The 140,638-nt window shown below is 31.6% G+C and overlaps 3 protein-coding genes and 1 long non-coding RNA gene across 14 annotated transcripts; 2 read left to right on the top strand and 2 right to left on the bottom strand.

The window, feature by feature from the left end:
- Positions 1-18,949: 18,949 nt before the first annotated feature.
- On the bottom strand, positions 18,950-29,871 carry LOC134721267 (translocon-associated protein subunit alpha-like). 2 transcript variants are annotated; one of them, XM_063584126.1, is made up of 9 exons: positions 29,651-29,871; positions 28,960-29,087; positions 28,104-28,197; positions 27,630-27,757; positions 26,917-27,048; positions 26,603-26,682; positions 23,287-23,365; positions 22,786-22,879; positions 18,950-20,886 (listed from the first exon to the last, which is right to left on the bottom strand). In XM_063584126.1, exons 1-9 carry the CDS (start codon positions 29,724-29,726, stop codon positions 20,807-20,809), a joined length of 891 nt encoding a protein of 296 aa, XP_063440196.1. In that variant the 5' UTR covers positions 29,727-29,871; the 3' UTR covers positions 18,950-20,806. The 2 variants fall into 2 exon arrangements, with proteins under 2 accessions (XP_063440196.1, XP_063440197.1); XM_063584127.1 differs by lacking the exon at positions 29,651-29,871 and adding an exon at positions 29,546-29,567.
- A 32-nt stretch (positions 29,872-29,903) lies between these two features.
- LOC134721266 (homeobox protein 2-like) lies at positions 29,904-85,816 on the top strand. 9 transcript variants are annotated; one of them, XM_063584117.1, is made up of 4 exons: positions 29,904-29,985; positions 31,733-31,825; positions 80,085-81,319; positions 84,155-85,816. In XM_063584117.1, exons 2-4 carry the CDS (start codon positions 31,816-31,818, stop codon positions 84,446-84,448), a joined length of 1,539 nt encoding a protein of 512 aa, XP_063440187.1. In that variant the 5' UTR covers positions 29,904-29,985; positions 31,733-31,815; the 3' UTR covers positions 84,449-85,816. The 9 variants fall into 9 exon arrangements, with proteins under 9 accessions (XP_063440187.1, XP_063440195.1, XP_063440188.1 ...); XM_063584125.1 differs by lacking the exons at positions 29,904-29,985; positions 31,733-31,825 and adding an exon at positions 40,900-41,003; XM_063584118.1 differs by lacking the exons at positions 29,904-29,985; positions 31,733-31,825 and adding an exon at positions 49,075-49,313.
- Positions 85,817-85,821: 5 nt separating this feature from the next.
- On the top strand, positions 85,822-89,574 carry LOC134721268 (uncharacterized). Its single transcript, XR_010107833.1, has 2 exons — positions 85,822-86,085; positions 86,174-89,574. It is a non-coding gene; the product is annotated as an uncharacterized LOC134721268 (long non-coding RNA).
- Positions 89,575-108,046: 18,472 nt separating this feature from the next.
- On the bottom strand, positions 108,047-132,265 carry LOC134721263 (cytoplasmic tRNA 2-thiolation protein 2-A-like). Of its 2 annotated transcripts, XM_063584111.1 has the most exons (15): positions 132,151-132,265; positions 128,049-128,120; positions 125,679-125,817; positions 124,856-124,916; positions 124,029-124,138; positions 123,126-123,406; positions 122,408-122,543; positions 121,447-121,496; positions 119,158-119,239; positions 118,888-118,979; positions 118,450-118,513; positions 115,600-115,742; positions 114,256-114,319; positions 112,003-112,061; positions 108,047-108,141 (listed from the first exon to the last, which is right to left on the bottom strand). In XM_063584111.1, the coding sequence occupies exons 1-15, from the start codon at positions 132,204-132,206 to the stop codon at positions 108,093-108,095; spliced, it is 1,458 nt and encodes a 485-aa protein (XP_063440181.1). In that variant the 5' UTR covers positions 132,207-132,265; the 3' UTR covers positions 108,047-108,092. The 2 variants fall into 2 exon arrangements, with proteins under 2 accessions (XP_063440181.1, XP_063440183.1); XM_063584113.1 differs by lacking the exons at positions 128,049-128,120; positions 132,151-132,265 and adding an exon at positions 126,560-126,680.
- Between the last annotated feature and the right edge of the window lie 8,373 nt (positions 132,266-140,638).

The following is a 140,638-nucleotide window of genomic DNA, read 5'->3' as shown; positions in this document are numbered from 1 at the left end:
ATTATATACAACGATGATGTTGGGAATTTTCTCAAAGATCCCTGCAGAAAAAAACAACATTCCTTTTTTAGCTCACCTGGCCCGAAGGGCCAAGTGAGCTTTTCTCATCACTTGGCGTCCGTCGTCGTCCGGCGTCCTGCGTCCATCGTCGTTAACTTTTACAAAAATCTTCTCCTCTGAAACTGCTGGGCCAAATTAATCCAAACTTGGCCATAATCATCATTGGGGTATCTTGATTAAAAATTGTGTGGCGTGACCCCGCCAACAAACCAAGATGGCCGCCACGGCTAAAAATAGAACATAGGGGTAAAATGCAGTTTTTGGCTTATAACTCAAAAACCAAAGCATTTAGAGCAAATCTGACGTGGGGTAAAAATGTTCATCAGGTCAAGATCTAACTGCCCTGAAATTTTCAGATGAATCGGACAACCTGTTGTTGGGTTGCTGCCCCTGAATTGGTAATTTTAGGGAAATTTTGCTGTTTTTTGTTATTATCTTGAATATTATTATAGATAGAGATAAACTGTAAACAGCAATAATGTTCAGCAAAGTAAGATCTACAAATAAGTCACATAACCAAAATGGTCAGTTGACCACTTTAGGAGTTATTGTCCTTTATAGTCAATTTTTAACCATTTTTCGTAAATCTTGGTAATCTTTTACAAAAATCTTCTCCTCTGAAACTACCAGGCCAAATTTAAACAAACTTGGCCGCAATCATCATTGGGGTATCTTGTTTAAAAATTGTGTGGCGTGACCCGGACAACCAACAAAGATGGCCGCCATGGCTAAAAATAGAACATAGGGGTAAAATGCAGTTTTTTGCTTATAACTCAAAAACCAAAGCATTTAGAGCAAATCTAACAGGGAATAAAATTGTTAATCAGGTCAAGATCTATTTGCCATGAAATTTTCAGATGGATTGAAAAAATTTTCGTCGTATATTGCTATCACGTTGGCGTCGTCGTCGTCGTCGTCGTCCGAATACTTTTAGTTTTCGCACTCTAACTTTAGTAAAAGTGAATAGAAATCTATGAAATTTTAACACAAGGTTTATGACCATAAAAGGAAGGCTGGTATTGATTTTGGGAGTTTTGGTCCCAACATTTTAGGAATTAGGGGCCAAAAAGGGCCCAAATAAGCATTTTCTTGGTTTTCGCAGTATAACTTTAGTTTAAGTTAATAGAAATCTATGAAATTTTGACACAAGGTTTATGACCACAAAAGAAAGGTTGGGATTGATTTTGGGAGTTTTGGTTTCAACAGTTAATGAATTAGGGGCCAAAAAAGGGCCCAAATAAGCATTATTCTTGGTTTTCGCACAATAACTTTAGTTAAAGTGAATAGAAATCAATGAAATTTAAACACAATGTTTATGACCACAAAAGGAAGGTTGGTATTGATTTGGGGAGTTTCGGCCCCAACAGTTTAGGAATTAGGGGCCAAAAAGGGACCCAAATAAGCATTTTTCTTGGTTTTTGCACCATAGCGTTAGTATAAGTAAATTGAAATCTATGAAATTTAAACATAAGGTTTATGACTATAAAAGGAAGGTTGGTATTGATTTTGGGAGTTTTGGTCCCAACAGTTAAGGAAAAAGGGGCCCAAAGGGTCCAAAATTAAACTTTGTTTGATTTCATCAAATTTGAATAATTGGGGTTCTTTAATATGCCGAATCTAACTGTGTATGTAGATTCTTAATTTTTGGTCCCGTTTTTTTAAATTGGTCTACATTAAGGTCCAAAGGGTCCAAAATTAAACTTAGTTTGATTTTAACAAAAATTGAAACCTTGGGGTTCTTTGATATGCTGAATCTAAAAATGTACTTAGATTTTTATACGACCGCAAATTTTGAAAAAATTTTCGTCGTATATTGCTATCACGTTGGCGTCGTCGTCGTCGTCGTCGTCGTCGTCCGAATACTTTTAGTTTTCGCACTCTAACTTTAGTAAAAGTGAATAGAAATCTATGAAATTTTAACACAAGGTTTATGACCATAAAAGGAAGGCTGGTATTGATTTTGGGAGTTTTGGTCCCAACATTTTAGGAATTAGGGGCCAAAAAGGGCCCAAATCAGCATTTTCTTGGTTTTCGCACTATAACTTTAGTTTAAGTTAATAGAAATCTATGAAATTTTGACACAAGGTTTATGACCACAAAAGAAAGGTTGGGATTGATTTTGGGAGTTTTGGTTTCAACAGTTTAGGAATTAGGGGCCAAAAAAGGGCCCAAATAAGCATTATTCTTGGTTTTCGCACAATAACTTTAGTTAAAGTAAATAGAAATCAATGAAATTTAAACACAATGTTTATGACCACAAAAGGAAGGTTGGTATTGATTTTGGGAGTTTTGGTCCCAACAGTTAAGGAAAAAGGGGCCCAAAGGGTTCAAAATTAAACTTTGTTTGATTTCATCAAAATTGAATAATTGGGGTTCTTTAATATGCCGAATCTAACTGTGTATGTAGGTTCTTAATTTTTGGTCCCGTTTTCAAATTGGTCTACATTAAGGTCCAAAGGGTCCAAAATTAAACTTAGTTTGATTTTAACAAAAATTGAAACCTTGGGGTTCTTTGATATGCTGAATCTTAAAATGTACTTAGATTTTTGATTATTGGCCCAGTTTTCAAGTTGGCCCAAATCGAGGTCCAAAATTAAACATTGTTTGATTTCATCAAAAATTGAATAATTGGGGTTCTTTGATATGCCAAATCTAACTGTGTATGTAGATTCTTAATTTTTGGTCCAGTTTTAAAATTGGTCTAAATTAAAGTGCAAAGGGTCCAAAATTAAACTAAGTTTGAGTTTAACAAAAATTAAATTCTTGGGCCTCTTTGATATGCTGAATCTAAACATGTACTTAGATTTTTGATTATGGGCCCAGTTTTCAAGTTGGTCCAAATCAGGATCTAAAATTATTATATTAAGTATTGTGCAATAGCAAGTCTTTTCAATTGCACAGTATTGTGCAATGGCAAGAAATATCTAATTTCACAATATTGTGAAATAGCAATTTTTTTTTTAATTAGAGTTATCTTTCTTTGTCTAGAATAGTAAGCAAGAAATATCTTATTGCAAGATTTTTTTTTTAATTGGAGTTATCTTTCTTTGTCCAGAATCAACTTAAATCTTTGTTATATACAATATACAATGTATATTTAATTTTTGACTACCAACTGATAAATTTAAATAATCTTTACCATTCAGTGATAACAAGCAGTTTTTTTTACATCTTAATATTTTATGATGTATTTAAATGAGTAGTAATTGTTGCAAACTCCATTAGAATATTTTAATTGAGATTAGTTTTGGAATAAGGGAAAGGGGGATGTGATTAAAAAATTGGGTTTAATTTTTGTCATTTGAAATTTCATAATTAAAAAGAAAATTTCTTCAAACATTTTTTTGAGAGGATTAATATTGAACAGCATAGTGAATTGCTCTAAGAGAAAACAAAAAATTTCAAGTTCATTAGAGCACATTCATTCTGTGTCAGAAACCTATGCTGTGTCAACTATTTAATCACAATCCAAATTTAGAGCAGAATCCAGCTTGAATGTTGTGTCCATACTTGCCCCAACTGTTCAGGGTTCAACCTCTGCGGTCGTATAAAGCTTCGCCCTGCGGAGCATCTGGTTGATTATTGGCCCAGTTTTCAAGTTGGCCCAAATCGAGGTCCAAAATTAAACATTGTTTGATTTCATCAAAAATTGAATAATTGGGGTTCTTTGATATGCCAAATCTAACTGTGTATGTAGATTCTTAATTTTTGGCCCAGTTTTAGAATTGGTCTTAATTAAAGTGCAAAGGGTCCAAAATTAAACTAAGTTTGATTTTAACAAAAATTAAATTCTTGGGCCTCTTTGATATGCTGAATCTAAACATGTACTTAGATTTTTGATTATGGGCCCAGTTTTCAAGTTGGTCCAAATCAGGATCTAAAATTATTATATTAAGTATTGTGCAATAGCAAGTCTTTTCAATTGCACAGTATTGTGCAATGGCAAGAAATATCTAATTTCAGAATATTGTGAAATAGCAAATTTTTTTTTAATTAAGAGTTATCTTTCTTTGTCCAGTATAGTAAGCAAGAAATATCTGCAAGAATTTTTTTTAATTGGAGTTATCTTTCTTTGTCCAGAATCAACTTAAATCTTTGTTATATACAATATACAATGTATATTCACTTTTTACTACCAACTGATAAATTTAAATAATCTTTACCATTCAGTGATAACAAGCAGTTTTTTTACATCTTAATATTTTATGATGTATTTAAATGAGTAGTAATTGTTGCAAACTCCATTAGAATATTTTAATTGAAATTAGTTTTGGAATGAGGGAAAGGGGGATGTGAATAAAAAAATGGGTTCAATTTTTCTCATTTGAAATTTCATAAATAAAAAGAAAATTTCTTCAAACATTTTTTTGAGAGGATTAATATTCAACAGCATAGTGAATTGCTCTAAGAGAAAACAAAAATTTTAAGTTCATTTGAATACATTCATTCTGTGTCAGAAACCTATACTGTGTCAACTATTTAATCACAATCCAATTTAGAGCGGAATCCAGCTTGAATGTTGTGTCCATACTTGCCCCAACCGTTCAGGGTTCAACCTCTGCGGTCGTATAAAGCTACGCCCTGCGGAGCATCTGGTTTGTTATTATCTTGAATATTATTATAGATAGAGATAAATTGTAAAGGGAAACAATGTACAGCAAAGTAAGACCTAAAAATAAGTCAACATGACCTAAATGGTCAATTGACCCCATAAGGAGTTATTGCCCTTTATAGTCAATTTTTAACAATTTTCATAAAATTTGTAAATTTTAACTAACATTTTCCACTGAAGCTCTTAGGCCAAGTTCAATATAGATAGAATGATTGTAAGCAGCAATAATGTTCAGTAAAGTAAGATATACTAACACCATCACCAAAACACAATTTTGTCATGAATTCAAATGCGTCCTTTGTTTAATATTCACATAGACCAAGGTGAGCGACACAGGCTCTTTGGAGCCTCTAGTTTCTAAGATGCACTTTTGGCGACTTTACATGCTTTGGAAGATTTACCAAAAATGTAGACATAGTAAAAGGTAAACTAATTTTAAGAGAAAAAAAACAGACAACACCATGAAAAAAGAACACAACAGTCAAAACAATATTACACAGAAACTTGATACTTAGGTACGCACAAAAAACGGACAATTCATATCTTAACTGAATGATGAGCAGTTCCACATCTAGGTTTGCACCTGACTTAAAGTCAAAATTTGCTAAAGCCATAATTAAAGAAATTGAACAGCTTTGTTGTTACCATGAGCGAAACATATCCCAGGTTATATATGTAACAGACATGTAATCAACCATGCAAATTTTGAAGTAGTCAAACGAAATCAATCATTGAAGGGAAGTTTATGAAACCCTCTAGCAAGGGCCTCTATCAATCCCTAAAATATTATATAAACTGGGAGATATATATTCTTTATTAGCTACACAGACAAGGAGAAATAGAAAATATCGACTGCTAATGAATCATTGATTGTCAGTTTCTTTATGCATGTCAAGATATCAGACATATCTGTATGTATTGTGTCATGTGAGCTATGACATGTACTGTAGTGTCCATTCTCACTGCAAGCTTTTTTTCTTGAAATTCCTTAACCAATTTCAAACAAACTTTAACTTAATTAGAGTATCACTATGTGTCATATCTTGCCAATCAACCAACATACATGTTCCCGGAGTCTAGAAATGCAACATAAGGACATAATAGAAAAAGATAAAGAAAATATGACATTGGCAGGAATGCTAAAAGATCTTCTTTCTCAAATTATAAGTTGACTGCTGTAAGGAGACTAGCTCCGAGTTATTGTACTTAGATTTTGTCTCAAATCGCGAAAACAATAAAAGAGTGCATGCATATGGCAAGCCGTTTTGCTATTTATTCTTACTTCAAGATATCTCATAAACTTTATAAGATATCTTATATAGTTTATAAGATATCTTATATAGTTTATAAGATATCTCATACCAGGGTTTCCCCTGGGTCAATTATTTTTTTCGCCAACTCTTTCGCCAAAACAATATATTTTTCGCCACTTTATTATTTTTTTCGCCAAGTAACACAAATACATTTTTCTTTTAAAATTTTCCTTTTTTTCCAGCCCCCCCCCCCCCCCCTCCCCTAAATAAGAAGTGGTTTTTAAAACAAAACGAAGCATCTTATCACTTGAAATTGATCTCTCGTGTAAGGTGTAGTCATTACATTGAAGGGTTACTCTCATGCCAACCTTTTGATTAGATTTCTTCATAACGACAGTTTTCTTTTCTAGACCATCGTAAATAAGTAAAACTAAATGCTTGATAGACGTGTGTAACTAAAACGACTTTGAAGTACTCACTCAAATCAATGATCTACATGAAAGTTAAATGACAAAGTTTAAAATCGGAGACCTTTCTTGCTTTTGGACATTTTTTGTCCTAACAACAATTTTCTTTTCTGGACTATCATTAAAAGAAGGAGAGGAAGCGTAAAAATTTTGCTTCAAACACGTGCGTTGCAAAGTGGTTAATAAATCCCCTTTGTGACATATGACAGAAGCCATTTAACCATAATTTGTCATATTATATAATTAAAGGGAAACTTCGCAAAAAAATCAAAAATTCATATTATGTCCATTCTGTATAAAAATGCTCAAATTTATAAATATTAAAGTTTTATTCCGCTAGATAAGAGATCACCATCGATTTTAAATTTTGAGTATCAGTTCTTTGCGTTCCGCCATTTTGTTATCTTGTCCAAATAAAAATCACGATATGTCTATAAACCATAAAGAAACAAAACTACAGTAACCGATGTTGTCGTAATTACGTGTCGATATCTTGTCAATCGTACGGTTGTTTTATCTGACTAACTAACTTGATTCGGAAAATGTACTTATATTTTTAATAACCATATAGTCTGTTATTTTTAAACTGTTAATATTGGAATTAGTTAAAAAGTCAAAGTTCAAATCATAAATAAGAGTTCCGTGAAAATTGTTTTCGAAAATCTAATTCATTCATAATTCTTTAAAGTAATATACTTTATTCAAATAAATTAGGATCTTCGCTCCACTGATCACCCGCATGGCTTAAGGTATTACTCCCAAAGGTATTGTGAGGGGTGTAAGGTGACACGACCAGGTATTCAAGCGATTTCCTGTCGGGCCTGCAAGTTCATGCATCGTTTCACTTCTGTAGGTATTGATCAGTGTACACGGCCTATAACTTATAACTTTCCATTTTGAACTATCAGGTGCATGTATAATATACATCTCTGTCTTGCGTGTCCGCCGAAAGTGATGTAATATACTAGTCATTACTTAACTCATACGCTTGTTTATAAATAAAATTTCTGGTGTAAAGAATATTATTTATTCAAACAAACAAAAATTATACCAAAAAAAAAAAAAAAAAAATTGAAGATATACAAATATACGTATTTTTTCCAAGGGTTAATTTCGGGAAAATCAGAGACATATAATTGTATTATATGTCTCTGGGACACTGTAATATTTACTCGTTGTCAATAGTAAAGGACATAGTTGGATCATTCCAGAAATGTTGATTAAAAAAATGTGCGCACTTGTCGACGATTCGTTTATACGACCGGATAGAAGGTTACGGAACTACAGCGCAATTTAAAATATATACATGTATACATTGAACATAAGAAAGAAACATACATTTTGTGCAAATTGGGGTAAAAGTTGTGTAAATAGACTAGTCCACGTATACCAACAGTATGTAATCATCCAATTCGATAGACTATTGTATACCAAAAGAAGAAGAAGAAGAGGACCAATTTGATTTAAATACAGGTCGATCTATAACTTGCTTTGGTTCATCGAAGTTATGAACATAGTAAAATCACAGATTTATATATCAATTAGATTGTTCTCGAATAATGACAGCAAATTTAAAGAAAAAACTGCTTGTCAGATATTTGTCCGCTTTAGGGCGCGGGTATTCTTTCCAGTTGAACAGACTTATAATTACATTCAAAAATAGGGAAAGATGACATTAAATTCGTTGTCTTTTGTTTTTAAACATATTTGGTCAAATAGTTATGAAGTATTATACGTTGTGAGACGAAGACTACTTTAATAAGGACGTCCCCGATTATGATTTAATTTGGTTGACGTTTTTCTCACTTGATAAAGAATATATATTCGTAACTTTTCGATTCCATTCCAAGAAGACCTTAAATTTGCTGTCAATGTTTTAAGACTTCTCAAGTACAAAAGTATTTTTTCTTTATTCGTTCATATTATATTCCGCTTCGGTAGAGTTATCTTCAGGGGAGCGTCTAAACACCACCTAGGCTGCCTTGGTGCACTAAGCTCATGAAACTGCACTAAGCCCATGATGGGATGGTGCTATGGATAAAATAAACATACCATCGGACGTAGTTTTTCATGAAGATAATGTATCTGAATTTTTTAGTCATTAAAAATTGTAGATAAGTCGTAATTTGACTTTTTCTGTCTTCAAAGGTTTGGTCCGACGGCACGTGCCAGTAATTAACCAGGTAATAAAATCAGTGATCCACGTAGAAATAAAGAAACAACAATTACACGGCTTATATAATTACACCTTCTTGTTTGTCGTGTTATATATTTTGTTTGCGGGTATTTTGTTTTTACAGGATTTAAAACAAAACTTTGCATTTCTTTCTTTTTTATTGTATTTTCGGGTTATTTTGACTTTATGATACTTTTATTTGTTTTTAATCTATACGTCATCGTAATTCGAAAGTGCATAATAAACGGCTTTTATCATAAATTCATTTAATAAGAGCCTTTCCAGTGTAGAAATTATCAAATCAAATGAAATCAAATAATGTTATTGCCATATAAATCTGTGAGATGTGGGGTTTAGTATTAATTAAGTTTAAGGATGTCATCTTTAGAAGTATCTTTCCACTCCGAATTGATTTCCACTCTATAATATTGATAATTATCATTTAAGGTTGTATTGCGCGACCTTTTTTTCCTTTTATCTTCGTCATTCCATCTCTGGGCAGTGGCGGATAGTTGTCTTATTGGCAATCATACCTATCTATTTATATGAAATATAAATTTAATAATAACCTCTTACAGAAAATGGGTTGGATTGAACCCCAAGGACGCCACATTTTGACTCTTATATTTGAAATAAGTCTGTGTAAATTTGTATTTATTCGTGCAATTATTGAAACACTAAATGGGGAAGAATAAAAGAAAAGAAATAGACTACAATATACTCCGCTTCGAGTAAAAGCCAATTTCTATTGTTTTTACTACTATTTCCGCAAATCTATTATTTCGAAAAGCGCAAACAAACATTTTTTCCCAAAAATTTGGAATTTCTCACAAAGGATCACAGAAAACAGACCTTTTATTATTACTAATTAGGAACAAAGAAAATAATTCACTAGTTAAAAGTTAATCCCTCAGAATTGATTTGATCAATTAACAAGGCGATCAGACATGCATTACACATTCAAGTAGAGCGCGTGTCACGTTAAAAGAGTTAATAACTTTTAAATCTCTTTATATCATCGAACCAACTTTTAACATATGTTTTTTAATATAATGATTTATCTCAATTAATGAACTTGGTGCATATTTAACCTTTGCTTCATGTCCCTAGAGCAGTATTTATAAATTCGTCAAGCTTCATTGGATTCAATCAACAATATGACAACTGGACACATTACACAAAATCGGCGCGTGCCTTGTAAAATGTTAATAACTCTTTTATTTCTGAATATATTTATACCAAAATTTAGATATATGCTCTTTATTCAAATCTGTATCGTATTGAATGACCTTGGTGCATATTTGACTGGCCCATCATGGGCTTAGTGCACTTCCTGGAGCTTAGTGCACCAAGGCGGCCTAGGTGGTGTTTAGACGTACCGATCTTCAGTGAGTTCCAGTTATTAATTTGTACGTGGCTTTTAAAAAGTCTAAATCTAAGTGTTCTCATTCATTTATTTGCCTAATAAAGACAAATAAAAATACTTTGGTAAAGCTATTTATAATTTCTAAGTTCTCCTTTTTATTAGACATCAATCAAGGACAAAAGGTGTAAATCATTTCAATCGGACATATGAATTAAGTTTCCCGTTTTAACCAAAAATTGTGTATTTCTTAGTAAATTAACTTATTTGAATTCAAATAAATAATAGCACCAAACATAATTAAATAATTCCACGGCGATCAATTTTTATTTGTCACCAACTTGAATATATATTTTAAATATGTGTATTGGATGCTCCCCTTGTCTTATAATTCACTGATCCGAATAGACAGTCACTCCTGGCAAGGTGTGCCCGAGAGGCGTGGTTAAATACCGAAGTGCAAATAACAATTTACCTTTCAACAAGCCATCTACGAGTATTGCTACAGAACCGTGAATACACACATCGTATCAACCAAGTCATAGCAGAGATAGTAAAAGGTCAATAAGAGTACACCAACATATTGTCTTTACAGATTATTGTACTTTACTTTGTTCACCTTATCAGTCCGAAAATACATTAATTAAAAATCAATTTATAACTTTTTGTGTTGTCTACAAAAATAATTCGAATATATACGTTTAACATAGAAAATTTATCTCATGAATATGTACAATTGAACGTATGTGCGTTTTATCTTCTTATTATCGGATGGTTATTAGATAAAGCATAAGTCATCGGCACGCTTACGATTACGTTAAAATATGATTAAAAACCAAGACTTTTAATGATTGTTTTTTAAATCCCGGCATGCAAAAACCAGGAGAAAACGTCACGACCTACAGGAAGTAGTTAATATTTTTTCATTAAATATTGAATTTCTCCTTTATTACTGCACATATAGCGATAAAACTTTGTGAATATATATATTATATCATAATGAACATATTTAAACCATAAGTAAAAAATCGTGAATTTTCCCTTTAACACCTTTATTAATTAGTCCTTTGATGTCGATAGCTATGAATGCAATCAGCTGATTATTGATTTTCTGTAAAAATCTTAACGAGTTCAAGGTGAATTCCGAGTATTGTCTGATCGGTTAAGTCCGAGAAACCCGAAAAAAAGTAAATAAACAAGATGGCTGAAAATAAATCGTTATATTTCTTTCGCCAAATTCTTTCGCCAATGACGAATTTTAATCGCCAGAATTATTATTTTTTCGCAAATTGCGAAAATGGCGACCGCCAGCGGAAACCCTGTCTCATACAGTTTATAAGATATCTTATATAGTTTATTAGATATCTCATATAATTTATCCGATATCTTTTATAATTGTCTTTATAAGATATCTCATAAACTATATAAGTCAAAGATATCTTATTAACTATATAAGATATCTTATATAAAAATTCTTTATAAGATATCTCATATACTTTATAAGATATCTTATAAACTTTAGGAGATATCTTATAAAGTATATAAGATATCTTATAAATTTTTGGAGATATCTTATATAATAATATATAAGATATCTCATAAAAATGAAATTATGTAAGATATCTAATAGATTATATAAGATATCTTATATAAAAGTTGTTTATAAGATATCTCATATACTTTATAAGATATCTTATAAACTTTAGGAAATATCTTATAAAGTATATAAGATATCTTATAAACTTTAGGAGATATCTTATATATTATATGAGATATCTTATATAATATATGAGATATTTTATATAATATATGAGATATTTTATATAATATATGAGATATCTTATATAATAAATGAGATATCTTATAAAAATGAAATTATATAAGATATCTTATATATTATGTAAAATATCTCATATATAATAGGAGATATCTTGAAATTCGAATAAATAGTAAAACGGCTTGCCATACATGCATGGTATAAAGTACCTACATAACTGCATACATCATAAATGATTAGTAATTTAAGATCTTCAAAAATGCCCAAAAGTCAGAAACAATTAGATGACGTACTTCAGTATTACTCCTAAATGACGACTTGTTTGGTGGTTTGGTTAACTTTCACCACATCCCAATCAACAAAAGTTTTTGGTTACTGTGTAACAGTATTCAGGTTCTCGGTCTGTCCGCTACTCTACTCATCTGCTAGGAATTCTGAGTTTTTGAAAAAGGTTTGTTCCTAGGAAATGATCACTTATATATTCCTGGAAAATTCCTTGATTTTATAGACACACTGGATACTTTATCCATTCGTTTAATGTGTCTGAGCTTTTGATTTTGCCATTTTATTAAGGACTTTCCGTTTTGAAATTTCCTCTTTATTGTATTACTTTTTACCAAGTAGGCTTAAATTTAAGCAAATGTGACGTTACAAATTTATCATGTTTGTTGTTTTTTAAACTACCTTCTTGTTTGTCAAGGGACTTACTAGACTACTTGGTTTAATGAATGGGTTAAACAGGTACCATGTACAGATTAGAAAATGTTTATGCTTAGGCAGCAACCAAATCTTGGGGGGTGCGGGGGGCAGCGTTTTGCATTTGCGCCGATCTGCATTTCATTTGCGCCGATTTTTTCTTTCATTTGCGCCGATTTTATTACAGGTAAATTACAGGTGAATAGATATAAGAAGATATGATATGAGTGTCAATGAGAAAACTCTCCATCCAAGCCATGTTATTTTTCATTTATCACAATAGACCTCTTCCATTTGCCACTTGTACAAATGTAATGAATTGTCAATCACAACTTGTATATAACTGTTGTCCCCTGCTCACCACTGGAAGGTGGAAGAAGGCCTACAAGATACATCTCCAGACTTTTTTTCATTGTTAACCGTATCCGTAGTTCTTTAGCATCTGTCTTTCGGACATTTGCCACATGGTTAAGCTCGATCTGTGTTTTGACAATAGAATCCGTGGTAAATCTGGCTTTACACGATTTTATGGTACGTAAGTAAGATATGTAGTTGTGTTTCAGAACACTGACCTTCCGATATGTATGGCCCTCGATAATTAAAGAATTGACTCCTCGGTCCGTTTCAGTGTGCAATATGTCCATCAAGTTACAACGAAGTTTCAGAACAATATGAATCAAAATTAACTTAAACATGGATGAAAAACAATTATAAACAGATTTGACTAATAAAAGTTTTAACTTACCTGTAAATCTAATTAGGAGCAAATATAAAATCGGCGCAAATGAAAAAATGAAATCGGCGCAAATGAAAGAATGAACATTTTCAAAATCGGCGCAAATGTCATACGCCCGCGGGGGGTCTATGGATTTTTTTGGAAAAAAAAGTTTGTTTCCAGTTTTTGTTTTTGATTCTGTTTCACCCTCAGCTGCCATTAAATGTAAGGTTAAAATTGAAAGAAAAAATTGTTTTGGACTAATCGCCAAAAAAATAGATTGTTTTTCGCCGCAGGCGAAAAACACATTCATCGTTTATGTTTATTTTTCATCGTTTTACGTTTATTTTTGCCATCATCATTCTGTTTACAATTATGGAATGTTTATTTCACAAATGTTTATAAATATGCTTCCGTTGTTGTACATGTCCACTGGTTTAGGACAAATCATTGGTCGAATAGGTACTGCACGACATTTGCCAAAACAAACTAACATCCGCCATAGATTAGGAAATTTCAAAACTTGCAATAGATTAGGATTGTAAAACATCTGCCATGGATTTGGGATGGCATATCGTCACATTTGCCATAGATTATGAATCTGCCATACATATGGTACCCATCATCGATTCGAGTACTACATCTATTTAGAGCAATACAAAACACTAAAATAGGGGAGTGAAATCAAGTGCCCCACGGTATGATAAGCATGTTCCGCTCTTCACTTGAATAGAAGACATTTGGTTTCCAGACAATAACTTGAAAATAAGTGTATTTGGATTTATGTGAAAGTGTACCACAAGGTTAAGAACTACAAAAGGGAGGTTGGGATTGATTTTATTTGGGAATGGGAGCTAGGGGAGTATTGTCTAAACTGTTTAGGAAATAGGGAATAAAGAGGTGATGAAAAACTAACTTAGTTCTTTGAAACTTTATGAAATTTAACTACAAGGTTCCATGTCTGAAAAGGAATTGATTATGGAAGTAGGGAACAGTGCAGTTTAGGAAAAGGGGCTAAACATACAGTATTATAATTGCTTATTTCTAGACCAATTTTAGTGTAGTTTCAAAGTAATAAATCCTTTGGGTTCTTTAAGATGGCGAATATATCCTGTATTTAGACTTTTTTGGGGGCCCGTATTTGTATTGGTCAATAACGATTTCTAAAGGGTTAACAATTTATCCTTGTTCGTTTTCATAAAGTAATGAATCCTTGGAGTTCTTTAATATGGCGAATATATCCCTGTATTTAAGACTTTTATATTTTTGGGCCTGTTGGGTATCAACGAGTTCTAAAGGGTAAAAAATTAAACATTGTTTGTTTTCATAAAAAAAAATGAATTATTGTTTGTTTTCATAAAAAAAATAAAAAATTATTGTTTGTTTTCATAAAAAAAAATGGTTCTTTGAAAGTTTCAAATTGGTCTACATAAAGATCCAAAATTATTTTTTGTTTGATTTAAAAAAAGATATTTTGGAGATTTTTTGGTTTAATTTGTAAATGTTTTGATGAACTTCATGGAAGTTTGTTTGCTATTCTGTAAAAAATCATAGTCAGAATGCCATATTTTAATATTATAATATGTCTTTATTCGAGCGTCACTGATGAGTCTTTTGTAGACGAAACGTGTGTCCGATGTAAATATAAAACCTTGGTATCTATGATGAGTTTATCTATTATCATAAAGTTTTCCCCCCTTTAAACTTAACTAATATTACCTCCTATTATAAAAAGATAAAAAAAAAAAAAAAAAAAAAAATCCACGATTCATAGGCATTTGACAAGGTCAACCGTAGTCTACGAATCGACAAGTTACAATACCGCAGTGGCGGATCTAGAAATTTTCATAAGTGGGGGCCCACTGACTGACCTAAGAGGGGGACCGCTCCAGGTACGCTTCAGTGATTCCCTATATAAGCAACCAATTTTTTTCCCCAAAAAGGGGGCGGGCCACCTGCCCCCCCCTAAACCCGCCTCTACACCGTGTAATAATTTGGAAACCAAATAGCTGTATCATAAGCTTTCTTTCTGAAAGAACCCATTGAGTTCTGATATAAGGGAGAATGTCTAATTTCTGTGATGTGTATTCTGGGGTACCACAAGACACAGTCCAGTACTATGACACAGCCTCTTACTGGAATATACTGAATGACGATACCAGAAATCATTAAATCTACTGAGCTGATGACACTATTGCGTACATCATTGTAATATAAGATACTATGACACAGCCTCTTACTGGAATATACTGAATGACGATACCAGAAATCATTAAATCTACTGAGCTGATGACACTATTGCGTACATCATTGTAATATAAGATGAAAATACCCTTCAGGAAGATTTAGACGAGAAATTCCATCCTGATATATGCCAGGCACTCTCTGTCACAAAGAACAAAACATATTCTCTCCATAGCCATAATTTGTAATACGTAACATGATCAGCCAAATTCCTTGGGAGTAACAAAAACACCAAACAAGTGGTAAAATCACACAAAACACATCTTCATAAGAAATCTCAACATCTCCAACACAGATATGAAATGAAAAGTCTACACCTCCCTTGTAAGACCAACAGTTGAGTAAGCGAGTATAGGGGATCCACATCTTCAAAAAGATAAGCACAAACTAGATATGATACAGAGATCAGCTAGATATGTAACAAAAACATACGATGTTACAGATCAATAAAAGAAATAGATCATCTGTAAATAAAGGCAACAATGGCATACCAGTGTTCAAAACTCATAAATAGATCGAGAAAATAACCAGCTTCGGACCACAAACCAACACCGAGGGAAACACATCAACTACAAGAGGAAATCAAATGAACACTGAAATGCGACAAAAACAATGGCTAACACAAACAGTGACATGCTAGGACAACTTAAATGGACATCAATATAGATAAGCAGAAATAAAAAGGGGAATGTGTCCAAGGGACACAGTTGAAGCCCCCGCTTTCATATCATACGAAGGAACAGAACTGAAGAACGGTAAAAGTGATGCTACCAAATTTGTACTTGTTCTAAGTTTTGTGTACAAGTTTCATAAAATTTGATTGAGGCTAACTTAGTTAGAAAAGGTTATAGAACGGAAACTAACATTCAGCAATGTTTCAATTTGTAAAGGGGCATAACTCCCGATCAATAAAAGTGACACCCCAAAAGAATACTTCATCTGTATGTTATGGTGATTAGCATTGTGTATAAGTTTCATGACATTTTGATGAAGCAAACAAAAGATAAGGAACGGAAACGAAAAAATTCTGCATTTTTCCAGTTGCATAACTCTAGAACGGTTCTTAAAATGTTGCAATAAAAATTCGAACTTTTTTGTTCTTTGTTTTGTAGTAATAATCGTTGTGTATAATTTTCATAACATTTGGTTTAGGCAAAAAAAAGTTAAGAGAATTGAACCCAACTTTGAGAATTATGGATAGACCGGGGTAAAACTTAATGCCCTCTCTGCTACGGCGGGGGGCATGAAAAATGCACGTCTCACCCTGATTTATAACTTCAACAACTAAGAAGTCAACAATAAAGTCATAAACTCGTTCCACCAGAAAGAAACTTCAGTAATATGATTCAAAACTTTTTTTTTCATTTACAGTGCTTATCCAGTGACCTTTGGGGTATCACATTTGCAAAGACCAAAACAGTTTACCAAATTGCAGTCAGATTTCTACTCCAACTAACTGATCAACTGGTAAAATATTTTAGCAGATTGCTCAAGTGAAATGTTGTTAGTTTGAAGTGAGTGCTGTAAAATAAAAAAGTTATACTTACCATCCAGATGCAGTCAGTTGATACCTTTGTCAATCATTTCTAACACAAATAATATCTTACTATAGTATGAGTCACTGAATAAAATGGTATAATTTTAACATGGAAACTTCTATCATAAATAAATATTATAAATGAATAGTTCAAAACATTGTTTTGTAGGTGTATATTTTATAGCTTTGTCTTCTAAGATGAAGTTATTGTGCAATTGTGATTCGAATAACATTTTCTATGCAAATTACTGATCTGCTGTCATTAAAGGGAAATAATTTATATTGAGTTCAAATGTACACATAAAATTTAATCAATGATATGAGGCTTATGATTTTGCCTACAAAAGATTCATAAAAAAAAAAATGAAATGCAAAATTAGTATGAAATTGAAGGGCATGTAAAACACAAATTAGAAAGGTTTTGCAAAATACTGCTTATAAGATATCTTGTACTCCTTGGTAGACAATCCTTTATACTTTGAACAATTCAACATTTTGCAAAACAGCTGTTAATCGTCTTTCATCATTAAATAAGTTTCATTGTTTGTTTTAGAACAGAGGATAAAAGTTAAATAATAACAGAAATAATGTTACAACAAATTAAATGGGGAAATTTGATATTTGTCAGACAGAACAAAATTTTGCTGATTATTTGTAATGTAAATTATTTCCCTTTATTGCCAGCAGATCAGTAATTTGTATACAAAATGTTATTCGAATCACAATTGCACAATAACTTCATCTTAGAAGACAAAGCTATAGAATATAAACCTACAAAACAATGTTTTGAACTATTCATTTATAATATTTATTTATGATAGAAGTTTCCATGTTAAAATTAGACCATTTTATTCAGTGACTCATACTATAGTAAGATATTATTTGTGTTAGAAATGAATGACAAAGGTATCAACTGACTGCATCTGGATGGTAAGTATAACTTTTTATTTTACAGCACTCACTTCATACTAACAACATTTCACTTGAGCAATCTGCTAAAATATTTTACCAGTTGATCAGTTAGTTGGAGTAGAAATCTGACTGCAATTTGGTAAACTGTTTTGGTCTTTGCTAATGTGATACCCCAAAGGTCACTGGATAAGCACAGTAACACCAATTAGGGGTAATGTCTTATCCCACTCATTGAAATCTGTTAGTAGCCTTGAATCATACACGAATCGACTGTTTTTTTTTAACCCTTATCATAAATAAATGTAAAGCACCTTTACCCTGTAATTTCGAGTTTACAAAATCATGGATTCACACCCCCAAAAAAAATAGTCAACCTGATGGTGGTCATTCAGTTGAAGTATAAGAAGGTGGGTCAATTGTCATTTTTAGTTATATGTATTGAACCAACCTTGATGTTCTTGATGCATTAGTCATACAGGCAAGTAAAAACAAAATAGGAACTTGTAACCAGATTGCAACATCTGCCACCATCAGTTGATCAACCGTTTTGGAATATGTGACAATTTATGTTCCAATAGTCATAACCATAATTTTGTGCTATCTTGTGATTAAGCACTTGAATTAATACTCATCAACAGAGGTTAACTTTGGCAACTTGACCTGTGTCTCAAGTGGAGCAGGATCTGCTAGCACTACAATGCACCCCAGTTTTCTTGTAGGGTTTGTGTCGCTCGGTTGTTTATTGGTCTGTATTTTTGCAATGGTTTTGTCAGTGTATTCTTATTTCCGAGTTTGAACATCTCTTGGGTATCGTAAGACCCTCCTTTAAAGTGAAATTATTTGGGTTACTTCAATTTTTTAATTAGTAATATCTCAATTAAGCAGCTTTAATATCAGAAGCCCTGCCATTTTTGTTCCATTGTTTAGCAATGAAATCCATGTTTATTGATAGGAACATTTAAACACACAAAACACAATCTATATGCAAGATACCATTACTCGCATTAGAAACATATCCAGAACAACATTGATCCAGTGGTTTCACAGAAGATATTTGAATAATAAAATTGAGAATGGAAATGGGGAATGTGTCAAAGAGACAACAACCATGTCAGAAAAAAAACTGAAACACTATCAAAACATGTAGAGATATTTTTATTGTTTTAATGTAAAAATCGTTTTGAGACCATAATAACTCGTCATTTATACAAATGATACTATGCAACAAACTCACAATAGACAACTGTCATTAATCTTGCTGAGTCATAAGATAATATAGCATTCATTTTGTACTTCCTTTCAGCTAAGCATAAATATCACATAGTTAACTGGTGAAGCTCAGCACCAAATATCAGTTTAAAACACTATTAGACCCTTAGATGGACAAGACTTAGTTCCAGTCCTAATAACATGTCATATACATCTTCATATTAATAATAAAAAAAATGTTGCATAGGGTAGTCTGGTTGAAATTAAGTTGGTACAGTATTTTTTTTGAACAAGTGTATCAATTTAGAAAGAAATATGAAAAAACATAGAGCACAACTATTCTCAAGTTTGTAAATTAAAATATATAGTTATTACACTTCAAGTAATGGTCATTAAGTCTCATAAAACATGCTTCAACACTATTCCTTCTTAAGGTTCATATCTAATTTCAGACAAGTTTCAAATTAGTCAACCTCTACATAAATTCATATAACAATACTTATTCTTAGACACACAAGTTGTATATTAACACAAATAAGCAAGAAATTAATTAAAGCTAGTGCATTTTGATATTTTCTTTTTAGTTTTACTGTGAAAGCTGATCTTCTAGAAGTTTGCACAGAATAATAACTACTATTAATTAAACAGATACCAAAATTAATCATTTAACAGGAAGGCATGACTAGAAAAAAGAAGTTTGGAATGTACCATCACCCAGAACATATTCACAACCTAAATCCAATCATACACCATACATACAATAATCTGTAATCAATTCATTTTGTGCATGATATGTTTCAGACCACAGAATGTGTTTCATCATTTGTAACTTGCATTGGTTAAACATGTATGAAATTTTGATGTATTCTGCTATAAATAATTATATTTAATTCAATGTTTTAAATCACTTACTCGTTTCTAAGCTGCCATATATGGAATAAACTGTAATACTTCAGAAATGCAGTGCAGCACTTTTTAAATGGAAGTAATGTACAGAATTTCCTAACCCTGTAGTTTATGGTAGGGGGCAATGATTTTTTAGTTACACATATTTTACATCATTCTATAAATGTATGAAAGAGGGCAATAATCTTTTTGGAATAACTTTCCCCATGGGACAGCTCTGAAATAGATTGTGTTGGGTAATACTAAAATCAATGCATTTCTACTTTTCTGAATACCGTCACTAAATTTACAACATTCACAATAAGTATATCATCATACAGAAAAGGTGGTTTTACCAAATATTGTCATGCTCAAAATAACTATCACAATTTACAAAATCACAATTGCATAATACTTTCATTCATCTCTCACTCTATAAAAGTACTTGTTTTGATAAAATTTTAAACTTCAAATTTTACACCATCTTTCAACAATGATATGATAGATTAGCTCTTCTTTTATAGCCAAACTTATGATCTGATAAAAAAAATGTGTCAAAAGTTTTAACATATAAAGCTAGCATTTTTTGGATGATATGATTGGTCAAATTTTTCCATCATGAGACACAACAATAAAATGTATTTAATACAATAAGTTGGCTTAAACTCTTAAACAACATATTTTATCAAAACAAATATTTTTAAATGCAATATATCTTTCTGAGTTGCGGAATAATTTAAAACGAACTAATTAACAGCATGCCAAGTTAGAGAATTACATGATTTCGTGTGAACAATTTAATAATAGCCTTGCAGTCTATGTAACTACTATACTTTCGCTGAAAAGGGATTAATAGGTTGAGCTTAATTGACATTTGTATGATACACAGCAACTCTAGAATTATTCTTCGCCTGAACTTGTGGCTCTCTTGCTCCTCCTCTGTCTCGGCGATTGTTTCGGAGAGCGGCCAGGGGAGTTTTCTGAAAAATAAAAAAACAATAATTAACTATCTGTAGCATGTGTTTGCATTAGTTGAACTTTAAAAAAATCTGAAAATATACATTACAATACTTTGTACTTACAGGTATATAGTAACTTACAAATAAAGATCCAATCAATGATGAAATAATTGTTTAGAAAATGTCAGAGAATTCCTAACCCTCCATAACCCACCAAGAGATTATGAAAGTCAAACATCCTCAATCTTATTTTAGCAAGTCTCAAGAAAGTTGAAAGATATTGTATAATCTATCACTTGCTGGAACTTGCGCCCAAAGATTTTTTTAAATCAAGAAGTTTCTTTTAGATAAAGTTATTTTGCAGACTAATGAACACTGCACAATCAGATTAGTTACAAAATTAACTTTTTTAGCATTATGTTAGAGAATTCCTAACCCTCCATAACCCACCAAGAGATTATGAAAGTCAAACATCCTCAATCTTATTTTAGCAAGTCTCAAGAAAGTTGAAAGATATTGTATAATCTATCACTTGCTGGAACTTGCAACCCAAGAAGTTTTTCATATCAGTATTTCTACACACTTGCAAAGTGGTTATTATTTATGAATGCTTACAACACCAGACCAAAATTCTTCTAAACAGGTGTTTGCAAGGACTCAGTAGTTTCAGAAAGGATTTTTGAAAAAAAAGTAAGACACAAGATTTTTTTATAAAACACAAAAGTATTGCCCAATTCACTGATCATTATGCATTTTGTGTTGAAGAAAGACTTTTAGATAAAGTATCTGTCTACTTGAGTTATGGCATAAAATTGACATCATCATTTATCCATGAAAAAGACATTAAGGTCAGATGAACCATGTTAAATCTGTATGGTTGTAAAATAGATTTTTAGCATGTCAGAGAATTCCTAACCCTCCATAACCCACCAAGAGATTATGAAAGTCAAACATCCTCAATCTTATTTTAGCAAGTCTCAAGAAAGTTGAAAGATATTGTATAATCTATCACTTGCTGGAACTTGCAACCCAAGAAGTTTTTCATATCAGTATTTCTACACACTTGCAAAGTGGTTATTATTTATGAATGCTTACAACACCAGACCAAAATTCTTCTAAACAGGTGTTTGCAAGGACTCAGTAGTTTCAGAAAGGATTTTTGAAAAAAAAGTAAGACACAAGATTTTTTTATAAAACACAAAAGTATTGCCCAATTTACTGATCATTATGCATTTTGTGTTGAAGAAAGACTTTTAGATAAAGTATCTGTCTACTTGAGTTATGGCATAAAATTGACATCATCATTGATCCATGAAAAAGACATTAAGGTCAGATGAACCATGTTAAATCTGTATGGTTGTAAAATAGATTTTTAGCATGTCAGAGAATTCCTAACCCTCCATAACCCACCAAGAGATTATGAAAGTCAAACATCCTCAATCTTATTTTAGCAAGTCTCAAGAAAGTTGAAAGATATTGTATAATCTATCACTTGCTGGAACTTGCGCCCAAAGATTTTTTAAATCAAGAAGTTTCTTTTAGATAAAGTTATTTTGCAGACCATGATGAACACTGCACAATCAGATTAGTTACAAAATTTTTTTTTTTAGTATTATGTTAGAGAATTCCTAACCCTCCATAACCCACCAAGAGATTATGAAAGTCAAACATCCTCAATCTTATTTTAGCAAGTCTCAAGAAAGTTGAAAGATATTGTATAATCTATCACTTGCTGGAACTTGCACCAACCATTTTCTTATCAGTATTTATGCTTGGAAAACTAGAATGCATGTTATAATTTGTACACACCTAGAAAAGACAAAATATTAACACAGGTAATTGTTAATTCAGTATGCTGAATGGCTAAAAGAACGTTTTCAACCCATTTATATTTATTGCACTGATAAACCCAATTCTTACTTTGAAGGGCTTCCTTTGGGATCCAGTCGTAATCAATGTCTGAGTTCTGTGTTCCCATTTCTACCTTTGGTTTTGGTTTAGATAGATGCTTTCTCTAAAATAATAAGAAGAAAATGTTGTACAATTGAAATCAGATCACACATATACCTCTAATAATTCATACACCCTTACTTAAAACCATTTTCCTGAATTGTGAAAAAGAACTTGATTTAATATGAAACTATTTGAGTATTTCATCTTTTCACTTGCACAAGATTCATCAGTATAGTACAAAATAAAAAATGTCTATACCTAGAATTAAAGTTCCCATTTTTCATTTACAGCTTTTACAATTAATGTTGGCACATCAAAATCTCCTCTTGGTTTGTTGCCAGGAAATTTAATGGAACTGGTATTGACCAAAAACATAATACTATTTAATACAAAAATAATTTAATTTGTTAACTATAGATGATATACCAATAATGTATCAATACTAGGAGGATGATAGTTATTACTTACGCTGAAAGTTCCAAGGAATTGTTGTGCTCCTACCATAAGTAGTACTGCTAATGCTGCCAAAAATACATACAGGAAAAATCTGAAAGAAAATACAGTTTATAATTTAGAAATGCTTGTTAACTACAAGTTATTATTGTTATTTATTTTAATACATTTGCAGACCTCTTGAAACTTGACCCAAACATTAACTTAAACTAATTGTAATACATAACCGAGTAGAATGAGGATTTACCTCATGAAATATGATATGCATGGTACAGTTAATATTCAATAATACATACAGTACAGGTAGGGACTTATTTTTATGGAAGCCTTAATCCGTCTAGATGTCAGACTGGTCGGACAGTTGTCCCAGAGTAATAAACACCTGCTGTGCAATATCCAAGTGGAAGGTCGTAAATCAATCTGTACCAGCTTGATTAGAATTAAATTTTACCTGTACAGATATATTTGTATTTATGGAGAATAGATAAATGTAAAATATTGTTTTGTATTCAAAGAGAAAGAATTGAAATTAAAATTAAATATAAGAATTAAAATTAAAAATTAAATATTTAGAATTAAAATTAAAATTAAATATCATGAATGTGGGATTTTTTTTTTTATAATTTGAAAATGAAATAAAGACGATTTTTAACAATATATTGTGTTGCCAATTATTATAATAGTTTTGTGCCAATAAACTATTTTGTATTTGCATTTGTATTTGTAAACCGTAAATATTTCATCTAATTCAAAATAATAAGCCTAATAACAACCAAGACTGTTTTCAATCGAAGTTTAAATCAAATTGTTGAGACATCAATCCCGTAAACTATACGAGTTTTCATTGATGGTTATATTATTTTCCCCCTTTTAATGTCCTGTTCCTTTATATGTTATTATTAGAAACACAATTTTAAGTATAAGGCCAACATATCGTATTTATAAAATATGTATAGGCTTTGTGAATAAAGTTATTTTCCTTTTGATACAACTTTCCCCGTCGGAGCCTCTACATCAAATCACACCTGTCAATCATTTCTCGCAAGTAAAACATTTTGGTCAGACAGATCACTCGTGTTTTCTATTTTGACATATTTCCCGTTAATCTCTTTGAAAGTCAAACAATTGGTTTCTTTAAATACAATATTTATAACGCCGTGATCATATTTCGATTCCTATTTTTAATTTAACAAAAAATTGTTGACATTCGAGATATTGCCTTTCTGTCCTGTGACTTTTTGTCCTGTCAAATTTGTGACTTTATGTCCTGTGACTTTCTGTCCGTTGTCTATTTTCATGTCTCAGTCCACTCTTTTATGAAAATCGCCGGTGTTTTTATTATAAATATATTTTACGAATCGAGACACGAAAATCAAAATTTATAGTTTATTGAATAAATGCAAATTTATACCCCAATGGGGTTGAAGGCTAATCGTACTATTCATGATCAGCTGTGTTTACTTTTCGTCGTACTTCTAGTCATTCTATAGCTCGCGCAGTCTGTAAGAATTTTTAAATCGATGTTGTATTATTTCCGAAGTTTAATGGAGTTCTCCAAAGTAGAATATTTAAATGGGAATCCGGGAAATGACTGATAAAAATAAAACAAAAAATAGTTAAAGAAGACTAAATCTTGTTTTGATTTTACATGTATGTAAATCGATTAAATTTCTATTCTGGTCAATCGATCAAGAGCCTCAAAACTAACGCACAATACTGTCAATCATTCCACATCAAATTTAATCATGAATGGATTTTCCCACGGTCGTTCAGTAAGGTCACCTGAGTTTACTGTTACGACATTTCCCGCCATATAAAAATCTCGTGCAGTGGACAAAATCGATCTTTAACATCTTTTATTAGCATTTAATAAAATTGCGAGTGGAGTCAAGTTAAAGTTCAACCACGTGCACATGCTGTTGATCACTAATATGTGTATCATGGAATTATCTTTTCGCGGCAAATTTTTCTTAACAAATTGCTGTTAAAAATATATAACATACAAGTTTCCTTTTTTACATGGATTGTGCGTAATATTAATATTACGCAATTAATTTAAGTTCGGGATTAACACTTTCGGGATCTGGGAATTCTTTTTTTCGCGATGTCGGGATTTTGATTTATTTAAATACGGGACCTTGGGACTTCGTGTTTTAAGCCGGGATTTCGAGATCCGGACCCTATTTACCCCCTACCCCCAAATGCAGATCAATTATATAAATTTCGCATAACGAACAAACACGGAAATCTTAAAATAAACTTATATCCGGGAAGAATCAATATCTTCTTCTAGTGTTATTATTTGCGTTCTATTTTATTGATACATCTCCAACTTTGAAGTTTCGGACAATAAATTGTTTACAGTAAAAAGTAAAAACTACAAAGAATCAGCAAGCTACTAAATAATATACAAGTATTGCTCACTGTAATTATTTTTTTTTATCTCGGAACTGACCCAACACAGACTAATATTAAATACATATAGAAATATTTTGCATGTGGCCGCGTCAAACTAAACCTGGAGACAGCATTCTGCTAATGGATTTACGAGTAAAACAAAAATAACCGTAAGCTTCCAGAAATAGAATACATGTAAAAATATTTATGTTTGAAATTTTATGCAAACAAATAAGAAACAGATACACGAAAAAAAAAAAAACAACAACAAAGAACATAGAACAAAAATAATTTTGAGGAAAAAATTAGAAAATAAATAGCATTTGAAATATAAAAAACTATAATTAAAAAAATAGGCTATTTTTATTAAAACAAAGTTTTCTCCAGTACTTCACCTGTAAAAATATTTTATGTCAAAAACGATGTAATCAATAAAGTGACCGAGAGGTTAAAATTACAGGTAACCTGATTCTGAAATCAGTGAACCGTAATTCTAGCAGCACGGATTATGATGAAAGGACAAATATATTGCCAATCACACCTGGATTTGTTGATTAATGACCATACTACCTACCATAAAAATGTCCGATTATTCATATCCGACTAGACGGATTAAGACATCCATAAAAATAAGTCCCTACCCGTACTGTACAAGTTAACTTTTACAAATGCCAGCTGCAGCATCTTGAAGAAACATTGAACTACATTTTGTACCTTCAACCACAGAATCACAGCTTGCATCTTTGACAAACAATAGATAAAGATTTAGTTATGGTTTAAAAAATAATGAATAATCCTGTATCACTGACAAGCTTGTATAAATTGAATTGAATATATCTAAGACAGATATCAAACCAATAGGTTTTTAATTTCTATATTCACTAGAATCAATTTTTCTGCATCAAGACATTTTGATAAATTTGATTAAACTTACGTTTCACCATCTAGTCCTTCATCAGGTTCAATGATATTCACGGTCTCATTAAATACAGCGTTCTGGAATGAATTGCCATCCTAAAAAGTAACATACAAGTAAAACCATAAAAAAATTATCTCATGAATAACACATTTAACAGATAATTCTGAAATAGCGAGTTCCACTAAAACTTTAATTTGTAGCAGGTTATTCCTTTTGTCAGGCATTAGTACTGCTTGTGTCTACGAAGCTCAAGGAAGATTCCAGCTTTTCTTTGGTTGTCAACATGGTTAATCATTTCATACTTGTTTTTTTTATAATAAAATTCTCACCTCATCTTTGTAGTCCAGAAGGATGGTCAATCCAAATGGTCTTGCAGCGAATGATTCTGGTGGACTGAATGCATATTCAACAGTAGCCTGACGCTTGGCTTCAACCTCCATGTTGTAAGTGGCGGCAGTGAACTGAAAGAAGAAAAAGGCAACATTAATTTCCAGTTCTTCTATAAATTAACAGCTATTACTTATATTGAATGTTTGTATACTGTACCATTATTACTATGTACATTTTATAATGCGTTTCTATAGCCAGCCAGCAGACAATCAAAAGAGGTATTTTTTTTTAAAACAAACCAAAAACAAAAGAGGTAGATCTCAAAGTCTGTGGTATCTTATCAAACACCACTTCATGACCAAGATAGGTTAAAGTAAAACGCTAGAATGCATCACATTGAAAAAATGTAGCATTTGTGACTAGTTGTTTGTAAAGACAATCGATAACATTCTACATAATGAAAAAGCAATCAATATCAAAGCAACTCAATATGACCTATTACACTACTCTCTGACACTACTAGAACACCCAACTATTACATAACAGATAGAACAGACCTAATGCACAAAATTTGAATGAAGCATGTTTTTAACTTAATGTTTGCTTGAGATGTGAACAAAGAATTCTACAAAAAAAACATTATTTTACATAAAAGTTGTTTAAAGTATTCTACAAACACATAGTATACATGTGTACATATTAGATAACATACATTTTGGATGAAGAAGTTGTAGTCCTGTGGATAACGGAATGATGCTCCCAATGATTCAAGGGTGAACTTTTTATCTCCTTTGTTTGTAAATCCTACCAAAAATCTCACTAGTTTACCAGCTGGCAAATCTATAATAAAGCAAACAGAAAGTTAGAATAAATGACGAACTACATACTGGTTCAATTGTGTAAAAATAAAACTTCCTACACTATTGAATTCAATGTTCAGTGTTTTTACTTTGTTATTGAGGACAAAGCCTCTTGTACATAAAATATATTAAGTTTAGATTCAGAACTGAAAATGGTTTTCAGTTTTTAAGGCAAAGTTAATAGGTTTCATTCTGTAATATACAAAACCTTCAAAGAAACTTTAGAAAACTCCCAAGTATAAATTCCTTATTTCTAGATTACTGCCACTAAATAATATGATATATTTAAATACTTTTTTGATATACCACTTAAACAAATTAATTACCTGTTGTACCAGTGGGCTTGGTAAAAAGAGTTATAACATCAGCATCTTCAGAAGGTTTTAATTGTGTTGTTTCTTCTTCTTCCTCTCCCTCTCCCTAGAAATGATAGCAAACATTCAATAGTATATGTACGGTAAAAATGCTTGTTTATAATTTATTTAGTTTAAATGTTCAAAAAACAGTTTTTTGGGAATAGCAATGTTATATTATAGACAAATTTTGCAACTCAATTTAATACTTTAAATCAAATAAATAGTAAAATTTTGATCCTGGGAGATGATGAACACATATATATGTGTAAAAAGTACTTGAACGAATAAATAATTAAACAAGACAAATTCACTGCATAAAATGTTCCACTCTGTGAGTAAAAACTATCACTTCAAGTTCAGTGAACCCAAAAATATTGAACATGTAGATAATAATTTGGTTTATACATGTACTTTTATTGTTTGTCATTAAGTAAAAATGTACTGTAGTAAACATATATTTGTCATAATGGATTTAATATCTGCTGTTGTTCTTTCATGTCACTTTTGTGATCAATCAATTCTTCATGTTCGTTGTACATTTTCAAGGAAAGGATTTGTATTCAAATGATTTCTGTTGTAACAGAACATGGTAGCATGGTCTTAACTGGTTTAATAAAATATTCCTTTGTTTGTTTTTGAAGTTTTCAAAATTTCAATTTCTACCAAATTCTAGCAGTGAAAATAAATAATACACCTTCTAGAGTAGGTTTCATTATGTTTTTAAATAAGCAATATACATGTACATGCACTTGTAAAGTTGTTTTCATTAAACTTAGAAAACCTCCATAAAATACATGCATTTTTATACATGTTCAAGAGCCAATACCTTTTCTGTTTCTGTGACAGCAGCTTCTGGTTCTTCTTCACCACCCTCAGTCTCTACATTAACATCTTCATCCTCACCTTCCATAGCATCACCTCCTCCATCTTCTGCTGCGAAAGCTATAGACTTTCCTAAAATGAACACATATATTATAAATTTACGTGTAAAAAGTACTTGAACCAATAAATAATTAAACAAGACGCATTCACTGCATAAAATGTTCCTCTCTGAGTAAAAACTATCACTTAAAGTTCAGTGAACCCAAAAATATGGAACATGTAGGTCAACATAATAATTTGGTATATACATGTACTTTTATTGTTTAAAATTTAAAATATAAAGTCTATTTCAATTGCACCTACAAATTATCATTTGACATGATGAATCTTGATACAAATTGTATACAGTCATATTAGTTTTGACAAGTTACATGTAACTAGAAGGAAAAGCTCTATATAAACAAAACAGTATGCATTTTTCAGTTGCCACGTATGGACTCTTTGTTTTAACATAACGGGTCATTCGAAAAGTTTAAAAACTTAGCCTTCAAAACAGGCAAAATATTTAAGCAACATAACAGATTTAATACTGCATCATGTTGGTGCGGTAAAGTGGGACTCATGTACAACTATGTGGCACAAAAGTGCCACGTATCAGAAGTGAAGTTTGACATCTCGAAAGGGAAAGTACTTACCAGATTCAAATATCATCAAGGTTGTTGGTAAAACCAACAACAAAAGAAACAAAAACTTCCCAAGAAAACTTTTCATTGTTAATTTGTTCACGATAACAAACAGTGAGATGGATGATTACTGATTTTACACAGCCTCTTCTTTTCTTTCAACGGCTACCGGTGTAGTTAATGGACGTAGTTGTATTAATAAATTTGATTGGTTGTTACAAAACTTTTACAAAATCTGCACCAATAGGATATCTTCTAACAATAAATGTAACCGGAAGCAACATGTAAAAATGAAGTGCCCTGCGGGAAAATTCTGAAAACTACATCTGTATTCTTTTCAAAAACATGTAATAACGTGTCACCAAACTTATGATTTTCTATTACATTCTATGCATTTGTATGAAGGCATTACTCCCCTAATTCTATCTAAGAAAATACGTTATCGAGTTAACTCGTACGATTGTCTACCCGTACCAGGTCATCTCGTCCCATGACAACTCGTACCTTGTCTTATAAATCATGCACTGGAAGATAGGGAGGGTCTTTTTACAACAGAACACCAAAGAATAACCTAAATATACTACAGAACTTCGAAATATTTATACTTCAGACATTGTTATTTTGTTATTGGTCATTCTTTTTAATAAATTATATTTTTACATAATTTATTTCAATAAATTTATTTTTTCGATTGACTAATTCTTGGTCGACTCACAATGGCTATGCCTCAAACTGAATAACCAATAATTTGGATCATACAGACACCCCTAGCTATTTAAACCATAACATACAAAGATAATTTATGTTTGTAACATTTATAGTTAAGATACATTTTAATCTCTTTTTTTTATAATTTTGAATTCATTTTTATGCCCCACCTACGATAGTAAACGTAGTACACATGTTCCCCATGATATGATCTTTCTAATTTTAATGCCAAATTAAAGTTTTGACCCTATTTCACGGTCCACTGAACATAAAAAATTATAGTGCGAAGTTCAAGTTAAAGTTTTTGAAGGTAGTTTTTGATGAAGTTGAAGTCCAATCAACTTGAAACTAAGTACACCTGTTCCTTCTGATATGATCATTCTAAATTAAATGCCAAAATTAGAATTTCAACCCCCATTTCATTGTTTACTGAACATGGAAAATGATAAGTGTGAGTGGGGCATCCATGTACTATGGACACATTCTTGGTTTTTGGTCTTTTTTTTTAATTAATTTTATGTTAAGAGTTGTTGCAATAAATAATCAAAATGGTTAATGGGACATTTATTTAAAGTTGTTGTTATTAAAGTGACTATACATGTAAATATAAGGTATTGGTTATTTGTTAAGCTGATATCTATTATTTATACTTTGCTAATGTTTGAACAAGAAAGTTTTCTCCATTAGAGAATATATATAATAATCCTGTGTTAAGGGCTACCAGATACCTTCAAAACGATATTAAGGACATACTATGTAGTATGCATATCGACAGGAAATTACGATTCAGTTTTTTTTTAATTACTCCCTTTGAACTTATTTACTTTAATGTACTACTGCAACAGTTTGTCATCACAACTCCTCTGAAACTACACAACAGAATTTCATGAAATCTTTTAAGATAATAAGTACATACTATGTAGATGTGCATATGGACAGGAAATTATATTCAATTTTTTTTCTAGGAGTTACATCTCTTTGAACTTATTTGCTTTAAGGTAATTTGCATGACTTCTTTTGTAGGTTGCCCTGACAATCAGCTTCTTCAATGAACAAAACCAATAGGCCATGACATGTTAAAATGTTCAGCATTTAAAATTAAAAAAAAAAGCACTGCCTAATTATGCAAAATAATAAATAAAAAAACAAATTTGGCAAATGCAGCAACCAATAACAACCACTAAATTACAAACTCTAGACTACACTAGGGACATGTACATACAGAATTTGGTGGGGTAAGATATTTAATTTGTGGACAATATTTCATAGGACAATTATGTCAATATTGTGCTTTACAGGTAAACCAGAGCAAAATTCATCAATTTAAAACATAATAAAATAAACAATTCCAAAAAGCTATATAATGTCAGAACTTTTATTTTGCAGGATTAATTAAGAGTTTGACTGAAGAATTTAAAATCCATGGGCAGCTAGTATAAGACACAAAATATGTATAGATAAGTAAAGAAATGACAAAAGGTAAGTGATTGATGAATATTTACCAATACATTCAAACCATACCTGCCACAGTCTTGACAGATTATTATGCTTATCCACATTATAAGTGGTTGTTGTAGTTAAATCTTAGCCTGGTTTGGTTAATTTACATGCTTATTCAGAAGGCTTTGTCCTTTCACTTCTATACTAATTGCTTAACAATTTAGCTTAAGTTTGTTGCTTTAATTGTTCATGATGTAGGTTGATACAGAAAAACTCTTCCAATATAGTAAAGAAAATGTACATTTGTATAAACAAAGATGTGTGGAATACATATACAAACAATGAGATGTGGTATGGTTGCCAATGAGACAAATATTCACCAAAGTTCAATTGAAATGGATATTAGCAATTATAAACATCAATACAGCTTTTGACAATGAAAAAAACCAAAACAAATAAGTATATCAATGAGAGAACCACCAATGCCACATATTGTCTCCATTTTCATCTTCTATTTCAAATGGGCAAAATTAGGTTAAAGATTTGGAATATATAGGGAGAAACATTAACCCTTTCCTCCATAATGACTCCTTTTGACGCCACCCCCCTTACTCCATAATGACGCCTTTTGACGCCTGTGTAGTACCTCAGTTGAAACACTTTGACTACAAAGTGTTTGCAGTTGAATTAATAAAATTTGTATCCAATATGAAAAGGAATATCATAGGAATATCCTACTTTAATTTATTTGATGAAATATTTGTTTTTCGCAATGCCTTAATGCTTCAAAGCATATGTTCAGCATTTTATTAAAAAAATCCTATGCGAATCAAGTATGCAAAAAAAAATTTCAATGGAGGAAAGGGTTAAGGGTAAATATTAATTTGGACTTAAGTTAAATGGATAGTAATATATGTTTGTTTCAAACTGTAGCTTTTTCAGTAACTAGTTAGAGTTGTTTCCCTTTAACTGTTTATTAAACAAATTGATTGGCTGAAAGTTGTAGAATACAAAATTTATTATATTCAGTCTACATGCACCATTGACAAATGATTGACCAGGACATTATCTAAATTTGAAATTATCATGCTATAAAATGCTACTACTGGTTTCCTCATTACTGGGGTATAAACACTTTTCCAATCAAACAGTATAAATCATGTGTAAGAGAGAGTCCAGTTACTTTTGCAGGATGTATTGATTAACAGCCACATCTGGTGGTCTATCAATGTGTGGTTTACTTAGTGTGTCACTTTCCTTGCATGTTCATAAATACTTGTAACAACTCTTTAAAGGGTCCATAGGTGGCCTGTTGTAAGGAAATGTTTCTGACCCTTCATATTCCAGTTACAATTGAAATTCCACCCTTTATACTTTTTGACCAACTATGCAGAACCTGTGAATCAAATACAACACATTTGATTGACAGGTCATTATTATTATTTTGATCTTGGCCAGAAATATTTGCCACTGGGCATTAAGCAAATAACAATTACTTAATTATTCTGCAAAGTAATGTAGATGGTCTACAAAGTGTTTCCATGAGTTCCCACTTAAATTTCCATACCGTACAGAAAGAATTACATCTTTGAAACTGCTCTTATTTGACTGATGGAGTTTCATGCTATTTGTTTTTGAGGTTTTAAACATTTTTTTAATAATCTTAATGACAGAAAATGTAATATTTGATTTGATTTTTTTTTTCGCTTTTAGCAGTCAGTTTGGTTAGATATTGTCAAAATAAGCTCAAAGTTGATGCTCATGTGTTGTTGGCTTGTAGGTCAATAATTGTACCAAATTTGAATTCGTATTGAGGCCACATTCAATTTGATCCTTAGATGGAGAAGTTTGTGTATGTGCTAAGCTTGCTCAGTCATAAAAATGAAAGATAAGGTTTATTGGGGGACTTTTTGTAATCTGGAAATATAATATTAGTACGTTATAAATCAAAATAAGAATTTGAGTCTAATCGCTAAACATTTATTCAACAGCTTATGTTGCTTCAAACCTAAATATCTCTTTTTATTAACATTTAAAACTCTAATCATGCTTTAATATTATGTAAATGATCGTTCTAACACTGTATATATTTTATGTAATTATGTAACGCTGTAAATATGTAAATGAATACATTAAACTCTAACTGTGTAAATGAATATGATAAAACAGTAACTCAGTATCTAAATACGGTAAAATCAAAAACACTACCAATAAATTTATGGAAATCATTGTAAGAAGTACATTAGAGCGACAGTAATCTAGACAAAATAAGGTTATGACAGCACTTTCAATCTTACAGGCAATCATTTACAGGATTATTGAGGAATTTATTGACCGAAAACTGTTTATTGGAAGAATGCTAAAATGTTATAACAGTGCAAATAACCCTGCTTCTTAAGAAGCTATTAGATTGGTCAGAGAGAATATTTGTTGAATCTTTTCTTATTAGAAAATGAATATTGTTTCCTCTGTCCTTTTAAAAGGTCATTGGAAAATAATAGCATTTTTAGTCTATGGCAATTGACATTTACTCCAAGTCATTATGGTATAAGATTACTGGTGGTTAGGATGCTCTGTGCCTTCAAACTGTGAAAGTATGTCCCTGCACTTCAACAATTTGTTATACAATGTATAAACATTGCAATGGTTTTTGTTATGTCTGCTTCCTGGTTGAAGTTGTTTGTGAGCAGAAGGTCATTTCCTTGAAAGGCAAAGAGATTGAAAGAACAATTTGTATTTGATATTTTTCAAGCCTGTTAAAAAATGAAAATTTGAAATATTATCTTTTTTTTGTAAGATAAGAAGAAATGTCCAGTGAATCCATTAATCAAACCTTATTGGGTGGATTTGCAGATTTCTTTTTTTTCCTAACAAAATGTTTTGAAGAGTTAAATCCCTTTGGAGGGTTATTTTTCATATTGAAAGGGATTTCTTGTACTATAAGGGACCTGAGTCGAATCATGAAATTGGACTGTTTAGTTACTATGCTTGGTTCCTCTTACTAAAGTTTAACACTAAAACCAGCCTTACTATATCTTTAGGTAAAGACATAGGACATAAGGTATAAAATGCTCCCTTGCAAACCATTTAACCAAAGATGAGTCAAGAAAGATAAAACAAGTACATGTACTGGTATTTGTATATCGCCCCATAATAATCGAGACTCACTATACAAATCCTTGGGTAAAATAATAATCCCCTTGATATGTAGTGATCTAAATATACAACCAAAACATGAACAGTGAGTGAACCCTTGAAAGTGTAACCTCTCTTCCCCTTTTGTCACCACCCAGTCTTATAGTGTATGACCATGATAAAATACATTTTTGCCAAAATAATCCAAATTCTGTAACATTTATTCTACTTATGGTTCTAACATGGATTATATTTTAAGCAGGAAATCTGGTACCAGTGTTAATTAAAGTTATTATTTTACAATTATTACAATAATTGTCACTAAATATTTTAATCACTTGATGGATTCACTCTTCAAAATTCACTATTTTAAAGCATGTTTTAACAAAATAGGTTTCTGAAGAATTTGACTTAATTATTGGATTTTACACGTCCTTGGAGTTTTAGATCATATAGAACTAGTTTAATAGACATCAGATATTCATTCAAACTAATTTACATAGTGCAAAGATGTAAGGTTGGCGAGGAAAGTACACTAGTGATTGATTTTCTTGGACAACCTCAGCATGCTGTAAGTGACAGCAATAAACAAACATCAGCGAGACTTCTCTGTTTTGAATACGTCTATAGAATCACCGTGTTTGCATTGTGATTTACAGACAGACAAGTTGACAAAAACTGGTAGCAACATTATGTTGTCTTACATGTGAAATATAATTTGTATAGAAACAAATATAGCATGTCAAAAGAAATGTTTCAAAATGAGTAAATCACTAAATGTAAACAAAAACGTCTCATGTTATAAGATATGGGGTGGATTTGTTAGGAACAGTGATGAGATGGACAAGTTGTTTACTTTATAAAATTGAGAAAGGAAATGGGGAATGTGTCAAAGCGACAACAATTTGACCATAGAGCAGACAACAGCCGAAGGCCACCAATGGGGATGGAGAGTTGTCTCATTGCCACTCACACCACATCTTCCTATAACTATTGAATGTAGTGAGAAATTCTCGCACCCAGAGGCGTCCTTCAGCTGGCCCCTTAAAAGATATGTATACTAGTTCAGTGATAATGGACGTCATACTTAACTCCGAATTATACACAAGAAACTTAAATAAAAAATAGTTTGCTTATTATTTTTATTTGAAAATTGGCCTTAAGGGGGCTCGCGGGTCTAAATGATTTTTTTTATTTAATATAGGATTTCTCTTTATTTTTCTATAAATGAACTTTATCTTATACTTAATAGAAAAATGAAATAAAAAAATGGGGTCACCGTTCATTTACGCTCACAATCTGCCTTCGAAAGAAGCATACATTTTTGTTGATGTCCTTTTTTTCTGTTGAACTAATAGGAGAAAAAACGGTAATTTCGAAATAAAAGAAAGAACTAAATAACAGAAATCGCTCAAATTTTACAATTATTTAGTTTATGTACAGCTTTTTTGAAAACAACAATAAAAAATATAGGTCACCGAAAAGTTAAAAAAGATATTTCAATTTTAATGCCAAAAAATGGCATTTTTGCACCAAAGGGAGATAATTTGGAGCTTTTTACATCATATCTACATTTTAAAAGTCACCTGGGGTCAACACAAATTGATTTTTTGGAACGATTTTTGTACCAAATGATAAAGTTACAACTATTAAAGGTTGTAAATAAAATTTGTATTGAAAAATTAATGTTTATTTTTTTTCTGAAAATCTTATACCCGCGAGCCTCCTTAAGAGGCACTGTAAGCTGTTGCTGTTAGTTGCTGTTCTTGATGTGATGCATCCTTCTGTCACCATTTGTAAACTTTTTAAAAAAAAAATGAAAAAAAAATGACTCTGCAGTATGTGCTATGCTCATTGTTGTGCAGGTTGCACAGTGACATATAGTTGTTACTTTTTGTGTCATTTTGTTTCATGTTTAGAGCCGTACAACATCTTCTTTTTTTTATATTTGCTGTACTTATTTAACTAATCTTGGTCATAATTATCCCTAGGTTGACTGTTGATACATATTTTCAAAATTGTCTCTTCTGATGATGTGGTCTAGCAACAGACAATGAATAGAAAAAACAAGCGTTTATCAAATTTTCTGCAGTATGGTTGTGTACAAGTACAAAATGTATAGGAATCACCAGCTATTAGTCCTCTATAGTTCAATCTAAAATTGTATTAGTTGACACTGGCATTATATAAAAGTTCCTGCAAGTTGCAATTTCCAAAAAAAAAACCATAGCAAATTGATCTGACCTATTGTGAATGTTACTTGAATATAGTTTGATTCTTAAATTTACTGCTAATGACCCGGCATCCCTCATCCAATATGTATACCACTTTGGAATATAATTTGAGATTATACCTAAGCAAAAGATTTGCCATCTCACATGTCTTACATATAATTTGTATGACTTCAAAGTGGTTTTTTTTTCAAAGTCTCATTAAATTATTTAATATATAGAATGATGTAGCTATCCAATTGAGAACATATATGACATGGTTTACATGACTTTTTCTGATATTGAATCAATATAACTAGTACTCATTTGATACATACAATGATGCTTTGAGACTTGAGTTTGAATTAACAACGTTGACATACTTTGGTAATAGGAAACATTAAGAATAAGTTAAGTATGATTATCTTGGTATCATGTTTAACCATTGTAACATTGTATTTTATTGACTTGATGATCTTATGATCTTATTAGGATCGTGATAATGTAGACCTTTACCGATTTTCTTTCCGTTTTGATAATTTGTCTGTAGTTAATTTCTTGGAAAGATGAGTTTACACACTGTTCGTCAGGGTGAACAGTTAATGTGTTTATTTGTCCTCAACATTAAATGCATTTTTTACTTTGATCTTCTGAATCAAAGGATATTACAGCAGATAAAGGTCTTTATCAAGATTGAATTCTGAGTCTTGTATTATGCTGTTTTCTTGAAGATTACTTATATGAAAGGTCTATGACTGGACTATAAATGCTTTTAAGAATTCATTTATTCTGATCCCTTTACTATTGACAGAAATGTATACTCATGAATATTCAATTAGACATTACCTCAATTGGTTCTAGTTCTAACTAAGTATTCTTATCAGAACTTTTGTTGTGGAGTGTTTTCCCTACTACTTTTGGTCTTTCTGGCATTACCTATCTTCTCTTCTGTAAACAAAATGAAGAAAATGTAGTTCCCATGACTCAGAAGATTTTTTCTTTACTAATTAAATTCATACAGTAGTTGCAGTGAATGCAATTCAGTTGTGAAGTAAAAATTTATTTACCTATTTGAACCTAAGGAAGGCAGGATTTTATCCTGGTATTTAGTTTTTGTAACAGTAATTGTTGACGATTTTGCAAATATAGTTGAAAGACATAAACAATAGTTCATTCTTCGTGTAGTCATGTTTCTTTGAAAAGGAAATGTATGAAGATGCCACTTTTTTTTGCCCTGCTGAATTTGAATTTTTTTATTTATTAAAAATCATCCAAATAACGTTCAACAGATGTCCATTAGACTAAATGATGCTGTCAATTATCAGATTTTACAATTTGAATTTTGCCTACATTTTTTTCATTAGGGCTTCAAATGTTTTGCATTTTGTGAAAATGTGCTAAAATGGTCTAAAGAGCCTCATTTTCAGATATTGTCTGTAATATTTAGATATGAGCCAAAAAGATAATTTGCAACAAGATGTATTTTACAAAAATTCAAACCTTTTTAAAATAATTCTTTTGGCAAGGCCTTGTCATGGAGCTCCATTTTAGGTCAGATATGTCAATTTTGACCTTATTTTTTACATATTTATTATGTCATATCGACATTACAAGCATATGACCTTCTGCACTAAAGTGTCAACATTACATCAGTATGTTCTTTATCAATAAAATAAACATCAGCCTGCTCATTTATCAATAAAATTTACATCAGCCTGTTAATTTTTCAATAAAATTAACATAATTTTGAAAGGCTTGAATAAGTTTACAACTTTTATGATTTCAAGGACCTAAAACTGCCTCTTAATAACAAGTATATCATGCTTATATTTACACATGACTGACTATTGTAATCTAACTTTATAAAAATAAGGGGCCTGGTTGGCCAAACAGTTCATTTACTGTATCACTAGCCTATCAACACTGCATGTGGCAGGTTCATTCGACTGCAATATCATTTAACCATGATTGTTGATTTTCCTGCTAAAGGTCATTGCATGTTTACTCAGGGCAATCCTCTTCCTCATGCACCAAGGAAACCTGGCTGCAGCTATATAGCCAACATTGATGAAAGTGACGTTAAACACCAACAATCAATCAATCAAACATCAGTATTAAGCCACCTTTTGCAAACTTGGACATTACATTCCCATAATTTAGATTGATAAAATTCTGTGCTTCTGTAATAAAAATAATTAATTCTTTACCAAATTGTGACCACAATACACAAATTGACTGGAGATCATAAAGTTGATTTTGATTTGGGTTAAACAAGTTATTGTAAGGACTAGTAGCTATTCGTCTTTCTTCCAAGTATTGAAGCAAACATTTGTGTGACATGATCTTGAACTTCTCCAACATTAATGACACGTGGAGTTGACAGAGTCTTTTGCATAATTTATATTACACAATTCTTTTCGTAAACATCTTGGCATTATTTTACTTTTGCTACACAGGACTGGAAAGTGGTTAATTTTTCATAGGGTTTTATTTTTTGCTATTAGATATTAAGAAAACTTTAAGAACATAACTAACTCATATATATTTTATTTAGTGAGGTTTTTATGCCCCACTTACGATAGAAGAGGGGCATTATGTTTTCTGGTCTGTGCCTCCATTTGTTTGTTCGCTCGTTGGTTGGTCTGTCCGTCTGTTCGTTCCACCTCAGGTTAAAGCTTTTGTTCAAGATAGTTTTTGATGAAGTTAAAGTCACATCTACTTGAAACTTAGTACACATTTTCACTATGATATGATCTATCTAATTTTAATTCCAAATTAAAGTTTTGACACCAATTTCACGGTCCACTGACTATAAAATATTATAGTGCGAGTGGGGCATCTGTGTACTATGGACACATTCTTTTTTTTTTTTTTAGACTACTGGATTTTAATTTAGACCCCCTTACTTCTTTTATACATGTATCCTTGCGTTTTTCCAAAAAGGACCAGTTAAGTTCTATAAAAAAATACCATGTAGATGATGAACTGGTTGCATATTTCTTTAAAAAAAAGAGCCGATGTTTCAAATATCTACCAGAAAACACACAGGACATGGCGATAGTTCTTTTCGAAAGTTGACAAGATTGTCTTATACATGTACTCCTGTTCGACTTTTTTTTTTAGAAGTGTGGTTCAAATTATTAAAAAGTTATGTCATTGAACAAATTTATGAAAAAGATATTGATCTATGTGTCTGGCTTTTTCTTTCAAGTTAAAATATATTAACAAGGTAGTTGACCGTAAGAATACCAATGAATTGGAAATGAAATTAATAACTTTTTTTCAAATTTAAATTAATTGTACTATGTGTTAATCATTAATTAGATGATATATTTGTACTACCATGACAGTCAGTAACTTGTTGATTTAATGAATGAATTCAGATAAAAAAAAAAGAAGGATATTTCAGGATGAATTTCACACAATTTACCTTATAAATCCAGCGATCTTTACAAAAATTATAGACGACCTAGTTGAATATCGTAAGGCTTGAAGCAAATGAACTAATTGACCTAATAACATATACTCAGCATGATCTTATTAATTTTCAAATAAAGATGTTTTGTTAGTCAAAGAAACCTTTCAGAGAAATCTGATCAACTTCCTTACATTGTCATCTGTCTAAATGATGCTTGTGTTACAAACATGGGGATATTGATTTTTTTTCATCACTGAAAGCTAGAAACCTATGAAGTATAGTTACACAGGGCAAATTACTAGTTAACATCATAACTGCGGTTATTACTCTATCATTCTAACGATCATGATGTCACAGTGGGTCCTAATGTCAAGGTCATCATCATAGTATAAGACAAACCAATTTTCTACGACAATGTTTAGATCGGTTAATGACAGGCTCTACTAAGGTAATTGTGAGTATCTTTTATTTTATGTCTTAAGAAAAATATTAAGCTTGCAATTAGAATTGCATTTTTCATTAGACTGGGGAATTATTATACTTCATTTTTATAATCCATTCATGACATTGTATAGTAAGTTACTGTTAGTAACTGTAAATAAGACTTATCCTAAGGTAGTGGTAATACTATGTCACAATTTGATTATTTTAACCTACAGTTAGATAGATATTTTTAGGTCAAATGATTTAACAATATGATCACTGTTACCTACATTTCTGTAGGCATATGTATTACAATAGATGGTCACAATGGACTATATACATTGCTTGTTAGAGAGGCTGTGTTGAAAATTAAGGTCTTCAACGTAACATACATCACCTTCACTCTTCAAGTCAATTGGACCAGTGACAATAGCGAAGACAATAGACCTTATTAGTATTGGTGATTAGGGGACACTTAGGCTAGATGTTGTGTCATGTAGCTCAACAATCAGTTTTGAGGTGTACCATCTTCAGATTTCCCCTGTAAGTTGTGCTGTTACAGTCTTTTACACATAACTGTCACTTTTTATTTAATTTAATTCTTTATTTACAAGTTTGATCGTTTATATCAATATACAATGTTATTTCCATTGTTTTATGCAATGAAGGTCTACATATAATAGTAATGCTGCAGCTGATTTAATAAGTTTATGTAAATAAATCGAAAATAAACCTTCGGTTTCTTTATAGTACAATCTGAATAAAATTTGGATCTATTATAATTTTCATTCGTATAGTTCTGGACATAATATTCAATTTCATGATGCTTGATGTATAGGGAAAACGGAAGTATTACATTTTCCCAGCATTAGGTTGGCCTTTTGTGTACCCAAGACAGGGCGAAGGAAGTCAACTTAAGAACGCTGTGATTTGATGTATTAAAGGGTACAAGTTATTTTTTTATTTATCTATTAATAACTGCAGTGTGTATATTTACAATATAAATTTTAGAATCTATTGAAATATTTTCTAGTGAATTATTCGAAAATGTTGCATAATTAGTAAAGGTTGAATCAAGTGCATTTGGTTACTATATATATATGCAATTATTCTAAAAATAGTAAAATCACGTGAAGGCCGCGTGGAGTCTGCATGCACAAAGCGTGATAGATATTGTTCGGAACCAAATTGCGTTCTGAAATTCTCTTGACTTTTTATTACTTTAACATATTCCCAATCATTTATTTATTTAGTATATTGATATATAATTTAAAGAGGATTGCCAACAGCCAGAGGCTACGTGTGGATCTCCTCAACATAGATATACACAGATTCACAATTATCAAAGTTTTGAACACAAACATGTTAAACACAAGACAAGACAATATATACAGGACAAGACATACAAATATAATTTGACTACACACCCATCCAATCACTCGCTCATTCTTACTCACATGCACACGACTTAACAAACATGTATGATTCAGTAATATAGAATAATTTTTATTTGGGGGTGCGGGGATGCCTGTTATTCTTGAAAAATTTCTGGCACTTTTTAAATTAAAAAAATGGAGAGTGAGGGGCTGTTATAGTCTTTTACACATTACTGTCACTTTTTATGGAAGGGGGCTGTTATAGTCTGTAACACATAACTGTCACTTTTTATGGAAGGGGGCTGTTATAGTCTGTAACACATTACTGTCACTTTTTATTTGGGGGTGTGGGGATGCCTGTTATTCTTGAAAAATTTCTGACACTTTTTTTTTTTAAATTGGATGGTGGGGGCTGTTATAGTCTGTAACACTTTAGTGTCACTATTTATTAGGGGGGGCTGTTAATCTTATCAAATTTCTGGAAATTAAAAAAAAATGTTTGGAGGGTGGGCCTGTTATAGTCTAACACATTTCTGTCACTTTTTATTAGGGGGGGGGGGGGGGGGGTGTTACAGTATAACACATTTCTTTCATTTATCCCTTTCTTTGGTGAGGTTAGGTGGGATTGACTGTCATGGTCTGTAACACATTTCTATTCCTTTCTTTGGGGAGGCTGTTATAGTCTGTAACACAAAACTAGCTTTATGGAGGGGGGCTGTTATCATGGTTATAGTTTGTTGCATTTCTGTAACTTTTTTTTAATTATGGTGGGGGTGGAGGTTGGATGTTAGGGCTGTTTTAGTCTGTAACACATTTCTGTCACATTTTGTACCCCAAGTCATAGCTTCTTGATATATGGTCATACATTTCCTCGTGACATGTGCAGACCCTATAAAGATCTGCTTCCTGGTTGCTACGATTAACAGATTAGCATCTTTCAAATGTTATGGCATATAATGCACTTACATTAGGTTTGTGTCACATATTTTATTGAGAATGTTCAATCTGGGTTGACATGGTATAATCAGTGATTAAAATAGCTAAAATTAAATCTGATTTGTTAGGTTGCTTATTTATAAGGAATTTTAATTAAAATAGATCTGATGCATCAGCTCTTAGTTCCAATTTAAAAAAAATATTCTAGTACAAAAATAAAATCTAGTACATCCATTATCTAACACTTGTGCACAGGTTGGCTTGCACTGACTTTTTGATTTTTATTCATCCTTGACCATTTTAAAGTTGATTAACCGAAAGGATGTTAAATGTATATCTGTCAGGCATTATGAAAAATTATATTATTTATCTTTACATGAATTTGTATAAAAATAATTTGATTTCCATTTGTGAAAGTGCGCAAGAATTGAGTTATGATGAATTGAACAATAAGTCGTAACAATTCTATTGAATTGCATTCATTGCTGAAGGATCGCTGTTTGATAATTTCATTTGGTTATAAAACAGATTTTATTGATATTACTGAATGATAGAATGAAACCAAAACAGTAACTTAATAAAGATGTAACAGGTTGCCGTGACAATTGTCAACATGTTTTTTCACCAAGTCATAACATTGTCATGCAAATCATCGGTAATGAAAATTTTACCCTGCATCACTTCAGGAAGATCCTGATAGGAAGTGAGATCTTTGCCATGTGACTGTGTTACGATTATAGTAACTTGCGGTTTTCTGATCTTACGTGATTGCAATGTTAAGCATCTCAGATATGTACAAGGCTGAAGAGTTAGATGCTAGTGATGACGAAAGCAAAAAATTTGGCTCTGACGCCATGATAAACATTGCTCTATAACAGATGGTATAATTAGTTTATTCTAAAGTGATTATGTATCATACTCAATTGTTCTGTTATGACAACATCGTTACCAGTTTTACTGAAAAACTATTGATAGATTGCCAATATCAAAGTGTAGCTACTTGATCTATGTCAAATCAATGTGTTTTCTCATGTTGAAAATATCTTCAGCTGCCATTTATTTTTAGGATGTATGGGAATAAACATCAATAATTGATAATTGCTAAAGAATTATTTATAATGGTCTAATTAAAGGGTATATGTCTGTTAGTCAAGTGTAGAAAAGACAGAGTCATTGTTATTGTAATTAATTACTAAGGACTTTTAATTGACTAATTTGGTATTTTTAAATTTTAAAGTTCTTTTTTGGATTTCACAGTCTGAAATTTTTTAATGGAATAAAAATGAATATTGGTCTGATGCACATGAGGCAAACATCCTATAAAGTGCAATTGCTTGTATTATAACTATCTTTTTTATATCTATGGAATATCAATAAAGTTACACAGATTTTTATGCATAGCTTAGACTTATGATAAAACTCATAATTAATCAAATAAATCAAATAATTTTATTGCCATATAAATCAAAAACATGATCTGTGACAACCATAACATATATACAAAAATACACAATACAATATTAAAATACAAAATGTATCAGTTCAAATTATTGTTTTGGGTCTCCCGTCCTCACTAATTGGGGTGAACAAGTTTTTGATAGGTTGCATGAAACCGTGTCAAATTGACAAACTCATTTACACAAAGAATTAAGCACAACAGCTTCTTCCAATGAGTCAAATAAGAACCTCATCATGTCACAAAATTCATACAGATCACAGTTCACACACATAGACTTGGACTTTATCTAATAACTGAATTAACTATAGGAGTTATTTCCCCTTGCACACAAAATAGTAAACATACAACTGGTATTATTCAAATGACGTTTTTGTTTTAAATATAAACATTTTTTAAATTTCTTATTTTGTATGATTTTTCAGTTTTGACTTGATCCTCTCAAATAAATAAAATTTACCATATAAATTAACATATTGTATCGTATTTAAAAATTATTTATGTTTGAGTGCAGATAAAGATGTTAATGTCATTGTTAAAATTCTGGTTTCAAATATTTACTTTACACCCACCTAAATAAACATCAAAGAATATTAGATATAAGTAAAAAGTAGTCTTAGTTTTTATACCACCACTGGGAACTAGTAGGCGGGTTTATCAGATTGGCTTTGTCCTTTGTAAATCCAATTTCTTATAGCGATTGAAACATAGTAGAATAAAAATTGTGCCAGGTTTTATAGTTGTCATATGAACTTTGAATAATATGAGAGTAACTTAGAGGGGAAATGGATAAAACAACATCTAGATTTAGTTTAACCAATTTGTATTTATAAATGTATTATATGAATACATGTATGCCTTTTATGTTTAAGGACTTTTTTATATTCTATTTTTGAGATGATTTTTTTGGAGTAAAAATACTCTCTTTAATATAGCTTTATTTTGAAAAAAAAGGACCTGCTATGTTGACTTGTAGGTAATTCAAATTACACAAATCTTCAGCATGCACAAGTATGACATATAGAAAGAGTAATTAAATATACAGTTGAACCTCAATGTGACAAACTCAGATGTGACGAAAATTCAAATAATTCTAGCAAGGTAACTTGTCAGTATTAGCTTGTAAGTCTTTTTAACTACAGAAATAGTTCAATCTTCCAACTTATAAGTAGCATTACTTTTGGTATACAAGGTCAAGAACCCCAGTATCACAATAAGTATAAACAGTTTAATATGTGCTTTTCACCAATTTTTATCCATGTACAGAAGAATTGCATTTAATTTTCATCTTTAAACCTTTGTCCCAATTTCTACGTCAAATGTTTTTAATTTTTTTTTCATTTATCTGATGTCTTTTGTCTGAATGTCTACCTAAAGAAGTTTTATGTTTCTTCAGTACAGATGAAGGATTTCGTTTTATAAGGTAGATTATCCGATAACTCTTCATATTGTAGATTCAACAATTTATTGCCTTGATTAAAGTGAAATTAACAGATTAACAACTTCCTGGAAGACATATGACAATTGCTAAGTGACAAGATACAGACATTGAACTGAATGCTGTGAGCCAAAAAACTATTGATTATAGAGACTATCGGTGACAAATTAGGTCATTTATAACAGTAATTGACAGAGTGAATACTGGCATTTAGGTCAGATCCGATCAATAGAGGTTGAACTCCCTTTGACGGTACGGTTTAGTTTACAGCATCATTACTCGATATTGATTCCGTCGCCAGATGATTTACTATAAACCAAAGTCATTAACGCCAATGCCCGTTTGACATTTTATTCTAGCATAATTGGATGTACTTGTAAATGCAAATGAGGCAGTCTTACGTCTTAGAAAATGGTTTTAAGCTCCGTTGACGTAAGTGCTGTATATGGATTCAGTTAAAATGTGTTATGAATAAAAGACAACGTATAAACAAAAAGATAATTGACTGGTTTGATTCACTTCTTGTTAATTGTCTGTCGCTATTAGTTAACATTGATAAATTATAAATGAAGAATACGCAAAATCCTGTTTCAAATTGTTATATTTGAACAGTGTTGTGAATTTTTTATAAAGATGAGTATTTTTTTACAGAAAATGTTCCAAATTTGGATTTTTGTAGTATTTTCCATGAATAATGTATTAAGTGTTGATCAGTGTTGTTAGTGATGCGTAGGCATGCAGATCCGAGTGTTTTATTTAATTGTTCCTCCCAATTTAGGTAGTGATAAGCTTGTGTATTATTGTGGTTAAAGTTGTGGGGGTGGATATATTAGATTTGAAATCCAAATTCAAGGTTAAAATGTTCTGAAATTAACTTTGACTTCTAATTATGCACTTAAAACCAATTTGCTTGGTTAGAAATACGGAGACAAATAAACAATTTGCAGCAATGGATTTCAATTTAGTAGATTCTAAAATGTGACAAACATACAACATGCAACTAAACTGACAAAGCTAAATCAAACTTGAATTATTTATATTTTTTTCAATTTCAATCTTAAAAGGAAACAAAAAAACAGAAAGTTATAGCATAAAATTATTTGGCCTAAACTTGCAATCACCAGAAAAGTAACTTCAAATTTAGCATTTATTGGTTTCACTGAAAGAACAATTAAAATAGCCTGTAATAATATTCATCATTTCACTACATTTGATATGCCATATTTCCTGTGTTTTGAATAGAGAAGCAAGAAAATGAAGTATCAAACCATTACACAAATTATTTTGTTCACGAGAAAAAGCAAAGGAATTGATTTTTCATTGCTGTTCTTCATCTTAGAGTCACAATGATCCCTTCAACATGGATATACAACTCTGAACTCAATGTTTAAGATGGACCCTAAAACTGGACTCATATTTGTTTCAGTTGACAGTTTCAAACTATTCATTTTATTTTCAGTTTGGTGTTTGTAGCACACTTTAGTCATGGTTTTATTAATGTAAACATATCATCATAACACTATTTTTACCCATGTGTTGAATCGGATATATACAGTGTTATGTAGTTTAAACAAAGACCACAAAAGCAATAGGAACTATTGGTTTGTCTTCAACCAATTTCTTATCTGTTAATATTAAACAACAATTTATCATCCTTTATTGTATTTCTGTAGGCTGTATCAATTTTAAGTCAAGTAGATCGATTTGAAAGCTTAAACCATATATTTATAGATGATTCTGTTAATTCTGAATGCCTTTTATATAGGTTAAAAGTCCTCCCTTAAGAAAAGCGGGCAACTGCACTACACAAATTATGTAATATAAAAAGACTAATTTTTGCAGATACTTGTTTTCGGTTTAAGCTCCTTTAACGAACTTGCAGCAGATATCAATTTATTTTCAGATAGACAATCAACAAAAACTTTACAAGATATTTTCAGATAGACAAGCCACACAACATTTCTAGACCTATCTTCTGCTATATTTTGTTGAATGTATGTCTGAAAATATCCCAGCCCATCAAAGTCATTGGGAAGGTCTGGTAAGGTGTTTTGGGGTGGTTAGTCTGAAAATATCCTAGTACAATGGAGTCATAAAGAACATCAAATAATGTGTTAGTGGGTTGTCTGTCTGAGAGAAAAAAAACAGTGAATGAAATTTTGGAGAAGATTTATAGTAATTGGGTTGCCTGTCTGAAAATATCCAAATGCAAGAAAGTTATGAAGAAATTTAGAAATGGGTGTGTTGTGTTTTTGTCTGAAAATATCCCAATAGTAGAGGTTTTGTGGTTTGTCTGTCTGAAAATATCCAAGTGCAATAAAGTCATGGAGAAGATCTTGTAATTTTTAGTTTATTATATTTCTGAATATCTCTCAGTTCATTAAAGTTATGAAGAATATATATTACCATGCCAGAAACGCAAGTAATGTCCAAGACCAAGGTTAATTAATTTGTTTTGACTTTAATGTGTAGCTATATATTGTGTACAGTTATAACCCCAACTCAAGTTAACATTCGTTTGTGGTCAGAAAGTAAGTTAAATATGATTTTTTTTCTGGTATTAATTTTTAAAAATTATGCAGGTGATAGCAAATGACCATCTTTCAAATATTATTTATAGAATCACTGCCGTATTTAACAAACATTTAGAACTTCCTGTCCGGGGAAAAAAAATGCCTGTTAATGTTTAATAGCAACTGTGGTTTCCACAAGAATTTTCCTATATTTTAAGATCATAAAGTCTATGAGAAAAATGTATAGAAATTAATTTCCCTTATTTGCACCTCATTTCTGTTACACTTGACCCTATATTCACCTCTTAAAACAACAAACATAACTTTCCTGATCCCTAATTTCACCTCTTCCTTATTTATTTCTTTAGTAAGATAAGATGAAAGCCAATCTCTCACACTCCCTGTCGGTGCCTCTCACTGTCTGATCAATACTATGGATGAGTAGGCATATTTTTTGTGGCCAACCAATCTCTGGTTTACTACAAACATAAGATAGTGGCCTAGTTTTCACACAGCTGTTGTAGTGAAATGTCTGTTTCGTCAACACCCCAGGTAAAGTGAAATAACTTCATATTGGATGATCATATTGGTTATTACAGCATATTATATGTGACTATATCAAGTAAGTTAATTAATTTTTGTTTTGTTATATTTGTAAAAAAAAAATTTAGGTGAAAATGAAATTTTACAACTTTGTTTTATTTTTAGCTCAGAAATATCATGTTGTCATCCATGGGGTACATAGGGTTGTATGATTCAGATATGAAACCTATTCCGAAAAATTGATTTATATTTAATGAATTGAGAATATAAGTTGATAGTTTTTTCTTATCAATACTAATCAATTTCAGACACCTGTCACCTGATGTTATTTTTAGAAAAGTTGTAAAACCATAAATTCAGCATTTATAATCATGCAAATTAGTAACTGAATATCACCTGCTTGTAAATAAATTATATTAAAATGGCAATTACATCATTTATGAGTAAATATTTGCCGCAAACTGACACACATACACACATCAAATTGTTGACATTAATATTTGGATTGTGTAAAGAATTTGAATCGTACTAAATTATTTGGGAGGACTATAACAATTGACAGGTATCATATTTTAAATATTCCCAACCGAAATATTTAAATTCTGAGGTCCTAAAAATCATTTGAATGACATTTATTTTAAGTCCTTTACAGCAATGAATTTTTAATGTGTTTCAAATCAATTAGCTAATTGATTTCAGCTCCTTTACCTGCTTTTAGGTGTCTTTTTAAAACTTTGGTTTACTTCAGGAAATATGTGCAAAAACTAGTAATAAACTTTTTGTGTGACTGTACAATTGCGGTAGCCCTTTTCAAAGTTGACCTAGTCTGCAACCCTGGTTTTTGTAGATGTTCATTGGTATTGACAGTTGATTGGAACTTACATACCCTGTTGAAAATATCAGGAATTGGAATAAAACATGACCTGTCCAAACAGATAAAAAAAATGTATACTTTTGAAACTACCTTGTGGTCTAGAACTGAACATTGCCATGGTCATTTGAAGATGGGTGATGTCAGAATCTTTGTTGATGATGCTGCCAATCCATTGACATGGTTGGTGCTCATATAAAAAATATATAAAGGTATGAAGAAGTCAACATTGTAGAGGGTGTGTGTGAGGGTCATGAATTTGATCCCTGGCTATGTCAAAATAATGTCTTAGGATAAAGTGACATGTCTTCCTGGGGCAGTGTTAACTAGCGCTTATCGGCTCAGAGTGTCCATCTAGTACAAAGTGAGGTCCATAATCATGTCATATTACCATGTTTTTGTTCTGGTCGACATAGTTTTACCTGAAATGAATTATTGGAAGAACCCCCCTGCTATGTACTGGTCGACATAGTTTTACCTGAAATGAATTATTGGAAGAACCCCCCTGCTATGTACTGGAATCCCTTTTCTTTCCATTTTTTACCCTCTTCACTTGCCCTTTAAATATCCATGACCTTCTGCTGTTGTCTGCTCTATGGTCAGGTTGTAACTGTCTCTATGACACATTCCAAATTTCCATTCTCAATTTGATAGTTCCTTGGACTTGTTGATATCTGAGTGAGACATTGGCAAAATTATGCATTTTACCAGTTAATGATACATGTACCATTTTTTCAGACCCTTCTTAAGATTAAGTTCGGGAATTCATTTTACATGATTTTCAAAGAGATTGCTTTTATGTGACTCCTAAATTTTGAACTTGTTCATGACCTTCAGTGTACCTTTTAGCAAATGTATAGCTCTGTTCATGACAATACATGCTGTTAAAGGTGACCCTGTATTGGAGCAGATTATAGTAAAAGGAATACCCGGTAGTACAAAGCCTCTTTCCCATCTATATATATATCCTTTTAATTTGTTGTCATTGATTGTACGCCTTAAGCATACATTGCATACTATTCATATTTATATTTAATTTGATATTAAAAAGTGATTTATATTGTCGCACTGGTTTAAATGTGGGCGGCATATCATGTTGCCTGTCAGGATAGAGGTTTTTGACAAGTTCGTTCATGATTTTACAACAAATATAAATCATATACATATAAGAAAATGTCTTAACATTATGGCTTTTTGATTGACATAATTAATAACCGAGAAAATTGTTTACTTATTTTATTTACAAATTTTTTATTGACTATTACTGTCAATTCTATGTTAATTTACATTTTTTAAATTATTTGATATTAATAAATTTTGGAACTTTAAGTTTCTTCTTGAGTAGTGCATTTGCATTCAGTGAAATAGTCACAAAATAGCCAAACAATTTTATGATTCGTCTTTATTTATGAATAGCAGTTGGAAGTGGAGAAATAAAAAAACTCCTGTTAAAAGCAAAAGCTTTTAAAATCAAGCACTGAAGCAGGCCCATTGGAACAATTTCAAAATCCTAGACCCACATGATGTTCCACATCTGCAAGGCCTAATCATTAACCAAGCAGAAACATATTTTCAGTCAGTTGCCATAAAATCAAACTGAAACATTAGAAATTGAATTTTCATTTTACTCCTTATGTGTGTATTACATGTACACATGAATATGGAAAGCCTTTAGATCTGTATGAAGTGTCATGAACAAGTACAGAGCAGGATGTTAAAGTCAGTTACCACATCCTGCCAAATAGACAAAAATTTGTGAATTACCGATCGGAATGTGATCATTTAGAACGGATACAAATACACGGACAGATACAGACATTTTTCCTGATTAAATTGCAGTTGTAACACTGATAGTTTATAAAGTTGTAGCCGTAGTGGTACATAAATGTTTATCGTGACTGTCGTTGCTTAGTAAAACAGTAATATCTTTTCTGTTTAAAAGGTGGGGGTGGTGGGTGTTACTGCCTTATTTAAATAATTTTACTTGGTTGTTTGCAAGGCTTAAATCAAAAACAAACTTAAACATTGATAACAGAGATTCTCTTGAAAATGAGTAAAAAATTCATAGGCAAACAAAAGTTGTCTGGGGTGTAACATATCATACATATTTTGTAGGTTAAGTCTCTATAGCATTGTCTGTATGTCTCTTTAACAAGACCCCTTGTGCCCTCTAGCTTATAAACTTGGAATGTTTTTTATAAGGAAGGTATTTAGGGAAGGGGACCACAGTACCTTGCTTACTAAGGAAGTATACATCTGGTAGCTTATAGCAGTGGCCCATTCACCCATGGCTTCTACGATTTGGTGAGGTCTACTAAAATTTCTGCTTTTCGTGACTAGAACTCTATATAGTGGCTACAAAATTACTACGCCAAAATTTTTGAATCCTTGAATAGTAATGTCAACTTTCATGATACTAAGATGTATTTTTGTTTCTTTGAGAATACTACCTTTAAGGAACTTTAAATAGTGACAGTCTTGTATGCCCACTTCCTTTCATAAATATAAAACTGACTTTTCTGCACTGTTTACTTTATCATGTAAGTATTGGCTATTTTTGGGTGCATGATAATCTATGGTAGTATTGAACCTGTTTATAGAACGTACAATTTATTTTTATCATAATTTGGTCAAGCATTCCATGATCTTGGGGGTCCTGCTTGAACTTTAAAGCCAATAGTAGCATAGAGCAACTTCAAAGAAATATCTAAAGCAGTTATGTGTACAAAAATATGTAATTGATGGCACTGTAGATTATAAAGTACTGTATCTTTATTGTTCTCTTTTATCTTACTTAATTAACTTGTTAATCCATCATTGTGTTGTGCACTAAGGTGAATTGATGGTAGGATCCTAGAAATAGTTACTAAGGATCATGTTAGCTTATAAAATCTGGGTCATAATCATCTGAAAAAGAGTTTCATGGGATCCTTTTTAGTCTGCTGGACAAGATTATAGAAACAAATATTTAACTTTTTGATACTTTTTAAAGAAGGAGGCAATTTTTGTGTTGGATTGGGGTATTCTTTTGCTTCCCTAGGTTTGTTTGGATGGATTTCAGGGACTATTTCTGTGCTTTAAGAATTTCAGAATTCTGTTGTGTTTTGTTTTTTTTTGGGTGGGGGGGGGGGGGGGGGTATCTAAAGATGAGACGGTCTGTAGCAAACTTGTTGATAAAAAGTAACCTACTTATAGAGCATGAAGTGTTTTAAGTGCAGCAAGCCCTGTGAAGTTGCATCTGAACATTTTTTCTTTAAAAATTTGGTCAGATTTTTCGTGTTATAAATAAATGTTGTACCTATTGTAAGAATTTAAGCAAGCCCTGCAATCATGACACAATTGTTTTTTTAGACTTAAAAAACAATGATTGGAAATAGCTTTTACTGAATAAGTACAGGGCAATTAGATTGTGATTTCTTTGTGAAGATGAAAGCTGTCTTTATCCTGCCTATAAAACGGTTTAAATCTATTTTACCATGTTAGTTTTTTAAATAGTCTGATGTCATATAGCTGTGTACTTTACAAACATATGAGATTGTGTTACGATAAAACGCCTTCCACAGTTTGTGTATAGTACAAAGAAATATATTTAACATTCTGTTATTGGTAAAGACTAGTTTTGTTAGTTGTAGTAACTGGTAGAAGTAGTATCAAGAGGCACTGAATTCTTTAAATATATTTGTTGTGATTTTAAACGATAAAAATTAATATTCTTTTGTTGTCTCAGAAGAGTTAAGGAAACATTGTAAAATGCTGAGATATGCATATTTTACGGTTCAGTTGTAGTAATAAGAGAAGTCGACACTTTACACTTAATTTACCTTTTGTTCATTCGTCAGTATTTGATGATTCCTATCTGTTTGTTCGAAACCACAGGGAGATCTAAAACAAAATTCGTACTTTTGCCAAACAAAGGTATTTTATGCCAGAGCCTTAATTGTATAAAGACCCAGGTTTTACCTAAGGCACAGAGTGCATAATACATTTATTATGAAATGCAGGTTTAGGCAGGCCAGCCGATTAAAGTTCATATTGAACACAAGGTCTAGGGTCTGTATATGTAGTAATACATAGTAATAGACTAAGTATTTTGGGTGACTTAATGGAAGATCATAGAGTACATAGATAACATTGGAATGTTTGTCCTATTGAGATGGAATACACAGTCAGGTTGAATGAGATAATGAGGTATTATCCCATTGATGTTCAATGGTACAGTAATAAGAAAGAATGAAAGAAATATGTTCCTGTTTACATTCTTGCCAGCATGTGTGCATAACAATAGCCCAAGTTAACTTGGATCAAACTGGATTGATAAAATGCAGGTATATTTTGGATTTTCAAATGAGCTGTTTTACAGTATGAAGTTTACAAGGTTTCAGAAATTTGAGATTGGTTCCAGAGTTCTTGCTCTAATATACATGTACCAAAAGTTAAAATAAAAAATAGATGATGGGGGAGGGGGGGCTATAAAGCCATGTCGCACGGTCCATAAAAAAATAAATAGGCGTCAACCTTTCAATTCAAAGTAAAGTATTTCAAGATGTAAGCTTTCCCTTTAACTGAGAGAGTTTTAGATTTATTAGTTCATGAAATAAGGGTCGGAATAGGTGTTGTCCTTTTTTTTCTGTTTTAAAAAAAGTTGGAGCTGAATATGCCTTCTTGCACCTCAACCTTCCTACAAAGTTATCATTCTTTTCACATGCCGGTTATCAATTTTCAGGAATTTAATTTGTGTTGAGAATAGATTTATTGATTTTAATCTTTTTGCATGTTATTTTCATTCATACTCTCAGCAATCCAGGTGTTTTTAGCATATTTCAGTTCTAATTTTATCAAGCGCCAGATTTAAAACTTTATATTTAGATGCTGATATAATTCTGATATGACTGAAAAATGCAGTAAAAATGCAATTTAATCTAAATTCTGCAGCAAAACTTTATATTGATACAATCAATAAGATAAGTTTTAAGTTATAAAAAAGATTTATTTGATAATATATTATTCATCGGGTCCCATTCATATTCATACCCTATATTTACACAAATAGCTTACAATTAGTATAAGAATGAAGTTATTTTGAATTAATAAAGTTAAGCAAGGCATTCAAACACAACCCCATCAGAATAACAAATTAAAGAATGGGACGGAGTTTGCACTTTCAGAAAAAAAGAAAGGTCAAACATATATAGGGGTTTCAATTGAATAAATCTCATAAATTTTGAAAATATAGCTATATATCTGGGGAGAAAGGGGCTGGGAGTTCACGACAGATCCTTACTTGAAAGTAAGTACTTTTTTTGTGCTCAAAACGTTTTAGCAACCTTACTGTTTTGACCTCTTTGACAATCATGTTGATTAATTGTACATAGGTTTAAAACATTTACAAATAAAAAAAAAAAACTTCATACCATAGAAACCCAAAAGTCTGAGATTTTAAAAAAGTTATGAATTTCAAAAAAAAATTAATCAAACATCAAATGAAATTTTCACAGATGTTGGTTGTGTCTATGTGTAAGTGCTAGATGTTAAGTTGCAACTTTCATGAATTTTAGGAGAGCTTACAGTCTTTAAAATGAGTCAAAAAGTTGACAGGTGAAAAAAAAGAAGATTAAAGTGCAAAAATGTACTTTTAAAAATAATAAAATTGTCAAAAAATACTTTACTTAAAAGCATTTGGGAACATTTATCAATTTAGTATTTGGGGACACTTACAATAGGTGAAGTCACAGTATAGTTACACTGCCCTATCTCACATTACTACAGATGATTTTATCATCAGATTTATTTTTGGCAACTACAACTTCTACTACTACAGACACCATGTGGGTAAATATTATCCTAAATACAACTGACGTGAATCATACAAGTCATGTTTTATCTATGTGTATATATGAATCACTTGTAGTAAACACAAAAGGACAGTCAATTTAATCTGATCAATACAACATAAATAGTCTCTAGCACCAGTTGGTAAATTTCTTGTTTTTTCACAGTTTCCATATGTCAAATTATATTATCACTATTCAATTTTTAACATGTGATGTGATTGCAAGTTTGTTGGGCGTGAAAGTGAAAGTTGAGAAATTTACAAGGATTTTTACACCTTGACAATAAACAGAAGCTTCTGTTCTGCAGTTGATCATTGGGCGTCAGTCCTTTTGGCAATTGATATCTAAATTGAAGGAGTTTAATTAATTAGAATTTCTGCAGTATTTACTGTTAGAATCCGTTTATACTGTTTGAAAACTGTTCAATGCAAAAATCTTGAACAAGGAAGTAAGTTACTTCGAGAGGATTGAGTACCAGATTATAGGATTTATAGCAAAGCCAGAGAAAGTAAGTGCATTCCGTTTCATACATTTAATTTTATCGCTCATTAGCGATATCTGAGTTTGTGGTATATGAAGACATGTGTTGCATGCAAAGTATAAAATCATTATTTCAATCAGATTTTATTCTCTTAATTGCAGGTTCTCTCGAGGAATATGGAAGCTGGAATTATTTTTTTAAAGTTGTATATTTGCAAATGAAAGCATAAATAAATTATTTCTTTAAAAGTGTCTTGTAATTGATATTTTCTATTTGCAACTGCAAAAAAAGTTTAAGGTACCAGTTTAACTGTACCAGATACATATAATTTTATTTTCTAGTCCAAAACCTTATACAAATGTTGAATTGCTGACCAAAATGTAAAGCCAAATTCAGAAAAGGCATCTGATAGATACATCCCTTTAATATAAAATGATTTCCAAAATTTTGGAGGCTAGCACTAAATTTCAACACAAAAATAATAAATTGTCAGCAATTTAAAAAGATTATTCATCACAAGGTAGATTAGACAGCAGTGTTTTTATATCCGCCCTTAGGGATAGAAAAGAAAATTGTTGCTTTAAGTAAGAAATTCATACATTTATAGCATCTATCTCATACTACCAGAATCTTAATTACGATACCTGAGGCATGTAATAGGACCTATCAGGACTCCAGGATCGGGTGTTTTTAAGCTGGAGATTTCGGGATGTCAGGATTTAAATTTAATTAAATTAGGGACCTCAGGATTTAGTTTTTTTAAGCCCAGGATTTCGGGATCTGGAACCTTCCTACCCCCTCATGTAGTTCTACTGTATCAAATAAACTAAATTGGAATTAAAGCATTTTGAAAGTACATACATGTATTGTGTTAAATTTTTTAAACAGGATGAAGATGTATAAAATTGATTATTTCATCATAATTAGTGGTATACTCATCACACATAATTTAAGGATACTCAGAATCTTAGAATTGTAGTGACAAAGGGATTTACTTCCTAGTTAATCTGATTAGATAATTCATTCTCTGACTGGGATACGGCTTATTAATTTGTAAGTTATATCTTTATCGTACAAAAAAATGTGATTTGTATTCTGTAAGGCAAAATATTTATATATATCGAGGGTACATGATTTGGTGGATGAAGGAAAAAAATGCATTTTGAAATTAGGAATATTTGATTTCATGGTTTTGCAAAAGGTCTGCTTACATGCATTAAGAATATTTGTACCTATTTGAATATCTTAATTAGCACTTTGCCCATTTTCCAGGAAATTCACACAAAAAATGGTATCGAATGATTAATAATGATCCACAGTTACATAACCAGAAACATATCTTATCTATTAATTGGTATAATTGACCCACTATTCAAATTCTAAAGATAGCTTTAACCCTTCATGTTTACTACTTAAATCTTAATTTAGATATTTTATTGCAATTTAAAACCGCTTTTGAATAAATATACAGTTAAAATGGTTAAAATGAAAGCAGGAAGATATAAATATTTATCGGCAAACTTTATAGTACCCTGACCTCTACAAGTCTATTATGACCTATTTATATTTGAATTTGTAGTACTACAGGAGGAAGCTTGTAGTAGAGAAATAGTATATATAGTAGAGAAATTGTAAATACTATGTATTATTTGGTAATACGACAGGTGTTACAATAGAAGCTCACGGTATGCTTTTAGAGTATAATTTGTCTCTTTAGTGGCTTATTAATACGTTTATTATTGTCACGTAATAAGCCCACTTTATTTCATTATCTTTGATTCCATATATAACCCGATTATCCCTGGAGGATAATTATTCTAGTATATAATTACATACAAATTTGTGAATGTAATTACTAGTTTTGGATCAGACATGAAATATTGATTGTTTTGACTTTTTTTGACATCTGTGTGATCTATGTTGTTGTTATAATACTCTGTAAAAGTAAGCAGTGCATATTTAAGTGTCTAGTATTATGACAACCACTCATTGGAATTATATAACTTTGTGAACCTGTAGTAATAAAGCATCGAATTTACACTTTTCAAATTTATATTCTACTGTTCCTGTTACAGTTTATAGAGTACAAATAGATATAAATATGTTGTTGACTTTTGTAGTGCAGAATAGTTAATTTATATCTGTTAATGTCCTCAGACGTTTCAGCATTTTAAATAGGAGTTTAATATTTAATTTGAAATAATCGATTTTTTTCTAAATTTGAAAATAAATAAAATGGAGAATGAAAATAGGGAAAGTATAACAGAGACAACAACTCAAACAAAGAGCTAAAAACAGTGAAATGCCACCAAATAAAAGCCTTTACATATTGTTTTGTAGCAAATACAATAATAGTTGATTCAATTAGAAATAAGATATGAGTTCATTAAATGAATTCAACTTTTTTTTTCGTCCATGTTTGTTGATATGTTTACTTCTATCTGGTAAAATTATTTTGTTCAGATTCTAGACACGTTAAAAACAATGGATTCAATGAGGTCAAATTGTGTATGTTTCAACATGTAAAATAAAAAAATACATGTAAAGCACCTCTTGGAAACATTATGTCGTAAGGTAGCCATTTTTCTAAAATTGACCATCTAAGTTGGAATGCTTTTATGTCACAATATTCAAAACTGAATATCCCAGTAACTTAGGAGTTTTATATTGAAAGTACTAGTGCAGGCGGTGTATCTTCACAGTTTCTATTAATTAATCGAAGGAAATTGAGTTTGTCCTCTCTAACATGGCCAATTAACAAGTAATAATACTTCAGAATATTGTATACGTCAGGAAGTGTGGCCCTTTACACATTGTAAACACACACTTTAACTTGTAAACACTCCACGTTTTAGTGTTCTCTCATGACGAGGAAATAAGCCATCGAAGGACCATAATGGAGGTTTTGATATTGAAGTTTTCGTGATCGTTTTCACTTTGTTTAAGAGAAAAACTGCATTTTGGATGAATTTTGTAAAATTATTTCTTTGGATTTTCCAGATTTTTTTCTGCACAACATGCAGTAGTAGGTAATCTTTTTTGATAGGATGGGTAAAAAATTTGTTTCAGATTTGCGAAATGACCTTGTATTATTAGTATATGTTTTTTTTCAGTATTTTTATTGTTTTTCACAAATTTCAAAAGAAAACCTTGTTTGCCAGTTTTGGATCCCTAAACCTTTAAGAATAAAGGTTCTGACGTATTATTAATTCAATGAATGGAGATGTTTTGATTCATTGACAAAGGTCATCTGACTTTGAGTGAGCAATAAACCTAGGTATTTATGATGTTTTGTTTTGAACATACTAATTGACATTTCAACAAATTTCAATAACAGCTTGAAATATTACTGAACTCATAGTATGAAATGGAATAAGATAAAAATTTATAATGTTGCCACAATCTTAGTCAAAATAAGTAAATTTATAATGTCAGTACATATATAGCTTGATTTTTACACTATCTACTATGTGCCTAATGGAAAGGTCAAATAAACATCTGCTGCTATGGAAACAAGAAAAAAACATAAACAGCAAAACATGACTGAGTCTGTGCTGGATTTTTGAGACACTTTTCATTGAAAATAATGCCTTAATGGATGGAATTTAAGGTTAGTTTTCTCAATTGAATTGTTTCATATTTTTCATGTCAAGGCCTTTTTACAGCTGACCATAAGGTATGTTTTTTTTCTCAACATTGAAGGCTGTACAGTTGTCTTTAATTGCTTACATCAACTTCATTTGGGCCTTGGTGGATAGTTGTCTCATTTGCACTCATTCCACATCTATTTATTTCTATATTAAAGCATGCCGAACAAATCTTTTGTATTGAGGCCATATTTACAAATGCACACCATAGATAAATATACAAGATTATTATTCTTGAACTTTATCAAAATTGCAAATTAAACATAAGATATAGGAGTCTGAAGATAAAGGCACACGTTATTGTGGATACCAAATACCGGTACTTAAAAGTCTTTTAAGCTGCACTATATTGCACTCAAACATCAATTTATGTTAACCCCCTTTTGTGTTTTTGTTGGTTTTTTTAGGGCAGGTGGTTGAAGCAGGGTGTACAGTATAGTGCTCTGGTTACTGGTTTCTTGTTTAGTTTTTTCATTGATAAGAAAAACTGCCTTTTGATATTACAATGGCATTCAAAACACTCTCCTGCCTTCAAATTTGATAATATGCTTTCAAGTACATCATATTTCAACAACATCTTCTTTTATTGAAAAGAGGAGATTATTTTCTTTTTAAAGTACATGGTAGAAGGCATTGATATCTTTTCGTCCAATTATCATTTGACCTTTCACCTGTCGTTATTGACATGTTAATTAACGCACATCTGTAGTAAGATTTTACATTGCTGATACTCCAGTCAATAGGACACGATTTTACATTGCGATACTACAGTCAATAGGACACGGATTTCACACATTAGTCTACAGGGGCTTTCATGTCAAAACTCTAGCGTCATCTAAGTTTTTGTTAAAGGTGTTCAGCAATTCTAATTAGGTTTTCAAAAAGATCAGAAGACTGTGAATTATTAGGTCAAGGTCATATTTCTCTATTGTTACCTGTATTTTTTAATACTCAAATGTCTACACCTGGATAAAATTACTTGAAAGTTGTAGTATAAATAGTAGCCTTATTATTTGACTAATGGGAAGATTATGTAAATAATGGTTGAATTTTGTCATTTTTATATTGCTTTATAGTAGAGACTCAATTTAAATTGTGAACAAAAATGAAATAATGAGTTTCATATTAAACCTACACAGGTGTGTGGAATAATTTCTGAAATATTACTACAATGTACCGTGGTATATGTGTACCTAACAGAAAAGTAACAAAACAGAGGGCTAAGAAGTATTTAGTTGAGGTAAAAGTTCATATGATCTACACATGAGGCTGTCAATGGCAGATCTGGAAAGGGGAAACGGGGATAGAGGCGTCAACTTTTTTCAAAAATCATGCATAGATCTGCCCTTGACTGTGGCGTTGATACAAAGTTTGACTTTGTGAAATAACTTGAGTCTTTGAAGCCAAAGAAAATTGATGAAATAATTGGAGATCATGTAATGTGATCTGATAATCAGATATCCAAATTTAAAAAAAAAAGATAGTCTTGATTGATAAAAAGAAGTAATGAAATTCATTAAATATAAAAATGGTATCCCCTGTATCCTAAAATTTTAGAAAATAACAATTTGGCTGAAAAAATATCTTGAAAAAATTACATTCTTCAAAATGACTTTCCTGTACTTGCAAAGGTGACATTCTGATAACTTTTTGGTCCAATCATTGGCAATATTACTCCTAAGAGATGCATTGATGTCACCTAACTGATCTGTTGAGTCATGATTTTACCTGTGTTGCACCTTTAAAGTTTGATAAATCGTCTGTCTTCTAACCTTTCCGATATATAAATTGTGCGCTGATGTGTTCTTAAGAATTTTGTAGTACAAGGTGTAAGTGTGTACTAGCCTAGGACAACTTAAATTGATTTTTAGAGAAAAGATCCATTGAAACGGTCCAATTTATTATATTTTGAGATGAATTTTAGTATTATATAACTTTAGTATTTAATATTCATTTAATTTGCATTTTATTTCTTTGTAGTATTGTAATTCTAAAATGATTGTTCCGTGATGAAAAGTGGGATATAGAAAGCATCTCCTATCTCCAATGTCATCTGTCAGAAATAGTATGCTGCTTTGTTAGGGTACCAGATTTCCCACATATTGAATAGGGTAAAATTTTCATTGGAGACTTTTTTTAAACAAATTTGCATTTGTAGGAGTAAGGAATGTCATATCACAGCATTTTAATGAGGATGGAAGATGTGCAGTGCATGCATATTTGTGTACAAAGGTTACGATTATGCCTGTTGCATGTAAATATGATACAAAGGGGGTACAAAGCCGATCTCTTTCCAACAATTGAGAATTAAAACAATTACTATTTTTAAAGATGCATGAACATATAGTGTTAAAAATGTGATTGTGATACAAAGGCGTCTCTTTACATAAAAAATCCTGCGAGAAAGATAGTCCTTAGTCATGAACATTTTAGAATAACTAATACTATTGACATATTAACCCAAGATGACCTACTGCCATCAGTGTATGTAATTGTCTGTTGTCCCTTTTCACTCATCGTCAACATTACACATTTTGATATTCTTGTAGAGTTCTTAACAGAATGTAGACAGAAATGTTACTGTTACTATGGTGCTGATAAGTAAAAACATGCTTTTCTGATTTTGAATAGGCTGGATTATGAAATCCATTTAAAGCACAAACTTAAAAAATATGTTATTTTACCAAAATATAATTACATATATTTGTTTTGAGCTTGATACAAAAATTCAGAAGGGCCAGTCTCAGGTCAAGTTTACTTTTAATCTCTATAATGGACATGGTTTTTAACTTCATGAAAAAAACAGATAAAGTGAAATAAATGCAAACCATGAAGGAACCTTTTTTTTTAACTACAGACTGGATAGATGAGCAAACATTTACCACTGGTCCATTTTTTATAATCATCATGTGGGAAAAACTTCTTTTTGGTTTTAGTGAAATTGCAAATATTAGTATAAAACCATATAAGGGAGATTAATAGGGATAAAATTTCTTCAAGGTAATATAATTGGCTATACATTTATTTGATTAATCAAGAATAAATGCTAGACAACTGATATTTTGATGAGTTAGGGATGTCAACTCTTTAAAAAAGTTGTCTGGCCTGTGAGACAAAGCGATGCAAATCCAGCCTTGACATTAGCTCTTTCCTATTGTCTATCAAATATTTATACTATGTAAAGCCGATAAGCCGTTTTTGGCCTAAGGAAATAAAGTGATGTTATTGCATATAGCTTTATATTTGAGAAGATAAAAGACCTTGTTACATTATATCATTATCTTGTAAACAAATATGTTCATAATTTTTGGAACCCTTTATAGCTTGCTTGTTCTGTGTAAGCCAATGCTCTGTGTTGAAGGCCATACCTTGACCTATATTGGTTTACTTTTATAGATTGTACTTGGATGGAGAGTTGTCTCATTGGCACTTATACTACATCTTCCTATATCTATATAAGTTTCATCTGGCAAATGTCTGTTGTCCGTGACCTTATTTTTAAATTTATGGTTCAGGGACTGCTTGAAAATAACTAGGTTTTTTTTGGTTAAGTGTTTTTTTTCAGTTATAATAAAAAAAAAAAATGGCACAATTACAGCAAATTTCCTAATGCTTGAGAGTAAAATTTGGTAGACTTGCTTGATCTGTTTGTATAAACATTAATTCAAGCTTTGTAATTATTAACATTGACATCTTCAAACAATATGTAAAGACATATTTTAACCTATATATCATATTTAAATTAGATTAGATGTTATCCCAGTTACAATTGTACAATATTCAAACAAAGCAAGCAAACTAACCAAAGTCTTGCTTTACATGCATTAGGAAATTAGTTGTAACTATATATTAACTATGGTATTTATAATCTTTACAAGGTATAAAAATCCATTAGAGAGGGTTGACATGACATTGCAGACCTCATTACAGGAATCTGTGATCAAGGGTTAGGTGTTTAAACAATAGGTCAACTATATATAGAATATAGAATGATTGTCAGGTGAACATATGAGACTGACAGAGTTTAATCCTAAAAATAAAATTAAGAAAAAAATGGGGAATGTGTCAAAGAGACAACAATCCAACCAAAAAGCAGAAAACAGCTGAAATTTCCACCAATGGGTCTTCAGCAGTGAACAAATCTTGCACCCAGAGGGGGGTTTCAGTTGGACCCTTAAAAAAAGTACTAGTTCAGTAAAAATGAGATATTTTCCACTGGACTTTTAACAAAGAATGATCAATTAATCTTATGTGCTTGTGGTTTTATTTTTTTCTAACTGTATTAGTTTTTACAAACAGTTACAGTTGTAATTTGAATGTTACTATTGAAATAATGTGATATATGGCTAATTTTCCCAGCCTAGATAATATAACTAATTTAAAGATTGGGTCCCACAATGTAGACTACAATAAGGTCATAAATTAGGAGATTTTTATGAATGAAAGTATGTAACATTAATGAAATGTCCACCCTTCAGTCTTTTCCCATGTTATATCAAGTATACCTTAGGGATGTGTATTGGAGTTTACCTGTTATTTCTACCTGTCCATATGATTTAAAGGTGTACTTATTGACCTTAGGAATTATTGCCTTGTAATCAAATTGTAAGGTTGGGTTTGCATAAGATTCTTCACTGTGTTATAAGTTACCTGGAGATTTGGTCGGGGAAATAAGCTTTTTTCGGATTATCTTCCCACCTTGGAATGTGTTTACCTCACGGGTTGTTCATGTCAACAATGACATGACCTGAATTTTAACTTAACAGATGGTAAAAAAGAGGGAAAACGTTGTTCGTAGGATATATGATTCGGAATTATAAGTTGAGGAATTTTCGCATAGTGATTTAATAGTTCAGGTAGGATCATTATTTTAAGGATTTCATCTTGAAATTTGGTCTTTTTCATTGTTACAACCCTGCGATGACATGGTAAAAATGTCAAAATTCAAAAGTCATATGAACAGTCTCTTGAATAACAGTATTGAAGTGAAGGGGTTATATCTGCTTTAAATAGTGATGATTCAGCAGGAATTTCATACAAAGAATAAAACAAATGAAGTTGTGTAATTTTTTCAAAGATTAAATCTTGTAGTTTTAAAATTTGTTTAAAATTTGTAAAATTTAAACAGAGTCTTGTTATAACACATCAAGGTGGTACAATAGGTGTTCATTTTAATATAATGAGACGTTGCATTCATGAGGCCTGTTACAAAGGGGTCATGGTAATCATTTTATCTCAAAATATAAAGTGCAATGTACACATATTTTGTAATTTCGTCATAAATAGTGCATAAGTAACAGTCAAACTGTCACCCAATTTTTTCCATCAAATGCACATTTCAAAAAATTAATGTCTCATCAATTATGCTTTAAAAAAGGCCAAAATTGTTGAAAAATTCAAAAACGTTGAAGAGCTATTGTAAGCCCAAACATATAGCCAAGGAATGGGATTTTCATATGAAAGAGATATCAAAAAGTAATCAAAAAGTAATCAAAAAGGATCAGAACTTTATGTAACTAAGGAACTATTAGAATTTAAGGATGCTATTTAATTACTAATAATTAATTTGTATTGTTTTTATCTCCTCACCCTTGTGGATAACCAATGATTTTGATGGGAAACACCCTCACCCTTGTAAATTCAATCCTATTTTTATACATAAAGATTTTGATGTTGTTGCTATTCTCTGTTAGTGTTTATTCACACTTGGACGTATGGTAAAGACAATTGTATGTTATTCAAGATGTTATGTTGACATTGAGACATTGTTTGGTGTTTTCCTGTGTTGTAAAGTTGCTGTCTCATTGACTTATCCTATACATGTTTCTTTTATTCACAAATATTCACATAATCAAAAAACCCCATGCTGAGACTCATTCATGCACTATGAAATATCAACTACATGTTTTAAACAGTTTGTGCCGTGCAGTGTCTAGGTCTTTATGACATACTTGTTAATTCATTTACATGTAAAGAATGGGGCTATGGTATCTTAATATATTACGTAATTTTAACATGCATTTACCTCCAGGTTAGAACTCTTTAACTATTTGACAGATAAATTACACCGAAAATATACAAAAATGTTTGTGTTATTTTGTCATGTTACAAGGTAAACTTTTTTTACTATGAATATTTTAGTATTTTTTATTAGTGCAAATTATCATAGTTTTTTTCATAAAAAGAACAAAGATGACACTTAAGTTAAATGGACATAGCCTTGACTTGACTCATCTTTACCTAAATTTGATAAAAAAAAATGTTTACAAGTCTATTATTTTGCTCTGAGAAAATAATGTGACAGGTGTGGAATTTTGCAGTCTATCATTAAATTTTAATTGCTTTTTTGGAGGTCTGAAACCTTGACTTGCAACATGCCACATTCCCCCACTGTATTTCTGTCTGAGATTGCATGACTTCATTAATCTACCATATATGGAAGTGATAGTAAAATTGTTAAATTGGCACAAATGGAGCAAAGCATGTGGTTTTCTCATGCTTGATTTACCTTTGCAGGTAATTGCATTAAAAATAGATGTGCTATTATTGATACATGCAAATTTTATTTTCAAAGTTGTAGTAAAATCAATAAATCAGCCATTAACTGAAGTGAATTACTAAACTTTTGATGTCTTTGAATTTAATTATTTTACTTTAACTACATAAAAGCATGCCAATCTTGTTATTTCTGTCACAACTGCATTCAAATGCAATTTGTCTATTGATTGAAGTAAGCTGAAGAATAATTTGTAAGACTCGAATAAAATTTCAATATTTTATTTTTATGTTATAATTGCATGTTTTTTGACAATGGGAAAGAGTTGATGTAAATAAAAAAGATATCTTTACTTTCAACCAGTAATTGTGTTTGTATGTTTGTTTAAATGTAAGGGGTTCAAAGTTATCAAGTCAGAAAATGTCCTTTATTTTTTAATGAGCTAAGAAAAACAATTAAATTTGACAAATAAAACAAACAAAAAACTTATGTTGCTCAAGGTAAACAGTTTGTTAATTTTTTATTCAAAACAGAAAAATATGTTGAAATCAGTGATGGTATCTTGTGAAGAGTTGTCTCATTGGCACTCATACCACATCTTCTTATATCTATATACATTAATCTTAAACTAATTCAGTTCTCTTGTCTTACACATTATGGTGTATGTAATTCTTTTGATTCTATTTACAATGTTTTAAATCATTGGGGCATTTTTTACACTTGAGCTAAGTGCTCCAACGATGTCTGACCTGTCAGATTCTACCAACCCATCATTAACGGAACAATAACGCTGAACAATACAGCCAAAATCGTATTCAGATTTTTTACAATACAAACTATGAGGGGTGTACACCTAAAATTAACTGACCATTGATACTATTTTAGTCATGACATTCTGCCCAAGTATTTTTACCTTTTGTTAACCAAATGATTTTTGCATTGTCACAACCATATCTGACGATTTGGAAATAGAAAAAAAGATTGATGGTTGTAGATCAAGGAGAGATAGGCAATGAATACTTTGAAATTTAAATCCTCTAAATCAGCTTTTACATAATGAAGTTATCACAGGGTGTTACTGGTGTACTACTTAAAGACTTATAACAAATCTGTCGGAGAAAACAATGTTTGATATATAATGCATAATTAAAAGATTAGAGATATGATTTTCTTTTGTTAATGCTTTTTGACATTAAAGTACTGAAACCCTGTTTATTTATGTTTCACATTAAAGAGTGCCTCTTACTCTTTTATACCTCTACCTTAAATTGGGGAGGGGGATTGAATTGGAAAAAAAATGGTCCACCTATACATAGAATTAAAGAAAATTGAGTAGTGTTATTTCTACAAGAGGGGGTAAAAAATACCAGAGGGACATTCAAACACATAAATCGAAAAAATAAACCGATCATCATGCCTAAAAAAGAAAGACAAGCAATAGTAAAAAAAACACAACATAGAAAAATAAAGATATTATATATAAGCAATACCAACCCTACCAAAAACCTGGTGTGATCTCAGGTGCTCTGAAAGGGTACACAAATCCTACTCCACATGTGGCAACCATTGTGTATAATATAGTAACGTACATGTATAGGCATACTAGGAGTATAAAAGTAGGATATAAAGAAGTAGGAACCAGTAGCCAATACCCTTAGAATATGGCCTTGACTGCTTAACATCTTGTGAGCCAAGCTTTAAAGTAAGGCTCAAGTTTTGTTCATTTTTTATGCTTGAGTAGTTGGATCTGGAAGATTTATTGGAATGCTCACTATATAGATCCTTTTATAAGCCTAAAAATATCTGTCAAAATTAATAATGATTCAAATAATTCAGATTAAATTCAACTGGAGTTTTTTAAGGATTTATGTATTTTATTAAAACACATTGAAGATAAAATTGTCAGATTTGATGCATTAACATTAATTCTTAATTTAGTCAAATACCTTAAAAAGTATTTATAAAATTTTGTCCCATTTTCTGTGACCCTATACTAAAATTTGCACATGTACCATTCATTGCAGTAATGTACATTGTGTAGAACTATTTATAAAATCATTTTTTGGACAAAAAATTCATTTAAAATTTGGAAGTGCTTGCTATAAACTTTGCTACCTATTTCTAGTGTTGGTACTTTTTTCACCTTAAAAACTTAAATAATCAAGCATCCAATTTTTTGAGGTATCCAACATTCTTAAAAACTCAGTGGCGGATCCAGAAATTTTTATAAGTGGGGGCCCACTGACTGACCTAAGAAGGGTCCCGCTCCAGTCACGCTTCAGTGATCCCCTAAATAAGCAACCAATTTTTTTCCCAAAAAAGGGGGGGGGGGGGCTGGGCCCCTTGCCCCCCCTAAATCCGCCTCTGAAACTTACAAGTACATTCATTCTTATTTTAGTTTGAAACTTGTGGAAGTTATATCATTCAGGTGTTCTGATGCCAGATATAAGTAAGTTTTTCTAAGTTTTACAATTGAATTGTTGAATCAGTACAAGCAAGAAGAAAAAATCAATTAAGGTCTATTATAAACTACAAATATTTGACTTGGAAGGTTCATTCAATAAATGTAGGTTTTAAACATTATTGGATGAAAATGGAAATGTATGCATCCCCCAGGGTGGTGGGTGAAGATTATGAAGTTTACCTCAAGTTTATAAAAATGCTGCTATGGCATTAACAATTTCAAATGTCCTTTCAAAAACTTATCAATATATTGACCAAGCTTATTTTATTGTAATATTACAATTTGACCCCTAATGGATCAGTAGGCCTGTAGGCTTTGTGTATACAACATGTGACGAAGCATTATTAATTTTTATACGACCGCAAATTTTGAAAAAATTTCGTCGTATATTGCTATCACGTTGGCGTCGTCGTCGTCGTCGTCGTCGTCGTCCGAATACTTTTAGTTTTCGCACTCTAACTTTAGTAAAAGTGAATAGAAATCTATGAAATTTTAACACAAGGTTTATGACCATAAAATGAAGGCTGGTATTGATTTTGGAAGTTTTGGTCCCAACATTTTAGGAATTAGGGGCCAAAAAGGGCCCAAATAAGCATTTTCTTGGTTTTCGCACTATAACTTTAGTTTAAGTTAATAGAAATCTATGAAATTTTGACACAAGGTTTATGACCACAAAAGAAAGGTTGGGATTGATTTTGGGAATTTTGGTTTCAACAGTTTAGGAATTAGGGGCCAAAAAAGGGCCCAAATAAGCATTATTCTTGGTTTTCGCACAATAACTTTAGTTAAAGTAAATAGAAATCAATGAAATTTAAACACAATGTTTATGACCACAAAAGGAAGGTTGGTATTGATTTTGGGAGTTTCGATCCCAACAGTTTAGGAATTAGGGGCCAAAAAGGGACCCAAATAAGCATTTTTCTTGGTTTTCGCACCATAGCGATAGTATAAGTAAATAGAAATCTATGAAATTTAAACACAAGGTTTATGACTATAAAAGGAAGGTTGGTATTGATTTTGGGAGTTTTGGTCCCTACAGTTAAGGAAAAAGGGGCCAAAAGGGTCCAAAATTAAACTTTGTTTGATTTCATCAAAATTGAATAATTGGGGTTCTTTAATATGCCGAATCTAACTGTGTATGTAGATTCTTAATTTTTGGTCCCGTTTTCAAATTGGTCTACATTAAGGTCCAAAGGGTCCAAAATTAAACTTAGTTTGATTTTAACAAAAATTGAAACCTTTGGGTTCTTTGATATGCTGAATCTAAAAATGTACTTAGATTTTTGATTATTGGCCCAGTTTTCAAGTTGGCCCAAATCGAGGTCCAAAATCAAACATTGTTTGATTTCATCAAAAATTGAATAATTGGGGTTCTTTGTTATGCCGAATCTAACTGTGTATATAGATTCTTAATTTTTGGTCCAGTTTTAAAATTGGTCTTAATTAAAGTGCAAAGGGTCCAAAATTAATCTAAGTTTGATTTTAACAAAAATTAAATTCTTGGGCCTCTTTGATATGCTGAATCTAAACATGTACTTAGATTTTTGATTATGGGACCAGTTTTCAAGTTGGTCCAAATCAGGATCTAAAATTATTATATTAAGTATTGTGCAATAGCAAGTCTTTTCAATTGCACAGTATTGTGCAATGGCAAGAAATATCTAATTTCACAATATTGTGAAATAGCAAATATTTTTTTAATTAAGAGTTATCTTTCTTTGTCCAGTATAGTAAGCAAGAAATATCTGCAAGAATTTTTTTTAATTGGAGTTATCTTTCTTTGTCCAGAATCAACTTAAATCTTTGTTATATACAATATACAATGTATATTCACTTTTTACTACCAACTGATAAATTTAAATAATCTTTACCATTCAGTGATAACAAGCAGTTTTTTTACATCTTAATATTTTATGATGTATTTAAATGAGTAGTAATTGTTGCAAACTCCATTAGAATATTTTAATTGAAATTAGTTTTGGAATAAGGGAAAGGGGGATGTGATTAAAAAATTGGGTTAAATTTTTCTCATTTGAAATTTCATAAATAAAAAAAAAAATTCTTCAAACATTTTTTTGAGAGGATTAATATTCAAAAGCAAAGTGAATTGCTCTAAGAGAAAACAAAAATTTTAAGTTCATTTGAATACATTCATTCTGTGTCAGAAACCTATGCTGTGTCAACTATTTAATCACGATCCAAATTTAGAGCGGAATCCAGCTTGAATGTTGTGTCCATACTTGCCCCAACCGTTCAGGGTTCAACCTCTGCGGTCGTATAAAGCTACGCCCTGCGGAGCATCTGGTTACATATATATATATATATATTATATTTTTATAACTAATTAATATTATATATACTTCTTTGAAAGATGATGAAAATTTCTGTAAGCAGATGGTAGGTATTGGAAAAAAAATGTTATTGACAAAGGGGTAGATAAGTAAATTATGAGTCATGAAATCTCTGATAATGTGAAAATGATGTAAATATTTGGATGTTTTGGAGTACTTGTAACGGATACCAAGGTTGAGTGAACATTTACAAGAAGTTTCATGGTGTTATTTATTTGCGGTGAAGTGTTGATTATGTCTACTTTAAGGGTAACTGGGTATACATGTACAAATAATGATTTACCGCAGGCTGAATAATGACCCAACATCAAAAGCTCCGGCGTGACACATCATAATGACCCAACTCATAGTTGACAAGGACACTCAGTACATTTTTAGAAAAAAGTACTATAAAAGTACTGGCATCATGGGAAACCCCAGGAATGCCACTAAAGTAGTAAATAAAACTGTGATTTGAGTTCACTTGGTGCGGAGATCACATATAAATGCATTCAGCACTGAAATTCAAGTTGAATAGGGAAACATCCAGTTGATATAGTGAACTGTTTGTTCTTCTGTTTCATGGAGCAATTTTGATTTTATTGCATTGTTAAATTTGGACTATTATCCAATGTACTTTTAAAGTTTGTCAATGAGAAATACCGGTATTTACATTTGAATTGAATTGAGTAATGAGTGTTACTAAATATCTGTGAAACAATTGAAAAAAACTAAGAACTTGTGAAAAGAATTTCAAGCTGGATGATTAATTTGGTATGACAGTAGTATGAAATTGCTTGTGACAAGCGAACAAGGTTATTAAATATATACAGAGAATGTACCTTACATACTTTTGTTTTAGGCTAAATAAAGTTAATTCATAGTGTCTTTGCTTAGTTCATTCATTGGAAGAATTGTTGTGTGGGTTTATTTCAGGACTGTTTTAATCAATTTGTCAAAATGAAGGTTTTATCAATTTGTCCTTTGGGGAGCTACTTATCAACCCAAATGCCAATGATGATAAAAAGATATTTATTTTCTTAATTTCAGTCTCCTAAATAAGAATTCAAAAGGCATGTGTAAATCATAATTTCATATGGATGCTGGTGTAAGACTTTCAAGTCACATTTTAATTGAAAAATCTTTCTCAATTCAATTTTTGAAGATATATTATATTTACATTTTTGAGATATCAAAGGACCTGATAAAAAATGTTTATTTGGGGGATATAATCATATTAAAGTCTGAACTTTTTGCAGAGGACCCAATTAAGCATGTTGATTTTACATTTCAAATTTTAAAGGACGATTAGCTAAACCACATCAAAATCTGTAGCAAAGGAATCAGTAGACAAACATTCTTATATTGTAGATTGTGAGTTAGTACATTTGTCACATACTATTCTAACAAGTTCACTGCATCAGGTTGTGGTTAAGGGACATCTATTTCTTCTATAATATATATCTTTGCCTTCAGAATCAATTTAACAAATGTCTTTTTTTTTAATTTCTCATTTTGATTTATAATTCTGATGTTACATTGTTTGTGGGATTTTGAGTATTTCAGGCATACTATTTTCTCTATTATTAGAATTTGATGTCTAACTTTGATGTATAGATCTCGTGGGAAATTCTATTGCGAAAATTTTTGTCATGACAGTGGGTTTAATGTGTATGGAAAGTGTGGGAGGTTAGATTGTATTCCGTGCAAATAAATGAAACTTGACAAAGTTGTAAAAAATTCATAACTAGTGCTGGTAGGCTTTTTGTTTTGAAGAGTTTTGAGTTGTATAGACTTATTTTGGGGTTTGTATGACTCCTTTGTAGTTTTATTCCTAAGCATGTTTTTTTTTATACAACAGAAAAAAATTTTACACATCGTAACAGAAATAAATAAACTCATCATAGATATCAGGACTAAATTTAGTATATACGCCAGACTCGCTTTTTGTCTACAAAAGACTCATGATCATCAGTGACGCTCGAATCCAAAAAAGTCAAAAAGACCCTGTTCAAATATGAGTTTGAAAAAGGCGGGAAATTCAAAATTGAAAATCTGATTACCATTGCACATCTCTTTTAAAAAGACATGCACATTGCAAGTGCATTCAACACCAGTCTTAATTGACTAGAGTTGTCTGCGAAAGGTCACTGGTTCTATTCTGTCACTCTGACTTCTTCACCAATAAGCACTGGCCAGCACTAAATAACCATTGTTCTGAATTAAAAATCAAATTATCAATTGATCAAACCATTGTTTGCATTTATTACACATTTTTGGGGAGGTTTCTTTCTACTTTAGTTATGCCAACACAATTAACTACCTAATAAGTTCATTTGAATAGTGAAGAAATGAAAACGGAAAAACGTAAAATTAATATCCTTGCGTAACATGACAACAGCAGTGCATGATCATATCCGTCCTGTATCAATAGTGTACTTTATGGTAAACATGAACCATATTAGAAGGAAGTTGGCTTGTTGATTTTCATTTACTCATTCATTTAAAACAAGCTGTTCAATAAGATTTTCTATGTGTTTATTTGATCAAATAAATGGGTTGTAATGACTTGCTGTTATGTCCTACAGTCAACAAAATTATTTTTTCCTCCTATTTCTGATAACAGCTGCCACTAGGATGTTTGATCAATATTTAGGAAGTTCAGGTCAAATATCATGACATTTTTGATAACATCAGATTCATGATAACTATTGAAGAAAAAAACAAGTCTTTATATCACATGTCTTGATAGTGGGGTCAACGTTTATTTGTTCTACCTGGAAACAAGTGGAAATCACATGTCTTTAGATAATGGTGTAGTGGCCCTGTAAATGTAAATTGTACTGCCTAGAAGAAGTTCCTCTTTTTTATATCCACAATCAAATGTCCTTATTTTCAAGCAGCAGACAAAATATTTTCTCCTCAAACTTGTTGACTAACTTTGAAATCAGCGACATAATGGATTTATTTAACCCCCTCAGCAAACTAGTTTTAGGCAAAGGAGATAAAGGAATCACCCTGCCTGTCTGTCTGATCATGTGCCTCTTAAGTACAACTCTTCCATAAAGTGCTGAACAAATTGGTGAAACTATATAGTTGTTGAATATAAGCCCTGTCCTACATGTTAAAGGGAAGATAATGAATGTTCTATGTGTAAAAGTGGTATTGTTGGGACAGGAGTATGCTTAATGCTATTTAATAGTTTTGTGGGGATGGGGTTTTGAATATATCATATTATACTGTTGGGATGGGGTACAATTTTGTGAGTTTACAGTTTGATTTTTCTTGTTTTAAAGATATACATGTAATATTTGCCACTGAACATATAACAAATAACTATCAATCAATCACATTGGCTATTGTAAAATAGTCAAACATGATGTCTCTTAAACATGTTAAAAGATTTTGAATAACAGTTATTCTTCTGTGCCCTTATAATAGATTGAAATTGGTTATTCATTTAAATTACTAAACATCCATAATGTTATTTACATTTTAGCAAAGGTTAAAAAGGGGCAACTGGGTAAAACAAAAATAGGAACGTAATGTCAAATGTGATTTCCCCACTTTTTAATCTACTCCACCCCCTATTTCATTATGTTATAATACAAATTACATGGTACTGTTAACTTCAATACACCATTTTATTATTAATCTTGGGCATGCAACAGTGAACACAAATCCAATACACAAGACACCATGAATGAGCCATTGATTGTAACAAGTACAGACATAGGTATAACATAGGTATTTAAAATGTCAGGTATGTCACTAGATATAGGTAGGGTCACAGTTAGATAGAATTCCAATTTCTCAGCAGTGTTAAATACAACAAAGGATTTTATGCCTTTTAGAATTAGGTAAGATTATTAATAATTGTTTTGTCTGTTCCATTTATTGAAAAATCTGCAAAGTCTGTCAGAAAAGTCTTTTTGTATATGTAAAATGTTGCCATTTCAAGAAATTTACATTACGTATAAATGGAAAGGGATGAAGGGTTAAAATTTATGACAACAATTCATTAACTCATTCCAATGACATTTACTGTGGATTCATTAATTTCTATGGATTTTTTTTGTTTATATTTTATTTCGTGGTTTAGCCAATGTCTAAGAATCATACAAGTGTATAAAAAATTTGTACTTCATTAACTATTGAAGTTTGTGGTTTACCTGTCTCGCATATGATAAGCCACGAAAAATGGTATCCCACGAATAATAATGAATCCACAGTATTTGAATTTATGTCCTTTATTTTGACCAGCAGGATTCTTAAAATCTACTGAATGTCAAATGTCCACCTGAGTACGAAAAACTTGAACATGATAAAATACCAGTTCAGTGTTTATCTTTTTTTTGACAGATTCATTTTTTTATTTTTTTATGAGCACTATGTCACTGCTTAGGTTTTGTCTCAATTTATGTATCTAATATTCAAAACACAATTTGACATTTTTGTACTTTTCTACAAAAATTAAATGAATGGTTTGAATTTATTTCGCTGGATGGTTAGAGAAAGAGGTCCTGTTAAAAACTATTTTTAAAACCTTTAATCTTATGCCCAAATTACCTCACTTATTTTGAAAAGATTGGAAAATAGTAAATCTTGAATTATCAAATCCATTGATCTCTCCTATCATCTCCAGTGTTCACCTTGTTTGTTATTGAGACTGATCACAGAATGATTCAAATTGAAACTCTCATTTAGGTTGCCTTGACTCCCATCTGACTACTTTTACCCCAAAAGTAATGACCTCCTTTCTTCCTGCAACATTGTGAACTTAAGTAAGTTAAAATTGTGGCTCCACATGATGATCTAATACAAAGCAGGGTTCTGATATTCTTATAAAATCAACATATGACTTGTCCTGTTCTGCATGTAAAAATTTGACACTGGGTGTTGTACACATATCCAACTATCCATCTATTGTTTTACCTGGCTAGGGATTTATTATTATACTCTTAAGGGGGCAATACTACAGTCGGTGACACAAAATTGTAGCTGTGTTTTATGAAATGACTGTCATACATATGGGAAATTAGCTGAAGCCCACCTCGGGGTGTTGGATTTTTTCACTGGGTTGAAATCCTATTGTTGGCCTTAAGACTTGGGCTATTTTCTTCTCTTTGGTCAGGTTGTTGTTTTTTTCACACATTCCCAGTCTCCTTTCTCTATTCTTATAGTAAAACATGATTAACACACCACTTTCATTTTAAAGTGCTTGTACTAAGTCAATAATTAATTATTTCCTGTTGATCAACTATTAACATTTTCCCAAAACTTACCCCTATATATGGACATATTAATATTCTTTAAAGTTTTGTTACATCTTTACCTTGCCAACCCAGTTTGAACACAATCCATTGATATATATTTTTCCCTTCTTCAAATGTTTGAAAAGGTAAACAGCATTTTTCTCTGCAAAAAATTTGCCAAATCATTATTTGTTAGCCATAAACAAAGGTATTTGTTTGAAAATCTGATCACAAAAGTAAGGAATAGTATATGGTACATTGTATAAATGTAGATTTAAATTTACTGCTATAAAAAAAAAAAATGATTTTTTTTTCTGATGACATAGGTTTTTACATGCACTTTTATCATTGTGGGAATATTATATTAAATTTGAAGTCTGAAAAACGAGTGAAAAATCTTCAGTTTTTGAAAATTAGGGTTGAAATTATAAATTGGTACTTTGCAAAGAGTAAAAATCCATTTTACAAATGGACAATTAGGTTTATGAAAGATAGTCAAAACATATTATATTCCAGTTGAGCTGTGAGTAGAAACCGCTAAATTGATTGGTTTTTCAATATACTTGTTTCTATTACGTTTACGTAATTAAGTTTACGTTTTAGTGTCAAGTTTTCTGTTTGAAAGAAATATAAAACCACAAAATAGAGCATATATTCTGCTACAGACAAAATTAATTATAAGTTGGACTAAATTTTACTTGGAATTGTATACACTTCAGTTGCTTTTATACCTTGGAGTGTTCTAAAAAAAAAGATTGATAGCAAAAATATTGGGCAACTTATAAAGAGAAAGAGAAATTTTTCAGATACTGAAACAGAAAAAAAAACAAATTTAATATGAAAGTTCTAAATTTAAGAGAGGGACGAAAGATACCAGAGGGACAGTTAAACTTATAGATTGAAAATAAACTGACAACGCCATGGCTTAAAATATAAAAAAGACAAACAGACAAATAATAGTAGTATAGAGGACACAAGTTAACATAGAAAACTAAAGACTAAGCAACACGAACCCAAACAAAAACTATCTAAATCACCATCCTCCTCTTTATAAATAGAAGTAGTAACACACAGGCATATATATCAGCTGATCAAAATATCAACTTCTTTACCGATTTCTAGGCCAATGCTACATGCCAGCAATATTGAGAATCATTTGTTGTGACTTTAATTTTCCTGTATTACAAGTTGATTAAATTGGGAGATGAATTGCCCATTATAGTATTCTGACCAAAGATGTCAATTCAGCTGGTGAATTAGCAATGGCAGATATTAGTTCAGGAATTCTGATCAATATGTTGTGTCTGGAACATTAATGGAAAAACCTTAAGAATGGTTATAGAGAAAATGGGGTGTTTAGAAGGGAGCAAGATTGGTTTTATTGTGAATGGATAGTGGGCAACTCAGACGAGACTATAATCTTGTGTTGTGTGAATGAATTATAGTAAAAGTTGTATTTTCAATCCACATGATGTACAAATGTAGTATTTTGATATATTTTGAGTAACAGTAAATTAATGGAGTTGGGATTTCTGTATGAAATTCAAAGTAAGCTGAACAGAAAAAGAATTTACTTAGACTGTTAACAGTAGGGATTTTGTCGGCGTCTTTTTTACCGTTTTAGAGTTTTGTCTTTTACAAACGGAAAAATTGCTGAGTTTCTGTTCTCTAACTTGAGTTTTTCCCAACCAAATGTTATGAAACTTAAACACAATGATTTTTAAAAATTTGGGTCGCGTCACATTCATGCTTCTTGAGTTATGTCCCTTCATAACATTGTATGCAAGAAGGAGCATCACCTGTGTCCCATTGGCATTGACACATTCCCAATTTAATATTTTTTTAATGTAAGGGAGGAGGGGTCAGCCTCAGTGTCAAGACTATTGGCAATAAACTTTTTTCTTCCATCTTGTGTTAAAATCAGACAGAGAAAAACAAGTTGACCTGTTTAGATTTGAATGCGAAAAATTTATCAGGATTTGTCCCCTAAATCATTTCAGTACTAGTATTACTTGTTTGACCATCAATTTCTGGACATCAGGAATTATATTCCACCCACACTTTCGTATTGTTACCTGTCACACGTAATTACTTAGTGTGGGTGTTCACAAGTTATCATTCCTTCTCCATTTTACATATATCTTTATTGACTGTAACAGTAATTAATGTCTAATTTCATGCAATTAATTGGAAAAACAACACTTTTGATTGTTATATATCATGATTGTAATTTCATCTGGTGAAAAGTGATCGTTCCTGAAATAATTTTTTTCAAATCACGTATTTTTACATTAAATCCTATTATTAGGTGCATTTGTGATGATAGAAACTATTGTTGATATTATCATATTCTTTCTTTTAGATTTGCACCTAAACAGTTTATTTTTGGCTGCATTAAATATCAGATGTGAGAATATAGGACTCAATGTAGTATGAATTAAACCAGTGTTGGGTCCAACACTATAGAACGGCAACCTAACAACCAAATAACAAAATCAAATAACCCAATAATAATATACAAATAGAAAAAAGACATCATCAAAATTGGTGTAGAAATAAGAGAAAAATACTGTTTTTAAAAAGACTGAATGCACAGCTGTTTATGTAAAACAGTACTAGAATATTTTTTAACAATTCTTATATGCAGTTATATGCATACCTACATGCACTCTTGTTTATTTCTATGGAGGCAAAAATCAACACATTTGATTGTGGTGACATTATTATAGGTGATTTAAGTCAATTGTAAAATTTATTGATGATAGTTTTAAATTTTATTAATAGGTCTGTATACTGTTTGTTGGCATTAAAATTTTAATGAAAAATTAATAAATTGGACAAAATTCAATTAACACATGAATTATTGAATTCATTTGCCTTTGTATGATAAAGTCTCAACTGTGGCAAAAATCAGTAAAACATTAAAACAAGACATATATATTGATTCAAATAATTTTTAATTCATAATAGTTTATTGATATGGTAGGTTACTTACAATAGATCTGGAGGATAAAATTATTCATTGATCACTCATAGTCTAAGGTCCACACAGGCAAATTTTAAAATGTATATTTGTATAGTAGTTCATTTACTACGACCATGAAGCCTGCTTTCATGCGTAACAATAATAAAAAGCTGCAGAAAAATGAAAAGTTACCATTGCCATTAACTCTGAATATATTTAAAAGTAGGGTAAATATCTGGGAGACATCAATCTAACAATAAAAGACCACATAAAAGGCACTTAAATTAACTCCAAATAAAAAATAGCCTTGGCAATTTGTGAATGAACCAAGCATTGGAAAATGTTAAATTTTTTTTTTATATAATAGCACAAGTAAGTATTATTAGTTTGTTTTTTACACATGAATTATTTAAGGAAACTGCTAATAAAATATGAAGACTTTTAAGACTTTTGAAGGACTTCTTTGAACAGAATATCAGTTTAATAATCTTGTTCTTTCTATTATTTCAGAAGATGGTGACAATGCTTCGTCCTTCAGATTAACTGAGAGTGGTCAATTGAAATACAATTTCCATGTTAAGTCATTATGTAAAGTGCCAATTAAAACTGAACCTCATTCCAGTGACCGCAATGCATGGGAGCAGGACGAGCAAAACAATAACATTTGCAAGATAGTTGACGTGAGAGGGAATGTAGATTTTAAGAACAGTTTAATGAATAATAATAATAATGGTGGTGATAAAGAAAGTCTGACTGGAAGTAGTACTACAACTGAAAACTGGCAATCGAACAATGTTTCCCGTCAATCTGAAAGTATAAATAGCACCCGAAATTCAATGATGTTAGCCAGTAGTCCTGCTGGTGTCTTCAAACCCCCAATGACAGTGGCTGACCAAAGGCTTATATCAGCCGGAATGCCTTATTCAATGATACCATCTGGTGGACCTGTGTCACCATACAGTTATTTTACACAATATGGATATCCTCCGCGTAACTATCCACAAGTTGATTCTTATTCTTATTCTGCAGTTCTACAAAGCATGGGAAGTCATGCAGCACAAACCCAAATGCCGTGCAATACCTATGGGTCTCAGTACTCCATGCTGAATAGCCCACATCAACGATCAATGTCTGTGTCCGCCTCAGGGCAGGGACAGCATGTGTCATCTCGACATAGCCCGGGAGATACATCAGAAAGAGATATAGACTCTAATATATCACACAATTATGGTAAAGAGGAACGTACACATAGTCTTTCATCAGTAGAAATATCCAGTTCAAAAACTGTATCTTTCAAAGACCCACCTCCAAGGAGGGAATTAATAAACAGTAAAGATATAAACTATAAAGTGCCTAGTGGTAAAGAAGGAAGTTTAAAACATCGAATCTTGACCCGCCCATCAGACAGTACTCCCGAGAGTTCTGTGGTGGATGTACGTTATGGTGAACCTTCTGCCAAAAGAACAAGATATGATCCTCTTAATGTTTCCACATCAAATCACCAAGAAGATAATGGATCTTCTGCAAATTTACATTTCCCGCCACATTTTATGAAGGGTTCTATAATACAGCTCACGAATGGTGAACTGAAACGTGTTGAGGATCTGCAAACAGCAGATTTTGTACATAGTGCTGAAATAAGTAATGATCTCAAAATTGACTCTAGTTCTGTTGTACGCATTGATGAAAATAACGAGCGAGGGACGGCAGTCCTTGGATTTGTTGTTGGAGAACACAAAGTTCAGGTATGGTTATTGCTTGTTTTAAAATCTATAAAAAAATTACATATGTTGTAGTTATGTAAGAATTATTCATTTTCACATACATTTTTGTAGTAAATAATCACATCTGCTAAAAATTAACATGCAGATATGTAAAACTATCAGGTAATAACATTGTTAATCCATATTCTGATATACATTTATCAATACTAATGTAGACCATAGATTTAGAGGTCTAAGTTCGAGACAACAAGGGCATAGTTTCTCACTTGTATGCATGTTCTGGTTATTGGTTTCTGGCTGCTACTCGTGAGAGAGCATCTATCAACACTTTTGATATTTGGTTTGTTAGGTACTTCTATAAAACAAATCCAGTTTAATATTTGGTGGATTTCATAGGAAAATAGCCAATTTTATGGGTCAACAAAAATATGATGATTATAATCATCCACCATTTGAAATGTTGTTAGGAACTAGAAATCCAAGTCCTAATAAATGACAAAAACAATCAACCAAAAACAAATAAGACAAGACAACAACCAATGAACGACAAGCTCCTGACTTGGGGCAAGTGGTGGCAATAAACATTATTGTGAGTGCTCAACCATCTCTCTAACCTAGAACAGTGGTGAAATAGCACAACATAAAAATAATCTGTAAAAATCAGTTAAAAAATGGCTTCACTCATCAGATCGTCAAGAAGCACAAAAGACAAAGTGTTAATGTAAGAGTTCTCTCAGTCACTGAAATATAGTTCAAGAGATATGAATAATCTTCCTTGTAAGGTGTACATGACAGTCCAAAATGTTTTAAGTTTCTATGATATGGATTGGTTTCTCAGTGAATATGGTAGCTCTGTGAAATAATCACTCATTTTCACTGGTTCCTTGCTACATGTCTAGTTTTAAATTATCTTAAAGGTTTTCGGTTACGTCATTGAAGTTGAAATATCAATCATTTTTCTGTAAGTTGATCCAAAGGAGTGCAGATACGTGTTACTGTCAGTTAAAATCCTACATGTTTTATTTTCCATAAGTTCTGTGAAAAATAATCTCGGAAAACGTAAATAATTGGAAAAAGTTGTAAGAATACAGTAGAAAAACCTGCTAAGGTGATAACTAACAACAGTGTTTAATTAACACGTTAGTGTTTTTCAGGTTTGAAATTATTTGATTTGTTTCATTCATTGACGTCAGTTATTCACTGCTAGAAAACAAGACCTTTTCATCTAAGTTGCAATTTGTTAAAGTAAACCATTGATAATGGAAACTGTTTAAAATTTAGATCTGAGGTTTAGAATGATTTGTGTATTTTTATCTATCTTGTCATAAAGTACTAGCAAATGCTTTGAATTCCTAGTCATATTTGTTTTCTAGGTGACTGCATTAAATGCTGTTGAAAATATTTTTACTTGTTTATAACACATATAATGATATATATATATGTAAAAAATGACCAACTTTCCGATGTGGAATGTTAAGTTTACTTATACAAATCAATGTAAAATGTCAGTCGTGACTTCTATGACTTCTCATTTAGGTGGTAAATGAAGATGTTGTTGTACATGTAACATTATACATTTTGTCATGATACCAAATTTTACACGCTCTGTTGAAATTTAATAAGGACAATTAGTACAGCTAGTTTTATTAAATCAGAGAGGCTTGTTAGCCAAATTGCTGCTTGTAATTTACATGATTAAATGGGCTATTTTGATATTGCACGCATTTAATTGGATGTTTGTTTTGTATTTAGCCGTTGAAAAGTAGAATATTTTCATATGATCAAAAATGAGATTCTTTTTTAATTCTTTTGAAGAAGATGTTTATGTTTAAGTTGTGACATAACAATTTGATTTATAGATATTGATAGTACAACTGTACTAATAACATTGCATTGTGGGATACCACAGACAATAATATCCCATTATATTGATTCATAGGATTATATAAACTGTGTTATATATATTTGTTGTTGACAATTTTCACAGTTTTTTAAAAGGCATTTGTCTGAGGTTTCACGTCACTAAATTACACACATTAATGGATTCTTTTGGTTTTCAGCATTTGCATTTGTATTTTAAAAGAAAACGAGGAAATTAATGAAACATGTTACACAATTTGCAAAAGTACTTCAATTGCTATGAAATAATTTAAGAACAATATATGAGCTTCAACTCTTATTATTCGAACATTAACCTTAATTCAATTTTAATTTTTCACAGTTTTATTTAATTCAAGTCAATATTCAATAAACATGTTACATAACACGTGACACTGGTGAAAAACCTTGAAAGAATAATTGCTAAACACAAAACATACAAATATTTACTACATTACAGAATTTATTTGTTTACCGCTCACAAATTCGATTTAATCATTAATTTTTTGACCCACCGACGCCTTCTTAAAATACATTTCAAAATTCCTTATAAACCTTCACCTTACATGCACTTTGAAAGGCAAATGCTCTTGAGCTAAATGCAAAGTTAACTTGTTAACATTGTTATGGATAGGAAATATTACAGGGCTATATAGAGGCTGCTGTTCTATAAGTCTGGAGTGCTTCTGTTGTCATAGACTGTTAGAAGCAACTGTTTTACCTGTGTTGTTGGGTCTATGACATTTACCAAAATATTTATTTAGTTGTCAACTCCAAGTTCAAATAAAAAAATCGAAAAAAAGTGTACAAAACAACAGCAATATTATTTTATTTAAATACAGCATCAATAAATATTTCTGACAACAGAAATTTTTTATTAGTATGCTGTAATTTGAATCTTATTATTTCATTCTAATACTACCAAAAAACAATATACATGTATACAGGCTAATCAGTTATTTTGCAATTTATTTTCAGGTGACTGTTGAAGCTTCTGTTGAACATCCATTTTTTGTTTTCCATCAAGGATGGTCATCTTGTGATCCACAACGTACACTCCAACGATATGGACTTGATTGCCATAAACTCTCTGTTGGCGATAGATGTATATCGCTGACTCATAAGGAAGTGGCGGACCGTGCTGCTGAACTTTTACAACAGCAACAACAACTTGGTGATAATCCAGCTTATAGTTTTGGTGAAACTGTCTCGGGCAATAAATCAGGGATATCAACCCAGGGCTTGGACCTGAACAGGTCTCAACACAGATAAGAATTGTCAAGCCTTACAAATGTTGATATTTTGGATTGAATAGACCTTTCATGGTCATTTTGCAGACCTTAAAATATATATACTTTTGGCCGTATATGGTCATTATATAGACCCTAAATGCTGTATGGTTGACCATATATGGTCATTTTTGTCAGACCTTAAAAACTGTTACTGGCCTATTTGGTCACAATGTAGACCTTAAAACTATATCAGAATATGAATCTCTGAATGTCGAAATATATTTTTAACATGATTAAGACATATATGCTGATTCATTTTTAATATACGACCCCTTTGCAGGGAAAAAATAGTATAACTAGTATTAACATAGGTCTTATGGATATAATTTTTATACATAATGTATAATAATCAACATTTCTAAACACATTGGTTCATTGTTATCTTCTGTTATAAAGATACAAGTCTTATATAAATGCACACATTTGCACAAAATGGCTGTCATTCGCTGCATCTTGGTTTAGTCAGATCTGCATATAGTATAATTTTGATTTGATTGAATTTCTAACACTGCAATCTTTCATAGTTTCCATTTTTACATGTATTTAAACAATTTATGACATAGCTGCCATACTTGTCAGAATTTCTTAAACAAATCTTTTATTATATTTCACAGGAGGTTAGATAGGAAAGGAAGATTTGAAATTTTATCATCAGATTTCGTCAAAGCATGTGCATTCAAATCAAACTTTCTAAAGATAATGTTACATCAGACAATTTAATTATCAAAAATTGTAGAAACCCTGAAACCAAAAAAATCAAAATACTTTGTTAAAATAATTAACAGTTATTGAAATTGAAATGCCTTTTCAGAAAATTATAAAATACAGTGCCTTAGACAGTGTTAAGATATTTTCCATTCAAAATTTTATTTTTCCTTAATTGTAACTTTGCTGCTTTTGGATTTGAAATATTCAGGATATGTTCACATAGATGATATTTGTGGGTTTTTTCTTTATTTTAAAATATTAAAGGGAATTACATGTACACATTCTGTATGGTTCGATGATGGAAGATAAGATCTGTGTGAAAAGTGGGACTTTTGATTTCTAATTAGTAACATTTTTTAATGATTTGAAAAAAATTGAACAAATAAGTTTTATTATTTGGTGAATTTCAATTTCGGTTCCTTTAAAGGCTTTCTTTTCTACATGTACAATCTAAGCAACAGATAGAATAAACTTGGCTTAAAATAAAATTTAATGAATTCAAATTCATAGCCACATTAACTTTCAATTTACTTATGGGTAGAAAGAAATAAGGACATATGAGACACAGCTACTCAAAACAGCTCAAGTTTACCAGCAGACATGTACAAGTAACTGTAGAGCCAGCAGACTTGTACAAGTACTTGTACAAGTAACTGTAGTACCAGCAGACATGTACAACCTACTGTAGTGCCAGCAGACATGTACAAGTAACTGTAGTGCCAGCAGACTTGTACAAGTAACTGTAGTACCAGCAGACATGTACAAGTAACTGTAGTGCCAGCAGACATGTACAAGTAACTAGTGCCAGCAGACATGTACAAGTAACTGTAGTACCAGCAGACATGTACAAGTAACTGTAGTGCCAGCAGACATGTACAAGTAACTGTAGTGCCAGCAGACATGTACAAAGTAACTGTAGTGCCAGCAGACTTGTACAAGTAACTGTAGTACCAGCAGACATGTACAAGTAACTGTAGTGCCAGCAGACATGTACAAGTCATTGTAGTGGTTTCTGGATTGATGAGCTCCTCCTCATTGACAACCTCCAAAACCAACTTGATTCTAAACTACTTGTAATGGATTTCAAGGGAGACAACTCAAAATTTGAAATCGGTAACAATGTCTGTTAATGGTAGAACAATTAAATTATGAACAACTAACAAAATCTAAACACTAAAAATATTCATATTTTCTACCATTCACTGCTTTTAAGAAAAAAAGTAGCTTAAAAATCTTGACTATTATTCTTATTAAGTTTTAGTAGAACTTAAATCCATAAAGAAAGACTGCGATTCAGTGCTCAAGACTTTTAGATTTGTTATTTTATTTACTGTTTAAGGCTATCTTTTGCTTGTTAAGTTTGTTCTTATGAAGGATATGAGATTTTAAGTTAAGTTTACAAATTGATTTTAGCTTGTTTTCATTTGTAAATGGCAAATCACATTTTTAGAAAGCTTTTATGATATTTCATTCAAATTTTGTTATTGTATGCAGTAATTTTTTTTAAAAGAAACTGAAAGTTTTATATGAAAGACAAAGATTTATTTTTTCAGTTGAATTAAATTAAGTTGACTATGTTTTACCAGTAGAATGATATTTGTTATTCAGAGATCTGTAAAACCTTTAAAACTGATTTGGAAAGAACAAAATAATTGAAAGCTTTTTTATGACATTGAATTAGAAGACAGTGTTGTTATATAGTGGTAATCATATTGTGATATTTATAGATATTTTCTGTAAAAGATGTTGTCATGGTTACCTGTTTTTCATTGTCATGGTAACAATCACCTTTTAAGTTGTAACAGTTATATGTATTTTATTTGATGGAGTGGTTACAATATAATTTTGTTAAAATTTAAAAAAAAGTTTTATTTTAAAGTTTTGATATTGTAATAGGAACTGTGATTACAAACAAATTTTGATAACTAGAACTCACCCAATACATTGTTTTAAAACAATTTCTTTAGAACCTGTATTGAATACTTAATATTTAGAACACAACTGAATTTAGAACAGATATTGATAGTCCCATGGGTGTTCAAGAAATCAAAATATCAAAGTAATTGCTTAAACATAATCAAGGTCTTTTGGTACATGGTATGCTTATGGTCTGGGATTTTATGTTAATGGGAGGGAACTCAATAAAAATCAATTTGCTTGAAATTTATAATAAACTCTTTTAAGTTATCAGTTTTATTTCTTGCAGCTTAGAAAATTAAATTAATATATAAAAAAAATATTTTTAATAATTTGGATCACATCAGAATTGTGCATTTCTTTGCAGCATATTATGCTCATTTATTTCATCCACATCATAAAAGAGAATAAATTCAAATCCCTGAATATAAAATCAACAAACCATCTGCATACACATGTACCATTTAAAGACTTGCACAAATCAACGATTGTAAAGTAATGATTTATGAACTTGTTTATATACTATAATTGTTATAATACTTATGGAATGACTTATGTTTTGTCATCTTGTATATCAGATTATTAAGTCTAAAAAATTATTGAATAGTTTCATCTTAATTTCTGTAAGACCTATTTTGTAATCTAGCTGTTGGGCTAGAAATATCTTTTTCATGGTATAACTCCATTGATATGACCTGGCATAGGTTTACTGACTGCTTTGTAATTGAGGGACATTCTGTTCAGGGAAAAGTAACATGTGTAACTGCTTTCTCATTGTATAATAAATATCTCCATCCAAACACATTACTGATTATTACCGGACATTAAATAATCGTGATATTTCTTAAGTAGAATGTTTCTCAGTTACTTACCTATTTTTTTCTATGTCAAAATCAGGTAGAATAAGTAATAGACATTTCCTTGACAAAAGCTTAAGTTATCTCCCTTTTTGTTTATTGATGTAATCATTACAAATCAGGGAACTGTACATATATTTGTCATTTACAAAGAAAAGTTGCCTTAATCTGGGACATGATATGTTAGCTCTACCCAGCCTTAATTAACAGTTTATTTAAATACCATTTTAAAATTTGAAGACAACATAAACATAGTTTGGTTATAGATGCAAAATTAGGTCTCATGGTGAACTTTTTATCGAATATTTTTTCACAAGGCTTTCATTGAAATACTGTTATTCTTTGATGATGAAAGTCAAGTGGTAGAATATTATATCCACTGATATGTGGTTTTTCAGTGCTACAGGAATAATTATTCTAAAACGCATAGAAATTTTCCCCTGTGTGCTGTTATTGGTTTGAGGTTGTATCAATAAAACATATGATTAACCTTTACTTTAAGTGCCTTTGGGTAGACCACTATTTCGAAACAAAAATAAGTTGACATTTGCATTCAACAATTTTTTTTTAAAGAAGTCTAAATGATTTATCAATTCCATTTCAACTGTCATTAATTTGGTTTTTTTTTCAATATTGCTTTCTAATCATGAGATTTATTTCAAAAACAGATAACTAGCATCCTTCAGAAGTGTTAGATTTCAAGGAGAATATAAATAAATATTGCATGGCCATCCACTATTAGAGAAATGCGAAACGATTAATGATTTCAAGTATGTGTGAATAAATTTAAAAGTCCCCAATGAGTTTTTAAAAATAGATTGAAAACATAAATATATTGTTATGTAACACATATTGCGTGTTAATAGGATAGCAATTATATGTCGATCAATTGAGAGTCTATCAAATTAAACTGGTCACATGACATCACTGTACTTATCCTTTGAAGTTGGAAGATGATTTTATTTTCACTCATAACTAGCAATTTTATAAGGATCAATTCTTTTATTTTGAAACTAAAATACATTTATATTGTTTTCTCATCCTAAATTAAATAATTTATCTTTCTTTATTTTTAAATGTTACAAAGTATAACAGGTCACACAGTTAAAAGTTGCTTAAGTTACAAATATAGAAAGGGATTTCCCCCAAAGTTGAAATTTGTATTTTAAAGATTCATCATAGATTGCAAGATATTTTCTGCTGGAGTATAAAAAAGTACAAAAAGGGGAAATTTTATCCAATGTTTTATTTTAAATCATTCTTTTATGTTATTTGTAAACTGTTTTACCATATGATAACAGATGATAAAGACCCTGTATGAGTGTATTTTATTCATGGGGCAGACGTTATAATTCACAGACTGGTTAGAGGAAAGTGAATATAGCCGGTGTACGCAATGAATTTACCCGTAGATCTCTTTGTTTTACTACTATATTGTTAGCCTGGAATCATTTCCTGGGTATTACATAAGTGCTATTATTAGATTGTTGTTATTTGTTGACTTCGTTGAACCATGATATGTAATGGATTTGTTGAGGGGTTAAAACCTCCAATACTTTTGAAATACTTACAAAGTATTTCATTAATGTAGTTGTGTCAAATAAAAAAAAGATTTTTATCACAATTTGTCTTTATTTGTTTGATTGCCTTATGTTCCAACAAATTTCACGAACATGACAATTGTTCTTATTTTTATACGGCCGTAACAAAATTTTGGGATCATATAATAGTATGATGTCCTCATCTGCGTCGTCTGAAGACACATTAGTTTCCGGACAATAACCTCAGTTCAAATGAATAGATCTTTATGAATTTTTTTCAGAAGTTTTAATACCACTAAAGGAAGGTTGGGATTGATTTTGGAGATGATGGTCCCAACCGTTTAGGAAAAAGGGGCCCAAAACAAGCATTTTTCTAGTTTAAGGATAATAACTTGTGTAAAAGTATTTCAATTGTTCTGAAATGGTAACACAATGTTTAAAACCACAAATTGATGATTTGGATTCATTTATGGGGTTATGGGTCCCAAGTTTAGGAATTAAGGGCCAAAAAGGGACCAACAACAAGCATGTTTCTAGTTTCCAATGTTTAGCTGTATGAATCTCTCTGAGATTGTACTACAAGGTTCCATAATACAAAGGAAATGATGGGATTTGAGTTTAAGGGTTTTTGCTTAAAGAGGGGTTTCAATGAGTTGGGGATTTTTGTTTACAATTTTTTTCAGGGATTCCGTTTATCAAAATTTTTCAAATTTCGAAATTTTGAAAAGTTTCAAGAAAAAATCTTTAATTGCACAGTATTGTGCAATAGATTTGTTAGATCTTTCACCACATTTATTTTGTGAAAAAAAACTTTATTATGTCAAAAATTCGATCAAATTCCAAATTCAAACAGTATTAAGCTTGAATATTGTGACCAAATTTACCCCAACCATTCAGGGTTGGACCACTGCATTCGTATAAAGCAGTGCCCTGCACAGCACCTGGTTTATGCCTGCAAAGAAGGTTACAGAATCAACAGCATAGTAATGCTAATCTGTTGGGGGCTTAAATCTTGACCTCAATTTAATTGTGCAGCAATTTCTTAAAAAAAACCAAGCATTTTTTAGCTCACCTGACCTGAAAGGTCAAGTGAGCTTTTCTCATCACTTGGCGTCCGTCGTCCGTAAACTTTTACAAAAATCTTCTCCTCTGAAACTACTGGGCCAATTTCACCAAACTTGGCCACAATCATCCTTGGGGTATCTAGTTTAAAAAATGTGTCTGATGACCTGGCCATCCAACCAAGATGGCTGCCATGGCTAAAAATAGAACACAGGGGTAAAATGTATATTTTGGCTTATATCTTTGAAACCAAAGCATTTAGAGCAAATCTGACAGGGTAAAATTGTTGATCAGGTCAATCTCTATCTGCCCTGAAATTTTCAGACGAATCCGACAACCTTTTGTTGGGTTGCTGCCCCTGAATTGTTTTTTTTAAGAAAATTTTGCAGTTTTTGGTTATTTTCTTGAAAACTATTATTGATAGAAATAAACTGTAAACAGCAATAATGTTCAGCAAAGTAAGACCTACAAATAAGTTAACATTACCAAATTGTCAGTCAACCCCTTATGGAGTTATTGCCCTTTATAGTCAATTTTTTACAACTTTTCGTCATTTTTTGTAACTTGTACAAAAATCTTCTTCTCTGAAACTGCTTGGCCAAATTTAACCAAACTTAGCCACAATTATTATTGTGGTATACAGTTTAAAAAATGTGTCCGATGACCCCGCCTACCAAACAAAATGGCCAACCTGGCTAAAATTAGAACATATTGGTAAAATGCTGTTTTTGCTTAATATCTTTGAAACTCAGACATGTAGGGCAAATCTTTCAAGATTTAAATGTCCCTCAGAATAAGATCGATCCCCTCACATATTTTCAGATGAATCGGACAATCCGTTGTTGGATTGCTGCCCTAAAATTGGTAATTTTAAGGAAATTTTGCAGTTTCTGGTTATTATCTTGAATACTATTATAGATAGAGATAAACTGTAAACAGCAATTATGTTCAGCAAAGTAAGATCTACAAATAAGTCAACATGATGAAAGTTGTTAGAGGACCCCTTAAGGAGTTATTGCCCTTTATAGTCAATATTTTAACAACTTTTTGTCATTTTTGTAACTTTTACAAAAATCTTCTATTCTTAAACTACTGGGCTAAATTTAACGAAACTCGGTCACAATCATTAATAGGGTATCTTTTAAAAAAAATTCTAATGACCATGCTAATGACCCCGCCTACCAACTAAGATGGCTGACATCAGTAAATACAGTAACAGGTGAGTGACACAGGCTCTTGAGAGCCTCTAGTTTTATGCCCCACCATATGCAATGGGGGTTTTAAGTGTAACCATTGCTTTCCACCTGACCCAATTTCATTCCCACACTTAACTTAATTCCTCAACCAAATTTTATAAATCACAATGCTAAGAACTGAAAATTGTAGCAATGGTTTAAATCGGGCAGTGAGTCACTTACCTAGAGTTATGCCCCTTAATGACTTGGAAAATTGCAAATGTTTTCATATATGCACTGTTACTAAGTTTACCTCATCCAAATTTTATGAAACTTTAATGAAAAAATTTGTATGCAATGCTAAGAACCACTACACCTGTACTGATTTCTAATTTGGATAATAAGTCATTTACTGTTCTAGAGTTATGACTCTTTTTATACGAACACAAAAATTGAAATTTTTTTTGGTCGTATATTGGAATGACCTTGGCGTTGTCATCGTCTTCTGAAGACATTTGGTTTTTAGCACTATAACTTTAGTATAAGTAAATAGAAATCTATGAAAGGTTTATGACCATAAAAGGAAGGTTGAAATTGATTTTGGGAGATTTGGTCCCAACAGTTCAGGAATAAGGGGCCAAAAAGGGCCCAAATAAACATTTTTCTTGGTTTTCGCTCAATAACTTTAGTATATAAATCTATGAAATTTTAACCTAATTTATGACCACAAAAGGAAGGTTGAGATTGATTTTGGGAGTTTTTGTCCCAACAGTTGAGAGTTAGGGCCCAAAAGGGTCCAAAATTAAACTTTGTTTGATTTCATCAAAAAATGAATTATTGGGGCTCTTTGATATGCCAAATCTAACCATGTACTTAGATTCCTAATTTTTGGTCCTGTTTTTAAATTGTTTTACATTAAGGTCCAAAGGGTCCAAAATTAAACTTATTTTGATTTTAACAAAAATTGAATTCTTGGGGTTCTTTGATTTGCTGAATATAAACATGTACTTAGATTTTTACTATTTGGGCCCAGTTATCAAACTGGTCCAAATCGGGGTCCAAAATTCAACTTTGTTTGATTTCAACACAAAATGAATATATGGGGTTCTTCAATATGCTGAATATTAAGCATGTATTTATATTTTTAATATTTGGGCCCAGTAATCAAATTGGTCAACATTGAGGTCCAAAGGGTCTACAATTGAACATTATTTGATTTCATCAAAAATTGAATTCTTGGAGTTCTATGATATGCTGAATCTAATAGATATAGGAAGATGTGGTGTGAGTGCCAATGAGACAACTCTCCATCCAAATAACAATTTAAAAATTAAACCATTATAGGTTAAAGTACGGCCTTCAACACGGAGCCTTGGCTCACACCGAACAACAAGCTATAAAGGGCCCCAAAATTACTAGTGTAAAACCATTCAAACGGGAAACCCAACGGTCTAATCTATATAAACAAAACGAGAAACGAGAAACACGTATATATTACATAAACAAACGACAACTACTGTACATCAGATTCCTGACTTAGGACAGGTGCAAACATTTGCAGCGGGATTAAATGTTTTAATGGGATCAAACCTTCTCCCTTTTTCTGAAACAATAGCATCACAACATAGAAAAACATACGATAAAATATCAACTGGCAGACTTAACTCAATCAAAAAACGTATGATTACACAATGAACCATGTATTTAGATTTTGGATATTGGACCATAATAGGTAAAGGTCCAATTTAAAATTTTTTTAAGTTTTCAAGTTTAAGTTCTTAGACCACATTCATTCTGTGTCAGAAACCTATGTTGTGTCAACTATTTAATAACAATCCAAATTCAGAGCTGTATCAAGCTTAAAAGTTGTGTCCATACTTGCCCCAACTGTTCAGAGTTGGACCTCTGCGGTCGTATAAAGCTGTGCCCTGTGGAGCATCTGGTTAACTTTTGCATGTGACTATTTTGTCTTCAGACACCTGCATTTTTTATTTTCATTTGGGTTTGTGAATTACTCACTTGTTATGAGTATTAGAATAAGTATATATGGTGTATTTGGATCTTTGCAAGCAAGCCATACATGTCGGTCAGACAGGGACCACCTGAGCTCAACTTCATTTCATGCATGGATCATGATCAATGTGATCTTTTCATAGACAAGTCTGTAGTCTGTATACAGGTCAGCTATATTAAAATAGTTAATGGAAGTATTGTAAGGTGTTTATTTCTGACTGGCAAGTTTCATTTGGCCTTGACCTCATTGTCATAGGTTCATTGTTCAATGTTTAGTATACTATAAGCAGTAAATAAACTGTATTTTGATGTTCAGAATGATTGAAAGGTTTACATATCTGTGTCTGCATGGTAAGTTTCATTTGACCTTGACCTCTTTTCCTTGGTTCATTTGTTAAGTTTTCGTGGTTTGGTCTGTCTATAAAATATTACAAGCTATAGATCAGTTATAGTTGATGTGTTGGTTGTTTGTAAGATGTATATTTAATTATGTCTGGCAGGTTTCATCTGACCTTGACCACATTTGCATAGTTTATTTGTAAATGTTAAGATAATATATAGTTATTTCTGTTTCTAAGATTCTTGAAGCAATATGTCAACCATATTTGGTGTATGGAATGATTGCATTGTGCTCGTGTATGTCTGGCAGCATACATCTGACCTTAGACACATTTTCATGGTTCATCAATCATCATTGACCAATGTCAAGTTTTCCATGGTTTGTTTTGTTTTTTAGACGCTACAAATGTACAAGCAATAGGTGAGATATATTTGGTGTATGGTATGACTACGGTGTACATATCCGTCTGGTAAGGTTCATTTGACCTTGACCTCATTAACATGAATCTTTGACAGTAATTTTCAACTTAAATTCAATCATGATAGTTAAGCAAATGGTAAATTACAGCATGTGGAATCTCTCTAGTTTAGTTTCCAAAGTTGGAGTTTCCAAAGTTGGATTCTGTCTGAATGGCGTCAGGCCGTGCAAATGACAGGCACAAAGTTTGACACTTAAAGAATATCTTCACAAAACTAGCTTAAAAATGTTCCATGGGGACAGAATTTGGCCACATTTCCAGATATTATCTGTTCAGTTTTATGCCCAACCAAAATCAAATTTTATTATATAATGCTTCTGTTAATAGATGAAGCAATGAAAATCGAATATGTTTGTCATCGTTTTTACTTGTATAAGAAAGAGTGTTTGTGGATCGAAGTCAACCAAATGGTTTCCCCATTATTCAATGATTTAATAGCTGAACATGCCTACTTTATGCGTAACCCATCTCTAGCTAAGAGGTTTCGGATTGAAGGTCACATGAATGCCGATTCAACGAGATCAAATTATTCACTTGCAAATGAAAAATTCATCAGAACGTTTCTTTGCTAATTTTACAAAATTGAAGCTAACTGGCTGTTAAAAGAGAATTCAAATTTCACTATTTCAATGTCATTACTAAAAATATAAAATCAAGTTCTACCGTGAAGTATAACAGTCTCGTGAACTATTAAGCACTAGTATACGGAGAATGATATAATCTTGATTTATCATGAAAAACGTGTCTTCTTTAACCTAGATTAACTAACATTTATCAGTCTCATCATCTTTAATTGAAGATTCAGTTTACATGGTTTCTCTGTCATCATTCCTGTCTGATACGTCTATTACACATAATAACAGTCTCATTTCATACCAGGCATAATGGGCTAGTGATACGTTTAGCGGTTTCAAACAATATGAAAATTGGAACTGTTCAAGGACTCGAAAACACGGAAACAATGATACTAATATGTCACTGTTCTCTTTATGGTCAAATTGGTTTAACAAAAACATTAAACAATACCAACATTGTGTCGCATTGTGCTGTTGTCGGGAAGGCCCTCCAGTGTCTGGCAATTCAGGCGCGGATACAAAGGGGAGGGTCAGGGGGTTGGACCCCCCTTTTTTTGGGACGATCAATGCATTTAAATGGGGACATGTAATTGGACCCCCTTTTGTCCTTGGTTAGGACTCCCCTTTTTAAAATAGCTGGATCCGCCCCTGGTCATATAGATTGGAACATTCTCCTCTGCAAGAATTTCGTCAATTGCAACTGTAGCTCCTATGGTAGTTTAAAAAAATATGATATTTATATCTACTATTTTGACTTTAAAGCGCTTAAGCTAAACACAAAACAATTATAGCAAGACTGATTTATATGTCGTTGAGCGTACAACTCGCTTAGTTTTAGTTTTATATGGTGATCTTCAGGAACTCAGTAATTTCTTTCATTCTTACGAACGGTAGACGATTGATTATCATTTATTTTACTTCATCAGTAACTACCATAATCTGAGAACAGTCAGTATATCTAACATATATATGTTCCTGCCATAATCATAGTTAATTATTCGCATCCATTGATAATAATGACGGCTAGACTTCCAATTAAACCCCATTTCTATATGTCAATTATTATTCCGTCCACAAAGAGGGGTTAAAAAGGAAGTCTTGGATAAATAAGCAAGCATATGTGAAATGATAGCCAATGAGACAACTCTCCATGCACAAGAGACACAAATGACACAGAAATTAACATCTACTACAGGCCCGTAGCCAGGAATTTCCAAAGGGGGGTTCGTTGGACTCACAAACTCGACTTTAACAGTCACAATTCGAACAGAACGTTGACTTTAACAGTGCTTATTTGTTTTCAAGGGGGGGGGGGGGGGGGGGTCGTCCGAACCCCCCTGGCTACGGGTATGTACTAGTCACCGTACGGCTTTCAACAATGAGAAAAACCCATACCGCATAGTCAGTTCGAAATTATTAAGTTCCGCGCATGGAAAACATGAAAAAAAATATGGTCTTTGCAAAATAGATGTTAATCTTTTAGATATATCTATGTCTGTCGGATCTTTTGATAACAAACGGGCGCTGCCGAGCGGTTACTAAATCGGCTCTCACTGACATGATTGTAGTGTTAGGTCATTTCAAGTTTATACGACCGCAATGGTCGTATATTGGTATGACGTTGGCGTCGTCATCGTCGTCCGAAGACATTTGGTTTTCGCACTATAACTTTAGTATAAGTAAATAGAAATCTATGAAATTTGAAAGAATATGCAATTGAATGCGGTTAATATCACATTTTCAGCAAGTAACGCTTCCGCGCTTCATGTAACATGTGATTGTCACTTGCTTTCATGTTGTATGAATCTAAAATAAAATAGCAAATGCATTGATGGACAGACCATATATATACAAACGAATAAATACCGAAACACTTAATAAAAATAGAATTTAAGTGCAATCTTGTTAATCTTTCAAGCTCGTTTTTCAGCATGTAATTTTAAAATTGCTCGTAAACTAAATATTTATCAGAGTATTTGGCATTACAATTTAGTGAAATGATAGATTAATTAGTGGGCTGCTAAGAATTTAGATTTAAATTATTTGGAAATGTCCCAGTGCATTGTTAAAAATAAACATTGGGTATAAACATTATGTAATAAATTCAACATAAGTTATATTTAGAATTTTAAAAATTCTGGCTGAAAATAACTTTTCCATTTGCCTTCCTCGGCAGTTTGGTCCCAGTCACGTTTGTAGAGCTTCAAACACAACCGTGGAGTTATTCCAAGTTTTAATCCAATGTTAAATATCAATGTGATTGAAAGCCTTGAAATATATGTCAATGAAACAGCACTCTAACAACACAATAAAAACCGAATCAGAAATCTCAAATGTTAACGTATTGTCTTCAACAATAGACAGTATTTATATCATATGTCAAGCTCTAAATCATTCCTAGTCTAGACTAGTCTTCAATAGATTTAATATTTACTTTCACAAATCTGTCATTAACAGTTACGTCTCTAAAGTACACACCACTGTAAGATCACAAACGATGTTTCTGAGTTGGGACAGGCGTGTTTACATTTGAAAGGTTAAAACTAGTTTCTTAGTGCTCCAGCTTTTCTTATGCTGCGTTCATCCGTAATTCGAATAAAATGGAAGTGTTGTCGAGGCATTAATTAATAGAAATACAAAAGGTATATTGACAAAAGCCAATGTGTTTTAACGCCCAACTGCAAAGGTTGATAGATGATTTGTTGTTTAACGTCCAGCAGCAAATATTGCATGTGTATCAGGACCAACAGGTTAATGGTATATGCACTAGGTGACCTTCGGCTGTTGTCTGCTTTATAGTCGGGTTGTCTCTTTGACACATTCCCCATTACATTCTCAATTCTATATGAACCGGCCTGCATTGTATACATACCGATACGCTAAACCGGCTGTTAACGTGTTGGTTCACTATGTGACAGTCCACAAAAAGACATGTCACCTTCATGGTCACATTATTCAGCTCAGAGTGGACAAGTCTTAGCACTTGTATTACTATGATTGGCACTTGCTCACTCAAACATATCGCCATTACAGCAACAAATCATACCATAGACCGAATACATTTAGCCTATTGCTTGTAGCATCCGAGAAACAGACCTATAGTAACAAAATCTGAACATTGGCCAATGAGTCATAAAATGAGTTTTAGACCAGATGGGCCCTGCCAGACAACATATACCCCTGCTATCATTCAATACACCGAATAGAGTTAATATATTGCTAACATTATCCAAGATAGAGAGAAAAACATAACCTTGAAAAATGTACTGATCAATGAACCTTGGAAATGAGGTCAATGTCAAATGAATCAACAAGTCGAGCGTGTTCACCTTACATCCATCCCATACATTTATGTTGCTTATAGTATCTGTGGAAAAGGCCAAACCACAGCATCTAAACATTGCTTAATGAACCATGAACATGAAGTCAAGGTAAAATGAAACATGCCAGACAGACATGAACACCTTGCAATCATACCATACTTCAATACAACTACAGATGCTAAAATTGCTTCTATTATTTGAGAAACAGACTAAATAAAATTGAGAATGGAAATGGGGAATGTGTCAAAGAGACAACAACCCGAAAAGCATATAAACGTCACATTACCAATGAACCATGAAAATTAGGTCAAGATCCGATGAACCTTAAAAGCGGACATGTACACTTTACAATAATTCCATACACTAAACATAGTTGCCCTATTTATTGATTGACAAATTTGTGTTGAACGCCACTTTCAGCGCTATTGTTCTTTTTCGTGGCGGTAAGTTATTATTGGTGGAGGAAGCCGGCGTGCCTAGAAAGAATGACTAACAACATGTAGTAACAGTGACAATCATAATCAAATAAGATTAGAGTTGAATGCACCTGCCAAATCCGGGATTCATACATTGACAGGCTAGCGATACAGTATTTCGACCATTTAGACCACTCGGCTACCGGGGCCCTAGTTGACTATTGCTTAAAGTATCTGAGATACGGACTTGAATACACAAAAAAAAAACCTTCATCCCTGATCCAAGAAAAAATCTCATCTGCATCGATCCTGTAAAATATCGCGGACCTTTAAATTGTTTAAAACCGAGAGATTATGAACTTTCCCACAAACACGTCACCACCTTGATCACCGATCCAAGAAATAATTCTCTAAATGAGAGGGGCCCTTACTGACATCGCTTAAGCCTGAGAGTTTGAAAAAGAGCCAAACTTGTCGTCCTCCACCAGGAACGAATTGGAAAGAGTTTCGTCATATCATAAGAGATGCTCTTTCATTTATTCTGTTGTAAAAATTGGTGTAAAGGGAGATGTTAAATAAAACAAAGATATTATATAAAAAGTTGAGAATATTCGAATATCACGAATTTGTTTAGATATTAATAAAATAATTAGTAGTACTAGTAATACGCCTTTTGCAAGATTACTCAAATAACGCTTTGTTTTCACACTGGCCGACAAAGCAGTCAGTAATTTTATGAAGCATTTCAAAGCAATGCTCCACTATATACAAGTCAAACATTAGTATTATCCCTTTCTAAAGCTAAACACTTCATAGTACCTACTTTGTATTGGCTACCTAAAATACATTAAAAATGTTAACTAGTTCCCTGACTACTATTAATGTATTGTAATGAAGTATACGTAAATAATGGAATTAATTATTTTTTAATGTAAAAAAATGTAGGATATTTTAAGTAAATATACGTGCTATTGGTGGTCCCGTTTCAATTCGGCTGACAGTTATGACTTTTCGACTTTATATTGCATTTCCTCAAAAGTTTATCAAACAGAAGCTTTTCCAATTAAATGCTTCTTTGACAAATGTTATTGCAAAATTTGATAGCGTTCTCTTATAATGAAAATGATAAACTGGTAAATACACTTCAGGGCATACGATACAGTTGTGATCCTGTATTTCACCTTCTAGTTGACAACACTGCGGGAACTCTATTCTAAATAAAGGAAACAGTTGTATACCGCTGTTTATTCGATGATAAATCGATTGAAACAACAACAAATCTGGGTTCCAAACTAAAACACAGGGAAGAGGAAAACAACGAAACAACAGAACCACTGAAATAAACAAAAAACAAACGACAATGCAACACACACAGAAACGAACTATAATATAACAACTGCCATTTTCATGACTTGCAAAAATAAACGACAAAAAGAGAACATTTTAAATTGTTATTTGGATGGAGAGTTGTCTCATTGGCACTCACACCACATCTTCCTATATCTATTTATTTATTCCTATAGTACATTTTTTCTTTTTTTGACGGAGATGTTTCTTTGGACCTATCTTACGGTGTGAACCCCCACACCCCCCACCCCCCAATTTCGTTCGCTGTTCTCGTGTCTGTAGGATATGTAGTGACGTTTTGGGAATCAATTATGAACGTAATCTTTGTATTATTATTGTGTATTTAAAAAGTCAGGGATTTGCTACCCAAAACAACATAAAACCTTTTAATGCATCGTACCTTTTACAATGATGTTGTTAATTGAGCCCGTAACTTTTAATACGACCCATGTTAAATCTACTTCGATTATACGACTGTTTTATTCTGAAAGGATCCTTTTATTTTCGTTTTATTCTATCAGTATAGATAATGTAGTTGATTTTACTCTTTTGAACTGATTCATATTATGTATGTTTGTTGTGTAGGGGAATCAGTTTTATTATATCTTTGATGAGTTTTTACTATATCGAAAGGGGTTTTCATATTGCTGAACACTGTTCAATGTCCTTTTGTTGTTTACATTCTTTTTATTACGTCTCTGATGGATAACGGTCTAACTGTCAAGCATACCACATCTCTTTATTTTTAAATCAATGAAATAACATTATCCAAGTTATCCCTCTAAAAAAAACTTTAAAAAATGGACATAAATTTTAAAAAAAGTATTTGAGAAAACGAATTTATAAAAGTTTATGATTTATTTTTCTTTCAATTAATCTTGCCACAAGAGTAGTCATGCATCTTCGGGAGACCGTAAACTCTACAACTTTGTACTTTTATTTAGCCATTTAGCAATTTTTTATTCGAGCGTCACTGACGAGTCCTTAGTCTTTTGTAGACGAAACGCGCGTTTGACGTACAAAATTAAATCTTGATATCTATGATGAGTTTATTTTAATATTGCCTACATTTTGGATAGCTTATAATGTTAGTCTGCTTTCTAGGTGACATTTAATCCACGTCTGAAGTTATTCACATTTACTACAGAAAGACATTCACTACTACAAGCTGTTTATTGCATTATCTCTATTGTTGTTGCTTTTGATGTCTATTTCTGCAATTAATGACTTTTCCTGAAAGTGATTACCGTGAATCATATGTATGAAATGTACACTGGTAATTATATCAATTAACAGTTCAGATGATCGCTCCGTCAGGTATTTACAAACTCCCACGATCTCAGCTGATTACGAAAACAAACCAGAGAAACTATTTCACCTACATTAAGAATGTTTGCTGATTTATTTGGGTTCTGACTGATGCACTATTCATACCTGCACAGAATGTCAATATTTGCATCTCAATAAGAATTTCTGTAGTATCATGGCGTGTTGTACTTAGTTCGGACTTGGCTGATTTCTTTGTCTGTGCTGCATCATTTCCATATTGCATTCTATTAACTGCTTATTTATCTGATCGTACCAGTAACCTGTTTCCTTTAAACTATTTAAGTGTTGCATAGTTGTTGAGATATATTTGAACTCTCGTGATTAGCTACCTTATTTGCAATTATAACCAAATCTCCTTATTTTCACATGGCCATCTACTCAATACACAGAAAAAGACTTACCATGATTTAACAAGTTCCTTAGATACAGTCATATACAGGAAAGGGTCCAATGACCTGATAAAATCGAAAGTAAGTCTACTAAAACAACTGAAAAACTTAGACCCCGTTCACACTAGGACATTTTTATCGATTTAATCTAGACCGGTTCACTTTAGATCGGTTTAAGGGCTAATGTGAACGCATTGAATCGATCTTCAATCGGTCTAAACTAGAACACCAAAAGAGGTAGTTTAGTTTGAATCGATCTAAAGTAAACCGATCTTACTTTTAATGTGAACGCATAGATCGGTTTAAACTAGTACGATTGAATCGAAAATAACGTATGCGCATGTATAGTGGCAAAACTATCTTAGAGGTTAGTTGTTTAACCCATATTTCTCTGTTAAAAGACCTTTAAAACAAACTATAAAGATGTTGTCTTCGTCATAGCATAGATTTGCGAAATCTGTGTCTTTTTTTTATTGTGTTGATTTTTTTTCATTGCAGGAACCCTAGTATTTCCGGCGTCGTGTTGTAACTTCGTTGCTACAGTCATTTTTTTCAAAATTAAAGAAAACTGCAATAACACCAGTATCAAAGTTTTAACTTGTGATTCAAGAGAAACAATAAGTTTATCCAATTTTTCTTTTCCAAGTGTGTGTATCAGTGTATCAACACATAAATTTGATACATCAGTTCTATTTATACACATTGTTTACAGTTTTACGGGCAAAAAGGTTAGACCGATTGCGTTTTTAATTGTAGTGTGAACGCAGTGGTTCAGATTAGACCGATAGAGATCGATATGATTAAAGATAACGTGAACGCTTACTGGTTTTATTTAGATCGATTCAAATTAGATCGATAAAACAAAAATACAAGTGTGAACAGGGTCTTATTATAACGTTACAAAATAAGCACCAATTAAAAAACCTGAAGTTTTCATTCAAAACCATATTACAATTAGAGTTATTTCCCTTTAAATGGGTAAGTTGAAAAATTGATGCGAACAAAACAGATATTTGGTATTTATTTTAAAAGTTTAGATTATCGAATAGCTAGATCACTTATCAGTCAATATTAAAATAAACAGCCTTACACATTAATTGTAAACCTGTCTCAAAATTTGCAGATTTAAGCGAAGAACAAGACCAATTGTGTATTACTATTTCCCAGTCCAAGATAGCGGTATATACAATTCATTTAACTTTCTACTTTTTTTGCCATGGCGTTGTCAGTTTCTCTTCGTTTCAAGGATTTTGAAAGTTTCTTTGGTATCTTTGGTCTATTTTTTTTATCTCTTGTTATACATGTCATATATATTTACGTAAATCCAGCAACACAGATTAATTTACAATGCAGAAATCAAACGTACTATGAAACACAATAATTTGAATGACGAAGTCCGTAATTATGTTCTTCGACTGTCCAATTACCACCAGAGTAAATATAAGGATTTCCTGTCTTTTCCTATTTTCTTGTAATTACAGTTCTTAAAAGATCTATATGTAAGAGCTTCCTATCGCCATAACACGACATTGATAACAACAGATATATGTCCCAAGGTTAAATAAGTATCCTTGCGCACATAAAAATTCGAGCTCAGACTCATAATTCATCTATGAACGAACTGTTCACGGATTATTTTTTGGGGTATTTTTATATCAATAATGTCACACCCTTTTACTGGGTAACGAAATGATCTGTGTTCCACCGATTGCTATTAAACCAGTCACTTTAGTGTATAACATATTTGTATCTGTGGTTACGACTGTGATTGCAATAAAGGCAACAGTAGTATACCGCTGCTCAAAAGTCATAAATCGATTGAGAGAAAACAAATTCGGGTTACAAAATAAAACCGAGAGAAACACACCAACTATAAGAGGAAAAAAAGGAACATCAGGAACACTAAAGTGCAATAAAAACAAACGCCAACATACATAGAAACGAACTTTCTGATGACAACTGCAATATTCCTGACTTGGTACAGGACATTTTTAAGAAAACTTGGTGGGTAAAACCTGGTTTTATGGCTAGCCAAACATCCCGCTAATATGGCAATTTTGAATAGGCGGTTGATTTGTAATACGTTGCAAAAATAAAGAAAGAATATGTTAGCTTCTTAAGAAATATATATATATAACATGCATTAATCTAAGGGTATGTAGGTACAAGAAAAGGAGGAAAAAAACACATTCAAGTGTGATAGCCTCTCCTAACTATCCTTTGTGAAAAATACTTGGAACATTGATACATAGAAACATCCCAAGTGACAGATTTATTTTAAAAGGGGTCCTGTTGTAGAAACGCTCTTTGGAATTTTGACACCGTTTTTTTTTTAATCGGTGGTTTAAGCTCCCTGTAGCTTATGTTGTTTGTTATGTTAATCTATACACTACGTAACTATACTCCAGATCATAGTAGAAGGTATTTATTTATTTAATTGTCGACAGAATGGTAATATGAAACAATTTTTGGCTACTATATATCCCGAAGAGCTTGATTCAAGTTTCTGACTTCGTAAACTGGTACCCGGTCGTTAAATAACAAGTTTGACGATGTTTGTATATTCTGAAGGCATACGAAATAATATACAGATCTTTACAGAGGGAGCCAACAACCTTCCGACTTAGCTTCTGGGAAAAGCTGACATCGTGCAAGTGCCTACGAAAATACTAATGAAATACATCGAAAATTGCAAGGAACTAAATCTATCAGAGTAATGTCTTTACGCTGTGATAAAGCATTACAATAGAAACAAACACTGCAAGCAACAGGAATTTAACAAATTGTTGGCATGGTAGAAAACAGCAAAGCTTAGTCATTTTTATATTTATATACAAATTTCTCACCTGTTTAAACAGGTGCACCAAGAATGCAATACACCTGAATCTATTAAAAATCCTCTGTTCAAACGCACTTTCTCACAAACTTTGTAAGACGAAATAAAATTAGTTACCGTATGACTTATATCGACAGGAATATCTGAAATTTCACAAGATTGTATCACTGACCTTGACATTTACCTAACAACCTGTAAGATGTGCATTCTGCAGATGCAGTATTCATGAATCACAACAATTGAAGTCGAAGCCAATCGAATGAATGACTTAATCTGTGCCGTTATTTTAGGATTTGGCACTTGCAACTGGCCGTCTGCCGAAATACTTCTTCATAGACGCAGGAATTTTCTTACTATGAAATCATTCAATTATGTTGCATATCTGCAAGAATTTGCGTAACATTTTAAGGTGACATAGTTTTTGGATTAATCGAAAGATCAATAATGATGTATGTCAACCTTACTATATTTGATGGCAAGCTGATTACAGCTCGAGACTGTACTTATAACTCCCTTAATGAAAGAAATATTAAATAGATTATTGCTTTAAATTGTTATTGTTGATTACTTAAAGTTTAGCAGCAAATATTTCACACATATTCAGGACGAGTGATATAAGTATCATCAAAGGAAGTTAGACTTAATAAAGTATTAATTGCTTTGTTATTGCTGACTGCTTAAAGTTCAGCAGCAAATATATCTAACATATTCAGGACGAGTAGATATTAATACCAACAAATGGAAAGGTTTTGAAAACATATGAAAACTTGTCTCGTTACAAAAAGAACAATAAGACAAACCATAAACGAAATCATCAAAACGGTAGCAAGTTAGACTGGTAAAATAAATAATTGTTCAGTTATTTTTGATTGCTTTAAGTTCAGCAGCAAATATTTCAAACATATTCAGGACGAGAAGATAATATAAGTAATTAAAAAAACAACGGCAAAAGTTTTGCCATCAACTGAAAACTGGCCTCGTTATAAAATAGAACAATTAGACAAACCGTTAGTCGAAATCATTTAAAAGTAATTAGACTTTCAAAATAAGGAAATGCAATGCCAACATTAATCAAAGTGCATCATGACATTTGGGTTGCCAATACTGGCTTGTTAATTTAATGTGAAAGAATAAATGTCTTCTCAAGTTCATTTCTGATGCAGACGTTTGTTGTGTATTTTTTTTCTGGAATTTTAATTAAACAAGGAAGGTCAAATAAGCCATGCAATTTAAAAGACATATATGTCAATTTAATGTCTATCATTTAGAAGTAATTGGCGTTTCATTATTGGTACATTATACTTGTTATAATGTAATACGATTTGTAACTGGTAAATATTTAATTCCGTCAGGATTGTTTGGAATTGCATAATAGACTCACTTGTCAATAAGAAGTATATATCTATTCCGAATAGGGAAATTTACTATTGGAAAACTGAAATCATCACATTTGTAATACCATAGTGTTCCTAAGTCCATTACTTTACCTTGTTTCGAAATATGCATGTTATATTTGATATTGCGACCCTGCATAGCAGAAATACATACCCTTACTTCTATTTTTCGACAAAACAAATATACCAATAGCTATCATGCTAATTTATAAGAAGATGTGGTATGAGTGCCAACTCTCAGCCAAGTCACAATTTGTAAAAATAAACCATTATAGGTCAAGCATGGTTCACTATATCATGGAGAGATATAGAAATAAATATGACAAATTATGATGCATTTAAAGACTATTTTATTAGCATTCAACACCTAATTAGTTTCAGATACTTTTGAGTCAGTCAGCAATGATCTGGTCATACATTTCATCCTATTTTTCCAACGTTATCATATATCATTAGGTTCTAAAAGTTATGTATTTCAGCAATTCATCACTAAGGACCACACATTACATACTTATAAGCATTTTGGATAAAGCTGACTACATACATCTAAATATTAATGACAAGATCTCAAAATGAGGCCATTTTACGGAGTTGCACTAAATGTAAAATGTTTGAAGCCCTTATGCCAAGTTGTAAGACTATTCGAATATCAGTGGCAGATCCAGGAGAGGAGTTGTAACCCCCCTTTTTTAATGATCTGTGCTTCTGAATGGGGACATATGGTTGGAACACCCTTTTAAAAATTGGCTAGATCCACCCCTCAAAATAACAATAAACAGACTAATGTCTTGTCCATATATAAAGAATGTTATCTAGGAGATATGTAATACTTTTTAATTATGGAATTAAAGGGGCCAAAAAATGGTTTGATCATATCTTCTTTGCTTTGAGGCCGTAAAGAATCTGTAGAGTCTGTAGTGCATTTGCAGCAATGGACTCTTGCCAATATTGTAGACAAGAATACAAATCATCACTAAATTCTCTTATTTAGTCGATTTTGAATTGTGCTTTCACTGTTTACATTTACTCTCCATCTTCCTTTTTCAATTTTCTAAGCACTCAGACAATTAAAGAGTACCATTAGGATTCAAATATGATGGTATTGGTAAAGAAAAACCTTGCTGCTGAGTAACTTTTGACAACTACAGGCTACATTTGAGAAAAATGACTGAACTGATATACCAATTTCTGCCGTCGCCATATTGGGATCGTTGTAATTATAGTTACAATTACCAGTTCAACACCAGCGATAAATGATACATATGTGTTTGTAAATAAATAATGCAATTTTGTGAGACCGAAATATTTTTCAAAAGCATACCTGATGAAGATTATTCAATAGAAGAATGTTTTTACAAGCTTTGGAACTTTCAAGGATAAAAAGGAGAATCGCCATTGGTTTTCCTGTTTGAATGGTTTTACACCAGTCATTTTTGGGGCCCATTATAGCTTGCTGTTAAGTGTGAGCCGAGGCTACATGCTAGAGATTGTACTTTGAACTATAATAGTTCACTTTTTACAAATTGTAACTTGGATGGAGAATTGTCTCATTGGCACTCATACATCATCTCCTTATTTCTAATAACTTTTAAAAGAATGGCTGATGACTCACTACCCAAATTTCAAGCTCTGTCTGCGTTTGTTGTTCTTAGCATTGTGTATGAGTTTCATAAAATTGAATCAGACAAACTAAAGTTAGAGTGCGGAAAATGAAAAATCAGCAATTTTCTAGTTATAAAGGGGCATCTTGATGATGTACTTCCAAAAGTTATCTGCTGGTGGAAATTACAGTATTTGTAAGATAATCATTTTTCAAGAGTTATCAAAGCTAGAATGCGGTCACATTAAATATTATGAAAATATTATAAAAACAGAGTGTTCAACAATAAAATGAAATTTATTTTTTTATCAAAACAGATATCTGTTAATCATCTGCTAATAAATAATCTTGAATATCTGCTTTCATCTTTGATCTGAAAAATAAAAAAACAACATAAAACGTAAAAAAAGCTCTATGCTTCATGATCATATTCTAAAACATATCAGAAAATAGCATGCATGCAATTTTGGATATAACTGATAAAATTAGTTTTATTAACAAAATGTGCATCATTTTTTTTTAGCATATGATTGTAAGACAGAAAAGTGAATTATTAACTCTATAGATCTAGCAATAACTGTTGATAATTACATAAAATCATAATTTATTGTGGGCGGGAATGAATTACCTTTCTGTTACCAAAGTTCTGCACAGGATTTTTAATTCTATAATTGTTATCTATCATATTCAGATGTTTTTCAATTTGAAATTTTTCAGTATCTTGAACTTGATTTTGATATGCAGTTATTTATTGTCATTGTTTATAAGAATAAAGAATTTAGAGAATCCAAAAAAATCCAATTCTGTCAGACAAACACCATTTCATATCTCTATTTTTATCTGAATGGAAATGTAAATCATCAATTGGAAACTATTTTTAGTACATCATTTTCATTGATAATACTTTATGTGAGAAACCTTTCTGTCATGGAAAGCAAACCTTTTGTTAGGGTTATCTCCATTCAGAATGATTTCTGAATTCCAGCTGTCATTCCAGACATTTACTACTGACAGACTTTGTTATAAGCATAAATTATATGAAACAACAGGTACTGATGAAGCTTAACTATAATTGTGTGAATGACAATACTCTACCAAACCTTATCTTAAAATTGATCGATTGATTGTAATTTAACACCACTTTCAACACCAATTATATATCAATAACAATAAAATAGTTATCAAAGGTACCAGGATTATAAAAACAATATTTCAAAGATCTAATGATTGCTGAATTGGTAATCTTTAAGAATGATCGATGAGTTTGCCCGAATTGTACCTAAATTTCCACACGAAATATAATACTTTGCATGCTTTAAATTATACAAAGTCTTTTCTGAAAATATGATTAGAATTTGATTTTCAAAAGGACTTCACTACGAAATTTGAGTATTTGATGCTGCCATATCTGTCAACTAAGTAATTTTGTGTTCCATCCACTCCACAATGTCTTCAGATTAAACAAGAGTGCACACACTGAAATGTATCACCTTCTTAACTAATCATTGATATTATGTTGATAGTCCTAAATATAAAGCTTTATTACAACTGTCATATCCAAGAAAACTAAACATTGACCAACCAACTATGAAAATGAGGTCAAGGTCAGATGACACCTGCCAGCTAGACATGTACACCTTACAATCATTCCATACACCAAATATAGTAAACCTATTGCATACAGTATAACAAAACCAGACCAAAACACAAATACTTTAAGTTTAACTATAACCACTGAACAATGAAAATGAGGTCAAGGTCAGATGACCTGCCAGTTGGAAATGTACACCTTACAGTCCTTCCATACACCAAATATACTAGACCTATTGCCTATAGTAACTGAGATATGACCTTGACCACCAAAACTTAAGCTTGTTCACTGATCCATGAAATGAGGTCAAGGACGCTACGCCGGATCACTATCCCTTTGTCGAGCTATCTGCAACAAAAATCTCCATCTAAGCCACAATTTGTAGAAGCTTTATATGTCAACAAGGAGCCTCTAAACACTTTTGTTCTATTTCATGGTGGTCAGTTTTTATTGGTGGAGGAAGCTAAAATCCCTAGAGAGAACTACAAACCCTTGGTAGGAAAACTGACAGACAGTAAATTAAGATTAGAGTATGGAGTGCACCTGCCCTGTTCAGGATTGGAATTTACAACCTCAGTGTTGACTGTCTAGTGATATAGTTGTTTGACTACTGAAACTATTAGGCTACTGAGGCTTCCCTTATATAAAAAGAGAGGATGTTAAAAAAATTGATTACTGTTATGTTACTGTGATGAGGCTGATATTTTATTATACACATAAATTAATTCTTGATCAAGCTGCTTTATAATTTGTTCTCATCAAGGCAACCAAAAAATATGTACTTGCATTTTGTTGAGAGTAAAATTCACATTAATGAGCTCTCCTCCAACAAAAACCAACAAAAAAAACTAAAAATACATTACCGAAACATAAACAATTACAAAAAAATGCCTGTCTGGTATTTGTTGTTTTATATTGGTGGAGACGATGAACTTTACACATTGACATTATAGTAAAAATAGCTTTTCTCATATTTCAGTAATACAGGCTGCTATTTTCAAATGATAAAAGTGGAAGTAACTCTTGTAGTGAATCTGTATGGTCTTGCTTGAAGAATCTCAAAATGATTGTTTTAAAAATACTGGATTACAAAATTTTGTTAACCTAATGCACTAGTTTAAATTGCTGGTATGTATATAGAGGGAAATAACTCTAAGATCAATCATCCTTTAGATTACAGTTGTTATTACCATAGGTGACAACAGAAACTGTTCCCCTTTATTACTGTATGGATTGTTTATTGTTGAAGGCCAAATGATGACCTATACTCGGAGGTTTACATCTTCATCGTTTGGACATTGGTTGATGGTTGTCTTTTTGGCAATTAAACCACATCTCCTTATTTTATCAATCATTTTGTTTGGTAGTTCATAAAAAAGTGTGCAACATAGCTCCAACTCAAGGCTTCCAAAACGGTCATATATTCCGGACATTTGTATAATGTCCGATAAAAGTCCAGCTGGGCAAAGCATGAAACGGTCATATACTTTTTAGTTATCAAGGCTTTTTCGGTCATTTTAACATAATTCACGATCAATTTGACCCAACCTTTTGCCTTTAACATCAACACATTTCCAGTCATTAAAGTGACATGATGATTAAGTACTATCAAAACAACCCCTACTTCAATACTTTCTAATTTTAATCAAGGCTAATTAGTAGTTGGACATCTGAAATCTACCTGTTCAGGTGACAGGTGAACTATTTTCAGTACCGGACATCGTAGAAATTGATCGGTCTTTTCACAATTATTTTCTTACATTAAGCGGTTTGTATCTAATCAAATTCTTCCAAAAGATTAAAATTATAAGAAATTAGTTTAACAACATGATTTGATGAAAATTTAAAAGATTTTAAATGAAAAATCGTCAGAACTATGTTGTATGAACTAGAACACATGTGCGCATGTGCACAGGTGGGAAATTCAATTATGCATCCTATATTTTTTCAAAAATGCTAAAATTATCATTGATACCTGTATCTTATGTTCATTTTAAGTATTTTGTTGAAGAAAATAACGTGGAAAGAGCTTCTTCACTCAGTCGTGCTTTGTTAACTTTCACAGATTTTACGTATCCGTTTATGGTCCATGTTTTACCATTGTCGAGTCAACAGCTGGTTAGAAAATGTGATTTTAAAAAGAAGTAAAGCTTTTGACAATGTCATTTTGCACAAATAAAGAGTCTAAGGCAGATATGAACATGCTGATGTGCACACTTTGAATGATGCATTTCCAATTTAACAGTTTATATCTGGAAATCAAATTCATATCAAAGTAAAGTTTAAAACGTTTTTTTTAATGTAATGTCAATCATTTGAATGGCCATCTGATTACCATAATTGCCTTTTGTGACTAAGTCCTAAGGGATTAAAATCAGGATCAGATATAAAATGTCCGGCTGGCTCAAATTTTGTTTGGAAGCCCTGCTCCAACTCCTAGAGTATCATGTAAACTTTATAACAAACCCCAATCAGAATTTAGGTAAGGGTATTCTACATGAGAAGATTTCTAAAACTTATGCAAAGACATGAAAAAAAGATTGCATAACCCTTTTGGTGACTACCAAAGGGTCTTTTTAAAATACCTTCCCTGGAAAGTTTTGAAAATTTCTAAAATATGTTACTATTCAGGCAGTCGCATACCTATTTACTCTGTTTGTAATGTCTCGCTGAATATACTCTGGAAGTTTGTTTACATCACTCTGAAATAAGAAAATATTAAGTTATACATTTTATATGAGTTCTCATAACTTCAAATGCTTGAATGTGATTGAGTTGAATTTCTCTCCATGGTTAAAACTACATTACTCATTAGACCATGTTACCAAAACAACTTTCTGTAACATTTTTGTACAATTTTTCATACAAACAAATGCTTTGATATAATTAGTATTAGTTTGAATATCACACCATGGTTTAAACTTTGTTAGACCATGTTGCCAAAACAACAGAACAAAATGCATTGAGTGTGGAGGTAAAGGTAATGTCTTTGGCTGGCTTGCTTGTACACTGAACTGTGAAATCATTATTAGGTAAACTATACTACCCTCCTTTTGGAATAGACTAGTCCTACAGACAAATAGATTGGTTATCTGTTGGACTTGTCTACTTTTAAAAGGGGGTAGTATACCTAACTTAATAATGACTTCACGGGTCAGCTAGCAAGCAAACTAGCTAAAGATATTACCTTCACCTACACACACAGTGCATTTTGCTGTAACACTGTGTAGATTTCACAGTTATATATACATGTTTCTTGCACCGCAAATAAATTATGATATTGTGATTGGTTAAAAGCTTTAAAAGTTTAAATCACTTGGTGATTCCCTATGGATCTGTAGGGGGTTAGTAAATTTCATTTAGGGTTCATGACGTCATGTGTACTATTTATGGTGATGTCATCTATATATTGGTGTGGTTGTACTTCATTTTTCATTTTTCTACAAAGCATGCAGCAAGAAAATTCCTGCATGCAATAAAATCATTATACGGTTCGACTGACCCCCTACAGACCAAAGATGGTGAGTAACAACCATCAGAGATTTGGCCTTTGGCCTCACTCCCTATTGATTTTTCTAAATTTCTATGGATCCATAGGGGTCAGTAGTGAACAATATAACTTATAGTGATACACATGGATGGAATTGTGGCCCACAAAAGGTATTTTTTCCAAAAATTCCATCTTTCATAAAAGCCAACAAATTGTGGGGTTCCATGAAAGATGGAATTAAACACACTTTTTCTCAACATTACTGAGGTGCAATTTTTATTTTTTAATTTGCGAGTGCAACAGTCTGGTTTACACGAAAATAACCTCTAGATTTTGTTTTTATTAAACATAAATAATATGAAGCAGCTTATTACCCCACATAATCAATTGTGTTTTAAATAACATTTTGAAAACATTTTGTGCATATGTTCTTTAAATTGAAGCTTAAAATTTAAAGATTCATATAAAACGTTAACTTGGAAGCAAAACGCAGAGTAACCTAAAGTACTGTTTATCTTGAAAATGTAAGTAAATTTATAACTCAAATTGAGAAGAAGGCTGAAATTCAAGAAAAATTCAACAATTTAAGGAAATACAAATCTTCAAAAAGTGTAGTGAATTTTTATATAAAATTAGATTTTTAACTTATGCAATATATCCTTTTTAGTGTTCCTTGACTTTACTGAGGGGGGATAGGAGCTTTATCGGGACTCCGGGATCGGGTGTTTTTAAGCTTGGGATTTAGGGATTGACCCTTTTGGGATGCAGGAATTCTTTTTTTCTGATTTCGGGACCTCAGGATTTCTTATTTTTAAGCCTGGGATTTCGGGATTTCATTTTTTTAAGCCTGGGATTTTGGGATCAAGACCGCTCCTATCCCCCCTCTTTACTCTGATAGACCTCATTTTTGTCTTTATTGACCTATGACATTTGCCTTTTGTTTTTGACATCAATTATTTTCTGTTTTCATGGTAACAATTACTTCAATGATGGACAAAAGGAAGAAAGGTGTACATGCATTTTGACGCATTATTTGCAAAAATAAAAGAATAGCAATTTATTTCTGAATTATTAGTAGCTAAGTGTTTTAACACCTGCTGTATATGTGATGAAAGACAGATCCATACTTGACAAATTTAGGGAAAACATTTAATTAAATGAATCATTATATACAGGTGTTATTCATCTATTTCTGGAAGAGACTAAAGAGTAAAATGCATCTGTTAATATTTTTAAACTGTTGACTGTGTGAATACAAATCAAAAGTAGAAACAGCAGTCAATTTGAACTTAATAGTACATTATTAGAAAATCTATTTTATCAATGAATTCAATTTCTGTGTTCAGTGAAACCACTTTTTTGTATTGAAAAATATTTCCAGACATAAATTATTTTTGTTTCCTTACCAAGTCTTTGACCATTAGACGACAACCATAGCATAAAGTTGATAAGGCCTCTTCTTTATTTAATCTGCAAAGACACAATTATAGTATTTATCTATAGTAGGTTCTTTAACTTGTGACCAAGTTTTTATACATTGTAGTTTGTGTCAGCACAACTAATATCTACCAAGTCTTTTATTTTTTAGAAATTGAGCTTGATTTGCACTGCTCACCTAGATAAACAAAAATATTGCCGAAACCCTTTGTTTACATGATTTGGAATTGAATTAGATTCTGTAACATTAAAATAAACTATTTTTGTCCTCTTATACTGTGAATGAAATCTTTCATCAAATCATCCTACAATGTATCATCATTTCAACCTAATTAATGATGCATCTGCACAGAAAAGCTTGATATAAGCTTGTTTAAAATCTGAGTACAGTAAATAATTTCAAATTCATCACTAATCAGTGAAATCTCTGCTTATTAGATGAATCATAACTGGACTAAATACAAAATGCACAATCAGAAGAATGAATGGATAGGCTGACATACAATACTATTTGTCTCCTTGTATTGCTAACTGGAGTATGAGAGTCATACTTAATGGGATCAGCTAAATTGAAATCTAGGTTTTAAAAAAATAAAATTAATACACAATTTTATAAAGTAAAGTAAATGTTTCTTAACAAGTGAGAACAAGTGAAACTGTGAGCTACTTCTCACTGATGATACCCCCGCTGCAAGTGGATAATATTAATAGTGTAAAAATATGCAAGTGTTCGGTAAACAGGAAGTTGTCGAGTGATGAATCTGAAAATGCATCACACAGTATAGCTGACTTATATAAACCCTGAAACCAAATTTCAGAAATCCTTGTATTGTAGTTCCTGAGAAAAATGTGTCAAAAATTTTCAACTTGGCTATCATGTGTAAAATCATACAAGTGTTCGGTAAACAGGAAGTTGTCAAGTGATCAATCTGAAAACGCATCACACGGTATAGCTGACTTAGATAAACCCTGAAACCAAATTTCAGAAATCCTTGTATTGTAGTTCCTGATGAAAATGCGACGAAAAATATTAATGGGAAGGACTGACTGACGGACGGACGGACGGACGGACAGACAGAGGTAAAACAGTTTCCTTTTTTAAAGCGGGGTATAATTAGATATTGCCGGTATTTGACTAAATTTATTCAATTTCATTAAAATAATAAAGAGACTTTGGCAAGTTTTTTCACATTCAGGGCTGCACAGTGCAATGCAGCAAAAAATATGTTGACAATGTGTTTTATTTTTTTCATTTAAATAATACAGATAAGAAATTCCACAATTTTTTTTTTGTTTTTTATCATTAAACAAACCTGCCAGATTTTGTATTACAACTTCCGTCTCCTTCTCCACAACATTCAGGAGATGATTTATCATCATTCTTCCTCGATATCTTTTGTGAAAATTCTACAGCATTTAGGGCTGAAGCTATACCCGTTGATGTATCTAAAGGGGCCTGAAATAAGTTTTTTCTCTCATTAAGTTAGTATATATAAACCAGATGCTCCGCAGGGCGTAGCTTTATACGACCGCAGAGGTTGAACCCTGAACGGTTGGGGCAAGTATGGACACAACATTCAAGCTGGATTCAGCTCTAAATTTGGATTGTGATTAAATAGTTGACACAGCATAGGTTTATGACACAGAATGAATGTGTTCTAATGAACTTAAAATTTTTGTTTTCTCTTAGAGCAATTCACTATGCTGTTGAATATTAATCCTCTCAAAAAAATGTTTGAAGAAATTTTCTTTTTATTTATGAAATTTCAAATGAGAAAAATTGAACCCAATTTTTTAATCACATCCCCCTTTCCCTTATTCCAAAACTAATCTCAATTAAAATATTCTAATGGAGTTTGCAACAATAACTACTCATTTAAATACATCATAAAATATTAAGATGTAAAAAAAACTGCTTGTTATCACTGAATGGTAAAGATTATTTAAATTTATCAGTTGGTAGTAAAAAGTGAATATACATTGTATATTGTATATAACAAAGATTTAAGTTGATTCTGGACAAAGAAAGATAACTCCAATTAAAAAAAATTCTTGCTATTGCACAATATTTTGCAATAAGATATTTCTTGCTTACTATTCTGGACAAAGAAAGATAACTCGAATTAAAAAAAAATTTGCTATTTCACAATATTGTGCAATTAGATATTTCTTGCCATTGCGCAATGCTGTGCAATTGAAAAGACTTGCTATTGCACAATACTTAATATAATAATTTAAGATCCTGATTTGGACCAACTTGAAAACTGGGCCCATAATCAAAAATCTAAGTACATGTTTAGATTCAGCATATCAAAGAGGCCCACGAATTCAATTTTTGTTAAAATCAAACTTAGTTTAATTTTGGACCCTTTGGACTTTAATGTAGACCAATTTGAAAACAGGACAAAAAATGAAGAATCTACAAACACAGTTAGATTTGGCATATCAAAGAACCCCATTTATTCAATTTTTGATGAAATCAAACAAAGTTTAATTTTGGACCCCGATTTGGACCAACTTGAAAACTGGGCCAATAATCAAGAATCTAAGTACATTTTTAGATTCAACATATCAAAGAACCTAACCGATTCATTTTTTGTCAAAATCAAACTAAGTTTAATTTTGGACCCTTTGGACCTTAATGTAGACCAATTTGAAAACGGGACCCAAAGTTAAGAAACTACATACACAGTTAGATTCGGCATATCAAAGAACCCCAATTATTCAATTTTGATGAAATCAAACAAAGTTTAATTTTGGACCCTTTGGTCCCCTTTTTCCTAAACTGTTAGGACCAAAACTCCCAAAATCAATACCAACCTTCCTTTTATGGTCATAAACCTTGTGTTTAAATTTCATAGATTTCTATTTACTTATACTAACGTTATGGTGCGAAAACCAAGAAAAATGCTTATTTGGGTCCCTTTTTGGCCCCTAATTCCTAAACTGTTGGGACCTCAACTCCCAAAATCAATACCAACCTTCCTTTTGTGGTCATAAACATTGTGTTTAAGTTTCATTGATTTCTTTTTACTTAAACTAAAGTTGTAGTGCGTAAACCAAGAAAATGCTTATTTGGGCCCTTTTAGGCCCCTAATTCCTAAAATAATGGGACCAAAACTCCCAAAATCAATACCAACCTTCCTTTTATGGTCATAAACCTTGTGTTAAAATTTCATAGATTTCTATTCACTTTTACTAAAGTTAGAGTCCACAATGAGCAAAGCCCATATCACATCGTCAGCTATAAAAGACCCCGATATGACAATGTAAAACAATATGCATTTCATAATCTTAATTAGCAAAAAAAATCATTATTTCCTAATTGAACTTATTTCTAGGTAAAAAAATCTATCAGCAGTGTTTAATTGAATTAAAAAATACATAATGTTACTGTATATTTAGAAATTATTGCGATGTTTTTATTATTGCGATAAATGTGACAGGTTTATAATTGCAATAATTTAAACTTGCATTTTGAAATTATGAATATCAATTACACTGGAATTTTCTCCCTATTGCAATAATTAAAATAGCATTTCAGTTTAGAATAACATAATCGCAATAATAGATGCACTCAATAATTTCTGAATTTACAGTATGTTAATTTTATTTTGATGTACAAGTATTGAAAATTTCCTTACTTCAAGGTTCTGATATTGAAAACTATTGAAAACAAACTGAATTTCAAATTTATTTTAAATTTGCTGATGTAGACCTTTGACAAAAATTTCATTGAACCCTTTAGAGAAATACAAGCTTGAAAGTGATAACAGTATTATGATTTTCATTATTTGCATCTTCAAGTTGTTCAATTCCCCAAAAATATTTGAACCAGGCTTACTTTCCAACTCATCTAGAAATTACGAATGTAAACTTTTGACATAAATTGCATTTAATCTAGATTGGAAAAGATCTCTTTCAGTTTCCAAATGGTTTCATTTTTTATGGAAAATATACTGGTACCCCTCCCAATAAATAATGATAATTGCTAGGACCTGATTTACAACCTCATCAACAATGTACTGCTGACACTGTTTGAAATAATTTTGGTTTAAAACTGATGAAAACTGTAGGTGTGAGAGTACTTTCAATGTCCAATGGTCCAAGTATTTTTGGTAAACATGAAGAAACAGCAACACCTTGATTTCCTTTAAACTTACATGACATATTATACACTGCTGTTCTGTGGAATCAAGTATTTCTGTATTTAATTTTTCACCAGTCCTACAAAAAATTATAAAATGAAATCAATGGTGATTTTCTATAAAACAGTATTCCTTTTTAAAAACCATCCTGGACTTTTTTCCAGTGAAAAGGGAGATAATCAGTATCTTTTCTGTTAATCAAATAAGTATTTTACAACATCAAATTGTTGCTTGCAGATCTTCCAAAAAGAATGAACTTTTATGTCCTTATATGTTTATTGAGAAAAGGAAGTGTTTGCCTACAAATCTGTCAAATTAAAAAGTCACTTCTAATTGAGAATAGAAGTGGTGAATGGGACAGAGACAACAACTCAAGCAAAAAGTAGATAACAGCTCAATGTCACCAATGGGTCTTAGCAAGAAAATCCTGTACTTCACTAATTGGTGTATTACCTCATAATATTCATGACAGTAGACCCATAATCTGCCTGCAGACCTGTTATAAATGATTCTGTTAAATGTTCTATACTGGTATTCTGTGGTGCCTAAAATATAATTTGTTACATGTTCAATATCATATTGATCAGTCTTAAATCAAAAATTACATTAACAAAACAAAAATATGGAGTCGCGCTATGATTGCCAATGAGACAAATATCCATTAAGACAAAAATAGGACTAGTATGGAAAGTGCTGATGTTATAACCTATAACTTAATCTTACCTTAGTTGTCAAAGTAGGTATAAACACAGACTCTACATCATTTAGTACATTGTGTAAGGTCACTTCTTTGGAACTAAAATCCCTATGTAATAAAAAAAAAGTTCATTCAAGATTAATAGTCTTAAAAATTTGTTTATAAAGAAAACCAGATGCTCTGCAGGGCACAGCTTTATACGACCGCAGATCTTGAACGGTTGGGGAAAGTATGGACACAACATTCAAGCTGGATTCAGCCCTAAATTTGGATTGTGATTAAATAGTTGACACAGCATAGGTTTCTGACAGAGAATGTGGTATAATGAACTTAAAGTTTTTTTTTGCCTTCGAGCAATTGACTTTGATGTTGAATATTGATCCTCTCAAATTTTCTTTTTTATTTATGAAATCTGAAATGAGAAAAATTAAACCTCCCTCCCCACCCCCCACCCCATTTGGGCCCATAATAAAAAATCTAAGTACATGTTTAGATTCAGCATATCAAAGAAGCCCAAGAATTCAATTTTTGTTAAAAAATCAAACTTAGTTTAATTTTGGACCCTTTGGACTTTAATGTAGACAGACCAATTTGAAAACGGCACCAAAAATAAAGAATCTACATATACAGTTAGATTTGGCATATCAAAGAACCCCAATTATTCAATTTTTGATCAAATCAAACAAAGTTTAATTTTGGACCCCAATTTGGACCAACTTGAAAACTGGGCCAATAATCAAAAATCTAAGTACTTTTTTTAGATACAGCATATCAAAGAACCCCAAGGATTAAAATTATTGTTAAAATCATACTAAGTTTAATTTTGGACCCTTTGGACCTTTATGTAGACCAATTTGAAAACGGGACCAAAAATTAAGAATCTACACACACAAGTTATCAAAGAACCCAAATTATTCAATTTTTTATGAAATCAAACAAAAAAGTTTAATTTTGGACCCTTTGGGCCTCTAATTCCTAAACTGTTGGGACCAAAATTCCCAAAATCAATCCCAACCTTCCTTTTATGGTCATAAACCTTGTGTTTATATTTCATAGATTTCTATTTACTAAACTTATAGTGCGAAAACCAAGAAAAATGCTTATTTGGGCTCCTTTTTCCTAAACTGTTGGGATCTCAACTCCCAAAATCAATCCCAACCTTCCTTTTGTGTTCATAAACCTTGTGTTTAAATTTCATTAATTTCTATTCACTAATACTAAAGTTATTGTGCAAAAACCAAGAATAATGCTTGTTTGTGCCCTTTTTTGGCCCCTTATTCCTAAACTACTAAAGTTATTGTGCAAAAACCAAGAATAATGCTTGTTTGTGCCCTTTTTTGGCCCCTTATTCCCAAACTGTTGGGACCAAAACTCCCAAAATCAATCCCAACCTGCCTTTTGTGGTCATAAACCTTGTGTAAAAATTTCATAGATTTCTATTTACTTAAACTAAAGTTATAGTGCGAAAACCAAGAAAAAGCTTATTTGGGCCCTTTTTGGCCCCTAATTCCTAAACTGTTGGGACCAAAACTTACAAATTCAATCCTAACCTTCCTTTTATGGTCATAACCCTTGTGTTTAAATTTCATAGATTTCTATTTACTTAAACTAAAGTTATAGTGAGAAAACCAAAAGTATTTGGACGACGACGACGCCAACGTGATACCAATATACGACCAAAAAATTTTCAATTTTTTTGGTCGTATAAAAATCCAGGCAAATACAGTTTTCATGAAATTATCAAAGTTAAATGCAGGGGCAGTAATTCTGTCAAAAGTTGGTTGACTGGAATGATAATTTACCAAAAAAATCAGGCAGATATTTGCAGGCATAAAAAACAGACTGGACAATTTTTTTTATTTAAAAAGACAGGAATGACATGACAAAATGAAAGAAGAACAGCTAAGAGTCACTGTATACCCCAGCCTCTAAGTGCCATACCACACAAAAACCAAGCAAGTAAAAACAATATTATGATTTTTGAAACCCATGCTTTGATATTTGATTGGTATAAAATTAAATTGTTTTACATTTCAAAATATCAGATCTAAAATATTATCAAGTTTTGGATACAAAGTGCAGTGTAGAAATTGACCTTTTTTGAGAAACAGAAATATTTAATCACTTAGTAAACATGTCTTGAAACATCACATCTGCCTACATTTTTACTATAAAAGACTTTCGTTTTACACGTTTAACAATTTGAGAGTTTTGTCTTGTAATCTCGCACATGTATATTATTTGGTTTGTTGTCAATAGAACTGCAAGTCAACAATACAAAGTAACCGAATTTTCAAATTTATCTTTAAAATTACCTGATAGGTCGTACAACAGTAATGTCATCTAGTCTTTTATCTGCAAAACCCTGCAATTTAAAGCAAATGTAAGGATACTATGTGTTTAAATATTCTTCGAAATGTGGATTTTGTTTGCAAAATTTTCAATAACTCCAAAAAAGGAAAGCATTGTACAGATTTATTCTTGTTTCACATGCCAAATTGTTTTTAATGTACCTGTTTTTAGTTATACATATTTATCTTATTACAGACTTTAAATTGTTAGAAATTCCATGTGTTTTTTTATAAACAATTTGATAATTTTATTCATATAATAGTTAAAACAAAGATATATCATTTGTAAAAAGAAGAAAAAAAGGTATATTTTTACACATAAATTGCTATCAATCTATAAGTCAGATGTTTGAAAGTTCCTACTTGTAAGGAAGTTTTTGAAACTTGAAATAAATATCCACCGGAAAAAATTGATCGGCTTGGAAAATAATAATGATAGAATTCAAACTTAAATCAATCACTTTATAAACTTTCTTCATTGAAAATAAGGATACACTACTGATTTGGTGTTCATTTTTTTTTCTGAGATTTCTTGAAGCAGACCTGGATACAGTTTTCCGTGCCCTTTATACAATATTCATCAAGCAACAGCATAAATGATGCTTCCATGTTTAACATCGTTATATTTTGAGCCTGTTCCAAGTAAGAAGCCTTTTGCCTTTGTTAGTCTTGAAAATTTTATAAAATGTTTGTTCATTCATGTGTTGAGGTTAATTGTGACGTCCGTTTTAGCTGATCTAGTACACATTTGTGTTTAGGGGCCAGTTAAAACCAGCCTCAGAGTACAGAATTTTTTTATGTGTGTTGAAGACCCATTGTGGCCTTGGGCTGTTTTCTGCTCTTTTTTTTAATCTCAATATCATCATGTATCACTTCTATGTCAGAATTTTATCCAAAAAAATTATGATAATTATATGAAACTTACTGTTTCCATGGCAACATGTGCCCCTTTTCCCTGAGAAATATCAGACAACAATCGAACTGACAACCTGGTACTACAATCTCCTGTCATAACTTTAGTATGGCTATGCTTTCTTGCTGTGTCTATTAAGATATTATATCTGTAAGAAGGTAAATAAAAACAGAACTTGAGTGACAAATTTGTTTTGAAAAAAAAAAACCAACATACTCATCATCTTTCAAAATTTATTACTTGGTAAGCCCTTAAGGTATTTAATATATTTCATAAAACCATAAATGGATGATAGACTTTCTCACTGTGTTGAAGACCCATCGGTGGCCTTCAGCTGTTTTCTGCTTTTTGGTTGGGTTGTGTCTCATTGACATATTCCCATTCCCACTACAGATGTGCTCATTATTGAAGGCCTTAAGGGTGACATATAACTGCTTACATCTACAAATCATTTTGTCTCTTGTGGAATGCTGTCTCATTAAAAACCTTGTTGGGCACAAATCATAGCATACAAATCAAACAAGATGAATGTTATTTATTACAAAAATGTTTGGTACTCCTTTGAATATTTTAATCCTACAACAAAACAATTTCACTAGTAAAAATTAATTGCAAAGAGTAACTTGTATTTTTCAGACTTTTTGTCTCAAATATTTACATATTTAATGTTGAAAAAAAATTCACACCAAAAAAAAAATATCTAAATATTATTGTGTTATTCTTCCTTTACCTAAGTGATTTGATTAAATCTTCCTTAGCTGTGACAGATTTTAAGGATTTTAGCAACTCCTTTAACTTTATTTCTGATTCATCATAATGTATACATTTCTCTTTAAAGTCTTTGTCTATTGGTAAACCATTAGTTTTGGGTTTTTCAGCAGGTTTAGGTCGATCAGTGTCAAGGTCTTTATTTGACCTTTGACCTTGTGATTTATCATCAAGGTCGGGAAGCTCTGTACTAGCAAGGGAATCTTTGCTACTGTCTGTTGTAATGAAGGATGAATCCATGGCCTAAAATTGAGAAAAAAACTTGTTATTAAATCATCTTCAATCTGTCTCTTTATGTTTATTCTACAACTATTGTGAACGTTTATACAGAAGGATTATACAGAAGGTTTATACAGAAACATGTGTTTAAAGCTTAAATCTATTGACCTTTTTATATACTGTTACCTCAACGTTAAGATTTCAGATTATTTCTGCAGAATTCTTTTTTTAACAATATATTAAGACTGTGTTACCTTAAACTCTTATACATTGGGTGCACTTGGTCACTACATAACATTATCATGCCCTCTAGATGTCTTTTTTTGGTGGATTTGAGTTGATGAGCTAATATGTAATTGATGAATTTGCACCATCCTCTTTGTACAAATGTCATCTATGAAATGTACAGTACTGCAAGGTTCTATTTTTTCAAATTACAACTGAAATCTTCTATTATGTGTGGCATTTCACTGGTTTTGCACTGTCGCAAAAGTTTAACAATATAAACAAATTTGTAAAGGGATTCTAACGTTAAAATTTCAAAAAGTTGCTGTCAGGTTTAAAGAGTTAAAATGACAGCACCTTTATTGAAAAATATGTCATCAAAGTTTGATAAAATCATCAAGTGGAATTCAAAATACTCTACCTCTTCTAAGGATCGTATATGACATGGATAACCTGATTTTGCCATTACTTGGAGAATTTTCTGACAGCTATCTAATCTTTCTTCTGCTGACATATCTATTGCAGCGCCCTCTGTAATTAGAATAGTCACAAAATTATTGCAGATTCTCTGGATTGATGCATCTAATAATATTTGTCAATATAACAAATATGCAAGTGTTCCAGGGGACAATTACTAAACTGTGTGCATAGTTATATACTCATCAATTTTTTTGGTAAAATAACAGTAATTCTATATCTTGAACAGTATTACCTTCCTTTATATTCAATTTTTTTTTATGGTTACAGTTTTCTGTTGCATGATTTTCATGTTGCTAAATGCTATTGATCGTGTTTTGTTTTATTCAAGTAATGATGTTAGATTGCCATCTAATTATTTCATCTTGCAGAATTTAATGCATGCCTCTTAGCGTGATGTTTGATAATAATGTGAAATTAATTACCATAATTCCTTCATACATTTGTATATGAAATATATCATTGTAATAAATAAGGCCTATTACAAATATTATAAAATATAATTATTTTTCTTGAAAATTTTACAGCAAATGCTAAATGCGAGTTTTTATTATTGCAATTTTCATCCTTTTGTATTTTTGTGATTAAAAGATATTGAATTCATTTCTAAAGTGACAGTATCTTTTTAATTTATAAATGACAGCAGCGTAATGCAGAGTCAAGCACACATATGCTATGTACTGTGGATTTGACTTTGACACCAAATATCCACCAAAAATCGTTACCAACAAAAATTAAACAAATCAACAATATGGTGATATCTCTTTTTACCGTCTATAAATAACAAACTTGGCTTGAATCTCAGCTTCTTGTGTGCTCTTTCACTGAGTCCCTGTAGAATAAATAACACATTTAAATGAAAATAAAATTTATATCAAAGTTCAAGAAAAATGATACACAACTTGGATACATCAAAATATACAATAAGAAATCAAGGTTCCGGGTGCGGGAATTTCTCGCTACATTCAAGACCTGTTGGTGACCTTCTGCGGTTGTTTTTTTCTATGGTCGGATTGTTGTCTCTTTCACACATTCCCCATTTCCATTCTCAATTTTATTAATATTCTGCTCACAATTATGAACAAAATGAGATGTGGGGTATATATCAATGAGACAGCAACCCAACAATTAAAATCACCAACAAACAGATGTTTATACAATATTTAAAACTGTAAAGTTTCCAAATCACATAGTCTGTAAATAAATACGATTTTCTACACCACTGAATTAAGCAATTGAGTATTTCTGGCTTGTAATTAAATGTGTGTTTTAGATGCAAACAAAAGGTTGCAATACTATCCATCTTAATGGTACATGTTAAAGTCATGTTTATTACTTGATGCATCATAAATTTTTAATCTTTTAAATAGCATTTTTTACAACCGGACTTTGAAGAAATTGCATTTATTCATTTAGCAATCAATTTACTGCTAATTCAGAAATGTTTGAGTGTATTCTGCCATTTTTAACCAACGCACAAATATGCGAGACTAAGTATTGCCATTACAGAAAATGCTGAATACAATAACTCTGTCAATATTTCTCAGCCATTTTTATGAATAACATTGCAAAGTTTACAATAATTAAACTGTACATCTTTTATTAACTGTAGTAGACAGCTGGATGCCTGTCCTCCTGAAAATCCAACCAATACTGTTTCTCCATCTCGTATAATCTTTGACTTGCCAATTGCTGCACGGAACTTGTGTGTTGTGTATACCATAAAACAGTCCCTGCAATATACAATGCATTTTTCCTCATGGGTTGATAAATTTTCTGGCTTTGTCAATTAAGAAGATTTGCACCAAATGATTTAGTAAAGTGAGGATAGAAAAGAGGCCAACCCTTTATATTTTTGTTAAATTAATCGAAATGCAAGAAATTTTAATGTGATTTGAAATTTTCACTTGTGTATAAATTTGCATTCAATTATAATTAAATGGGACATACAGTGATTGCAAAAGAACACATAAATCTTTTCAGAACTGTTTTTTTAAAGATGCAGTTGATTTTAAATTCTGGAATTATTATTTTTTCTAAAGTTTTTGCTTATTTGTTTCCCTGGTTAAATGATCCTTCCTTTGATATTCTGGAATGTTGCTAAACACATCAAAGAACAACATTGAGCAACACAAACCCAAATAGTTCTGGGGGTGACCTAGTGTGTTTCAAAAGGGTCAGTGACGTTCAGTTTTAGCAATGTCAGAGGAGAATTATATTTCTCATGATGATAGTACAAATGTACTTTCTAAGCTTTAATATTAACAATATACGATATTTGATATTAAATAAGGTGATGTGGTATGTCTGCTATGTGTACTATCCACAAGAAACCTAAACAGCTAACTCAGTACTATTAAAGCAATTATATTTGATACAAACAGTTAGATACAAGTTATCTGAGCTGAAATTACTTTAATCATAATTTTTTTTTTAAAGTTTACTGTTCAAACTGATGATCAATCCATTCCGTACCTCAAAGCTACAAACTTCTCTTTGAAATCCTCCTCACTAAATTCTCTCAACTCCATTTATATTATCATCGAATGTATTACATTATCTTACAGTATACAAGGTTTCTTGAAACATATTTTACGTGTTCCCAGTGTTTAAACATCATTTTAAGAATATGTTACAATGTTATTATATGAAAGTACAATGCATGACTTTGAAGTATTTAATGAAGTGTGTAAATATCAACATTCTAAATACACAGAAGTTTAGAGAGTGAAATGTATAGATTTACTGAATGATTTTTTTAAATGAAAGAATGATGCATGAAATTTTTAAATAGAAAATTCAATTTAAAATTCAACAGTTAAAATTTCTTTTCACCTTGAACCAAATTTAGCCTCCATAAAATGGGCTTTATTTACAAAATTACAAACAGGAACATTGATGTATCGTTAATTCAAAACCTCACATTTATCTACCCTTTACTGGAATTTCACCCTAGTTTTCTTAAAATCATATTACATAATGCTTAAATTAAATTAATATCAAAAATAACATTTCTTCCAACAATTTAAGTCATTTTGGAGATCATCAATCATTCTTGAAGAGGCCACTATATATTTTTTTTTAAGATTGGCCATGGCCTATTACCAAATTTTAATAACAAAATAAGACGGGAATGTGTCCATGAGACACAGGTGATGTCCATGCTTGCATATACTGTTTTACAGAAGCATAACTCAAGAATGGTTAAACATGTTAAAGCAATGCTACCCAAAGTACTTGATCTAAGTTTGTGGTAATAAGCATTAGTGTATAAGTTTAATACCATTTGGTTGAGGGAAACTCCAGTAAGAGAATAGAAATGTAAAATTCAGCATTTTTCCCATTTGTAAACGGGCATAACTCTAGAATGGTAAAAGTTACGCCACTATAATTCAAACTTGACCTGTATTTTGTGGTAATACACATTGTGTTTAAAATTCATAATATCTAATTGAGGCAAATTAAAGGTTGAGAACGGAAAAGAAAAGTTCAGCAACTTTTCCATTTGAAAAGAGACTTAACTCTAGAACGGTAAAAGTGACACCATCAAAATTCAAACCTGATCTATTTCTATGTTTAGTGGTAATAAGCATTATGTTTATTAAAGTTTCATAACGTTTGGTTGTGGCAAACTCAAGCTAGAGAGTGGAAATGAAAAATTCCATTATATTTCCTTTTGTAAACAGGCATAACGCTAAAACAGTTAAAGTGACACCACAAAAATTCAAACTTGACCTGTATTCATAAAATTTGGTTGAAGCTCAATTTAGAGATAGAAATTTTTTTTGGGATGTACAGACAAACAGATGGACAAGGGTAAAACTTAATGCCCCTCTTCCACTACGGCTAAGACATATAAAAAAAAAACTATAAATAGAAGTGATGGAGGATTCTAGGAGAAATAATATATATTCATTACTATTTTTCCAACATTGTTTTTATGAAGAAAGTAAAAAATACTGACCTGCAAAGTGGATCATTTATTCTAGTGATAAGGACAGCTTTTCCGCCACATTTCATACAAACTTTGGACTTCCTGAAAACACATAAGGGTATTTTACATTGTTAATCTTGAAATAATAACTCAGATATATATCTATTATAAGTTTAATATGAATGAAATTTTTAATATTTTGTAATGATCCAATAATTATAAGCACAGTTTAGAGTGAAAAAATTTCTGAGATATCAATATTTAAAGATCATGAGAAGGCTTGTTCAGACAACTAAATGGTTAGGTCATATGAAACTTGCAAGACAGACATACAGTACAACCATTCCATACACCAAATGTACATGTAGTTGACTTATTGCTTAATATACATGTAGTATCTGACAAACTGACAAAACCATGAAAACTAACTTTGAACAATGAACCATGAAGATAAGGTCAAGTTCATATGAACATTGTTAGATGGACATGTTCACCTTACAATCAATCCATACACCAAATATAGTTGAACCACTGATAATATGGAGAATCTGATCATCTGGAAAAATCATGAAAGCATTCATTCTAAACATTAGCCAATGAACTTTATGTATAAAATGACTAGTATCATGCATGAGTATCAATCTCTCTTTAAAGATGTCATCTACTGACAAGAGGAATATTCTCTATCCTAATTACATACAATTGAATATTTTGATTATACCTGGTTGTATATGTTTAAATTACATTTAAAGTCATAAGAAATCTCAAATTAAAAAACAAAATGCATATGTTTTTTATAACTCAATAGATAGTTTTCATTATAAAACTTATGTACATATACTTTTTTTTGAAGAAAATTCTTTAATTTGTTCATATTTAGAAGAAGTTTACTTTATTTTTAATTGCTTTCTTTCCAGGAAGCAATTCCCCGACATATTTTCTGTATGCAAAGTGAACTCAGTGTGACCCAATATACATGCTTTTTGTTAATTGTTGACAAACAGGTGACATTTGTTAAACTTCGGCTTCAAAACACGATCTTAAGTTACATGTACCTGCCATCTTTTCACAACAACACTGAACGATTGAAAAAAAAATTGACGATTATACGAAATTTATGCGAGAAATATGATAAAATTGTGCACAGAAGACTAAGTTTATGATGTTAGTATGCATTAGTTCAAGAATTGGAATAACATTATTTTTCACCAGTCACTTGTTTCATATGACTTTAAACATTTATTCATAATATTTCATATAGAGTCGTGTCCAGTAATTCTGCCTCTTTGTTTACTCCGCCGTTTAATAACTATGCACTTTACTTCCGTGTGTCTCTTCCCAAAACTTTTAGTCTGAAGTTTTCTTACTTTGAAAAAAATCTTTGCTTACGTCATGCAAAAATCAAAGGGAGATAATTCAATTTTAAAACTCTGGAAAGCCAAAATAACAAAATTCTAAAAAAATCTTAAAGATGTTAAAAAATATGTTCATGCAGATATGTAAGTTTGAATTCAAGCTTTCTTGTTTTTTTTGTGATATTTTTTTGTATTTAAATCACTTTATTTACAGCACGGACTTTAAACCCATTGACAAGAGTGATGGTGTCTAAGCTGCATTTCAGAATACTGAATGATGGCAATTTTGTTATGAGAATACTGATTACCATTGACATGCATTCTTATCTCTTTTTATAATCATATTTTTACTTTTCTTCATTTTATGATCATTTTAAAAATAAATGTTTTTATATTTTGATAAAATTGAGAAAGGAAATGGTGAATATGTCAAAGCGACAACCACCAAACCATAGAGCAAACAACAGCCGATTTTATTCTTCTTTTTCACCAATTTCTTTATCATAATATTGACTTTTATTACATTGGTTGCAATGAATTACATTGATTTCCCAGTTGGATAAAAACCGATAATTTCACATGTTAAATAAACGTGGTTATTTCACTCTCTGACGTCATATAACAATAGGCGTTGTCAAGACGTCGATAACGTTGGATCAAAACAAATTGTGAATGCGTAGGAAACACATATAGTCCCTTACATTTTCTACATTAATTTCATAAAAAAAAAAGCCATTAGCCAATGTAATAAAAAGTATAACTAATCGCCGTATTTGAATATCAAAAATAAGACAACTTGTGACCAAACGCCGCTATGGATTAAACTCGTGCTGCGCACTCGTTTAATCCATGCGTCGTTTGGTCACGCGTTGTCTTATTTTTGATATTCAAATACGGCGATTAGTTATACTATAATTATTTTTTATATTTCTTTCTCCTTTCTATAAACATGAAAAGCACATAAAATTGATAGTTCTATAATATGTTTAACATAATATATGACTTGGAAGAATTATTTTCTGCTTCTACATGTATATTGATATATTTTTTTTTAACTTGTTTTACTATTTATTATTTTTCATTTTTACTATCAATGTGCATTATAAAAAATATGAAAATATCAGCATTAAAAAGTTACATAACGAAAATATAATTTCTTGTGCATATACTATAGAACTTAAAGAATGGACAGCTAGCAAAAACAGTTTAGTTTGCTGTGATCTTTATTTTTTGCAGAGTGACCAGAGATGAGACTTAGATAATAAAAAAAATCAGTTACAAGTTTGACAAATGAAAACTTAAGTGAAATATCCAATAAAATTAATTTGTAATTAAATAAATTAACAATGATCTTAGATTTTATGATATTTGTCAAGAACTTACCGGTTTAAAATATTTTTCATAAACAGAAGTTCGTTTATTTCAGCAATGAATTTTTAAATTAAAGAAAAAAAGTTTTTTGAAAAGTAATTTAAAGGTACATTGTAGTAATCAGGTTTGTTGGCCCAACACTAATCTAAATTGTAACTCCCAAATTACCTCAGACAAGTAAGGAACAAATCTAGTGACATTAGTTTATTGGCAGTGTCTGCGCGTACCCGCATGCGGGTACGAATAGTAAAAATTGCCGTTCTAGGCTGCGCGTACCCACATCCGGTTTTCTAATAAAATGCCATCGAATCGGGAATGAAATGTGAAATATGTACGAAAATTATTGATAGTATGGGAATTTCGTGTAGAACGAGTGAAGAATATGAAAAAATAATATTTTCAAAATTTATTTATTATATAAAATTAAAAGCACAATGATGGAAAATTAGACTGTACAGTCCCTGAAAAGAAAAAAAAAGTAAAATAAAACTACTAAAATTAAAGCTGGAGTTTATAAAAATTAAAGAAGCTAGTTATAATATCAATTTAAACCAATTACAATAGATTCATGTCACTAATTAAGATTTGTAACATATGATTGTTTTGGCACAGATTTCAACCCCGGGCTGCACATTTCAAATGTTGCCAGCCTACGTTCACGTTTCATTATTCATTATTACTTGCTTCTTTAAATTTAAATTTTAATAAACTCATGCTTTAATTTTAGTAGTTTTATATATTTCAAAATTTCAGTTTCTGTTTTATATTTTACTTAAAGATTATTTTAAAATGTCTTATGGGTATATTTTTAATTTATAAAAAAAATAATCTTTAAATTTGCATTAAAATTTTATAATAGTATTAATTTCTATCATGTTTTTCTTTTACAGGGACTGTTTTCCATCATTGTGCATTTAAATTTGCAATGATTACTATGTATCATTATTTAATAAATACAATTTGAAAATATTATTTTTCATACTTTTCACTCGTTCTACACGATAAGCCCATTCGATCGATAATTTCCGTAGATATTTCACGTTTTATACCCGATCCAATGGCATTTTATTAGAAAACCGGATGTGGGTACGCGCAGCCTAGAACGGCAATTTGACTATTCGTACCCGCATGCGGGTACGCGCAGACACTGCCTAGTTTATTTCGGGATGTATATGGGCATATAAGTGCTACATGTAATACTGTATTGTATTCTGTTCATCCACCTGATAAAGAGACCAGAAAAAAATAATGACTTTGACACAAATATTCCTCATTTACTTTTTTTTGGGGGGGGGGGGGGGGGGGGGTATGATAGAAGTGTCTGTGCCTATGGATGTCAAACATTAAAACTTTTCCATATTTCCCTAATATCTAGTTTCTTGAAACATTTTAACGAACAAACTCACTCAGTTTTATCTGTTTTGATTGGATTTTCAATAGCGCCTTCTTGGATAGAACACATGATTAGTAATTAGTTCAGTAAAATCATGAAATGTGTTGCAATTTTTATCGGGAATTGTGAAAATCTGTGTCAAATCGGTTGATTTTTTTATTGGTGAAGATGGGTTAAAAACAAACGCTTAATTGATCTATAAATTGTTTAGCTTATAACCATTTCCAACTTGTCATAGATAGTAGTAACCACGAACTATTTTCTTATTCTTTTAAAAACGGTCGTATATAAATGTCATACAATAGTGATACATCTTAATTTTGAAATTGCCGTAATTTTTTACGAACTAACTCTTTTCTACATTTACAACTTTTCCTATTATCTAAAGGAAAAAATATAGAAGGAAGAATAACAGGTTCATTCATGATGGAAAATCATATTCGTACTGATAAAATCTGAGACGAAATATGAAAAAAAACATTTCTTTTGGCACAATCATTAATAAAAGTGAAATAAGGAAATAATAATTCGTTTTAGCAGCCAATTTGAATATGTCTAGACTCGGAAATATCGCTGATGAATTATTTACTTGCGAGTCAATAAATCTATTTTCATTGGAACTTCAATTTAACCCATTAGCTATAATTTGGTTACGCATTCACTGGTTCATTAGTCATGTTCAGCTAGAGATTGCTTACGCATGCATAAGTCATGTTCAGCCATTTAAAACAGGAAAAGAATGACAACATTGAAAGTGAAACAAAGGTGAACCATATCGTATACATGATATACAAAAAATCATCCGGCTTAAACAGGTAAAATGATAATTAACTTATTTTTTAAACCTATAACATGAAATCAAATAGAGCCATAAAACTTCATTGACACGATGTTGTATTCATCATTGTTGAGCATTGTTTATATATCAGGTTATGCAGGAACATATATATTAAATATATATACTGTTCCCAGGGTTATGTGACCGTCGGTAGTATTCGGAGGTCATCTCGATAGTTCATTAAGTGGCGCCTACACTTTAATTTACACGAAATCTGATTTATATCATCGAGTACACGCTTTGTTTATTTCAGACTTATTGTTATTTCGATATACGTTTTAGCAAACTATACCCTCGGTAAAATTTTTTTACGAGGGTGAAATTTTCATCGTGGTGTCGCACGTTAGACGCGGACAGTAGTATGATATAAATCAAATACGAGAATTTGAGTCAAATCGGCGAACATGAATTTGATAGATACGATATAGTTTTGATCAAACGCTGATTTTTACATGCTATCTATTTTTTCAACTAGTAAATTCAAAAATGTAACACAACTGAATAAACCTTCCGATGTGCTACAGTTAAATGACAAATGGTGTCGAAATTTTTAATTTCGGTTTCCGAAGTTGGACATTTTTACCATAAGTTTCTTGCTAAAAAATTTACCATAGCACAATAACACAATGAAGGGATGTATAAGTACCGAGCCAAGTCAACTGAAGATTACCAAAAGAAGACTAAACAATAAAGGTAAAAAATTACAAAGACAAATAAAAGAACATTATAACACGTTTTAAGATGATAAACAACGCCAGTACCTAAAATCTTTACGTCAAGACCATCATGTATTCTTTGTGAAGTTAGTATGGAATATTTTAAAAGGGCATACGATACAGTTTCCAGTGGCGGATGCAGGAATTTTCGAAAGGGGGGGTGCTAGCCCAGGGCAAAGGGGGGGTGCAGGGGGGGTGCAAACATATGTCCCGATTCAAATGCATTGATCGGCCAAAATAAAGGGGGGGTGCGGACCCCCGGAACCCCCCCTCTGGATCCGCCACTGCAGTTTCGATTCTGTATTTACAAGTTCATGAAAATTTGCATATAGGCTATTTTTTACCTGATTAAATCAAATATGTAATAAAAAATATACCTTCATGTGCTACTTTTTGAATAAAATGAGGTCGAAATTTTGTATATTTGCTCGAAATTCAGATTTGTGGCCGTAATTTCTTTTACGAAAGAAAGACATAACTTTTTTGTTATAAAAGATAAAACCAAATTGTTTTTTGTTAAATAATCGGTAATTTTTGTATTTTATAAATATCTTTAAAAAATATGCAATTTTTTATTCAGAAATAACTCATATTTATCAAATGTTCATGAATTGAGGAAAAAACGTAATTTTTTACTGCATGTTTATCACAATTAAAAAAAATCCTCTATTTACAGTTTTATAAAATTTGGATCACATAATCTCCCACCAAAATGAAACCAAATGCCGCTTTGAAAAATAGGGGTCCATGAACTCGTTTTCAAATTAAATCAGTTTGAATGATAAAAATCAGTCGAAAAATGCATCTTTTCCCGATATGTCACAGTTTGACGTCGCGAAAATAACAAATTACGTTAGCAACGTCATTACCTTCCCTGTAACTCTTTGACATAATTCATGTTCATCAACATAAAACACAGATACTGGTGACGTTTTACAAAGTATGAATATAGCAGCTGCAAGCTCTTGAAAACAGAATAAGTTGGGAAATGTATATCTCATATGCACTTGATATTGCTATAAAGATTGCGAATTTAAAAAATAAAATCGTCTCTTTTGTCAAAGATTCCGGTACTGAGATCACTGCTGAGGTCAAATTCGAGGTATAGGTTTGAAGATGAGACAGATGAAAATGTGTTTGTTGTTTCTTTAATTTCTAGTTTATATATTCATGAAACCCAATCAGAAACGTTTGGGAGGTTAATGAAGGTTAATGGAAAGAACATCATCAATTTATCTGAATGTGAAATTAAATGACTTGGCTTCTTTGATCTTCTTGTTTTTGACAGGTGTCTGAAGGATTTCCGACGAGTAGAGGCACACAGTTTGTTCCTAGAGGAATGCCGACAATTTGTTGAGAGTCTACCTCCAAATTCAACAAATATGTTGTCAATAAGAAACTCCACCATACTGATCACTTGTTCCTTTGTGTAGCATATATTCCCTTTTTGTTCATTTATTAAGAAAATCTGCCGTATGTCACATCAAAGTAATTAGTCTAAAGCGTTTGGTATCATGTTTAACTTTATATAGATGCATAAAGGATCATTTCTTTTAGATGATTTTTCAATTTCACACGGGGATTGGTGGTGTACAGGGTTGAAAAAAATCAAAATTTTTGATAGAACTTATTTCATAGAAAGATCGAATTTTAAATTATCAAGAAGTTATTAATATGTTTTTAGAATCTACCCAAATCTACAACTACGCGAGTAAACAGTTTCACGGTATTCATGAATAACCTCTTTCATTGCCGACAGTTTTTTTTGTCAATCTTATGGACTTTCCTTTCGTCGAAGATTCAGATGAACTAGCAATGAACCGTTGTTTGTATAGAATATTGTGAAGTTATATATCCAAACATGGCAAGGAAGTCCTCCGATTTGCTATTCAATGTAATGTTTATTGAAGCCATGAAGGTCTTATGATTCGCCAAAATCTCATGGTTGTCAAATGATATGTTTGTGTATGTGGGATTACCTTAGTGATAATTTATTCCTAATTCTTTTACAAGACAGTCGTAGTAGTACTATTTACAAACAAAGACACTATTATTTGAAGCTTTTTCCGCAGAAACATAAATACTTATCGTGAAGAGAAGGGGTCATTTCACAGCTTCTTTGTCTCTGAAAACGGACTTTGGTCTGTCATTTCACACAGTTTTTCAATTTTTGAATTCGACGTTTTATCAGAGACCTGATCGTTTTGACCCATTCTGACAAAGTGTCTAGTTTAACTTCTTGTTTAGCCGATGTTCTGGCAAAGTCATCAATACAATCCATAATTACTTTGGAGTTATTGTTTCAATTGATGTTTGAGGCTTCTCTAAACTTAGGACCATGAGATACCACCTTTCGGCGATGTTCATGTTGAATTATGTTTAGATACCCAGTAATAACATCGCCAGAGGGCTGTAAATGTAAGGCGAGTGGGAACAGTCATATGTCAGAGTTATTTTTTAGGTATTGTTCTATATCAAGGTCCTGCAATGGTATAGCTTATAGTTAAAACTTTAGGTGCAATGGTTTTGGTAACTGCAAGATACAATATTGGTTTAAAAAGACGGAAAAGAGCTACATCACAAATTATACTTACCAGTCTGCCTATTTGGAGAAAAAGAGTGTTCCGATGGTTATCCGTAAAAAGATGCAGATATCAACCAAAAATACAAAATCGAAAAACGGACATCATCTTTGCCAACAGAAACAAAAGGCTTACATGAGCTTGAATTTCTCACTTGGGTGTTTTTGCACGAATAGGCTTTTCATCACAACCAAAATTTGCAAACTTTCTAAATTTTCTAAACAACGCAGTTTGTTAAAGACCTTCATAGGAACATCTTTATTAAGTTTCGTTTCAATTGTTTGAAAAAAAAATTAATCACAAAAATACTGAACTCTGAGGAAAATTCAAAAAGGAAAGTCAAAATCAAAAGCTCAAACACACCAAACGAATGGATAACAACTGTCATATTCCTGATTTGGTACAGGCATGTTCTTATGTAGAAAACGGTGGATTAAACCTGGTTTTAAAGCTAGCTAAACCTCTCACTTGAATGACAGTCGCATCAAATTCCATTATATTGACAACGATATGTGGACAAAACAAACAGACATAAAAGGCAAAAATAGCATAAAAATAGGGGTACAGCAGTCAACATTGTGTTATCATCTTAATCACTATAAAAACAAATAAATATGTAACAAAGAAGCACAAAATGGCAATTATACCAAGCATATTAGCAAAAATTAAAGAAAAGAATGCACACATTTACCATAGTGCAATAACACAATGACGGGATGCATAAGTACAGAGCCACGTCATATATGTATCAAAGAAACATAAAAAGGCATATAGCCAAATCACAAGAGCAAAAATGAATGACAAAAATACAAAAAATGTTTTACAATAGCACAATAACGGGATGTATAAGTACAAAGCCACGTCATATGTATAAAAAAAAACCACCAAAAGGCATATAGACAAAAGACATTAGCAAAAAGGAAAGACAAGAATACGAGAATTATCATAGAACAATAACACAATGACGGGATGTACAAGTACCGAGCCACGTCAAATTGATATCAATAAAAACAGATTAAACAGTAAAAGTAATACTCATTTTTTTAAAGCAAAAGTGTCTCATAAGTCAGTAATGGCTGGATACCGATATTTTAACTTCGATTTAAATTTTCATTTGTATTTTTATACTAATATTATGATGTATGATATTGTTCTGTATTGGTATGTGACACTAAAATAAAATATCCTGTCTGTCTGTCTGTCTGTCTGTCATATAGACAAATAAAATAATAGTCTAACACGTTATTAAGATGATTAACAACGTCAGTGCCCAGAATCTATACTTTAAGCCCATCGTGTATTATTTGTGTAGTTGATACGGAATATTTATCAACAAGGTCTTGGTACCAACCTTCCGATAAACTTTTTTTAGAAAAATAACGAGACGTTCTTTGACATACCCCTGGTTCATCAACTTTCTGCTCAGGCACTGGTGACGTTTTACAAAATTTGAGTAGGAAAGAAGATGTCCGTTTTACAAAGTCTGAGTAGGAGTTTCGTTTCAATTGTTTGATTGGTATTTGGAAAGAAGGTCATTGAAAAAAGAAAGAACATATTTTTTTCTATTTTGGTTGGTTCAGTAATTATGGAAAATCAGACCAGTACCACGGCTTTTGCTGTTTGAAGCTAGGACCAGATTAACATCATAGATCAATGATATTTGGTATTCAGTTGTATAAGCATTAGGACATTTCATTTCCCTGAAGCCATGATAAGTTTGCCCCCCTCCCCCCCCCCCCCCCCCCCCAAACATTTATGTTATATTAACTTTGTAACTTTTGCATAGCTTACATGTGTTAGTTTGTGATTAGGTCAATTTAAAAGGAACCACAGGTGGTAGGTCAAAGTTATTTGGTATGCAGTTGTATAAGCATTACCACATCTCATATCCATGGTTCATTGACTTTGAATTTTTTGCATAACTAACATGTTGAAATATTGCTATTTTAACTTCAACATTTAAATTTTTCTATCAAATTAACAAAAAGTCGAGACATATCTGGGTTAACAGTTTATGTATCTTGTAAGAATCATTTGTGCATGGTTTGTTTTCGTTTCTCTGCACCCCTACTTGCAAGAAAACAGACAAAATATAATTTTCCATGTGGTTTCATTGTAAACATTGACCTATTAGCATCGTAGTAGCATCATTTTGTAAGACCTTCACATATCTGGGAGGCTTTGTTTAATTAGATTCAAGAGAAAAAGTATATAAGATAATAATTGGAAACTTTTTTGACCCCTTGTAGCAATATTGCACCTACGTTTCACTTGACATTACCTCCTAAGAAACATTCCAGCAAAGCTTTAATTTATTGGTATGCCTCGTGTATGGGGCTTGCTTTGCTCTCTGCACATTGAAAAGCCGATGCAAAAATCTTAACGAATTTTGTCTGTTACAAAACACATGTTCAACTCCTATCCAACTTTACTTATTTTCAAGTGACTTAGATAACCGCTTTCATCCCAGTCGATGTACCTTGCAGAAACTGCTTATTGTATTAAGTGTTAATTGGGTCTGTCCTGAATGTGTATGAATTATTTACCATTGGGTGCTAGGTAAGCGACAATCAATCAATCATTCGTTTATTTACTGCAATGAAAAGCGAAATGTAATTTCCCATAAGGTGTAATGCTAACTTTGACCTCTACTGTCAGCCATTTCCGAATGGTAACAAATTTAATATACATATATTTCATATACAGGAGTGTGCTCCTTACGAAGAAACTTCTCCAACAGAGTTATGAGGAGGAAATATTAAAAATGACACTCCGTAAATTTGATTGACACCATCACGAATTGGTTTATCTATACGATCTGTCTGTGTCTAAACTAACTAACGACATTTTTACCACGTTTTCCACGTTTTAGATTGTGGTTTATCATCTATGTCGTCTGTCTGCTAAAGCCACACCAATTTAATTTCTTGTTCTACGGATTTTTGGACTCCAAAAATTGGGGCGAGCGAGCGATTTGAAAATTTTAATAAAAAAATATTTAATTTGCAAATTTTTGGGCGAAGCTTAAAAAGTAAAGGCGAGCGATTATAATTTTTTTTTGTAAATTAAGAAATAATTCTTTCATGCCATGCTCTATATGCTCATTTTAACATGGGTAGGCATTATATTTGTTAATATCTTAATACCGAGCGTTAGCGAGGTATTAAATGTTAACAAATATAATGCCTACCCATGTTAAAATGAGCATAGAGCTTGGCATGATAGAATTATTTCGATTCTAATAGGAATATTTTGAACTTTTGTACTTCGAAACGGACCTATCAGACACTCGAAATGTCGCCATTTTGATTTGATGAACAAAAACGTTATAGAAAAATCAACAGTTTATCAATAATAGTCGACACAACATACAAACCGCAGAACAACAACGAACATTTTGGACTTTAACGGTGCCACAACGGTGCCTTTATTTAATAAACTAGATATCATTGTGATGGAAGCCATCTCTGTGGGCCCCGCTGTCAATAACGTGGGGTAAATAAGTTGTATGGATTATCTGATATGAAGCATTATTTGAAGTTATTACATAGTCTCATGTGTGATTTCAATCTAAGATTTTAAGTTAAAACTGATAAATATTATCATCTTACTTTCATAGTATAATAGTGATATGACTGCATGATGTGAACTAATTGTTGACTACTCTAAGGTGACTTCTGGATATATGGATTGATGTTTGAACTATATGTTTAAAGTGCTGCCCAATTAATAATTGTCACATATTTTTAGAATTATGCCTTCAATATATTATGACCCACCAAGTATAAAGTATGAAATATTAACGGTTCTCGAGAGGTAGAGCGGACACAATTTGTTAAGAACAACGAATAGATGGACAGACCGACAGACTGACCTTAGACCTAGGATGCATACATTTGACACATTCTCTGGTGTTGGTTTATATATATGTTAAGTTGAAAATGTTTGTCAGGTATAAAGTATGAAATAATAACAGCTGTCCTCTCAAAATATAGTGTGGATCAAATTTGTTAGCGATGGACAGACCAACAGACAGACAGACCTTTGACCTAGGAAGTGGAACATACATCATGACACACCCTCTGGTGTTGGTTAAAATGGATGTCAAGTATAATATTTGAAATCATAATGGTTCTCAAGATATAGAGCGGACACAACCTTCATCAAAGGACACAGGATTGTCAACTGAAACCAAAGTTTTTTTTACGTTGACCTTTGACCTAAGAAGTTGTACATACATCATGACAAGCCCTCTGGTGGTGGTAAAAATGGATGTCAAGTATAAACTTTGAAATCATAACGGTTATCTAGATATGGAGCGGACACGATCTTCACCACAGGACACAGGGTTGTCAACTCTAAACC

Source organism: Mytilus trossulus, chromosome 6, assembly GCF_036588685.1.
Source record: "Mytilus trossulus isolate FHL-02 chromosome 6, PNRI_Mtr1.1.1.hap1, whole genome shotgun sequence".
Taxonomy (NCBI): Eukaryota; Metazoa; Mollusca; class Bivalvia; order Mytilida; family Mytilidae; genus Mytilus; species Mytilus trossulus.
Note: the sequence above shows the minus strand (reverse complement) of the source record. Positions and strands in the feature narration are given on the sequence as shown.

Excerpts from the sequence above, each read along its gene's own strand:
- LOC134721266 (XM_063584116.1), top strand. The coding sequence starts at position 59,382 with ATGAATTTTGTAAAATTATTTCTTTGGATTTTCCAGATTTTTTTCTGC. Across the intron at positions 59,443-80,084 it reads TTTCTGCACAACATGCAGTA|AAGATGGTGACAATGCTTCG; the intron begins GTAGGTAATCTT and ends CTATTATTTCAG. Across the intron at positions 81,320-84,154 it reads TTGGAGAACACAAAGTTCAG|GTGACTGTTGAAGCTTCTGT; the intron begins GTATGGTTATTG and ends ATTTATTTTCAG.
- LOC134721263 (XM_063584111.1), bottom strand. The coding sequence starts at position 132,206 with ATGTGTTCTATCCAAGAAGGCGCTATTGAAAATCCAATCAAAACAGAT. Across the intron at positions 118,980-119,157 it reads TACCTACTTTGACAACTAAG|GCACCACAGAATACCAGTAT; the intron begins GTAAGATTAAGT and ends ATTATATTTTAG. Across the intron at positions 118,514-118,887 it reads ACTGTCATGAATATTATGAG|GACTGGTGAAAAATTAAATA; the intron begins GTAATACACCAA and ends AATTTTTTGTAG.
- LOC134721267 (XM_063584126.1), bottom strand. The coding sequence starts at position 29,726 with ATGAAAAGTTTTCTTGGGAAGTTTTTGTTTCTTTTGTTGTTGGTTTTA. Across the intron at positions 26,683-26,916 it reads TTCTGGACTACAAAGATGAG|GATGGCAATTCATTCCAGAA; the intron begins GTGAGAATTTTA and ends GTTACTTTTTAG. Across the intron at positions 22,880-23,286 it reads AATTCCTTGGAACTTTCAGC|AGAAAGCATCTATCTAAACC; the intron begins GTAAGTAATAAC and ends TTATTATTTTAG.